General features: G+C 45.5%; 1 protein-coding gene across 1 annotated transcript; it reads right to left on the bottom strand.

Moving 5' to 3' along the window:
* Nucleotides 1–35,997: 35,997 nt before the first annotated feature.
* On the bottom strand, nucleotides 35,998–98,014 carry ST8SIA2 (ST8 alpha-N-acetyl-neuraminide alpha-2,8-sialyltransferase 2). The gene is made up of 6 exons (XM_055326585.1): nucleotides 97,799–98,014; nucleotides 65,291–65,353; nucleotides 61,679–61,807; nucleotides 57,872–58,129; nucleotides 51,508–51,801; nucleotides 35,998–36,493 (listed from the first exon to the last, which is right to left on the bottom strand). Exons 1-6 carry the CDS (start codon nucleotides 97,894–97,896, stop codon nucleotides 36,208–36,210), a joined length of 1,128 nt encoding a protein of 375 aa, XP_055182560.1. The 5' UTR covers nucleotides 97,897–98,014; the 3' UTR covers nucleotides 35,998–36,207.
* Between the last annotated feature and the right edge of the window lie 46,165 nt (nucleotides 98,015–144,179).

Raw genomic sequence — 144,179 nt, 5'->3', positions numbered from 1 at the left:
TGGTAATTAATTTAAAAAATCTTTGCTCATCTGCTAGCTGAAATATTGTTTTAATTTCCATTCATTTTATTACTAGTGAGCTTGATCATCTTTTTCAATTTGTTTTTCTTCTTTAATTTGCTTGTGCATGTTCTCTGCAAATTATTCCATTAGGGTGGTTTTTCCCTCTGATTTGTAAGACTTATTTTTGTGTTAGGTATCTCAGTCCTTTGTTGATGGCAGTAGTGCAAGAGAGCTTGGGTTTTCGAGATGTGACTTTGGACTAAGATACTTAAAATCTGCTTTCATTTCTTCATCTGTAAATCAGTCCATATTGGACAGGTACAAAATATTACTCCTCCCCTCTCATATGTGCCACCTCAACTACACCTCTCCAGGGACAACTGGGAAAGACAGTATTGGTAGCAGCCATGTTTGGCTGTCTTTACATAATAGTGACATATCCAGAGAAGGCAGGAAGCATGAAGAGAAAAATCAATGGAGGACACATGTAGAGAGAGAAGACTGAGGACAGAAGTTCCACTCTGGGATGTGGGGAAGATAAATGGGCTAAATATTTTTTTAAATTTTTTAAAATATTTATTTTCTGGGCATTGTAAGCTTTCTTTTGTAGACATTGGTTCCACCCCTCTCCCTGAGCTATTTATTCAATAAAATTCTTTTTCTGAGCTTTGATTCAGAGCTGCATTTCTTTAGTACTTACCTCTGTGTAACACTGGATTTAAGAAGAACAAGAAGGCTCACTTGATCAGGGTATGTGAGGTGCATTTTGCATTTTCCTTAATCTGTCACTAGTCTTTGTACTAAGTTTATGGCATTTTGCCATAAAGGAAAAAAACTTGTTTTAACTTTAAATATTTTAAGATAACATCTCCTAAGCTTGTGTTGGTGATGATGTATATGTCTGCAGGTAACAGAAGACACAATGCAGAGGGGCTTAAACTGTAATTAGACATATTGGCTAATAAAATGGGAAGTCTAGAAGTGGGATGGGCATCAGATCTTTCTACCTTTCAGAGTATCAGCAACATCTTTTTAAAAAAAAATTTTTTTATTTATTTACGATAGGCACACAGTGAGAGAGAGAGGCAGAGACACAGGCAGAGGGAGAAGCAGGCTCCATGCAGGGAGCCCGATGTGGGATTCGATCCTGGGTCTCCAGGATCGCGCCCTGGGCCAAAGGCAGGCGCTAAACCGCTGCGCCACCCAGGGATCCCAACATCTTTTTTTTTTTTTTCCAAGATTTTATTTATTAGAGACAAAGAGAGAGGGGCAGAGACAGAAGCAGACTCTGTGCAGGGAGCCTGATGTGGGATTCGATCCCGGGTCTCCAGGATCACGCCTTGGGCTGAAGGCAGTGCCAAACTGCTGAGCCACCCGGGCTGCCGAGTATTAGCAACATCTTAAGGCCGATTTCTCTTGTTCTAGGACACCTGCCAGTAATGATAGGGCTTCATTCTCCTCTTATTCATGTTCAGGGCATTTAGGGGAGAAGAAAGAGAGAAAGTCTTACTTGCCCTGTGACTTTCACTTAAGAGAAGGAAATTTTCTTCCAAAAAACTTCTATTGAAAGTCTTAGAAGGTGTAGGTGCCGTATCTTGGGAGCAATCATTGGCAAAAAGGAGGGGTATTATGCACTTGGCCTAAATTGGGATTCTCATGATGTGGTTCTCAGACCAACAGCATCAACCCTTCTTTGAAATAAAAGTTCTCAGGGCCCCACTTTGGGTCCACGTATCAGAAATTTTCTGATTTAATAAGTCTTCCAGTTGGTTCTGATGCCCCCTCAAGTATGAGACTCACTAGCTCAGAGACCACGACAGGAGTTGAGTTGGTTATGTTCTTTGAATCACATAGGGTACTTAAGGGAGGGATAGAGCCCCCAAACAAAGCTGAGGTTCTGTGAGGGAGGAAGGGAGAAATGAAAGCTGGAAAGGTACCAACAAAGTCCACCACATGGGACAAATGGCCCATATTTCAAACACCAGATGATCTTTTAAGGTTGACTTTTTAAATGGAAAAATTAGGGGCACCTGGGTGGCTCAGTGGTTGGGTGTCTTTGGCTCAGGTCGAGATCCTGGGGTCCTGGGACTGAGTCCTACATCAGGATCCCTGCAGGGAGGCTGCCTTTCCCTCTGCCTATGTCTGTGCCTCTTTCTGTGTCTCTCATGAATAAATAAATAAAATTTCAAAAAAAGAAAAATTAATACATGCACATAACAAAATGTGCCAATTGTGGAAAGTATAGGTGAGCATACAATGCTCAAGATGGTATACTTGCTTTTTCATTCAGTATATCAGGGAGATTGTTTTATGCCCACACCCATAAAACTGTCTTTCTAAAAGCTGTATATTATTCTATTTCACAAATGTGCCATAATTTATTCTGTCGCTTTCCTACCGATGGACCTTGAAGATTTTTCTAATCTTTTGCTAATATAAACAATGCTGCAATGAACATCTATGACCGCATATCTTTGCTTGGTATCAGATGTATACAATGGGAATTCCAGCTCAGAGGGAGGCCCATTTTAAATTTTGATAGTTATTTGCAAATTATTTCTCATTGGAGTGGTACCAATTTACACTCCCATGAACAGTGTATGACATTCATCCTCTATCAGCTCTAGGTAGTACCACACCTCTTGATTTTTGCTTATCTGAAAAGCCAAAATTTATTATTTTAATGTACATCTTTCTATTTGTTATTTAAATTGGCATTTATTTATATGTAAGGAAGTTTGGGTTAATTTTCCCTATCTTCTTAGGCTTAAAATTTATCTTTACATCTTTTATGAGGGGCCAGCCATATAGACATTCACATATAAATGGTTTCCTCAAAAGTTTCTGGCTTCACCATCATGCAAAGGAGGGGCTTCTGAACTCCAAGATTTTAAAGTGACAGTTCTTATATAAAAGAGAGTGAATAAGTCATCTGCAGGGTGATAAAGAAGGTCAGTGCTGTTCCCTTTGCAAGAATATGGTTGTTTGGGACTTTTCGGGAATCCATGTCTGGGCATGAGCAGGTTTCTTTACCATTTAAATGCCTGAGTAAAAAAATTGGTAAGCTCTCTGTTGAACACAGATGGACTGTGGCAAGTCTGAGTTTTCGGTGGAGACTTGAGTTATCTGTCTGTAGGACGAGGTGTTTACAGTGTTGTCTCTGGTGGAATCCCCCACAGGACGCCCCCTCTGTCCCTGCTGTTGTTTGCTTCCCATTCTCGATGCTTAGTTGGTCCTCTGTAGGTAGCTTTCAAATACCAGCTCCTCTGGGTCTTGTTAAAATACTTTATCAATGCCCATCTTTCTCTGCAGGGATGACCTTTAACTCAGCTTTGCTGTCACTACCTGACTTGGATAACCTCCAAAGGAAGGTTGCCATGGCGATCTTGCATTCAGCTCAACCAAATCTGGCTTCTGTATCTTATTAAATGTTCCCTAAAAAGGAAATCACACTGAGACATGGACGATGAGGGTCATTCACATGTAGCCATGATGTGCTCTCGCCCTGTCTCCCTCCCTGATTAGCAGCCTCCCCTCCTCCGCTGTGGATTCAGTCACTGCCCTGCCTCTCCTTTCCCTAATCCCAGCTGTGGTGGTAAATGCTTACATTTTAGGGGGCGAAGGGGTGGGGGATGGTTATGGCAAATGTCAATTTGCACTCTTTCGCAGCTCAATTCGAACACCACTGACAAATGTCAGAAGTGGATATATAATGAGTCCGTGTTAGAGACACTAATTGGATGGATATTCTTTTTCCTTCCTTCCTTTTTTTTTGTTGTGGTGTTTTTCTCCTTTTCCTGGGGACTCTGTTTTCACAGTGACTCTCATTAAATCTGAGGAGATAATCTTTAAACTACAAGCTCGGTGCTCCTTGCTCTGGGAGAGATGCTGGAATGCACAATTGCTGCTGGGGACTTTCAAGAGGTTGTTTTGTATTCACCCCATGGTTAAAAGAAGAGGGGAGAAGGCAAGAAATATGTGACACTCACAGCATCTGCGGGAGGATAGTTCAGGCTCTCAATCCTTCGCTAACAGTCAGTCTGGCAAAAGGGATGATTGGGCATCACGGAAGATAAAGGTCGCTCCTGGAAAGGGCAGGTGCTGCCATCATTCTGCAGGTCGCCCAGCTTTAGATGCAGAGCCCCCACATCTGCTCTGAGAGAAGGGGAGGCCTGACCCTCTGGCCAGCACACAGAGAAGAGGGGATGGGGATCTGTGCAGGCAGAAGAGAGGGTTCTGCTGGTCCTCACCTCCTTCCAGAAGGTCTTCCCCCCCCCCCCCCATACTAGTCTGCTAGGGCTGCCATGACAAAATACCACAGGCCGGGTATTTATTAAACACCATTTATTTCCTGGCAGTTCCAGAAGCCGGAAGTCTGAGATCAAAATGGCAGTACAGTTTTTTGCCTCCGAAGCCTCTCTCCTTGGCTTGCAGATGGCTGTCTTCGTGTGTCCTCACATGGTCTTCCAAGTGAGTACCTTAATCGCCCCTTCTTAGAAGGACGGCAGTCAGATTGCATTGGGGCCCTCTGTATGACCCCACTTTACTGTGATTACTTCTTTGATGACCCCATCTCCAAATACTGCTGCATTCTGAGATGCTGAGGATTAGGACTTCAACATAAAAACTCCGGTAGGATGCAGTTCAGCCCCAAATAGTCATCGACTCCTGACCAGTGTTCTTTTCGGGCCATTCTTGCCCTCGTGCTGTGTCTGTCATGGGGAGCAGCCACAATTTTATTCCGGAAGCATGTCTCAGAAGCAAACCGGAACAGCGTCTGGGACCTCATTTTTCCTGGATGTCAGTTGCTATTATAATGGAATGCTAACAAAATTTGATGTTTAAATAATATAATGATCTGCTGTTAAAAATATAACAAAGTACAATGTTCCAATAAGATATTAAAAGTTGTAGGTTAGGTCGCTCATTATGTCCTCTCCTAGTTCTCTGATCTCTCCTGTGGCACTCAGCAGTTCCCTAATTAATACACTGCGTGCAACATTATTAGTTTACTGTTCATTCACCCTTGGTGTTGGAAGCTCCATCTGGGCAAGAAGCATGACTGTTTTCTTCACCTTGCATGCTGACCACCTTACACAGGGTCTAGTGCATAGCATGTGCTTAGAAAGAAATGGTGAGGGCAGCCTGGTGGCTCAGTGGTTTAGCGCCACCTTCAGCCCAGGGCGTGATCCTGGAGATCCAGGATCCAGTCCCATGTCAAGCTCCCTGCACGGAGCCTGCTTCTCCCTCTGCCTGTCTCTCTCTCTCTCTCTCTCTCTCTCTCTCTCTCTCTGTGTGTGTGTTTCTCATGGATAAATAAAATCTTTAAAAAAAAAGAAATGGTGAATATGGAATATTATTCACCCATCAGAAAGAATGTAATCTAGTCATTGGCAAGGACGTGGATGGAGATAGAGTGTATTACACTAAGCAAAATAAGTCAGATAAAGATAAATACCGCATGATTTCATTCACGTGCGGAATTTAAGAAACAAAACAGATGCACATAAGGGAAGGAGGGAAAAAAAGATAGAGAAGCAAATCATAAGAGACTCTTAACTGTAGAAAACAAACTGAGGGTTACCAGAGGGGAGGCCGATGCGGGGATGGGCTAAATGACTGGGTGGGGGATGGGCTAAACGGTGATGGTGATGGGTATTGAGGAGCACACTCATTGTGATGAGTGTTATATGTAAATGAAGAATCACTGAATTCTACACCTGAAACCAATATTACATTATATGTTAACTAACTAAAACTTAAAGAAAAACTTGAAACAAATAAATAAATACATGGTGAGTAAATAAAAGAAAATAAAACCTGTAAAGGGTCCTGAGGTTTCACTTCCTCAAAGAGTGTTCTCTCCAGGTCTCAGAGTTCCTCCCTCTAGCTCCTTCCCCTCCCCAGGCCTGTCCCTAGGTCCTGAGGCCTTTCCTTCCACAGCTGAATCAATCTGATGTGATCCCCTTAGCCCTCCACCTCAGTTCTAGAGTGCCCACTCCCCCTGTGCCTGACCGGAGCAGAGCTGGTGTCAAAACTGTCTTTGGAGGGATATCCTCTACCTTCTGTGAAATTCTCCTTAGGTTATTACACCCAGAGACCCACTTTCAGAGCATAGCATTTGCTTCTGGATTGTCAAGCACTCCCTGTTTCAGGACACTTACATGGGGACTTATGTCTGCACCCTGGAAACAGCCAACGGAATGGCTTTTCCCAACACCAGGCAAAACCTGCCTCAAAGAAAAACCACAACTTCTGCTCAAAGCCACTAGAAATGACTCTTCCAGGTTTTGGCTTCTAGCTCTCTGAGCCTCAGAGATATTGGGATTTAGTGTCAGGGACCTCGGTTTTGCAGATCTCTTTGCCCACAAACTAGGGTCCAAGTGATATTTTAAGACATTAAGGGATAGTGGGTAGGCCCAGAAAGGCTCAGCTTCTAGAGGCAGTAGATTGCCCAGAGAGGAGTTGCTGGCACAGAAACAGCACCATCTCTACCCCCTGATGCTTATCTGGGGGACTCAGAACATGTCCCTTTGCAGGGTTAAGTGGAGTGGGAAAGAAGAGAGGGTCCCAGAGTCAATCCTAGGTGGTCATTACCCTTCCCACCTCCCCTCTTAACTCTATAAACACGCAACAAAATCAGGGCCCACAGGATCAGGTCCTAGAGTCAGGACTTCCCTGGGGAAGGGTAGCTGAAGCCTATGCCCCCCTCCTCAGAGGAAGGGTGGGAGTCTTGGAAAACCCCTCCCTCGCTCTGCAAGCCCAGGAAGAGGGACCTGGGAATGGCTGGGGGGGTGAAGCTGGTGATTATGACATTGAAATTAGCTAAATTCTCTGTGTCATCAGCTTTTACTGTGTTCCTGACCCTGTGCTAAGAATTGCACACAAATGTTCTCATCCAATTCTTACAGGTACCTGTGAGTTACTAAACAAAGAAATGGGAGACTCCAGAAGACCCAGATCACACTGCTGGGTTGACTCATGGCAAGACTTTAAATCTGGATCCCCTGATCCCAAAACCTGCCCTCTCAAGGGTTCTGGCCCATGGGTTCTCACCACTCTCCCCTAGTGGGTGGAGAGAGAGCGCTCCTGAGTGGGTTTGAAAAACTCACACCTAAGAGGTGGAGAATGACAAATAAAAACATCTTCATTGCAACAGCAGCTGTAGTCTCAATTCCCTGGATCGTTGGAAGGATCCCAGGAGTTTAGGGGCACACATCCTGAGCATGTCGTGTCAGATGAAGGAATGTAGCAGCTGCAACTGTTCTGAGTTCCTTACGTGCTCACCGCATAGGTGGCTGCAGCTCTGGGACAGGCCAGCCCCATCTGCACAGGACATCCTTTCCAGAAATACCCCATTGCCCATTCTAGTTTACAACCTGCTGGGTAGGGAGGGTGTCTTAGGGTGTCCTCACCATGACTCCAAGGAGCCCTGTCTCCCATCCTCTCAGGCTTTATTCATCTTCTTAAGAGGGTGGAAGACAGGCCCCACCATGGCTTGCTGCTGTGTGGCCACCTAAAGGTGTCCTATTTTTATAAGATGTTAAGGTTTTGTTCTGTTGTTGTGACTTAACAATCCCTGACTTTGCTGGCCCTACTCCACTGCACTTACCTGCAAACCACAGCACCGAGTCATCTCTAAACAAAATCAATAGGGTTCCACAGGCAACTGTGTTTTAGGGGAGGTGAGAGCCTCAGGCAGTGAGCGTGTTCATGGACACACCAAAAGGAGAACCTAGAGGTGAGCGACCACCCCCCAGCCCCGCCAACAGGGCACAGAAGAGCAAAATCATCCCTGGGCCTTCCAACAGGCATAGAAGCAGTGGAGGGCTGGCCTGAAGGGCACTGAGCAGAGAGACAAAGGGAATGCCAGCAGATGCCTGAGTTAATAGTTGACACCAGGACCAGATGGCACACTCCACACACCCATGCCACAGCAATTCTGCTTCCTTGCAAGAAGCTGGGGGATGTGTCTATGGCTGGTTTTCAGGACCCTTACAGGTAGAAGGTGAAGAATGGGTCTAAAACTATAGATTTCCAGCAGTGGTGCTTGGAGCCTTTACAATCCTTAGGATTTTCAGAGTTTGTCCTTCAGTGGACAAAGAAGCCATGAGCCCCCCACCCTCTTTTCAAATGGAGGGGTTCTGTTTGCTGATTTCATTTGGAGGGTAAAAGGCCTACATTGCTGACATGGGTTTGAAAGCCTTGTGGCTAGGACAGCCGCAAATGGACCATAAAGCACAACGCCTTCATTCCACAGGGAAAGATGGAGTGTGGGGTTTTGGGTTAACTTTGGCCTTGATCAAGAGTGTCCCAGTCTGAGTCATATAATAGCATTGAGGAAGCCAGTCCCATCCAGGAGGGAATGATGCCATTGAAGTGATGTAGTGATGTACAGGCTTCCATTGGTACTGCTTTGATTCAGCGTCGTGACTAGAGAGAGTAGTCGCTTTTCTTGTCAGCCATGGTTTGAGCAACCTAGTACTTTAAGCACGTTGGGCTGTCCCATTGAAAAATGCAGCAGTTTAGGGAAGTATTCACAGGGGCAGTCACCCCATCTTTTCCTGTTTGATCCCAGCATGGGCTTTGAGGCAGCAACAGTGATGTTCTTGGTCTGCCATTCACTAACTCTGTGATCTTGGCAACTAACTCTTTGAACTTCAGCCTCTTCATCTGAAAAGTGGAGAGGACAGAGCTCACCTTATGAAGTTATTGTAAAATGCAATTAGATCATTCACATGCAACTCTGGCACAAATCAGTCTCACTGAATCATCAGTCATCATCATCATCATCATCATCATCATCATCATCATCTCAGGAATGGATGGTCTGTTGTTCCTTGTCTGAGTAGTGCAAGGGGTGCAGGTGAGCCCTTTGGGATGTGAAAGTGACAACATGGAGGCACATTGCAATTATTCAAAGATGAACTCCAAATTCTGTCTTCCTACATTGAAGAAGAGCAAGGTCTGCCCACTGGTCCTCTGGTGATAAGTGGCCCTTGGAGACTTACTGGAGGAGCATGAACAAGATGATTCCATTAGGCAATTTTTTTTCCAGTTGTGGTCAAATTGGTATACAATGTAAGTTTTAGGTATGTGACATTATAATTTGACAATATGCTCAGAGTGATCACCATTAAAAGTCTAGTTGCTGTCCATCTCTGTACTATTGGCACTTGCCCCCCCACCCCCAGTCCCCTCTGGTAACCACCAATCTCATCTATTTATGAGCTCATTTTTATTTTGTTTTACTTTTTAGATTTCACATATGAGTGAAATGACATGATATTTGTATTTCTCTAACTTATTTCACTTAGCATAATACCCTCTCTAGGTCCATCCATATTGTTGCAAATGGCAAGATTTCGTTTTTGTTTTTTTTAATGGCTGATTCGTATTCCATTATATATACCTCATCTTCTTTATCCATTCATCCACTGATGAACACTTAGATTGTTATCATTTCCTGGCTATTGTAAATAATGCTGCTGTGAACAGTGGTGCCTACATATTTTTGAACGAATATTTTTGTATTCTTTGAATAGATACCCAGGAATGAAATAGCTGGAACATATTGTAATTCTATTCTCAATTTTTTGAGGAATCTCCATACTGTTTTTCATAGTGTCTGTACCAGTTTACATTCCCACCAACACTGTGTTTCCTTTTCTCCACATCCTCTCCAACACTTGTTGTTTCTTCTGTTGTTGATAGTAGACATTCTAACCAGTGTAAGGTAATACTTATTGTGGTTTTAATATGCATTTCTGTAATGATTAATGATGCTATGCATCTTTTAATGTACCTGTTGGCCATCTGTATGTCTTCTTTGGAAAAATGTTTATTCAGGTCCTCTGTCCATTTTTTAACTGGGTTGTTTTTTGTTGTTTTTGTTTTTGAATTATGTGGGCTTTTTATATATTTTGGATATTAATCCCTTGTCATATATATGACTTGCAAAAATTTTCTCCCATTCAGTAGATTGCCTTTTCATGTTGATGCTGGCTTTTTTTCCACAATGCAGAAGCTTTTTAGTTTGATGGAATTCTATTTGTTTACTTTTGCTTTTCTTTCCTTTCCTTTTGGAGTCAGATCTACAAAAATATCTCCAAGACCAATGTTGAGAAGCTTACTGCCTATGTTTCCTTCTGGGAATTTTATGGTTTTAGGTCTTATATTCAAGTCTTTAATACATTTTTTATTTCATTTTTGTGTATAGTATGAGATAGTGATCTAGTTTCATCCTTTTGCTGGTAAGTATCCAGTTTTCCAAACACCATTTATTGAAGAGATTGTCCTTTCTCCATTGTATATTGTTAGCTCCTTGTCATAAGCTAATTGTCCATATATGTGTGAGTTTAATTTTGGGTTCTCAATTTTGTTCTACTGTTCTATGTGTCCATTTTGATTATTATAGCTTTGTAATATAGTTTGAAATCAAGGACCATGATATCTCCAATTTTATTCTTCTTTTTAAGATTGACTTGGCTATTTCGGGTCTTTTATGGTTACATGCAAATCTTAGAATTATTTTTTCTAGTTCTGTGAAAAATGCCATTGGAATTTTTGATAGAAATTACATCAAATCTGTAGATTTCTTTGGGTGTTATGAACATTTTAATAATATAAATTCTTCCAATCCATGAGTATGAAATATCTATTATTTACTTGTGTCTTCTTCAATTTCTTTCTGGGCTTTTTTATAGTTTTCAGTGTAAATGCCTTTCACCCTCTTCATTAAATTTATTCTTAGGTATTTTATTCTTTTTGATGCAATTGTAAATGGGATTATTTTCTTAATCTCTCTTTATGACAATTCATTATTAGTGTACAGAAACACAACAGATTTATGTACATTGATTTGGTATCCTGTTACTTTACTGAATTCACTTATTAGTTCTAACAGTTATTCTGATGGAGTCTTTGAGTTTCTATAAAAATAGTATGTCATCTGCAAATAGTGAGTTTTACTTCTTCCTTTCTGATTTGGATACTTTTATTTCTTTGTCTTTCCTATTCGCTGTGGTTAGGACTTCCAATACTATGTTGAATAAAAGTAGCAAGAGTGGGCATTCTTCTCTTGTCCTGATCTCAGAGGAAAAGATTTCATCTTTTCACCACTGGATGTGATGTTAGTTGTGCATTGGTTATATGTGGCCTTTATTATGTTTAGGTATGTTCCCTCTGTACCACCTTGTTGAGCATTTTTATCATAAATGAATGTTGAATTTTGTCAAATGCTTTTTCTGCATCTATTGAGATGATCATGTGATTTTTATCCTTCATTTTGTTAATGTGGTGTACACGTTGGTTGATTTGCAGATGCTGAACCATTTTGGCATCCCTGGGATAAATCCCACTTGATCATGGTGAATGATCATTTTTAATGTGTTGTTGAATTTGAGTTCTAATGTTTTGTTGAGGAATTTTGCATCAGTGTTCATCAATGATTTTAGCCTATAATTTTCTTTTTTTAAGGATATCCTTGTCTGGTTTTGTTATCAGGGCAGTGCTGGCCTCATAAAATGAGTTTGGAAATGTCCCTTTCTCTTCAACTTTCTAGAAGCTTTTAAGGATAGGTACTAAATCTCCTTTGAATGTTTGGGATAATTTACCAGTGAAACCATCTGGTCCTGGACTTTTGTTTGTTGGGAGGTTTCTGATTACTGATTCAATCTTCTCACTACTAATCAGTCTTGCTAAGATTTTTGGTTTCTTAATGATTTAGTCTGGGAAGATTGTATATTTCTAAGAATTTATCCATTTCTTCTAGATTGGCCAATTTGTTGGCATATAATTACTCATTGTAGTTTCTTATGATCTTTTGTATTTCTATGTATCAGTTGGAATTTCTCTTCTTCCATTTCTCATTTTGTTTATTAGAACTCTCTTTTCTTAATTAGTTTATGTAAATATTTTCCCATTAAACTTTTTTTCAAAGAACCAGCTCTTAGTGTCATTGATCTCGCCTCTCCTCTCCTCTCCTCTCCTCTCCTCTCCTCTCCTCTCCTCTCCTCTCCTCTCCTCTCCTCTCCTCTTTCCTCCTTTCTTTCTTTGTCTCTATTTCACTTGTTTTTGCTCTGATCTTTATTATTTCCTTTCCTCTACTGATTTTATGCTTTGTTCTTCTTTTTCTAGTTCCTTAAGGTCTACTGACTTTATGCTTTGTTCTTCTTTTTCTAGTTCTTTAAGGTTCTAGTTAGATTACTTGAATTTTTCTTGTTCCTTGAGGCAGGACGGTACTGCTATCATCGTCTCTCTTAGAACCAATTTTGCTGCATACCACAGATTTTGGTATGTCGTATTTCTGGTTTCATTTGTCTCTATGTATTTTTTATTTCTTCTTTGAGTTTTTGATGAGCCATTGGTTGTTCAGGAGTGTTTTCTCCAGTTTTCATCTTATAATTTATTTCTATTTTTATACCATTGTGGTCAGAATATGCTTGATATGATCCTTCTTGAATTTATTGAGACTTGTTTTGTGGCCTAACGTGATCTATTCTAGTAAATGTCTCCTTTGCCCTTGAGAAGGTATTTGTATTCTATTGCTTTTGGATAGGGTGTTCTGCATATATCTATCAAATCTACCTGGTTTAATGTGTTGTAAAGGTCAACGTTTCCTAATTAATTTTGTTTGGAATATCTATCCATTGATGTAAGTGGGGTGTTTAAATTCTCTACTATTATTGTATTGCTGTCAATTTCTCCCTTTAGGTCTGCTAATATTTGCTTTATATATCTTGGTGTTCCTATGATGGGTGCATAGATATTTATATATTATGTCTTTTGCTGGATTGGCCCCTTTATCGTTAGGTAATGCCCTTTTTGTTTATTTTTACAGTCTTTGTTTTAAAGTCTGTTTTGTCTGTTATGAGTATAGATATATCAGTTTTCTTTTCCTTTCCATTTTCATGGAATATTTTCCTCCAACCCTTCGCTTTCAGTCTGTGTGTCCTTGCAACTGAAATGAGTCTTTTGGAGACACCATGTAGATGGGTCTTGTTATTTTCTTTCTTTCTTTCTTTCTTTCTTTCTTTCTTTCTTTCTTTCTTTTTTTCTTCTTTCTTTCTTTCCTTTCTTTTTCTTTTTTTTAATAAATTTACTTTTTATTGGTGTTCAATTTACCAACATACAGAATAACACCCAGTGCTCATCCCGTCAAGTGCCTCCCCAGTGCCCGTCACCCATTCACCCCCACCCCCCGCCATCCTCCCTTTCCACCACCCCTAGTTCGTTTCCCAGAGTTAGGAGTCTTTATGTTCTGTCTCCCTTTCTGATATTTCCCACACATTTCTTCTCCTTTCCCTTATATTCCCTTTCACTATTATTTATATTCCCCAAATCAATGAGAACATATAATGTTTGTCCTTTTCTTCCAGTCAGCCACTCTGTGTCTTGATTGGAGAGTTTAGTCCATTTACATTTAAAGTGATTATTGATAGGTATGTACTTATTGTCATGTAGTTAATTGTTTTCTGGCTGTTTTTATAGTTCCTCTCTCTTCTGTTTTCTCTTTCTTTTTTTCCTGTGGTTTCCCTTTAGTGTTATGCTTAGATCCCTTTCTCATTTTCTTTTGTGTATTTACTATAAGTTTTTGCCTTATGGTTACTATGAGGTTCACATATAATTACCTCAGTATATAAAAGTGTTTTAAGTTGATAACAACTTCAAATTTGAATGCATTACAAACTTGACATTGCCACCCATTTTGTATTTTTGATGTCACAATTTCCCATCTTTTAATTTATGCATCCCTTTTCTAATTATTATAGATTTAGTTAATTTTACTATTTTTGTCATCTAACCTTCATAGTTGCTTTATAAGTAACTGATCCGGGATCCCTGGGTGGCGCCGCGGTTTGGCGCCTGCCTTTATCCCAGGGCGCGATCCTGGAGACCCGGGATCGAATCCCATGTCGGGCTCCCGGTGCATGGAGCCTGCTTCTCCCTCTGCCTATGTCTCTGCCTCTCTCTCTCTCTCTCTGTGACTATCATAAATAATAAAAAAAAAAGTAACTGATCCTACTACCTTTACTATATATTTCCCCTTTCTGATGAGGTTTTTACTTTTGCGTATTTTCTTGTTATAAATTAGTGCCAGTTCTTTTCAGTTTAGAGAAGTTCCTTTAACATTTCTTGTAAGGCTGGTTTAATGGTCATGAACTTTGCTAGCTTTTGCTTATCTGGAAAACTCTTAATAATTTCTCCTTCAATTCTGAATAACAACTTTCCTAGGTAGAGAATTGTTCACTGGAAGTTTTTTCCTTTCAGTAGTTTGAATATGTCATGACACTGTCTTCTGGCTTACAAAGTTTCTGTTTGGGGAGCCTGGGTGGCTCAGTCACTTAAGCATGTTTCTTCAGCTCAGGTCATGATCGTGGGGTCCTGGGATCAAGCCCTGTATCAGGCTCCCTGCTCAGCAGGGAGTCCGCTTCTTTCTCACCCTCTGACCCTCTCCCCTACTTGTCCTCTCTCTCTCTCAAATGAAAAATTAAAAAAAAAAGTTCTGCTTAAAGGTCTGTTGAGGGGTGCTTAGGTGGCTCAGCCAGTTACGCATCTGCCTTTGGCTCAGGTTATGATCTTGGAGTCCTAGGGTTGAGCCCCACGCTGGGATCCCTACTCAGTGGGGAGTCTGCTTCTCCCTCTCCCTTTGCTCCTCCTCCTTACCCTACTTGTGCTCACTTTCTCTTTCACTCTTTCTGAAATAAATAACTAAAATCTTTTTTAAGTCTGTTGATAGCCATATGTGGTTTCTCTTGTATGTGATAAGTCTTTTTTTCTTCCTGATTTTAAAATTCTCTTTAACTTTTATCTTTTGGTGTAGATCTCTTTCGAGTCATCTTATTTGAACTCTCTGGGCTTCCTAGACCTGGATGTTTGTTTTTGTCTTCAAATTAAGAAAGTTTTCAGCTATATTTTTCCAATAAGTTTTCTAGGTCCTTTTTTCTCTCCTCCTTCTGGGACTTCTATAATGATAACGTTATGGCATTTGATGTTGTCTCAAAGGTTCCCTGAATTATCTTCATTTTTCAAAAATTCTTTTTTTCCTTTTTCTGCTCTGTCTAGATGAATTCTATTGCTTTGTCTTCCAGCTTGCTGATCTTGTCTTTGGCTTCATCCAGTCTGCTGTCGAGCCATTCTAGAGTGTTCGTCAGTTCAGATATTGTATTTCTCAGCTCTGTAACTTCTGTTTGGAACTTATATTTTGTATGTCTTTATTGATGGTCTTATTCTGTTTATTCTTCTTCCAAGTTCAATGAGCATCTTTATAATATTTACTTTGAGGCTTTTTCAGGTAGATTGCTTATCTCCATTTCTGGAGTTTTTTTTCTATTGTTTTGTCTTGGTCTTTCATTTGGAACATATTCCTCTGTCTCCTCATTTTGCCTGACTTTCTGCATTAGTTTTTATGTGATAGGCAAATCAATTACCTCTCCTAGTCTTGAAGGAGTGGTTTTGTGTAGATTTCATATGGAGTCCAGAAATACAATCACCTCTGACTACCAGAGATAGTTGCTCAAGGGGTGTCCCCTTTGTGGGCTGCACATGCCATGTGTGTGTGTCATAAAGGCTATATCTGTGGCATTAGAGTAGGCAAGGCTGGCACCTGGCCTGGCTGCAATGTGCAGTTGTGCTATGGTGCAGGGGCAGGCAGGGCTATTGGCTGGCCCATCTGTGACTTTTGGTTGCACTGCAGAGGTGGACAGTATTCTCAGCTGAGTAAGCTCACCAGCTTGAGCATGTTAGAGGGATAGTTTCAAAATGGTGCCTGCCATTGCCAAAGTTAGCAAAATAGAATGAGGTTGCTAATATGGTACCTGCCAATGTCTCTGTCCCTGAAGGAAGTCCTAATAGTTTCCTGCCTCTTTGGCAGGTGATTTAAGGTTAATAAGTGGTTATTTTTCACATATGGTAAAAGTGCTTTTCAAATTGATGTTTTGTGCTGCATCCTAGGGTGAGAGAATCTGTCTGTGCATGAACTCTTTAAGATTGGTTTCTCTGTTTCCTACAGTTCTATAGTTTTCCTGGGCATAATCCCCAATGTTTTCCAAAGCCTGGTATTTAGGGGGCCTATTTCTTTGGTTAAAGATCTAAGGGTTGAGGTACCTGATGTGGAGCATAAGCCACAGACTCCTCAGGATAAAGTTCCGTATTTTTTAAATCCTATCCAATTGTTGATTGCCATTTCTGGGATGTGTTTTTTGTTTTTGTTTTTGTTTTTTAAGTGATGGTGTCTTTATCTCTCCTACCTGTCTTGATATTGTCCTTTTTGTCCTTTGTTGTGGCTGTTCTGTTAATTCAGTTTTCTGGTCTTTTTCAGAGGAAATTATTCCATATGTAGTTGTATGCTTATTGTATCCATGGGAAGGAGTGAATTTAGAATCTTCCTATACTACTGTCTTGAGCTCAAGTCCCCATTAGGTAGCTTTTAAAAGAGCATCTTCTTGAATCCTCTCTCCCAACCTGGTCTTGGGGAGTTGAGACAGGATCAGCTGTACCCAATGTTGTGAACTTCATCAAATCCGGCCTGTTATAGAAGCCAAAATGCTTAGTGAATTTCCTGGGAGGAAACAGCACAAAATAACAGAGAGTGGCTTGAGAGAAGGAAAAAAAGGCATTTATTCCTTCAAGGAGAATGTCGAACATTCAGTCCAAACACCCCCGTAACTAATTCATTACTTTACACCAAGCAGACATCTTTTAAATTAGGCCGAATACAAATGAGTCTTGTTTTGTGCCATTAATTTCAATGGTTTTACACAATATTTGAATCACTGGTTTTTCTTCTCCTTTGGAGGCAGACCAAATCAGGCTGAATCTACTCACATTAAAAGCCATTCATGGGACTCAGCCAGCCCCATCTTGCAGATGGAACACCATATGTTTTGGCTTGCCCCCCCATATGGAACAGTAATATGCAATCCAAGAATAGAATGCACTATTTCTCTATGTCTGCATTGCTGGTCACCCTTAACCCATAAGCACTTTCTATTCTGGACAGAGGTAAGCAAGTTCATCTGGAAAAGATTCAGAAAGATGCTGAGAGTCTGAAGAGATGATTTTTGTTTTCTTTGGCCCCTTCTAGACTCAAGACCTCAAATGCAATCAGTTCTAAGAGTTTAGTGCACCAATAATATGTCACTTGGAAGTGTTCCATTTTTACTTTTCCAGGAATATGTTAGACCTTTTAACTTGAAAGCATAACACTTGACTTTTTGCTGAAGTCTGGAGGCTCCATAAATAATGAGTTAAATAGTTCTGGTCCTTTAGAACACATTTGAACTTAACTTGATGCTTCCTGGGGGCATCTTAGAACAGAAAAGCAGAAGTACTGTGGCTCAGGAGAGACCGGTAAATATGGCATCTTGATCATATCTACAACTAGAATTAGCCTTGAATGTTTGGAGAAACTTGACAGAAGGGGCAGAGAAAAGATAGTAAGGGGGAAGGGCTCATTTTACTGTTTACCTAGGTTGAGGTGGTTAAAAGAACATTGAAGGTGTCTGGTCTTTTTTCTGCTGTTGACTAGCTGTGCGACTTTAAGCAAGTGCTAAGATTGCATTCCTCACGTATAAAATAAGGGAATTATGCAGAATTTGCAATGGCAAATAGATTTAATTTCTCATGCCATCTTGCACTGGTGGGTATTGGCTGAGGCTGGGCTTAGTGTGCACGGTAGTGAGATCAATTAGATGTTCACTGTGAGCTTGCAATCTGAGGTCCCCACTTATTTGGTTTAGAATGAATGTCTCTCCGGTCCTTTCCAGTGATAGCATTTTGTAACTATGTAACTATGATTCAGTTTGTCCAACAACTGACCTTAAGAAGATTTGGCACCATTTGGAAATCTCACAGTAGCTGAAGAAGAGTGCTTGAGCTTCAAGCCATTCTCTAACACGAGGAGTGCCTACATGCAAACCCCTGTGTCCATCTGCCCATTGCTGTGAAGTGTTACTCCTGAGCCAGGGAACAGTTCTAACAACAGACCATTTGATGTCATGGAAACACAGATGCAGCTAATCTGGAATTCTGATTTTTGTGAGATTGTAAACCAGAAGCAAGGGGGAAGATAACGGAATCTCATCATTTTTCAGATCACTGAGGTATGGCCCACATCTTCTTGCAACTCTTTAGGTTTCATCCAGCCATAATCATGCCAAGTGTCTATTTTCTGGGTCCTTAGAGATTGAACATTGAGAAATCTAAGCCCTTGAGATTGCTTAACCCTGTAGGATGGGCTTTCAGCAAGCAGTCTGAACCATTACCTGTAACAGTGTATTAAAATGCAACATTCTGCCTCTCTTTCTTTTTTTAAAGATTTATTTATTTATTTGAGAGAGAGCATAAGTGGGAGAAGGGCAAAGGGAGAGACAGAATCTCAAGCAGACACTCCACCAAGTGAGGAGCCCTACGTGGGGCTTGATCTCTCAATCCTGAGATCATGACTTGAGCTGAAACCAGGAGTTGGATGCTCAACCAACTGAGCCACTGAGACCCCCCTCCTTCTCTTTTAGCTGAGATGCCACAGGCCAATAACAAAACAAAAACAGCCATGCACTCTTACATTCCCAAACCAGGAGTTACACATCCATGCAGGATTTGCAAAAGGTTCCTGATCCTTAGCCCATTGCCTATCTCAAAGGTATAGAATTGTTGAAAATGACAATTGAAAAGAGAGGATATGACTCCTCCTCCCCACCCCCACCCCCCGGCCGTACTCCAGGCCATACACCATAGGAGAGAGGAAGCAAAAGAAGTGAGAGAAGCCTCTGGAAGACCACCTGGAATTCTGTTCTTCCCTGGAATTGTGGAACACAGTGGACTGTGGCCTGATACATGTTGGAGTTACAGATTATGGAATAAAGATTAAGTTATAGATTTAGTCAGCAGAGGTGGGAGGATGGGGGCTGCTGGGAGGCAATGCTGTGGATTTTCTATGAGTGGCATGGATGTGAGAAGGAGATTTGATCTGGAGACTTTGCCCAAGAGGTACCATTGGAAGGATGATGGAATAGATGTCTCGTGATTCTGGAGTGCTCATGTTTTAGCACTGCAAATCAAAATAGCATTTGAAAGCTTGTGTGTGTGTGTGTGTGTGTGTGTGTGTGTGTGCGTGTGTGCGTGCACACACGTGTGTGTGTGTGGCTTTGTGTTAGTTATGGGAAACTAAATTTATGCTTTTTTAAATTTGAAGGTCTAATTGGCTTTATTAAGCAATTTATGAATTGGGCAGTATCCCATTTAGCAAGTAGAGGGGAGCTCCCATAGACTTATGTCTGGGAACAAACAATCTCCAGTTCTCAGTGACTTAACACAACATGCTCAATGAAGATTGCTTTAGAACTCTGATCCACACTCAGGGACCCAGGCTGATGGAGGTTCCATCATTCTATAGTTGATTCATCTAGGTCATGTTGTCTCTCTGGGCACCCTAGTATAGGAATAGATAACCAGATGGTTGTGTGTATGCTGGTTCTTGGATGTCTTATTTCAAAAGTACTATGACACTTCTGCCTGTAGTCAATTGGCCAGATCTAGTTAGAGTTAAGTTCTGCATCACTGCAAGTGGGTTGGAAAATGTGGGAGAGTGGATGGAATGCATGTTGACCATTGCTGCCTTTACCACAAGTTTTTTAGACCGTGGGCTCCAGTGTATAGTGATCTGGCTTGAGCTGGTCATATTCCCAAAGAAGTCCTTCTAATCTCTTACCTATAGAGCGAATCCTTGTAGCCAATGCTCTGGAAGGTAGGAGGAAGGCTAAAATGTGGTGTGTGTGTGTGTGTGTGTGTGTGTGTGTGTGTGTGTGTGAAATCTCAACATTTAATATGCTAGAGTCACTCAGTCTCTCTGTCCTGTATCTGTACCTGGTATTCACAGTTCTTTGGTTTTATCCTCACCAGTGTTAGGTGTGTGAAGAGCCATCACCCAGTTTCCCAGAGGGGAGAGGAAATCAGAGGATCTAATCACTTCTTAAATTCTCTTAACCAATTTTCCTGTTTTAGCCTCATCTTTATCCCCACATGCATGGGCACCTGGTGCCACCTTTCCTGCTGCCAGCTTATAACACAGTTAAGTCAGTTCCCATTTATCCATCTGCTTTTCATCTTTCAATTTTCTCTTGTTTTCTCTCCCATTATTTATGTGCTGCCAGATTTGTATCCTTTTTTAAAGAATCACTTTAATAGGGTTTGTAAAGTAAGTTGAAATAAATGGATTTTTCAATTCCATCTACGTGCAGAAGACCTGGTCTCACAATTTTTATAAAACTCCCTTTCTCAATAAACGATAAAGCCTACAATCTTACATACATCCTATCATTTCAAGTTGTTTTTGTTGGAACTTAGAGCAGTTCTGGTCTACTCCCACTCAGGAGGCAAAACAGGGCACTTTACTCACCCTGTCCTCCTTCTCTTTAGTAAGGGTTAGAAATAGGTATCTTAGCTTTGGAGCAGTTTTGTAGATGACAGGACCTTAGTTAATTCAAAGAAGCTTGGTAGAGTAGGACCATTGAGTGTAGAGAGGGAGTTTTCTTTTTCATCACCTGGAACACAAATTCATCCACCGCATATGCCCTCAAGCTCTGAAAGCGTTGTGCTGTGACTCTGTTACCAAGAACCTTCAGGGTGTGAAGAGTAGCATATTGTGGCTTTATCATGGGCTTTTTCAAATTAGAAGAGGCACAGTATCTCTTAATGTTTTAAGAGTTTATTTGATGCTTTACTGAAAGCTTGATGAGAGCCCACTTTGTTCTCTTTATAGGGAGTTATAAAAGACCTTATTTCCAGAAACAGTTTATAATTTATCTGTTTTTTCTTGGAGAATATGGCAGAATGAAAGGAGATTTTAAGGGAGTGTCTGTGGGACACAGGGACACTATATTGAAGGTACAGCCTGGAATACTCTCACAGGCCTTGTTTTGTCTCCAGTAGAAATGGGTCATTGTTTGTGCTTTCCAAAGTGAAGACAAACACATGCTTTGTGCTTAGGGTTTGGTATGGTGTTTAGAAGATGGTTGGGTCTCACTTTATCAACTCTACTTTTAAACCCACTCTGGGTACATATGAGTCATTTTGGGTCTGGCTCCTATATACAGATTTACATGTGAACATTTGACATTATCTGGTCCCCTGCTGTACAGCTAAGGCTCTTCCAAGTTAAGCTCTGGTGGCAGCTGCCCTATGTTAAGCATAGGAAACATGGGTTGGAGTTATAGAACCATCTAGGCCAGCTTCCCATCTTTGGCACAGGCAGGAGGAAAAGTTTGGTTCGTATCTAGCCTATGACTTAGTGTTTCCCTGGGAAGCCTTGTTGTAATTCCATAATGGAAGTCCCATTGTTCTTAAAATTCTCTCTCATGATTGGCAAGGACAATGCCTGAGTCAAAAGCAGGCATGATTCCTGTTTGTCCCCCAGCTTTTGAGAAAGGTTAGACCCCTACATTGTACATGCTATTCTCTTCTTTCTTTTTTCTTTCTTTTCCTTCCTTCCTTCCTTCCTTCCTTCCTTCCTTCCTTCCTTCTTCTTTCTTTCTTCTTTCTTTTTTTCTTTCTTTCTTTCTTTCTTTCTTTCTTTCTTTCTTTCTTTCTTTCTTTCTTTCTTTCTTTCTTTCTTTCTTTCTTTCTTTCTTTCTTTCTTCCTTTTTAAGTAGGCTCCATGCCCAGTGTGGAGTCCAAGGTGGGGCTTGAACTCATGACTCTGACACCAAGAACTGAGCTGAGACCAAGAGTTGGACACTTAATGACTGAGCCACCCAGGTGTCCCTGTGCACACTGTTTTTAAATAGGCTGAGTTCAAAGTCACCATCTGTTGCAGACAGAAGTATAGCTTGTGTGTCCCTTTGGGAATGAAAGCAAGGAGAGCCCTGTTGGCACTTGCATTGTTGGGTGTGAGGTTGTAAGCCCCAGCTAAATGCCACCACTTCGCCATGTACCTCTATGTCTTGATTTCACTTCGGTCCGTCTAGTGTCTTTCCATCAGTCTTAATGATTGTCATGTCAGCTTATTACCTTAAATATTTTGGAAAATGTGCCACTTTGTAGAATGGACTACTCTCCCATCCTCTATCCCCACATCCAGATATGATTCAGGGTAGATCATCTTGTTAGTTTCTCCTTTCTTTTTAATGGAGGATGCAAATTGTGAGGTGCATCATTATTTACTCTGCCCCATTTATTCCTGCTGCCCACCTCTTTCTCTTGTAGGTGGGAGGGATCAGATTTAGGACCCTGTCATATATCCTTTGTGCTCACAGCAGGGTAAGAGTAACACCCTCATTTGGGTTAGGACACCATGTCTCCTGAAGATTCTGGTGAGCTTGGTGGGATTCCAACTGATGACATCATTAGGTGCTGAGGCTGCTTCTCACATCTAGGACAGGCCTTTTTTTCTCCAGGGCTGAAGAAAAGGGTGGGTTCCTGTTCACCCAGTTCAGTGATTTATGGAGCTGCCACTACTTTCATCCTTAGCTCCTCCTTTCTACCCACTTAATTCCCATCGGTGAGCAGTAAGAGGCTTCTATCTCCCTGAGAAAGACCAGGAGAAAGGGACTTTGTGCCTCAATGGCCTGCACAGTTACCAGCAGTCCTGGGAAGCTGTAGCATTTCCTCAAGGACTGGGCCTGTGACTGGTGTTACAGTGAGAATTGCTGCAAACGGACTAAGGAAGCTGTGAATAGAAGTGGGACACTGAGGTCTTACCAGCCACACCTTGGAAGAAAGTGAAGTGGGAAAAGGATGAGGGCATGAGGAGTGGACTCGGAAAGAAGCTGCCACTGCAGGTCTTGGGGCATTTTGGGCAGGCACCTGCCTGTCCTTTCTCATCTGGCATGGCAGAGACCATTACCCACGATCGAGGGTCTCATGCATCCAAGTAACCTCACCTGGGGTGGCATTTCGACTTAGCGGGGAGGCTGGACAAGTGGCAGCAAGGCTCATTCCCTTGGTGGCTTTTGTAAATTGATGGGACTGGCAGCAGTGCAGCAGACAGCTGCCTGAACCTTCCCTGTCCCTTGCTGCTGCTGAGGAGGGTGGAGCCATCCCAGAGGGGTAATCAAGAGACTCAACATCCAACTATCAAAATCCTCCTCATTCCTAAGGCTCAGCTCATCTATCAACTCCTGTCTGAAGCCTGCTCTGAATCTCCCTGGTGACTTGGGCTGATGTTTCCCTTTTGTTTCATTCTGCCATTGGTTGTGCATAACTGTTACTCCCATCAGGCCCAGCTCCCAAGGAGCAGGGCCTGTGTCTCCCACAGTGCCCAGAGCAGAACCAGTTCATTGCCGACTCTCGGTGTGTTTGATATTGAATGACCAACTAGAAGCAGATGTGCTTAGGCAGCTCTCCTTGCCCCGTTGCTCTTGGCGAGCTCCCTGGTGGGGGCTGTGTGCTGTGCATGTGGACGACACCCCACAGCCCCTGGGCTAGAGGGTTGCCAAGCTCTGAGAGCATGGAGAAGAAGGGGCCTGGATATCCCAGCCCTCACTCCCCTGGTGATTTCCTGTTTCTGTAGAGGGAAGGAGACTTGTCCTCAAAGGTTCATGGACTCAGTCCCTAGGGCATGCTTCAAAGTTCTTGGAGGGGAAGGAGCTGACATGGGTAGGCTGGAGAATGAGCAGCAAGGGGAACACTCACTGTATGAATTCAGATGCCTCTTCCCCTTCGAGCCACACTTCCAGGGGTGCTTCTCCCTGGTGTGCCCTCCTGCAAGCAGAGTTCCTCACTCTTTTCTTTCTGCTCTCCCTGGGCAATCTGCTCATTTCCCTTACACCTGCCCTTACAGTGCTGTGCTGTGTTTCTGCCCGCCCTCTGCCATTCCCACCACTGGACTGTGAGCCCTTTGGGAGTGAGAACAGGCTGCTCATGTGCTGTGAACCCAGACACAACTCCCCAGTCTGTTTGTCTGTTTTTCTTTCCTTCTTTTTTGAAGAATTTAGTTATTTATTTGAGAGAGTGCACGAGAGTGCATGAGAGAGAGGGTGAAGCAGGCTCCCCACTGAGCAGGGAGCCCTACACAGGACTCAATCCCAGGAGCCTTGGATCATAACCTGAGCTGAAGGCAGATGCTTAACTGACTGAACCACCCAGGCGCCCCAGTGTTTCTTAAGTGAGTGAAGAGATGAATGAGGAAGGGTATGCAGGCATGAATGAATGAGCTCGCACTGCTGCAAAGATTAGGGAGGGAGAGAGTCGTAGAAGGAATTCTCCCTCTGAGTTAGATTCCAGCTCTGTCATACTAGCCAGCTGATAAGCTGTGGGCCTTGGCTTTCTCATCTATAAGATGGGGATAATACTATTGACCCCAGAGGGCAAAGTGCCCAGTGCAGCGGCAGGTACATGACAGACACTCAACAGATGGCAGGTTCTAACAGTACTTGAGTTGGAGTGTTGCAGGGACACCAAGCCACTTAGGAAAAGGCCTCTTCTGGCATGCAGCAAGGAGGGAATTTAGGGGTGCCGACTGGCCCTCAAAACCCATAGTTATTTGCTGTGCTGCTATGATCCTAGCTGTGGCTCTCAGATTGAGGAAGGCAGAGGAATGTACCTCTTTTGTTTAGGAATGAAACTCAAGGCTGAGGAGCCCATCTGCTGCATAGCTGGGGAGAAGTGGTTTCAGGAAATTGGGAAACATTTGATGTCTCAACAGACATTCATTCATTATTTGGCACCTACTGCAGGCCAAGCCTGTCACTCACTTCTGCAACAGCTGCAGAGCCAAGCTGAGCCAGGCGGGGACTGAGCACAACTCATGGGCTAATCTTCACTGGCTTGGCCCGAGTGGCCGGAGAAGGCAGTGAGTTGCCATGCATCTTTGGTCTTCCAGGGGCAAAGGGCTCAAAGTGCCTGGTCAGGCTTCATCACAAGAGCATCCATGCAGGCAAATGTTCATTTTCCCAGTTTGTTGATGGGGAAACAGAGACAAGACATGAAATGGCTGGACCGAGGCCATTCTGATCAGATGCTGTGGAGGAAGGTTTGGGACCTGGGTGTCAGTCATCTGGGATCCCTGGGTTTCCCCAGAGCTATAAAGGAGGTCTAGAGGTGCCCCCTTCGCTGATGTTACCCAGTCTCATGTGAATATGTGCCCCCTTCTCTGATGTTACCCAGTTTCATGCGAATATGTGGTTTGGAGGCAGGCTGTTGGAGCAAACAGCTTGACTAGGACAGCTGGTGGCATCTAGCAGAGTTTGCAGGACAGGGCCATGACCTTTCCCACACTCTATCTGTTCTTATCCTGCTCTTTTCTCATTCATTCCTGTCCTCTGCTCACTTTCACTTCTCCTTTACAGGCTGGCCTCTGCCAGAGGGCGCTTCCACATTTTCCCAGCAGCCTGTGGCTTGGCTATCCTCCGTCTCATCCTCAGACACTGGGCCAAGTGGCCTGGCATGTGCAGAGGGAAATGTCCAGTCCCAACTTCCTTGCCAAGTTCAAAAGGCAGCAGCTGTATCCACTGGGCCCGAGGTGGTGCCACCAGAGCCTGTCACCATCACCGCACTGTCACTCAGTGGGCCTGGTGATGGCAGCTGGGGGTCAGGAGGGGCCAGTGGCTGGTGTGGGAATAGCAGCTGTGGGAAGTGGCCACATCGCTCAGTGGCAAGGCTAAGGCAGCCCCCAGAGCACTGATGTACTCTGATCAAGGTGAGGTTGAGGGACTTCGTGCACCACTTTGGAACCTGTGGGCCTGTTTAAATCCCAGGTCAACCACTTCCTAGCTTTTTGACCTTGAGCAAGTTAATAAACTCTTGGACTTAGTTTCCCCATCTGTGAAGTGGGGATGATCATAATGTCCACCTGCAAGGGGCCTCTGTGAGGATTAAATGCATTCGTCCAAGTAAAGTGCTCAGTGAGTGTTCAGTAAACGTGACTGCCTTTTCAGGTCCCTATGTTCCTGGCTCGTCTCCCGCCCTCCACTTGTGCCTCGCAGATACTCAAGGCAATCATTTCTCATTACCAGTCCTGGCTGATTGCCCTAAGATGCTTCTCCTGCTTCTTATGCCTCTCGATGCTTCCACAATTGAATTTGCAATCTGTACTCACATGAGCTGCATGGAACATCTGCTCTAGGTCAAGGATACGTCCGTGGAAAACAAGAGTGTGGAAAGCCAGCCACTTCTCAGGCCTGGCTACCATGAACACGCCAGTGAGATGGGGCTCTGGTGTTCTGGTCCAGGCACTCAAACCGCCCTCTTGCCCGGAGGCTCTGGGAGCAGAGGATGATGTGTGAAATAGTTAAGAACTCAGAGGAGTCCTGGCCAGTGAGAATGGACTCTGGTCATGGTGTTGGAGCATGGCACTCTCAGGCCGGCGGCTCACCACACAGGCTCTTAACCTACTGGCAAGGAAGTGTTTTTAACAATTTGCATTGTTACACGTGTTCTGAGTCTATAGCGGCTCTGCCAGTGGGAAGGGCCAGTGCAAGCAGCAGCCTGTGAAGAGTCTGAGTGGAAAGAGAACAAGTCTGTTCTTCCCCTCCTTCCCGTATGCAGGCACACCCTGTGAGCAGATAGTAGAAGTTAGGGGGGCTGGTGCTAGTTGTTGGCTTTGGCATCAAACCATCCACTCATGAGCCCTGGCATCTTGAGCACATTTTTAGCCTCTGAGAACCTTGGTCATCTAATCTATAAAATGGAGGCAATAAAGCTCACAGGGTTGTAAGGATAAGTGTCCTAGATAAGTGTTCTAGAAAGCACAGGACGCAGAATGCTAGGCCTAGCAGAGCAAGTGGGAGCAATCCCTGCCCCTCTTCAGGAGGCCCTGGTGTTCTTTCCATTAGATAGGAATCCTCCCCACTCTAGGGGTTAATGGGGTGCACGTCTCCCTTAAAGTACTTGTGGGTCCCTGCAGGTCAGGCCCATGCTTTCATTCAGGTAACAGAAGTTTACTAAGCATCTGCGCTGTGCCAAGCACCATTTCAGTGGCTGGGGGTGCTCCCACAGTTTACATTTTGGAAGGGGAGGCAGGCAAGGCTAGGGTTTTCCTCCTGGTGCAAGCACACAGAAATCCCACCTTCCAGAGGTGACTGACACAGCAGCAGCATCAACCGAACCCATGAGATGAAACAGAGCCAAGCCTGAAATCAAAGAACAAAAACTCCAGAAGCCGTAAACAAAAGAACGTCCTGCAAACTAGAGGCCTGAGTGAAGTTGCCATGGAAGATGTGCAGGGATTCCGGAGCTGGGGCTGCGGCTCAGCACCCACTAGGGGGCTTCTAGAGATGTCTGGGGCATATCTCAAATCAATTGCATCAGCGTCCCTGTGAGCAGATCCAGGTACCAGCGGGTCTGAAAACTTGCTCATTGCCTGCAGTAGGATGGGGCTGGGGTTCTTTTTTTTTTTTTTTTAAGATTTTATTTATTTATTCATGAGAGACAGAGAAAGAGAGAGAGAGAGAGAGAGAGAGAGAGAGAGAGAGAGAGGCAGAGACCTAGACAGAGGGAGAAACAGGCTCCATGCAAGGAGCCGGATGTGAGACTTGATCTGGGATCACGGGATTACGCCCTGAGCCAAAGGCAGATGCTCAACTGCTGAGCCACCCAGGCATCCCAAGGAGCAGGGTTTCTAATGCCTGCTCAGAACAGGAATGAGTGGGATCCCCAGTACAGCAGGAGTCGTGAAGTTCTCTGAATAGGTGCAGAGGGCACTAGAAAAACTCTGCCCAGCAACTCCACTAACAGGGTAAAACACTGACCATCTACCTGCAGATGCAGGGGACAATATGTCACTCAGGAGAATTCAAAGCTGATCTGTACCTCCTAGGAGTGCCAGGGAAGTGGTCCCATTGCCAGACTATTGCCAGAGCCCGGAGCAGATGCATGAATAATAACATCGAAGGTGACCACTCCGCTGCCTGGGGCACAAAATACAACTTTAAGAAATCAGTTTCCACTGAACATTCTACTAGGACAGGCGGACAATAAACAGGGAAGCAAACATGTCATTGTTTCTCAGTGCATTAGAAGGAGCTTTTTAAAAGTGGTGATGTCTATTCAATATGTTGGCAAACAGAATTTAGAGAAAAAAATATATTTTTAAAGATGTTATTTATTCATTCATGAGAGACACACAGAGAGAGGCAGAGACATAGGCAGAGAGAGAAGCGATGCGGGACTCGATCCCAGGACCCCAGGATCACAACCTGAACCAAAGGCAGACACTTAGCCACTGAGCCACCCAGGTGTCCCGAATTTAAATAAAATATTTTAAAAAATACTGATGTCCCTGATCATTTTCCAGAAATACTGATTAAACTTCTGCAGGGTGTGGCCTGGGCATCGAGGTCTTTCATGAAATTTCTCAGGGTTGAGAACTACAAAATAAATGAGATAATTCAGATAGGTTCTATAGACCACCTGCCTAGCAGGATAATGTGAAAGATAATAGAGAGTAATTAGCTGAGGGAGACCAGGGTTGGACTCCTCAGGAGGTGACACTTAATACAAAACTTGAAAGATGAGCAAGAGACAGCTTGCAAGGAGCAGGGGAAGCGGCTTTCCAGGCAGAGGGAACAGCACGTGCAAAGCCTCCGAGACTGGAATGAAGTTGGAAAGTTTTAGGAGAAGCAAAAGGGCCCTTGTGGCTGGAATGTAGTGAACCAGAAGGGACGAGGTTTCAAGACCGCATAAACCATGGAATGGTTTGCAGACTTGCAAACATAAGCATTTTCTTCCAAGAGCAAAGGAAAGCCGCTAACATGTTTAAGCAGGGCGATGACATGGGGAGAGCCCTGCAAACTCACAGCTGTATACACTTGATTTGCTTTATGTCCCTAACCTTCTTCCCACCCAGCTTCTCTCTCTCTCCCCCCATTCTTTATTTGCATTTTCACAGTAACTCTGTGAAGGAGGTAGGTAGGTGGCTTCGCCATGTTACAGATGAGATGACACCATGTTGACCGGCTTCCCTCGTTGTCCTGCTGCTCTTGAGTGCAGGCTTCTGGATCCTCTGGATCCTCCCCTCCAAGAGCAGGTCCCGGAGCTCTTGAGGGGAGGTGGGTTGTTCCTGAGCACCAGCATCCTGATTGTTACTACAGTGAATTACATGCTTGCCAACCCCTGGTTGGAAGGAAAAAGCACAAGGCTGGCCCTTCTTGAGCAAAACAGCTCGCCCCAGACTGGTCTTCTTTGCAACACCCAACTTCCCTGAAGAGCTAATTATTCTGATTGCCAGTCGTCCCTTCACAGACTCTATCTAGCAGCTCCACTGTGACAACCTCATTTTGGGAATGAAAGTGCTTTGAACCAAATTGAAGGGCTGTTTTGTGGAATCACCTGCTCTGACTCACCTCAGTGTTTGTCACTGGAATCTGCACTGTTAGGATCCATGCAGGCAAAGACATGAAGAGAAATCTCACAGAGGAAGACATAGACATGGCCAACATGCACATGAGAAAATGCTCCGCATCACTTGCCATCAGGGAAATACAAATCAAAACCACAATGAGATACCACCTCACACCAGTGAGAATGGGGAAAATTAACAAGGCAGGAAACAACAAATGTTGGAGAGGATGCGGAGAAAAGGGAACCCTCCTGCACTGTTGGTGGGAATGTGAACTGGTGCAGCCACTCTGGAAAACTGTGTGGAGGTTCCTCAAAGAATTAAAAATAGACCTGCCCTACGACCCAGCAATTGCACTGTTAGGGATTTACCCCAAAGATTCAGATGCAATGAAACGCCGGGGCACCTGCACCCCGATGTTTCTAGCAGCCATGTCCACAATAGCCAAACTGTGGAAGGAGCCTCGGTGCCCATCGAAAGATGAATGGATAAGAAGATGTGGTTTATGTATACAATGGAATATTACTCAGCCATTAGAAACGACAAATACCCACCATTTGCTTCAACGTGGATGGAACTGGAGGGTATTATGCTGAGTGAAGTAAGTCAATCGGAGAAGGACAAACAGGGTATGTTCTCATTCATTTGGGGAATATGAATAATAGTGAAGGGGAATATAAGGGAAGGGAGAAGAAATGTGTGGGAGATATCAGAAAGGGACACAGAACATGGAAGACTCCTAACTCTGGGAAATGAACTAGGGGTGGTGGAAGGGGAGGAGGGCGGGGGGTGGGGGTGAATGGGTGACGGGCACGGAGGGGGACACTTGACGGGATGAGCACTGGGTGTTATTCTGTATGTTGGTAAATTGAACACCAATAAAAATTAATTTATTAAAAAAAAAAAGGATCCATGCAGGCCTCTGGGCGTTGCCCCACTGCTTGGCTGTGGGCTCTCATTTTCTATTAATTCCCCAAGGACTGGCTGCTCCCAGCTGTTGATGCTAGGTCAGTTTTGGGAAAACCTCGTTTTTTCTTTCTTTGTTTCTTTCTTTGTTTCTTTCTTTGTTCCTTCCTTCCTTCTTCTTATTTTAAGTATTTTATTTATCTATTTAGATATAGAATGAGAGAGAGAAAAAGAGAGAGCACAAGCAGGGGGAGTAGGCAGTGGGAGAGGGAGAAGCAGGCTCCCCACTGAGCAGAGAGCCCAACGTAGGGCTTGATCCCAGGACTCTGAGATCATGACCTGAGCTGAAAGCAGATGCTTAACCGACTGAGCAACACAGGCACCCAGGAGAAACCTCTTTAATATTAGAACATGCGGTTGTGGCTGGAGCATTTGGGTCCTTCCGGACACAGCTCTTGGAACCCCTGGAAGACCCGTTTCCCACCCGAGGTTCTGGAGAGGGGAAGGATGTTGTGAGAACAGGAGGGGCTATGAGGAATGTTTAGTGATCTCGTTGGGTTGTTCCGTTGGGCTGTGGCTATACACAACTGAGGCGGGATTCTGGAAAATGATGTGGGACTGGATGGCTCTATGCACAGTATGTGGAAACAGGCCCCACTACCTGGATCACTAAGGATGGAAATGAAACTCCTACCCTCACCATGAAGCCCAAGGGCAACAAAAACATTGCTTCCACATAGTAACCATGGAAACCACTACACTCACCCTCTGTTGTGGAAAACCTGCCATTAGATCAGAGCCCCTTGTGTTTTTGCTTCCTGAAGAGATGGCATAGACTGCTCCCAATCTTCTCCCTTCCTGCCATCCCACCACATTACCCTAGTCAAGGCTTAGGTACCCAAGAAGAGCTGCAACCTAGGTCCCTAGGCTCACCAGGTTCTTGGTAGATGCCAAAGGGAACAGCCTTGGGGAGGGGAAGCAGAAGGAAGGAGATGAAGACAGGAAGGAATGATGACATCTAGCAGTGCTGGTGAGAGACAGGCGGGCTAGGGCAGGCTGTTGGTGTCATTGGGGATGCTATTGAGGGCATTCATGAGGCAGCATGCACGTCTGGAGTCCCATCTGACCGGCATCAACAAATGTCCCTGTTCCATTCATTCTGGAAGGGGAGCTTTAATTAGGCATGAAGAGATTTATCAAACAGCAGTCCCTTGGAGCTGTTGGTCTCTTTGCCATCTGGACGGATGGCTTCGTACCCTGTGACAACAGCAGTGGGAATGATTTATGAGGTCCCACAGCTCCACCCCCTGGGCCTGATAAAACCTGAATGGCTTTTGTCTTCCTCCAAAAGGAGGGAGACTTTGCCTTTGTTGATGGGCACACAAGCTGGGGTTCATGCTGAGGTTTGTCTGACTCTGTGAAGGTAATGCCAGACCCATGACAGCCAAGACTGTGCTTGGGGTCAATTTCCAATTTGCAGTGACCCAGCCACAAGGATTAACAGAAGATGCCATGGAGTGGGGATAGGACTTGGGTGCAAATTCTGCCAGTGAGCCCCCTACAGGGGTTTCCTGTAGGTTTTCTGCCTCAATTTTATGACCCATCCAATAGGAATAATGATCTCTGCATCTGCCCAACTCATAGGATTTTTTGGAGGTTCTTATGACATTCCTGATGCAAAATACCATTAATTACACAGTCCTCCACAGACATTCAGGATTTAATCCAACAAACATTTATTGAGCAACTGCTATGTGCTATGCACCACTCCGGGTGCTATGATGGATACAGATGAATAAAACACAGTCCCTGCCCTTGGCGAGCTTACAATCTAAGAACACTCATAGGACAAGTGCACGATAACTATAATACAAGGCAGAATATGGTAAGTGCCATTAGAAAGGCACAAATAAAGTGCTACGGTGGTTCAGTGGAGGGAGAGATCCCAGTGGTTGGTAGATCAGGGAGGGCTTCATGGAAGATATGGTTTCTGCATGGGCCTTAAAGGGAACAGAAGAGAGAGTCCCAGGAGACGAAAACAGCAAGACCAAAGGCACAGAGACAGGGAAACCAGGCACCCTTTCCAGAAATGACGATTCCAGGTGGACCGGTACAGGATGTAAAGAAGGAATGGGGCCTTATTGGGTGATCTGTAATGTCAGGGTGGAGACTTGTACCTTATTTTGTGGGCCAGGGTGGGGGTGACTTTTAAAGGTTTGTGAATGCCTGGAGATAAATGCCTACGCAGGTGCAGGACAGATGGGGGCTGTGCAAACATGCCCAGAGGGGAAGCAGGGGGGAGGAGAGGGCTGCTAAAATTGTGCAAGCAAGGGAAGCAAGGGCAGTGCTGGTGGGGAGGGGTGACAAGGGAACCCATGGAGAAGAGTCGAAGATGATTTTAGGGTCTTAGACTTGGGGGGTTGAGAGGCTCGCGGGCTTCTAGCAAGAAGAGGAGACTTGGGGGTTGAGAGGCTCGCGGGGCTTCTAGCAAGAAGAGGGGGGATCGTGGAGTAAGGGGAGGCAGAGATGATAAACTTGGCTTCGGATATATGGAATCTATGGTGCCATGGGAGCAGGTGGGTAGGGGCACAATGGAAAGCGCCAAAATAGGGAGTGTCCGTGCAGTGGGGCAAGGTGGAGGGAGGGAAATAATGGTCTGACCCACCTTGGGTCCTTTTTAAGATCAAGGAAAGGGTGGCAATAAATAAATCATAAATACTTAAATAAATAAATACATAAATAAATGATGAAGAGGCTCTGGGAAGGGAAGAGAACACCAGGAGAACATGGCATCCTGGGCACAGAAGGGCAGGTGTCCAGCAGGTGTCGCTGTGGAGCCCAGCGATGTGGGGAGCTGGGTGAGGACAAAGGGTCTTTCCATGTGGCAACATGGAGGGCCCTGAATCGCAGGTCCCCAGAGCAAGGAGGCCAGACAGGTGTAGGGGACGGCAGTGCAAGCACCAGAGACCCCTTCCCAGGGCTGGTGGTGGAAGGAAGGTGAGGGAAGAGGCTGTAGGAGCCGGGATGGGTGGAAGAGTGTGTCCTGGTGGAAGTGAGGACAGAGGTGGCAGAGGAGTGACTGGGGTGTGTAGCAATACGTCACTGGCCAGAGGAGGATGTCACTTCTTCAGAAATGGGAGGAAGGAGAGGAGTGGGGAGGAAAGGGATCAAGAGATCTGGAGGAGAGTTGGTATTTCAGATGGCTCCCTCTCTTCAGCCAAGGAGGTGGCCGATGGCAAATGGTGGGCATTTGAGGGCTTGAGGAGCATGCAGGTCTCAGAGGCTCCAGGGTGAGTGATGGTGGGGCATTTGGGGACTGACTCATGGTCAATAGGAGGTGACTGAAAGGGTCTCCTGCTCCGAGGATGGCTGTGACCACTGCAGTCACAAGGTGGTGGAGGAGGGTAGCAGGGTGCAGGCTGGGACTCCTCGGGGCCACACAGGCTAGCTGGCCTGTGCAGTTAGCTACTTTCAGTGGGCAGAGGGGATGGGCTGCCTCCTGCCTGCACACCCAGGTGGAGGGGCAGGAGGAGGTGGGAAGCCCAGCCCCTGGAGCTCCTGCCATCAGATGGGAAGCACTCGGCAGCGCAGGACCTGTGAGTAGGGGAACGGAGGGATGTGGACGGTCCTGGCTTCCCAGCTCTTCTCTGGAGAGAACCTGAGGGCACGTTCTCAGGACTCCTTCTACTTCAGCAGCCACTAGTGTCCGTCTAAGGAACCAAGACCAATATGGGACCGAAGGAAAGCCATCTCTTCCACGGAGCTCTTGCCTTGAAGTGCCCTGCAGGGCAGGCTGCTGGCTGGTACACGGAGCGTGGGGCCAACTCCAGGACCTGACATCCCGGCTCCCCTCAGGACTCACCACTGGAACATTCTGGAGTCCAAAGCCTTGGTTAATCCACCGAGGCCCAGGCAAGACTACCTGTTCCCCAGGGCATTGCCAGCTTCAGATATTAAATGTCTTCCAGGGCCTTTGAGATCCTCAAGATGAAAGGCTCTGGAGAAGCGTAAAATATGATGCTAATTATTTCCACTTCTTGCAAGGGAGTCCAAACCACTCAGTTCCCACAGAGGCTGTTAGGGCTGTTGCTTTTTTAAATATTCATTTTGTGATGCAAATCCCAAATCTCAGACTTGAAGCATCAACTTGAAGCATCAGACTTGAAGCAAGGACAAGAAGGGAAGAAACAGAGAGATGCAGGGTGGCGATCGCAGCTGTGGTTTGGAGCTGGAGCACCCACGTGTGGGGTGAATGGTTCTGAGTATCCTCCTAACGCCTCCGCTTGCTTCCCAGCAGCCATTAATTTAGAGCAAATGTCCTGTTCTGAGTCGCCGCTGATTAATTATGTCCGGTCTCGTGTGCTTAGGAGCAGATCTTGGTTACTTCTCTTAACTCCCTTCACCTTCAAGATAATGGTTTTTTACTTATCTTTCAAATATGTTTTAAAACACTGTTATTTATCAGGCAGGGGAATACATCCAACAAATCAAGCCTGCCAAGGCTTGTCTATATGTGACCTCTGATTCCAGCCCCTAAGTGATTGGCATGGAGCCCAGATTTCCCTGGGGGAGATTATGCCCAGTGTTTGGATACTGCATTTGGCTTTGGGTTAAAAAAAAAAAAGAAGAAGAAGAAGTCTTAACAATTAATCTTAATAGAGGGCAAAAAGGATTTTGTGAAATTCTAAAATTGTTGCCTCTGGAGGAGGGTGGGTAGGTGGGGATGGGGGTGGACATTGGAACCTCTCCCTGCAGACTTGAGAAGCTCGGTGTTGGAGCTCCATGCCGGCTTGTGTGACCATCAGGATAGGAAGATGATGAGATAGTGACATTGACACAGCAGTCTGGCTGCAGAAGCCCCAGTGAGTGCGCGATGCAGAAAGCAAACAGAGTGGTGTCAGAGAAATGGAGCTAGGTGCTTAACATATTTTCAGGTCTCACACTCTGGGGCTCTGTGAGGCACCCCAAAAGGCAATCATATATATTTTTAAAGGGGTGACATTTATCTTGACAGAGCCCTTTCAAGCCTCTGCTGTGGCTTCCCTAGTGGGAGAAGGGGACAGTACCATCCCTCATGTAACATTCTAATAGAGCAGGAAGTGGGCTAACCCAGAGGGTGAGATCTCAGGGTCCCTTCCTCCTTGGGGGGCACTAGTCTCTTTAAAGAACATCCATCAAACAACCACATTTTGGACACTCTTCTGCCCTGTTGTGGGGTGGAGTGCTGCCCCTGAGCAGGAAATCTCAATTTTCCAAAAACACCAGGGAAACATACCAGCTCTTTAGTATCATCTGTCTGCTCTGTCCAGGTCTTGGTGGTTCTTGCAAAGCCAGAATTTGGACTGTCCATGGATTTTTCGCTAGCCTTCTCTCCATAGCTGTGGAAGCCTGTCTGGGACAGCCGGGTCCACTGTGGATCATCCCTTGGACAGTTCAACTCTAAGTCTGCGGGGCCAGGCCCACAGCTCTGAAGTAGCCTCTGGTTCTTGGTATCCTTGTACTCTTTTGCCAGGCTGGACCCCTCAACCTCCTTCTCCTCTGTGAACAGCACCATTTCAGACTTGGGTCAGGTTGTCCCCTCTGGGTCTTGGCTCACCCAGAATCTGCGTATCTCAGAGGCTCGGGGCAGCTGCCAACAGGTGGCTCTCTATCCATCCATGAGCCCAAAGATCTCTCCAACCCAGGAGGCAGTTTGTCATCCAAAGTCATGGGACTGGCTTCTTTTCATGCCAAGTCCTTCTGCCCCTAAAGATGGACTGAGTCTCAATCCAGTTTGGGTGGGTTCTCCACACCTTCTTCCTGTGGCTTATCTGCCTAATGCTAGATGAACACCACACAGTTATAAATACTCAGGTCAATATATATATGCAGGTATAGATATATATATTCTGGTCACTGTTTTACACTTTAACAAAGAAAACCACTAGCCTGCTTGTTCTATAGTTTGTGCCACCCCGACTCCCATCTGCCTGTGGTGTAGCTGGCAGGAAATGTGAGCCACTGAGTCCCATGGGGTGCCCACCTTACGTAGCCCCGTCGCACTGGCCAACAGTCAGTTTCAAAGCCCCCTGCTCATGCAGGCTCTTGAGGGCCTTGAACTCCAAGGGCATGGTGTGGGGGCTGGCCTGGGAGGTGTAGCCATACTTGAGGCTGTCGTAATAGTGGTATTTGACCGGGTTCTGGTTCTGATCTAGTGGAAAGGGCCAGAAGCCGTAGAGGTAGATCTGGTTACAGAAACGTGTGGCCAGGGTATACATCAAGAGACCAGTGGTGGGTCTTTTGATGTGAACTTTGTTGGTCAGCCAGTATCTAGAAAAATAAAAGAAGTGAGGAAAGAAATAAAAAAGAAACATGAGTTTGTGAATCCTCCTTCCCAGGAAGAGGACAACTTTAAACTGTCCAGCAGCCTGCTTCCTGCCACTCCAAGAATTGTGGTGATCAACCAAGCCACTGGTTACCTATTCCCTTCACAGGGATTGACTACCAACATTTATTAAGCAACAGAAATGTTCCCTGTGCTGTGTTCTTTCACATATATGACTTTTGTGGGAATATAATGAGCCTGTTAGTAGGTCCAGATGCAGAAATGAGGCTCAGACAAAAGTGGCTTGTCCAAGGTCACCTAGGTAGAAAGGGCAAGACCTTGACCTGAGCTCAGGCTTGTTGAAATCTAAAGCAGGGGCAGGCAAACTTTTTCTATAAAGAGCCAGCTGGTAGATATTTTTGGCTTTGCAGTCATGCTCCTGGCCTCTGCTGTTGGAGCACGAGAGAGCCACAGATGACACGGGTGGGCGTGGCAACTTGCTGCTCGGGCCACAGAATGCAGACCCCTGATTAAAGGGGTGGCTCATGCACAGTGCCCACCACCTTCCCTTTGTGGAGGGTCCTGTGGTATGTGCCTTTGCCTGTCACCATTCCTGACCCCAGCAGAGATTGACTTCCTTGTCTCTTGAGCATCATTGGATTTCCTTCCCATCCCTGCCTGCAGGACCCCCAATCTCTCAAGCAGGCTGCCCACCTCTGACCATGGGTGGCTTCCCTGAGAGCTGAGGGGACACCAGATGGTGCTCCGCCTGGCGAAGCCGGGTTCTACTGTGCTCTCTTCTCATGCCTGTCATGGCATTGGCATACCTCCCTCTGAAATGGGAGTTCCCGCTTCCTACGTAGGAATCTGTTGGAGGTAACAAGATGAGCTACAGAGAAGTGGAGAGAGCATGGCACTGGGCTCAGGGGCCCAGTGCTGGGCAAGGCACGAGCTATCTCTGCACACAGAGGGTCTCAGTTTCCTTCAGCCAGTAGTGAGGAAGAACCCATCTCCATTCCACAGTCTAGGAAACAGAGGTCTGGGGGAGCTACCAACTTTTTAGACTTGAGTTTCAAGTGACAGTTCTGTCCACAGCTACCTGCATGCTGTAGCAGGTTACTTCTCCCTGCTGGACCTAATTTTTCGCCTCTATATTATGGTAGGCCATAGACCAGAGGATCTCCAAGTTTCAACACAATCTAGACGTTTCTCCAGAAGTGAGAAAACATCCATTCTATTTGCCCCCAGTTTGACTTTCCACTGTGGTTCTTCCGCTTGGATTTATTTATTTATTTATTTATTTATTTATTTATTTATTTATTATTTTCTTTTTTTTTCCGCTTGGATTTAGAACTCATTGGGATGTGTGGTTTACCCTCTTGATTCCTTGTAAGAAGCTTCTCCTTACCTTACACTGAGTCCCCTTAAATGCAATGGGTATGCCTTGGTAGAAAGAATTCCTTACCACCAACTCCTTCCTGCTGTGCGCCCACACCCCAGACACTGACCGTGTTTTTCTGCCCTCAAACTCTGTGCGCCTCATCTCACGTGCTCCACCTGCCATTGTGAGAAACATCCACTCCCCAGCAGCAGCACAGCCTCTGATGACCCTCAGCACAGTGACAGGTGTGACTTTATAGTCAAACACACCAGTTAAATTCATGCTGGAAGTAAAAGTATGCCAGGCAGGACATTTACATATTGCTGAAAGTTGAAAATGTTTCATATTCTTCACAGCACTTTTAGGAAAAAAGTTGGGTGGGCAGGGGTAAGATTTTCTAGAAGTTCCAGTATGCCCTTCCTTTTACCAGTGGTTCTTTCTGCAGCCTCAAAAAGGAAACACCAAGACATTCCAGAAAGTTAACCTTAAATCCTTTTTTTTTGGGAGGAAGTATTAGCCTTTGAATCAGACAAGTTACAGATTCCTAGTAACCCATATGATTTTAGTAAATCATGTAATATGTGATATAGTGAAACATATCCCCCACCCCAATCCCCACACCGTCCCGTGAGCATGATTCTCTAGGGCACCATGCTAGCCTCCAGGGCAGCACCTAGACACCCAGGCTTTCGTTGTAAGTCTTTCAGTTGAAGACCATTCTGGTTGCATCTCCTCCTGTTTCATCCTGTCTGGGCCAAGAAACTTCCCTGCAGCTGAATTTTTCAACCCGAAATCAGATGGAGAGGACAAAGATGGGGAGCAAGACAATGGCTCCGTTAACTACAAGCACAACTGGGAAGTAATAGGGAAAAGCCTGTATGGACATCCTGCAGACCTTCATCATGTCTTCTTTCCTGAACTGCTGAGAGGCTTACTCCCAACTGACATGTGGAAGGCATGGTGCTGGCTTGGGGATTGGGGGGCTTGGTGCTGAGGTTGAGGCTTAAGAGATAAGGTGCCCTTCCTGAGACCACCTGCGCACTATAGATTTAATGGGGTTGAGCTGAGCTTGGGAAGGTGCTGAGGGGTAAAGGCAGGGAGAATGGAAGGAGAAGAAGAATCCTGGGAGAGTAGCAGCTGATGTTTGGATCACCCACACATTGTTGCAAAGTGCTCATCTGCCCTGGCTTAATCACCTCCTTTAACAGGGATCTCAACACCCTCCTGAACTGGTCCATTGCATTTTCTAACTCAGTGCTTCTTGACCTAGAGCTTTAAGAAGACTGATCCTGAGTGCAATCTCCAGGTGCAGGCTGGACACTGAGGTTTTTAAAAACCTCCCCCAGTAGTTCAAATGTTCAGCCAAGGACAAGAAGCCCTGCTCTCACTGGTGGGTAGTTCTGCTAAGAATAGGTATATTTGGAGAAAATATGGGAAAAGAGTAAGCCTAAGGAATACTCATTGAGTTTTAAAGATGGTTGAGTCCTGAAGTCCTCGCCCAATGGCCTGGTGGGGGATGTAACCGAGTGAGCTGGGAGCTGGGACATGTGCAGGAAAAACCAGTGCCTGGCCTCAGGGTTGCCAAGGTAACAGGGAGTGGTGGGGACTGTGGCATCTAAAGGGGTAGGCAGTCTTACTGTTGTCCAGTGTGGTGGTGCCAAATTTTATGATTGTTTTCCAGAGTTACCAGAGATCTGGATTTCTATGCAATTTCTTCAAATTTTTGAATGTTGGCAGCTATTGCAAAAAAATTTAAAAACACCATGTGAGGCCCTGTTGGGTGATTCAACAGGTTGTATTTGCAGGTGATCCATGGGCCTCCTAGATTGGATTTGTCCTGTTCTTTCAGGTTCTAGAGGAAAACGTGGGAGTCCAGGGAGATGTGCCTGAGCAGCAGTGCTCCTCATGCAGCTGGTTAGACAGGGCTTAGATAAAATGCAGCCTCCCTACTTCTGATTCTTGGGCCTTTTCCACCCCATGGTGGTTCTGGAGGGTCAGGGTGGGCACAAGCTGGCTGTAGTAGCTGTTAGTTCTCCTCAGGGACATGCAAGCCACTGCAGTGTCCCTGCATGAGAGCATAGGGCTGTTTGCTCCCTGAGCAAATTCAAACCCTAACATAGGTCACCAATGCCATATTAGGGATTTGTGGTTTGTTTATTTTCAGATTATAAGGCCTTAGTGTGAGGAGGCTTTTGGAAATGAATTTCTTTTCAGGACATCAGTGCTGTGCTCAGGGGCGGGGAGGGAAGAATTTGATCATTAGGAGGTATGAGGTTACATGGACATGTGCTGTGCCCTTCCTGCAGATGTGACTTTCCTCCACATATCCCAGTGGTGAACTGTCTCTCCTCTGCCCCAAAACCAAGCACGTGAATTACATCTTCCTGGAAATGTTCCTTTTGTTCCACCCTCTTCTTCCTGGTTCATGCTTAGGGAATCACTTCCACCTACTTTCATGAACTTTGCTTCTACTTCTACTGTTGTGTTTATCTATCCAGCCTGATAATCCATTACTCGGCGAGTGGGCCTCCCACACAGAACTGTGCTACCATCTCCTCAAGAGCAGGGGCCATGCCTCACACTCCTGGTAGGGGGTTCAGAGGCACCTGGCTCAATGCATAGGGCAGCCAGAGCACTGTGGCGGGGACAGAAGTGGTCAACAAACACTCCATGTGCCCTTCTACATCTTCCAGCATCTCTTGCAATGGAACTGGGGTCATGTAACCAGTTCTGGCCAACAGGCTGTGACAGGAAGGGTGTCCCTTGGGGGGGGGCAATGTGCCTTAAGGGCCCGCAGTCCTTCTTTCTCTTCTGCTATGAGGAACCTCAGAGTGTCCCATAAAGGCCATGTCAGTCTAAGAAGGAAGGATCCTAGATCCCTGGATCACTGGCTGGAAGAGAGCTCATGTTGACCTGCATCACACTTTGCATAAACAAGAAATCAGCTTCTGTTGTGCTAAACCACGAGGCCCTGGGGTCATTACCGCAGCACAGCCTAGAAACATTATTATCCTGGCTTCCATTGTGCTCAGAAAATGTTTGACTTAGATGGAACTGAGAAATAGAAGTTGAAAAGGAGAAAGAGGGAAGCCAGGAAGGCACACAGCCTTGTACCTGTGGCCAGCAGGGACAGGGAGAGAGGTGCCCACCCTCTTCGATCTGCTGCCGGCTTTCCCCTGGAGAATCAATCACTGAGACAGGTGTTAACAGCAAAGGAGGCTCCAGAATGAATGGGGAGCTCAATGGCATGGAGGGACCCACTTATTTTCCATTCTGCCTCCACGGGTGAACAAGAACACTCTTGAGCAATGTCTGATGGGGATGCGGGGACGCCATTTAATGAGCAGCTTGTAATGGGAGCTGACTGAGTTATGTGGGAACAAATCATCCTTGATTTCCTTTCTATCCCCCCTCAGTCACTCTGGCCAATTTAGAGACTGTGTGTGTGGCCGACTTGCAGACGATTTCCTTCCTCAGGATAACAGCTGGGTGTTAAAACACAAACTAATTAATTTTGCCTTCCCAAATGAGGTTAGCTGGGTGCATCCGGGACATTGTATTGACAATGCACCTTTAATATCCCAGTCTTGAGATTTTAATTAGAAGGCAAAGTAATCTCAAAGAAGGCAGTAATTATTTTCCAAATTGGTTACCCCAATTGCCAAGACGATTAAGCGCCGTATTTTATGAGCATAGACAGCTATAGATGAGGATCGCCAAAATCATCTCCAAAGCACATTTATCCTTCTTTCTGGATTTCTGGGCTCGGTATGTGGCAAGCACAGTGGCTGCCACTGTTGGAAAAAGGAACCAAAAGGCTTTCTGTAAGATGCTAAGAGCACTTTGTGGGAACTTGCTCATATTATCCCTTAAAAGCAGGACTGCCTTACAGGTGGTTGCCATGGGACACTCGGTGACGCTTTGTGCAAGATGAGCAGCAAAGTTGGGGACAGGACCCTCAGAACCCTGGTCTCCCATTATCCACATCAGCAGCGTGGGCCCTGATCTAAGGACCCACAGCCCATTGCTGTCTTTTCTTTGGGAACACTGCTGAGGGCTCTGGTATCCTGAGGAACATCTCAGGACAAGGCTGCTCAGCTTTGTGAAAATAGAGAGCTGGGGCTTTTGTCTCAAAATCTGGGGCTGGAGTGCAGGGCTGACCAAGTCCCGTGGATGCTTGAGGCTGATTCCTGGTCCCCAGGCCTTGATGCTCACCTACGCCAGTGCTCTACACTCACGTAAGCAAGGTTAACTTCAAGGATAACCACGCCACCAAAAACTCCCTAGTGACTCTCGGAGTCCCCAGGACAACATCCAGTCACCAAGCCCTTGTGGCCTGGGCCTGGGATCCCTCTCACCAACCAGCATGCATAGCCACACTGCTATAAGGATCTTGTTGTTTCCTATGAGGACACAGCAACTCCCAGTTCTCTTGGCTGGTAACCCCTTTTTCTGGTCTCGGCTTCAATGGCACTTCCTGGACCTCCCTCAATGGGTTTGTGCCCTGTGTGCTGTTCTTTTCTGATCACAGCACTTATCATGCCATGGTATAATTATTCATTTACTTGCCTTTCTCCTCCCTTACAATTTAAAATTCTGTGAGCAAGTGGACTGGCTTCCTGTTTCTATAGCTCCAGATGCTAGCTAGGATAGCTCAAGCACAAAATGGGTGCATCACAAATCTCTATTTAATGAAGCCAGGAGTGAAAATGAGCAAGCGGGGGCCAGTGGCTCCCTGTGGGGGCACTGGAAGTGGAAGAGGCTGGCTTCCCACAGACCCTTCTAAGCTGCCACTAGGTCTGCCCATGTGAAAGGCAGGCTAACTTTACCTTAGACCTTTGTTGCTGAAAGAAAGGAGGAAAACCATGACACCGATTACTTCAGAGCTTCCTTCTGCTATAGGGTAGGTCCCTGGAAGAGTCAAGAGACTGTCACTCACCTACAGGGATCACCTCTGGCCCAGCAGGGATCCAGAAAGACCACCTCCTGAGGGCCAAAAACTTCTGGCTGGATTCTGGAATCTAAACTGATGCCGCTCCAAATAGGAAAAAAATTATAATTAACCTCATTCATAATTAAAGGAATCTAATTTCACACAACAATCAGATGGCATTTTCCGCTGGATTGGCAAAGATAACAAATGTTGGTAATTTACCATGCTGGTGAGGTTATGGGAAAGCAGGCATTTTCAATAATCATAAGTAGGAGTGTAAATTGGTACCTGCCTCTAGGGAGGGCAATTTGGTGACCTCTATAAAAACTAACAAGGCTTACATGCGTCTCTTTTTAGCGATGGCATGTCTAAAGAGCAAGCCTACAGAGGTACATAAGTGCAGATGTCGGTATAGATGATCACTGTAGCACTGATGATACTAGCAAAAGATTGGGAAAAACTGCAATGTCCACCATGGCTTCTGCCCCCATAAATTATGGTCCAGACACTGTGAAGGAGAACAGGGTGGTGTGTATTGATGTGGAAGGATTTCCAGAATTTAGCAAGGTACAGTGCCTAAAACATGCTCCCTTATGTGTAAAAAAGTGGATATTTCTGGAAGAATAAACACAGAAAACCAGTGTAACAGGCTGCCTCTGTGGAGGTGGACTCACTCACTTTCCACTTCAGATCCTTTTATATTGTTTGGATTTTCCTTTTTACTATGTGCATTGCTATTTGAAAAAAAATAGTCTATGAAAAGTGACAAAATGCCATCTGTGCCTTAATACCACAGACTTCCCTCCTTTTCTCTATGTAGCACTGCCCTGAAATGTACTTCCATACTCCATGTCCCCTAGAGGAGACTGGAACCCAGCTACTGGACTGACCCTAGGGACATATTCTTGGGACCGTGATGGGCATGCTTGGGAGAGGGCACCTCCAACCTGTGCTGGTCTTGCCTCTCATTCTCTGCACCATGCTTGCTGTCTCACCCATCTAGCACTTGGGTATCTGCTCCCTGCTGCCAGGCAGCAATGCCCACTCTGCTGATCTGCTGCTCCAGCTCTGGCAGGGATGCCCGCTGGATCACTGCCATCCTAGGGCCGACGTTCAGCACTTTTGGTGCCTAATTAAGCACCAATTCACAGGCTTCCTCCACACCAGGCCCATGGTCTGGGCAGCTAAATGGGCCAGGCAGCGGACTGCTTTCCTGCCCGAGGGCCACCCTCTCTATGGGTCACAGCCTTTCCTATTGTCATAATTGAATCTGAGCCATTCACTACCATCTGCAGACCAGAGTTTTTCCCTTCCTGCGGCCATATTCAACTGCCTGGGTGTCCTTCCCCTGGGCTGTTCACCTCCCTTGCCAACAGCCAGCCAGGGCACTGTGCCACTCCTGCAGGCTGGCAGAGCTGGAAGCCCCCTGGAAGAGCTGTTCAGCCAGTAAGAGTCAAAGGACAGGCCTTCTCTGCACCACATTGTCCCCTCTCTGTGATACCCAGGCCCAATAACTGCCTCAGACCAGCAAGAATCAATAGGGTGGCCTCTATTCCAATCCAACTGATGTTCTTAAAGCAGGGGTGGGGGTGGGGGTGGATTTGGAGATAAACAAGCAGACACAGAAAATGATGGAGATGCTCCTCCACAAGAGGAAGGCTTGGAACAGATTCTAACCTCAGAGCTCTCAGAAGGACTTCCAGCCTCCAGATTTGTGAGACAATAACTTACTGTTGTCAATTGAGGCCACCTGGCCTGTGATCCTACAGCAGCGCTGGAAGACTGATACACTAACTCTGTATGATGCAGATTTCCCAAGTCATGGCCCAGCAAGGGGCATTCACTGCTGTCTGAACAAGAGGCAACCAAGCTCATTTCAGATGACCCTTATTTGTGGGAATGCTTTTCTCAGGGTCCAGATGACACCTGACTCATTGTAGATCCCTTCTCAGCCCTAGTTCTACACCTGGAGCCTTGCAGGCCAAATCTGTGAGCCCCTCAAGGGCAAAAGCCCTGTTTCATTGGTTTTTGTGTTCCCTCAACACAGGCCCGGGGCCTTCTTGCTTATAGCAAATAAGTATTTACTAACTGAAGAAAGATTGCTCTCATGCTCTTTGGAGATTTCTCTCCCAAAACTTTCAACTTTTGAATTTCTCTGCCATTGTGGTCCCTCTCCAGCCTGGAACCCCAAATTTCTCCAAGTGGGACCCAACCAAGGTCATTGCTGACCTCAACTCTCAAAGTGTTATACATACATCACTGTGATCTAAGATCATCTTATCCCTTTGAGCAACCAACCACACTCCTGTTGCTGGTTGGCAATGTTCATTGCACCTATACAATTATTTAGAACCTAAGTACAGCATTTTGCATTTGTCTGTATTATATTTAACCCTTTTAAATTGGCTTTTTATTTCAGCCCATCAAAGGTAGTTTGGATTCAACTCAAATATTAGGAATCCCCCCAAAGTCATGTCTTCTATGAACTGGCTAAGAAAACAATTGATGCCTTTGTTTAAGTCATTGGTAAAAATGAGGACAGCTGGTAGTATAGGAGGCTGGTGTTGTGTTCTGAAAGATCCGCATGAAATCAACTTTTAATTCATGTCTTTTGGGTGTCCATGGTCAACAGTGGTCAGTCTGTCAAGGACATGAGAAGTGGGATGGCAGTGGAAGAGTAGACCCAACTGAAACCCATACAGATGGGTTTTAGTCCCTCTCCTCCTCATCTGAGTGAGCTGGAGCACTTCACTTAACATCCCTGAGCCTGTTTCCTTATGAGTAAAATGGGGATGAAAACAGTATCTATTTTACAAGTTTTCTCTGAGACTTAACATTTGTTCCCTTTTACCTGCTGAAATGTCACTGTTCTCCATGCTGCTCAAGAAATACTTTATCAAAGTATCCGACCTAAACCAAGATATGAAACGACTACACTGATTCCAGATCTACCTGTCTCCTACCCTTCCCAGAAGAGCAGACCAGGACAGTGTGCTCTGCTGTTTGCCCCATGAGCACACCTGTTCTTGATGTTTGCTTCTTCATCTTCAGGTGTTCATAAGCCACTACACTGATGACCGTTTTGAGACTATGGCTTGGGGTTGATAACAAGCTCATTAGAGTCCATCTTTTCCCCACTTTTAGAAAATTGGGCAAGGATGGCCTGCTCCAGATTGTCCTTCTCCAATTTTGTACGATTTGGGGAAGATCAGGGCCAGCTGCTCTGTGGTCTAAGTGCATGATATCTCCTGGGATGTTAATAGGTCTTGGTTTTGTTGAGTGTAGAGGTTCTCAAACTTGTGCTGTGCATCAGAATCAACTGTAGCATTTGCTAAAAAGCAGATTTCTGGTCCCCAGACATAGAGTTTCTGATTCAGTAAGTGTAGGGTGGGCCTGAGAATTTACCTTTCTAACAAGTACCCAGGTGATGCTAATGTCGCTGGTTCAGGGACCATGCTGAGAACCACTGGTTTAGGACAATGAAGCAGGACTGTAAATAATGACACCAAAGTCTTCATTATGCTATTCAGATGAAAGATAGCTCTCCTTTGCTGAGAGTACAGGTGTAGAAGACAAACCAAGGTCCAGTTCCTATCTGTCTTGTGTAGCCTCTACAGTGCCTGCCCTTAACTTTTTGGTTCTTCTTACTTGAAACTAAAATGCCCTGTTTTTCTTTCTTTTTCTTTTTAGGAGGGAGGGGTAGATAGAGAGGGATAGAGAGAAGACTCTTAAGCAAGCTCCATACCCAGCTCCAAGCCTGACTCAGGGCTTAATCTCATCACCCTGAGATCATGACCTAAGCTGAAATCACAAATCAGAGGCTCCACTGACTGAGCTACCCAGGTTCCCACTTTCTGTTTTTCTTAATATTTTCATAAGCTCACACTCTGACTTTGGCCTTCCTGACATTATTCTTCTAGGGTCCCTGTCTTTATTTGCTGGTTATTGTCACAGGGGCAAATGGGTAGTGATCAGGAGCAAGGGAGGAGTCCTGAATCTATCTCTTACCAGCCATGTGGCCTTGTACAAGTTACTTCCACCTGAGACTCAATTTGTTATCTTTAAAATAGGATATTGGTACTAGTTCTCTCATTACATGTCATAATGCTTAGCATGGTATCTGGTACAGTAATGTTAGGGATTTTTTTCTTGTGCCCCTCATTTATTCTCCTACATGTCCTTCATCAATCTGAGTTCACTTGGGGACCCCCTGGCCAGTCACCAGATGCTCTCTCAGTATCAGGCACTGTGTAGGGGACAGGAATGCAGCACAAAGTGGCATTATCCTGGCCTCAAGGCACTTATTACTCAAATAACTAACAATAAGAAGTAGGCTGATAACCACAAATGTGTAGTAGGAGATTGTTTAACCAGGGGAACTAAAACGATGGTATTTGGTCTCTTCACATGAAGCCTGGCTCTACCATGTGCCAGGTTTTAGTGTTAGATGGGCTTAATATGAACAGCATTGGGTTCTAAAGTGATTTGTATAAATGATCTCATTTGGTCTTTGTGACAAGCCTATTTGCTGTTACTAGAGCATCTCACAGTTTTTTTCCCCCATGAATGGATGGACTGGGGACACTAAATCAGCCCTAGGAGCACAATGACTTGTATATGGACATGTCTGGACATTTCAAGCCACCCAGCTGCATTCAGAGTGTGTGGATGCACAGCTGCTATCTGAGGATGGCTGCTTTTCTTCTGAATGGCTTAGATGTGAAGGAGCAATCAAGCAAATGAAGGAGGCAAAGGCCAAGGTGAGGTCAAGGAGCAAACAAAACTGAGAACCTCAACGGGAGTTTCCACAAGGCTCTATCAAGCCTCAGCTGCCAGTGGGTGTTTGGTGAGACTCTGAGGTGTTCTGACCTTTCAGCTTGTTCTGTCTGTTGGAAAAGCTGTCCCAGACTCAGAAGAACTGCCATGTACACAGAGAGTCTTCATACACTGCTATCCAATGTGGTCTCCTAACTCCAATTCTCAGGTGTGACAGTACTCAGACCACTGAACTCCCTGAGGCCCCAAATCTAGAACTGGCTAGGTATGAATTTGCTGCATCTGGTGCCCTGGCTAGAGTAAAGGGCTGTGCTTCAGTTCCTGGATGTGTTCCTCACTGGCTGGGTGTCCTCCTACAAATCACCCCACTTATCTGGGCGTCATCTTTCTCTTTTGCAGAACAAAGACACTTGGATGCCTCAAAGGTGACTCCCACTTGACATTCTCGCCAGCAGACACAAGGTTCCAATTTCTTCACATCCTCACCAACACTTGTTACTTCCTCCCTTTTTTGATAGCAGCCATCCCAGTGGGTGGAAAGTGGTAACTCATTGTGGTTTTGATTTACACTTTCCAAATGATGAGTGATGTTGAGCATTTTTTCACGTGCTTATTGGTCATCTGTATATCTTCTCTGTAGAAAAGTCTATTCAAGTCATTTGCCCATTTAAAAATTGGGTTGTTTAATTTATTTGTGGTGTTGTTGAGATCTAGGAGTTCTGCATATACTCCGGATATTAATCCCTTATCAGATACATGATTTACAAATATTTCCCCCCGTTCTACAGGTGGGTTTTTTCCACTCTCATAATATATTGACTTTTTGGTTCATGAAAAGCTTGAATTTTGATGAAGTCCCTTTTATCTCTTTTTTCTTTTGTTTCCTGTGTTCTGGTGTGATACTTAAGAAACACTGCTAAACCTAATGTCATAAAAATTTTCTGCCACATTTTCCTCTAACAGTACATTTCTTCTGATTTAATTGTACACTTAAAAGTGGTTAAAATGGGCTACTACCAAAAAACAAGTGTTGGCAAAGATGTGGAGATGGAATAACAAGTGTCAGTGAAAATGTAGAGAAACTGAAACCCTTGTGCACTGCTGGTGGATCATAAAATGGTGCAGCCACTATGGAAAGTGGGATGGAGATTCTTTAAAAAAATCAAAAATAGGACTACCATACGATGCAGCTATTGAAAGCGGAGTCTCAAAGAGATAATCTGCACACCCATGTTGACAATAGCACTCTTCACAATAGTCAACAAGGTGAAAGCCACCCAAATGTCCACTGACGGATGGATGGACAGACAAAATCTGGCGTATACATACAACAGAGTATTATTCAGTCCTCAAAAGAAAGGCAATTCTGACACATGCTACAGCATGGATAAACCTTGAGGATGTTATGTTAAGTGGAATCTGTCACAAAAAGGCAAAAGCAGTATGCATCTACTTGTATGAGGTAGATATGAGGTATCTAAAATAGCCAAGTTCATGGAAACCGAAGTAGAAAGGTTACAGTATCAGGAGCTAGAGGGAGGGAAGGGGGACTTGTTTAATGGGTATAGAGTTTCAGACTTGCACGGTAAAAAAGTTCTGGAGATTTGTTTCACAACAGTGTGAATATACTTAACACTACTGAGCTGCACAGTTAACAATGGTTAAAATAGTAAAGTTTAGGTTGTGTATATATTTTGCCACAATGAAAATGTTTATCACCCCAATCTCATAAATAGGGGGTTTACTGAACAATAGATTTTTAAATATGGAAACAAGATTATCCTGTTCCATATTTGAATGTTGAGGTGAAGAAGTCTTGACAGATGTTTTTGACTTAATCCACCATTCTACTACAGAATCTTTGATCAAACTGAGCCTAAATATATATGCTCCTCCCTGTGGTTTCACTCTCTGGTCCCATTTCTACCACTTAAATCCATAGGACAAATCTAATCTCTTGGTGGGTGGGTGGTGGCAGCTGCCATGGTGGCAGTAGGTATGACTGACTGACTGTGTGTCTCCCTTGGCCAGCACAGGACACACATTTGGATGTAGGCAGTGTTCCACAGTGAAGACACAGAAAGCAGGGCTCAAGGAAACAAGGGACCTATTCAACCACATGAGTCATGGAAGTGGGGTTTGAACCCAGCTGTCCCTAACTGCAGAGCCCATGATTCTCATGCTAGACCAGACTGCCCTGGCCAGGTTTTTTCTCAGCTATCTTTTCTACGAACCCTTGGTCTTTTCTCTTGTGGCTTTGTTCTGCATACCCCCTAGCCCCCAGCCCATTCCTCCTTTGGCAGCAAACACAGGTAAGTTCCCACCAAGTCCAGGCAAGCCCTCACTCTCACTACAGATGCTGCCTACCTTTCCTGTAATGCCCTACTGGACCCCACATCTTGCAGAGGGAGAGGGCTATTGGCAGAAATCCATTCTAAGGCCCCTGAAGCCTTCTTCCTCACCACCTTCTCCCCTTGCTAAAAGCAGAAGCCTGCCCTGTTCTCTCTCCTGCAGTATTTCCTCCCGGGAGTTCCTGCAAGGGAAGATGTTGCCATTTCAGGATTAACAGCCTGTTTGTTTAAAGGACTTATTACTGGTGCTTAATGCTATTTTGACAGATGAAAGTGAGTCAATTATAGCTGGAAATAGCTCTGGCTGCATAAGTTTCTTCTAGGGAGTAGCCCATTCCCTGTCCAAGGGACTGTTTCTCTTTAGAGAAACAGTTTCTCTTTAGCTCTTCTCCTTCTCTCATCTCCTTTCACCCCCAAACCATGTAAAGACTTTCCTCCTCTGGAAAAAGACAACATTTAAGGCACAGAGCCTAAATCTGTGAGATGGGGGCTGCTGTGGCAGACCCACGCTGTGACAAGGATGAAGTGGATGCTCAAGGAAGATCTGACAGGTCAACCTCCAGAATAAGGATGTGGTTCCAGTGAACCTTGTGTCCATCAGGTGTCACTCTGCTCCATCAGCCACAAGTATGTCCACCTCTTACTGAATGTTTCTCTTGGCTTTTCTTGGAGGCAATGGGTTTCTGTGCTGGCAACTCAACCTAATGAGACCAGTCAGTGCTGGTCGCGGGCTTGGGTGCTTCAGGGGTTACCTTTGTGAGACAGCAAGAGCCCTTTGCGAGTTGGTCAGAGAGCTTCCCTGGGTCACACTGAGTTATGCTCAGGCTCCAGTGAAGAGCAAAAGAGCATTTTATTGTCAGTGGGGATCTGTACAATGAGCTTACTTGTCCTGCTAGAGCAGGTCAGTAAACTGCCATTTGGTTGGATGGGCAAATGGATGCAGAGCCTGATCCCAAGCTGCAAGGTCAGGCATGTGGAGGGGTGTCTTTGTAACAGGCATCTTGAAATTAGAGCAAACTTAATACCCCAAAACATGCATGGGCTTCTCCCAGACTCTCCTCTCACAGAAAATGGCACCACTGTCCACCCATGTGCTCAAACTTTAATATCCTAACAGCCATCCTGGATGTTTCTCTTTCTCTCACTCCTTAAGGTCCTTAAATAGAACCCATCAGTAAATCCTGCTGCCTCTACTCCAAAGTTTTCAGCTGATCTGAGCTACCTGCTGCCTATCCTCCACCACTATCCCAGTCTAAGCCACAGTCAGTTGTGACCCAGACTAATGCAAGAGCTTCCAGGACACATTCCTTCTTCCATCTTTGCCCCTCCTGGTTTATTCCCCACACAGCAGTTATGGGACCATCGTTCTCAACACAGCTCTCTGGGCAGATGAAACTCATCTGCCAGCCCTCCTCCTTTCTCCAGGAAGGGAGGCTCAGAAAGGTCAGGGGGCTTGCTGAGGTCATACAACGAGTGAGTGGTAAGCTGAGATGGAAGTGCATCTGGGAAAGGAACATTGCCCACCAAGCCCCTCCCAGACTTGGTGATGGCCCCGCTGGCTTTGGAGAGGCGGCTCACCCGCGGACGGCGTGCAGCAGGCGCAGAGAGGGGTATGCAGTACGCACGTTGACGTGGTGCTTCAAGATGAGCTCGTTGACCCACTCAACACGCTCCTTGCCACCCCTGGCCATGAAGGCGGGAATCCACAGGATGCTGCCATTGAGACTGCGCAGCCGCTGTAGCAGCTTCTCTCGCCAGGTGGCGTTGACCAAGTCCTCAAAGGCCCGTTGGATGACAGAGGGGTTCATGGTCACCAGGTCAGTCTTGAGCCCCACATCCCGGCCATACTCCTGCACGGGTGCCAGGTTGCACCTGTCAGAGAGAAAGGTGTCACAGTCCCTTTGGGAAAGACAAGATGTTGCTGCTTATAGTTCATTTTATCCAACTTTTGCCTCCCCTCCTCTCCTCCTCATCCCCAAAGACCCAGGGCATCTTCCAGCACCATCCCCCCCACCCCCAATCATCCCTGCTTCTTCTTCTGTGACACATATATTTACTAGGCTCTTACCACACACACAGAGCTGTGCAGGTCTCTGGGCTATACAATACCTGCCTTCTGCAGTTCCAGATCTAGTAGAGGACAAAGGAGGCTGGTAAGTCAGCCTCAGCCCACAAGACAATCATGCTACAGGCAGGTGTGACCTGGCCACGTTAGGTAACAGTGAGGGCTCTGAAGGCACACTCCCAGGTTCAGAATTCAGCTCCGCTACTTTCTACCTGTGTGATTCTGCACAACTTGCTTAACCTCTTTGTGCTTCCCTACCACAAAGGAATATGCACAACAGTTTCTTTAGCTATGATAAAGATCACAACACCCCCTCCCAGGGATTAAATTTTTTTTTATTTATTTATGATAATCAGAGAGAGAGAGAGAGAGAGAGGCAGAGACACAGGCAGAGGGAGAAGCAGGCTCCATGCACCGGGAGCCCGACGTGGGATTCGATCCCGGGTCTCCAGGATCGCGCCCCGGGCCAAAGGCAGGCGTCAAACCGCTGCGCCACCCAGGGATCCCCCTCCCAGGGATTAAAGGAGTCACCACATACCCAGTACTTAGAACACTGCTCCACCACACTAAGATCTCAATAAACGTGAAGTAGTGTTATATTACTACAGAAAGGAGGAACATTAGGTGGTATTCTTGGAGGCGGTGACCACTGAGGAAAATCTAGGATGGATGAGCATTAATCCCTTTGTGGATGAGGCAATTAGAAGAGTGTTTCTCCAGCTTGCCAGAGCAGAAGAATCACCTCAGGCAGTAAAAATACAGATTTGCCAGGTCTCTTACCTGGGGATCCAGATTCAGCCAGTGAGCCTAGGAACTGATACTTATTTTTACAAGCTCTTCAGGTAATTCTTATGACCAAGCAGTTTAAGAAACATCATGCTATGGCATTGCAGACACAAGAAGTGTATTTAAGGTCATAGAGGTGTGAAACAGTGTCAGTATTTAGGGGGAGGCAAGTGATTTGCTCTGCTTGGGGCATATTGTGTGGAGGAGATGAAGTGGAGAGGCAAGCAGAGCCTGTATGTCAGGGATGCAGTTCCAAGGGCAAAAGGGAGCCACAGAAGATTCTTGAGCAAGAGAGTAACATGACAAACTTGCATTTTAGGCAGCAGATAGACAACAATAAGATGAAGTTGTAGTAGGTATTGGATTGGATGGAATTAGGTCTGGGAGGATAAACTAAAAAGGCCATGACGATCTCTTGTTGAACGAGCCAGGGACCCTGGGTGGGCAACCTCTGATATCTCACCAGAGGCCTGCTTTGTGGGGGACCTTCCCACCTTCATGGGTCCAGCTTGGGTGTGCACACTGGGGCTTCTTGCCCATGCTGCAAGCTGATGGGACTGAGGTGGCCATGGGGTGCTGCTGGGGAGGGCTGGCTGCTGCCTGCATGGAGGATTTGATGGTGGAAAAGCCCTTTGACCAGTGGAATCAAGTCTGAGAAGCTAGAATAAGTGTTTACAGAATGGAGGCTGGAGACATGAAGACCAGGGCCATGGGTCATTGTCAAATGATGAGATCTACAGAGTTACCACTTACCCTCCTTTCAAGCCAGGACTTTCTTCCTTCAACATTTGGGGAGAAAAGGTAGGACAATCAGAAAGAAAACTAACATCCTTGAGCTCCTGGTGTGTGCTAGCCCCTGGTCCTTTAACTAAGTCAGCTCATTTTATTCTGACTCAGTATTTTATTCTGAATCAGTATTCTGACTTCACTGCCTTACAGATGAGGAAGCCAAGGCCAGAATGTGCAAAGTAACTTGCTGGAGTCCCAGAGCTAGTAGGAGAGCATCCAGGATTGTTTCTGATGTGTCTGACTCAAAAGCCTGTTTGGTGCTCAGACTAGACTCCCTAAAATAGCCACTGTCCCCATTCTCACCCTGGCCTTGCTATCTCTGACTGTGGCTACACATTGCAAGGGGGTGGAACTGCTTTGGGACAGCTTTAGGGGCTCCTGCCTCAGAACTCAGAAAAACGAGGCATCATTTTCATGTCCACCAGTTTGAGACAATTACTCCTACTGTCCTGAAGCTTGGCTGAGCCAGGCTTCCAAGACATTCCCAAGAGCCTGGGACCTCTTCTGGGCCAACTTCCAAGTCCTAAGGGCAGAGTGAGATGGATTCAATGCAGTTCAGATCTACCAAATCTATCATGGGCCAGTGAGGGCTGTGGGAGAGGCAAAGAAGGAAGTGATGTGGAGCCTGCCCCCAGTAGGCTTCCAGGTTGGTCAGGGGAAAGGAAATGGGGAAGTGCATACCCAGCTACAATATTGGTCAGTTGGGGTGTCATCCAAGTGCAGTGCTGGAGACTCTGGGGGAACCCTGGGGCTGTAAGCAATGTGAGGCAGGCTCCCAACCTCACTCAACATGGGACCCAACTCATGGCAGGTGTTCTAGGCAGGTGTTCTGTGGGGGCCAGGCTATTTCCATGACCATGTCCCAGGGCCACTTCTTTAGTGAAGATGATGGGGACAGCTCTGCCCTGACTCACTCACAAGGCAATTTTCTTCATGCGGATGGCCGGGGGGAATCAGGATGGGAGTAAGCTTGATCTAACAGTAGGCCAGGCCTCCTGAAGCAAATTCTGGGTGGACTGTAGGTGGGCTGCACTGCTTTGATGGGCATGGCTCTGGGCTGGAAAGGAGTCTGTCCCTTCCAGAAACAGGCACGTCCACAGGTATAGGGTGAGGAATAATCTGCTGGGGAAGGAGGCAGCTCATGTTTGGCTCTGACTCATGTTTGCCTGGGCCCACAGCATGAGCCCGGCTGCCCCAGCCTGCCATGGACCTGTAGCTCTCTGCACCTCAGTTTCCTCACTGCAAAAGCCAGGGCAAAATAGAACATTCCTGTCAGGGTTGTTGTGAGAATTATATAAGTTAATGAACATGAAGTGTGTAGAATTGAACCTGGTACATGCTAAGTGCCTAATGAACATGACGATGATGGTGGAGATTTGTCTGTGAAGAGGCATTGGTTCATTAGGTGAGTGAGTGAGTGAGTGTGTGTGTGTGTGTGAGTGTGAGCACACAATGAAGTTTTGATTCCCAAACATCTGGGAATTTATTTTGTACATACATGACCCCGAGTGAGGCAGTCTCCTCACGCTGCCCCTGAAGGCTCATGGGGACCCTGAGGGGACCAGCCTTCCTGTCCAGCCCCAATTCCCAGCAGTACTTGAGGTGACAACAGCCTCCAGGGTCCATGGACTGAGCTTCTTTCTTCTATACCTTTCCTCACGCTGCTTCTCCTGCTCACCTTTTTCACTTGCCAAAGTCAACCAAGAGGAATTATGCTTCTTCCAGAAGCCTGCCCTGAACTCTTCCAGGAGGCTGTTTTGCAAGCTCATTGTGTTTTGCACACAGGGCGTCTTCTCACTGTATAGTGTAGAGCGTTCTGAGAGGGGGGCAAGGTCTCAGTGTCTCCCAGGCAGAGAAGGTGCCCGATTAACGGGTAGCAAGGCAAAGTGATTGAAGACTTCAATTGACAGAGACTCAGAACATCCCATCAGGACCTCCCGGTGTCTGTTATCTCATGGAGACTGGAGCCCGAACTGGGAGCCCCTTGTCTGTGCCAGGCACAGGCTTGGACAGGTGTCCAGAGATGGATGGGAGCAGCCTGCTTTGGGGAGCTCATGGTCAGTGTGAGGCAGATGGGGTGGAGACACAGGCTCCACTGTGCACTCTCATTCAGATAGGCAAATGCTACAGGAGAGGTAGTGTGGAGTCGTAGGGTCACCTCCTGGCACCCCACGGAAAGGCAGGGGAGGGAATGAACACTCAGTGTGCTCTATTGTGGGAGACACCATCCAGCACACTAACACATGCTGACTCAGGCAGTGGCCACAGAATTGCACCCCATTTACTCTTTGTGGGGGCTTTGGCCCATAGGATCCCCTAGGGGGAAGGCAGATGATTGCCCAAGTGGGATGAGCCCAGAGGAGTGGCCCTGGTGGGGCGGAGGAGCCAGTGCTACCACTCGGCATCGAGAAGGGTCTGTGCACAGTACAGTTTGGTAATTTTGCCCTAAAAGAGCACCAAGGTCACCCCCCCAAGACACGCAGGTGTGTGCGAGAGACAGACCTAAAGGTCAATGGACAACTTCATGGTGCTCTGGGGAGCTCTCTTCTTCATGCCTCAGGGCCCTCCTTTCTAAGCACGTGTGGACAGGTGTGGACATGACCTTTGGGAAAAGGCAAAGCAAACTGTGGCTGCGCTTCTCAAAGTGCAGTCCAAGCAGCAGCAGGAATGGTATTGGGAATGCAGAGTCTCAGGCCCCATCCCTGATGACTCTGCACGTGAATACGCTCAGCGGACTCCTGGGCTAGTCCGAGTTTGCGAGCATGGGGCCAGAGCACAGACTATTCCTAATGGAAGGATTCCAACAGGCTGAGTCCAGCCCGCTCATTTTACAGGTGATGATACTGAGGTCCAAGTCATGTGACAAGTGAGCAGCAGAGCCAAGACTGGACCCTAACACCACATTGCTCATCTTGCTGTGTAAGTAGCCAAAAGGGAAACCGCTGGCTGGAATCTGCCCCTGCCTCTGGAAAATGCTAGGGCAGGGCTGGGTGGAGCATGCAAACCTCACCACTGAAGCTTGTGACAAAGCAAGAGGCATGGCTTACAGGTGTGACACCACATCAGGAAGGCCTCCCATTCCATGTGCCTGGCACCCTTACTCGTACCCTCTGCCTACAGCCTTAACGCCTCTGCCATCCCACTCCACCTTTGCTCTGGCTTCCATCAGACAAGAGCAAGGAAGCCCTGCTTCCTTCCCCCCTTGCATCCCACTCCATCCCTGAGTCTCCAGACTGGGGGCTTTAAGAATGGGGGTGAGCCACTGGCTATGCCAGGTGCAAGCAGAATCCGGCAAGGCTTCCGAACTAAAACAAGTTGGGCTGCTAGGCAGCTGTGGCTCTTCCATTGCGGTGGATGCAGAAGTAAACACACCATCTAATCCCACGTCCTGAAGTTCAGGGTGTCCTGTGAGAAGGCTGATTCTCAAAGCCCCAGGACAAGGCTCTCTTTGCATCAGGACAGCCCCAGAGGAAACGTGAGATGCGGTATGCACTCCTGCCAGGGCTGGGGCACTGTTTGGTATGAAACTCGAGGCTCTGTGTGCCCTACTTCTGACGAGGGGACAGCAAGGCCTTGTTCTGAGTCTGTCTGGGTTGGGGGTCAGGTAGCAGGGCCATTGGTAACTGACTCCAAATGTGTCCCCAGGAGAATGAACAACGAGAGCTGATATTTCAGGAAGAAGGATGGTCAAGTCCAAGTTTCTCTGTCCCCCCACTCCCCACTCACTTCCCAGATTTTGACTACAGGATAATAGTTACTGGCAGAGCACCACCTTCAAGAACACTTACAAGAGGTTTTCAAACTTGGACTGACAACTGGCCGGCTGAGGCTTTTTCTAGGGGTCAGCAAACTTTTTCCGTAAAGGGCTAGATAATAAATGTTTTAGGATTCTGGCATTTGTTCTCTGGTTGCAATACTTCAACTCTGCCCAACTAATCTAGCTATTGAGGATATGAAAATGAATGGGCACAACCATGTTCCAATAAAACTTTATTGATAAAAACAGGCTGTGGGCCATAGTCTGCCTACCTCTGTGCCAGATTAGGGATTCTCAACCTTGGCTGTGCACCAGAAACATTTAGGCTCCCTGGGCCACATGCCAGGGCTCCAGATCCCTCAGATTGACTTGACTGATCTGGAGTGCAGTCTGGATACCTCAAGAAATTCTAATGCACAAACTTGAGAATGAGGACTAACCCAAAGCAATGTCTCTGTCTCTTGTTTCAACCTCTTGGGACAACTGGCCATGCTCAACTTAAAACCTGCCTGTGGCTTTGCGCCCAGAGCCCCTGCTGCGGTTACCTTATGACAAAGCTGTGCGTGTCAATCTCCTGCCCGCAGCCACTGTTCAGCAAGACCCCAGAGTTCCCCACGATGGCACAAGTCTGGAAGTGCTTGTTCTTCAGGGGTGAGGTTCTGGGGAGGAGATCGTAGAGGTTCTGGGACACGTTCATGGTGCTGTCGCGGTCAAAGATGTAATGAATAATGTCTCCGGGCTTCAGGGTCCCCTTGAGGACAGAGATGTCCTTTTCAGCATCCAAGAACTTTAAGATTTGCTTCCTACAAAAACCAAACACACGTGAGGAAAAGTTTCCCTGTTGCTAGCTGCTTTTGCCAACCCAGCTTTTGCTGTCCCGTCACCTTGTAGTGTGCTGCAGCCAACACACAGGTGAAGCGGAGTTCAGATGCCCTCTGAGGATGGGTTCTGGGTGGGGAGCGTCAGAGATGGCCCAGAGGCAATTATAGCGGGGGCCAGTCTGGTTTTGGGGGGTTATGGCCTCTTCCTATGAAGGGCAATAACTGCCAAGGGAGATAACTCCATGAGGACATATCATGAGCTCATCACAGAAGGCCCTGTAAAGAAGGGTGATCCAGCATTCTGGTTTGCCCAGGACAACCTGCTTTTAGCATTGAAAATCTCATACCCCAGGGAGCCCTTCCTGTCTTGGACAAATCCAGACAGTGGTCACTGTACTGTCATTTCCCTCTCATGGGGTTCTGGGAGATCATCTGACAGGAGGTCCTGATCCAGGAATAGGAAGCCAGGATGACACCTGTCCCTCACTCCTCAGTCATCTGTTTGCTTCCACAAAGATCTTCTCTGGGCAAAGGGGTGAATGGGAGTGTGGATACTGTGAGGTGTGTCAACCCCTTTACCTTTGAGAGACTGAGAATGTGGCCTGCCGTCCCTGAACTAGTCCATTCCGTAGAGTGTGCTGCCCTGTCTTCCACTGCTGTCTAGTTCGGGGATTGTAAAAATTGATACCTCTCTGGTCCCTCAGAGCAAGTTCCTTTGTGCTGTTTCAGAACAAAGATGAGCAAAGCATGGCTCTCTAGGCTCTAGGATGACTTTGATTGGGGTGGGGGTGGGGGAGTTCTAGAATCATCTAGCACAGTACACAACAGGAATGAGGTGTGGTCAGAAAGAGGATAGGTGTCTTCTTAGAATCACCTGGGGAGATTTACTCAAACCACCCAGGCCTAGCTGGGTGTTTATTGTCTGACTCTCCTAAAAGATCTTTAGAAATGACTTAAGTCATAGAGAGAAATTTGGTACCCACATTAGCCTAAATGAACTTCATTTCTGGCAACAAGTCCCTATCTAGCATAGATACAATGATGCCAGTCTTCTTTTCCACAAAACCTTCCTGCACTTTGCAAATGTGAGAATTTGCAAGATGGTTGCCCCATCGTGTAGATGGTAATACTGATGCCTGAGAGCCTGTGCGACTGGGGATGTTGACAATCTGTGGTGTGTCCCAGCAGGGTGCCCATTCAACAACCCACCCCCCACCCCCACCCCTCAGGAAATTATAACAAATCCAGAAGCTCTGGGCTCACAGCTGAGAAATCCTGACTCTAAGAATGGTTCAGGTCTCTACATCCTTTCTCAAGCTCGCAAGTGGCTCTAAAGTGTGCCCGGATTTGGGAGCACTCTGGCATAGCCAAGGGGCAGCTAGAATGCTGGGTGGGGCCCAAGGCTCTTCTTCCACTAGTCTTTCCTTATTAATGACCTGGGATCTATAGCCATCATGCAGGAGAGGCACCCCCATGATGAATAATTTGTATCTCTGGATGGGAAAAGAGGCATTATACTTATTCACTGCCCTTTACCAAGGATTATACAACTTGACAAACTGATACAGTGTGGTAATTGCTAAGACCTCCATAATAACTTACCCCAAAGTATTTAAAAGTAAGGAGAGTCCCCAGAAACTTCATAAACACCTCTGTGAGTGAATTAATTTATAACTAATTATGAGAAATTACTATCAATTATTAAACATCATTCCAAATCACTCACAGCATCTTTTATGGAGAATAATTTTGGTGATTAATTGAAAGAAGCTGAAGGAAATTCTTTTCTCCCCCTGGGGAAAGGCACATTGTTCCTGCCAGGGTGTCTGTGTGTTTGCAGGCTTCCATGGTCTGGTCTCTGAAAATGTGTATGTGTGAAGTGTCCACTTGTCTACCCGGTGGCAGAGGAAGGGCCATGGGGATGCAGGGAGGATTTCACTCTCAGATGGTGTGGTGGGGGGGGTCCCCCCAAATATATATCTACTTCCTAACCCTCAGAGCCTGTGCTGTGGCTTTATTTGGAAATAGCATCTTTGCAGATGTCATGAAATGAAGGATGGTCCTTCATCAAGATGGTCCTGGATTATTACCCTGGGCCCTAAAGCCAATGACAAGTGTCCTTACAAGAGGCAGGAGAGGGAAACACCCAGACATAGAGAAGACCATGTGTGATGGGGGCAGGGATTGAAGCGATGAGGCCACAGGGCCTGCAGAAGGGTTGGGGCACCGCCCGCCCCTGCGGAGGGAGCATTTGGAACTCGGGCCTCAGAGCTTCGAGAGAATATGTTTCTATTGTCCTAAGCCACTTAGGGGGCAGGGATTGCTTTAGAGCAAGCCAATCCTGGGAGACTACTGCAGGTGTTCCACTGACCAACCTAAGGGTGCTGCTGATCCAAGGGCGAGTGAGGTAGGCGTGCAGCTGGTCCACCCAGGGGGCCTTAGAAGGGGAACTGGTGAGGGTGGCAGAATGATGGCAACAGGATTTAGTTCCTTCAGATGGCTTCTCAGCTCCTGGGTCCTGGGTCTCACACCTTTCTAGCCACACTCCCCTCTCCCCCCCCCCCCCCAGCCACCATCTCACTGACCTCGCCACCCACGTTTCCTACTTCCTACTTTGGGTTCCAGCAGCACTGAGCACAAATTGCAGACGTCAGGCTGTGTGTGCAAACGGGACGCAGCTTGGCATGCCTGGCAAACTCCTAATTACCTTTCATAACCCACTGCTCCTTTCCTGGCTATCCTGCTTAATCCCCTTACAAAATGAAGTGTCCTCTCCTCAGTGTGATCTCTGGATTTCCACCTATTCATGAGATGCAACACCACCTAATGTGTGCATCACACGGCACTGTCCTGCCTCATAGCTGCATCTCCCCGCTAGCATGTCCGGCTCATGTCAGCACCCCAGGGCCCCCAGCACGATGCCAGGGTTATCCTGACCAAGCTTTCCTGGGTCAGTCGTGGCTACATGAAAGTCAAGTACTCAAACTGCTGACACTGTAATCCCTTCTTTACAGCTCTCCGTCCCTGCCAGCCAGCAGTGACTGCAGAGTTCTGAGACATCACTCTCGAAAGCTCAGGACAAGAGTGCTCTCTGGCTAAGCACACCTCTTCTCTTCATGTCAGCTCCTGGATCGCCTCCACAGAAAGGCGGCACAGGTGCCGGGCTGGCGCAAGCAGGAAACGTCTCCTGCCAGAGAAGGACTCCTGCTTTGCGTCCTCTGGGAGAAGCCACCTGTGGTCTCCACCCCCCAGGCTCCTGCTGCCACAGATCCGAGGGCCTCGCTCCTTCTGGAACCAAGGACCTCAGCAGGGCCACCTCCCACGCCCCACTCACTGCACACATGTGCTGGGCTGCTGGGCTTGTCTCAGGTTTTTATTTCCAATTGATCGCTTACAGATGACACTTGTCTCAGCGGGGGGTAAACATTTTATTTCTATCCTGACTTCTTTAGATGATGGAGAGCGGCAATTTGCTGGCTTGCGCCAAAGAAGGCCAAGGCTGTCTCTTGTCCTATAGGTAATTACCACTACCTGATCCTCAGAGAGAGCGTCTGGTTGTGCCTCCATTTGGCCGAGGCTGGCTGGATGTTGTGCTTAATGCTTTCATTACTTCTGTCAACAACAGCTGGCGACGAGGAGCCATTTATTACAACTTCAGCTCTGGAAGGGAAAAGAAAAAAAGAGAAAGAGGGTAGACATGATCTGTTAGCATGCCGATGACAAGTCTAATAGTTTTGTTTTTGCACGGGCTTGGATGTAAACTTCGGGAGAGCAAAATTGCAGTTATTACCTGAGAAGGGAAGGAAGTCTATTTATCCTCTAGAATGCACAAACTCTCTCCCTCAGGTATAAGCTGCATACAGTTTGGAGATGGGGAGGGGGTGGTGGAGAAGAAAGGAATGCTTTTCCTCCCGATATCCCCGCCCCAGTGTCTCCTCCCAGTGAAACCTAGCTGTCACTGTTGGAATAGTAATAGATCTTCAAGTGACTTTTGCAAAAGTCCGCAGTTGCATTAGCAGCTGGGTGTTATAAGATGGTCTACAAACTTAATAAAGAGAAAACAAAGCTCATACCAGGGGAATGCGATGCAGCCTGCAGCTTCCCCCACTTCCGCTTATCCCATCACTGCCTCGTTTGTACTTTCAGATGCCACCTCACACCTTGTTTCACAGTTCTCAGTGCTATGTCTCCCTCTCTCACTAGGCTGTGAGCAGGGGAGCTCCCTCATTCATTTCTTTATTCCCAGTGGTCTAACATAGCAGGTGCTTAATAAATGTTTGTTGAATTGGAATTTGAATTTCACCCTGGGGGAGCCTGGATGGATGAAGGAGCTGGTTGGCCCTCTGTGCCCGAGGCAAATCACAGTTCTGGCTGCACACCATTTCTCCACCTGACTCAGGAACACTAGGTATTCCGGGTCTGCTTGAATTCTGAGGTTTGAAATCTATGCTAGTAGGTCTCTAAGAAACTAGGTTACAATTATATCTCTAAAGGCAGCGTAGTAGCCAGCCTGCCTCTGTCAGACACAGATGCATGCGGGTCACATCAGAACTTCCTTTTGTCTGTGCTGACAGCAGATTCTCCCACTTAGAGTGATAAGTGGATTTGTGATGCCAAATTTTGGAGCTCTAAAGAATTCAAACCAAACATCTATGTCCTCAGCATTTATCTCGAAAGAGCCAAGTTAAAAAAGATGCAATCCTTTTAACAAGGTCTACAGCCGATGCTCTACTTTGCTTTTTATAGGTAGAGAAGAAATTCAGTTGGGGGTGCAAATTGTCTCTGCACATTCTCCCCGCATACCTTCATTTCTCAATATTCCTGACTCTTCTGGCTGCTATAGCTGGTCTTGGATTCAAACATATGTAACTTTTGCAGAGGCCTAGAAGAGGAAACAGAGGGCCCGACCCTTGGAAATGTTGCTGTTTCCATGAAAGGAAGCAGAAGGTGTGCATGAAAAGATTCCACAAGCTGTGTGACTGTGGATAAATCACTTTACCTCTCTGAGCTTCAGTTCCCCCATTTATAGAAAAAGGGTATAGAAGAGGAAGATATCTAACATTCAGGTTCTGGAATTCTATAAGGACCATGATGTCTCCTGCACCTCTCACTAACTGCCCTCTCATGAAGCTCCAGGAGGAGCTGCTTGTGGCTGTAACCCTTTGGTACTGCCCCCTTCTGCACAGGCCACAGGCAGAAGCAGTGATGCTCAGGACCACAGATCCAGTTGCCACACCTCAAGAGCACAAACTTCACTGCAGCTTAAATCTGGGATAGAAAAACTTGACTGCTTGTGATGGGGCATTGTCTTCCTAAGTGGCTAGCTGATGTTCCCATTGGCAATAAGTGACCAGAACCTGGCCTCTTATGGCTTGATGTGGATTTCATCTAAAGTGAAGCTCCCTAGAAAGTGGGGCACATTGGGTGATCCCAGGCTTTCTGAGGCCATAAGGTTTTGCAGAGGTACCTATCCTGGATGCTTGCCCAGGGAATTTGCTTGGAAAACTCCAGAAGGAGTTTCTAGGCTTCTCTGGGACAGAGTGGAGGAGGTAAGGAAGGGAAAGAGGTAAACACTGGCATGACTATTGGCAAAATTCCATTTCTCTCTCCACTTCCTAGTGAAACTGTGGAGGGGACCTGGCACTGCCAACCATGGTCTTCCTGGATGTCAACCCTGGCTCTGTGGCTACTGAGGTAGGGGACTTGGTCAAATCACTTCAGGTCTCGGGCCTCTGCCTTCTTCTCTGTAAGATTGAGGGGATGGATAAGGTGACCCAGGAACCACCTCAGGTCACTGGTTTTACATGCTTTACATTGCAGAAACCCAGCTGGATTGGGGAGTTGTCCTAATTCAATGAGGAAACAGGCTCAGGGGGAGAAATAATTTGCCCATGGCCCCAGTTAACAAGCACGGGAAATGAATCCAGGTTTGACTGGCTCTTAAGACTCTTTCTTCCTGCTTCTCATAATCAATTTTGATTAAGACTCTTCCACCCTCAAGTTACCATGGGGCACAGCTGTGACAAGATCAAGGGGCAAGATCTTTTTTCTCCAAAAGGGGACGTTTTTTTCCACAGTAGAGGAGAAAGAAACGTAGGCCACATGTCCTTCTTTCTTTTTTCTTTTTTTTCTGCATTTAACCAGGCATAGTGTGAACTTCATTTGTAGCTTCCAGGTAGTTAAGAGGTCATTTGAGATCTAGAAGCAATGATGTCAGGGAGAGAGAGGTCACTTTCCTGAATCATGTGGGGTTAGGAATGGATATATTGAATAGGTCTGATAGGGTCAAGAAACCTAAAAAATATCTATGGAAGGGCAAATAGCAGACTCTACTCCAAATAATTTGGATTTCTCATTCCCAGACTGGCCACAATAGGATATTTAGTAAGTAAAACAAGGCCTTCATTTTCAGTAGTGGTTGCTTATGTCAAATAATGTGGCATTCTTTCTTCCTTTCAATGTTCCTTGAGTTCAGGCTCATAGACTGTAGGTCAGAGCTATGGGACAGTTGTCATCACTGGACAATGGGGACTCAGAGGTATGGCCCAACTATAGTCAGTGGCAAGTGGGGTCTGTGGCTTGCAAAGCATTTGCTCACTCCTGTGTATTGAGCTGCCCCTGGCCAACGATCATCACAGGAGAAAACACCCTTTCAGAATTTAGCTTGTGCATTCAACAATCAAGATAAATATTATTAGGTTGACTCCCTAACTATTTTTAAGAGTTTTTTGCGAAGTTCCAGAATGTTTTATTTTCCATCTTAAACTCCTAGATAAGCCACCTACCACAATGAAACTGAGAGAAACTCCTGATTCTCTTTAGAGCTTCCATTGCTCAGCAAAAACACAAGTTATGAATAAGCACATTGGTGGCTCAAGTGCTTCAAAGTGTGTGGGCTCTTTTCCAGAAAGTAGCTCTTACCCATCTGAGTCTTCCATCTTTGCAGCCTTTAGACCCTGGGCCATTTCATGGGCTCTTCTATCGACAGCTCCTCCCCAAAAGTGATTAGGGAAATGCAAAGCCAAAGTGAAAGGAAACAGATCTATTTGCTAAGTAAGAAGGGCACCATCCAGCAAAGAGGAGAAGCAGATTAATAGCTGCCTTACAGCAAAAACAAATGAACACAAAATCTAATTTACAAACCTATTAGATTTGCTATGTAAGCTGTTCACAGCTGATCTGATTGTACCTCTGCCTCCAGAATCCCTGCAAGACAAAGGAAATGCATTATTTATAAACCCAGCTCTTCTTTGTAAAGCCCTCTTCAATCACCAGGAGATCCCGCAGCCGGCCTGGAGAACTATAGAGGGAGAATGAGATCTCACTCTGGCTTCTCCAGAATGGGCATCATCCTGGCCCAGACACAGACCCAAGCATTTTACAGGGAAGTAGGCCTCCCAGATCCTTCCCACCTCCCACTTGAACACTATTTTAATTCGTATCAGGGTTTCCACTTGAGACTTTCATTTGAGTCTTGAGACAAACTCCTTTGGGTTAATCTGCCCTAGTTAATCCCACAGGATAGTACCCCTCAGCATGACTCAGCATCTGCTCTAACATGACTCAGCATCTGCTCTCCATGACTCAGCAGGACTTGGCATTCACTCTAGCATGATTCAGTATCTGCCCCCAGTCTTCTCTTGCTCTCACATGTGTTAGAATGTTGTCCGTCACATTCCAAACCTGAGACACCAGAAGTTCAACAGAGGCAGCAATGATTAACTCAATGTGATACCAGATGTGATAATGATTTGCCTTTTGGGGGCAGGAAAAATAATAAGTCGTGTCACTTTGTAGGGAGGAGCAGGTGATCGGTGAATAATGGAGTCAGTCCTCTGCTTCTCACTCTGGAATATGTTTTTGGGGTAAAAGCCTTCCAAGGCCCTTTCTAGCCCCACCATCCATTCAATTCTGGAAAATTCCATTCTGAAGGGGGGCTGTAGGACCATGAAGTTTCACCCTGCTTTGTTATCACATTGGGCCGGGGGATAGATGAATCCTTTTACCCTTGGTACCTAGTCCACCCTGTGCACTGTGTTGGTTTTTAAAAAGTGGTGAGACTAATTATTTTTATTAAATTAAATATTTTTCCCCCACTGATTTATAGGATGTGTGGTTGAGGAGCTATTTCTTCATACTTTTCTTATTTTTTAAAGTTCCATCTTGCCTTTCAGTCAGGGTATTGGAGCACTCCAAAGAAACAATTAAATCACTGGCAAAGCTGTGTGTTTCAAGGGATTCTGTGATTTAATGAAAATTCTTTGGGGGAAGTTAACACCTATCTCTACACTGGCTGTAAGTCTGGATTTTTCTGTCTGCTTCTTTAGGGTTATCATATCTGTAGTTATAACACTGTGCGTGTGTTGTGTGTATGCATGTGTGTGAAAGCATACATGTCTTTTCCTGATGGACTGAAATGTCCTTTCAGCATTATTTGGCAACAGGCAACATTCTCCTATTTCACAGCCAAATAGCCAGACAACAGGAAGTGTGCTATGTCCTGTCCAGAGTCTCCTCCCTCAGGTCTTTCCTCAGGTCTCAAATTTCCATCATTCCTGGTCTAGTTCTTGATTTCATGGATTGGCTCTTCACATCTTAAATCAATGCCTACTATTTCCTTTTTGTCCCTCCTTGTTTCTCCCTGAGATGACAGATCTTTAGCACTTTTAACTCAGAGATCTGGGCGTATCTGTCCAACTCTGGCCCTGTAACTATGTCTACTCAGATCAAACCCCAAGGGCTTTCTTGGGTGTACCACCGTCCACATGTCACTGACCTTTCACATCCCTGCACCCTGACCCCTGTCCTCAAAATCAGTACTCTTTGTGGGGAGGGAAGACCTGCAGAGCCAGATATTAAGTCAAGTGCAGTAATTAAAAGTGTGGTAATAGCTCAAGGCTAATGAAAGGTTAATGGAACAAAAAAAGATCATGCAGAAAGACTGCATATAAGAATTGATATATGGCTTTAAAAAGTCATGATCAATGAGAAATTCAATAAATGGTTTGGAGTAGTTGGTTAACAATCTAGAGATGAGGTGGAGGGGAACGAGTTGAGTGATACTTTATTCTACACAGCAAAATAAATTTCAAGTGATTTAACTAGTGTTTCCTAAACAACAGCCATTCTCATACTCCTACCACCAGTTCACCATGTTTCATTTATCACTCACACCATTACCTACTTAAGTTTTAAAATGGACTCATCTTTAAAAACTCCTTATCCTAAGCAATGCCATCTGTGAAAAATACAGATTTGATACCATGATTATACATGCATTTGAAAAGAACACAAAGTCATTAACAAAAAAAATATTTATCAGTGGAATTCCTAAAGTCATATTATCCCCAAGAATACTTGTAGTACCATCTGGGAAAGAATGAATTGAAGAGGCACATTTTTAAGGAAGGTATCCCATAAGAAATTGGTGAGAAAATGAAAGAGAATACTTATCAAATCCTTGATGAGGTATGAAGAGTGTATGTGAAAGACTTTTTAAAATTCAGAAAGGTAAACATAAATCATAAGAGAAAATGTAAGACAGATTTGACTTTATAAAAATCTAAAACTCTGCTTATACAAAAAAGCAATCCTCAGTAAACTCTGTGCACAGTGTCTTTCAGGAAATTGAAGCAGGGACCAGGTGAGAGAGCACTGTCTCTATGTAGCCCTCCGAATTAATGTGACCAAGCGTTTGGAGAGAACCATGTGCCCAACAACAACTTCCCTGAGTCTTTCTCACCAGGCGAGATCCCGAATGGCGCTAAGACCTGATGTGGGCACTGCAAATCCAAGGCTTCTTTCTTTCTTTCTTTCTTTCTTTCTTTCTTTCTTTCTTTCTTTCTTTCTTTCTTTTTTTAAGATTTTATTTATTTATTCATGAGACACACAGAGAGAGGCAGAGACATAGGCAGAGGGAGAAGCAGGGTCCTGCCGGGATCCTGATGCGGGACTCAATCCCAGGACTCTGGGATCACGCCCTGAGCCAAAGGCAGATGCTCAACCACTGAGCCACCCAGGCATCCCTCTGGAGCATTTTTCATATCAGTTCTTCTTTTACCTCAGGACTTCCCAGCTTCAGCACTGTTGACATTTGGGTGGGAGATTTCTTCATTAATTTCTTTAATGGGAGATTTCTTTAATTTCTTGGCGGTTGGGAGTAGGGTGTTCAGCAGCATCTTGGCTTCCATCACTTTATGCACCCACCCGCCAAGTTATGACAACCAAAAATGTGTCCAGACATGACTGAATATCCCCTGGGGGCAGGGGGGGAAAATTGTCTCCATTCAGAATCTCTGCTCTAACTCTTGCTTTCTGCCCATTGCCCCTGGGAACATGGATTCCTCCCCCAGCCAGCCCATCTGCATCACCTCAAGCTGAACACCAAGCCAACATCTATGCCTCCCTTTCAAACCATCCCCATTTTCACTTCTCTACCATCTTTTCCTTCTTTTTCCAGAGCATTCAATTGTCTTATAGCATTTGTCACCTTCATTCTGTATTTAATTATTTCAACTATTTCATGGACTCACAAATGGGGGAACTTTAAAGAAATCTTAGGTGTCTAGTCCAAACTCCTCTTCTTAGAGTTGAAACCAGGGCCTGGAGATTTGGTCCTGGTTGCAGCTTCCCCAGCTGCTCGCTGCTTTAGAATATCAGCCCCTGGAGAGCATGCATTAATCAGGTCTTTTATTTTCTGTATTCTGAAGGGCCTGCCCCTCTGAGGGTTAGCCAATTCCTAGAGACAATAAACAACTTATTTGGGAGTGTACCTTTCAAAGACAAACCAACCAATTTTACAGTCCACACCCCTGCCACCTCCCTATTGGTGTCTTGCACTTTGGGCTACTATCCCCCTGCCCTAATCACCCCAGACCCAGGTATTAGACAGCTAGGACCAGCCCCTATGTCCCAGAGCCTGCTGAAATTATTCAAACTAGCCAACCTCAGCCTGTTTGCCCTGCCTTACTCTTCCTTACTGTGAGAACAACAATAAAGGCTCTAGTCCACAGTTTTCCCTGTCTCACTGCCTTCTGAGTGACCTGGAGCTTCTCTATGTGGCCCTGTATGGTGTGGCATGCCCCTTGGGATCTAGGAGTATAACAAATCATCTTTTTAATGGCAATTGTCTCCTGACCTGTTGGCCTGACCATACCTAAATAATAATACAACTAATATTAAAACAGGGGGGAGCTCTGTCTTGTTCACCTTCACAGCCTTGTGTAAATGGGGCTCAGTGAATCAAATCTAACTTCAAGGTTGAGTGGAACTTTTTTCCCAAATCTTCCCTTCCCAGTGTGGACACTGTACATATTATTTACACTATATAAGACACAGTTTCACCTTTCAGATATCCATAGAATGGGGCAGACTGTCATTAAAAGAAGTAAACTGCAGATGTTTGGCTCAGCAAGAATCACATGAATTGACAAGGAGGGTTTTTTTTTTCTTCTAATTAGGTTTTGCCTTCAATGTTATTAAAATGAATTTATATTCCTTACAATGGGAGACTACTGATACCTGCTTGGTTGAGTAACATAAGAAGATTATCAGGTGAGAAGAATTTGCTAGAGATAATTCACAGTGTGCTGAAGTCACAGAAACAAAGTTGCTTAGATCATCCAAAGGAAAAAAATATATGGGAAAGCACTACGCACACATAAAGAACTCTATAAAATGAGGTATAATACTGGTAATAACCACTGTATATTTGACCCTGCTAAATATTCTCAGCCCTAGCAATGATAGAGATTCACTGCTTTAGAGCTCTACATTTTAGGACAGTGATCTTCTTTCCACCACTGACCCAATACTCTCTCTAAGTAGATTATACTTGGTAAACTAAGACAATACAGAAAAATATTATGTTATTAAAAAAATGCACAATTAGTTCCGTTTTTGATGCAAAGCAGTTAGCAAACCTGAGAACTCCATTTCTATGTTGCCTTTTCACCCAAGCCCAGTTGTTTATGGGTAAGGTAACATCCAGTGGGTTGGAGTCTTGTAGCTGTGTTAGAATTCCTGTCTTCTCTGTTTCCCACTGGAGAATCAGGCCCAGTAAACAAACTGTCAGCTTTAATTAAGAGTCTAGACCCAACTTAAACAACTGACTAGTCTTGAGAATAAAAGATTAAACTAAAGCACAAATCATGAATTTGCAGATGTTCTTCCTTCAGAGTTTTGGGAGGATACTGAATGTGTTTTTTTTTCCCCCTCCAATTTTTGTATAAAACCACTTGGAGTTTGTACCTGTTGACATCCAAGGGACACACTATAAGTATATGGCCCCAGAGATGCATGTGGGGAGGACAGTAAGGAAAGGGATGATTCATTTGGGGTCAGTCACATGGACAGAGCAAGGGCTTCTTACAGGCCTTAAGGGGGAGTTTTTTTTATTTTTTTTATTTTTTGTGGCAAAATATACTTAACATGAAATTCCCATTTTAATCCTTCTAAAGTGTACAATTCAGTGGCATAAGTATATTGTGTAGCCATTACCACTATGTAGCTCTAGAAGTTTTTCTTTAATCAACCAAAGTGAAACTCTGCACCCATTAAATAGTATCTTCCTAATAATCCCCTTGCCCCTAGACCCTGGTAACCTCTATCAACTTCCTATCCTCATGAATTTCTCTATTCTAGATATTTTATATAAGTGGAATCATACAATATTTGACCTTTGTGTCTGGTTTCTTTCACTTAGTATAATTTTTTTAAGACTCTTCCACGTAGTTCATGCATCAGAAACCTGACTTTTGATGTGACCCTTCTCAGGAGGCAGAACATCACAGAGACAAAAGAGGGAAAGACTCCTCCAAGATGTTTGTATCTTGATCCTTGAGCATCTGTGATTAGAAGAGGAGCACAGGTTCTACCAGCTGACCAGAGTTTGAATAGTTCAGGGGCTCTCCTCTGCTCAGGGCTTACTTGGCTAGGAGCTTCCTGAATTCGTTGCTGGAAAATTAAGCTTTTCTGTCCATCTCCTCCTCTATGGGGCTAGTTTTACTTGGCCAAGGGCTCAGATGGGCAAGAGGCCCAGCCTCGTTGATCCACTGCAGATCCTCACCACGAGGCTGGCAATAAAATTATTTTCAGTTGCCCTAGCACAGTGGGAAACATGGCACCCCCATCCTTTGGACTAGGCCAATTTGCATTCCCAAGGAGACTCTGTCACTGGTTTCTGATTCATTCGGAGCAGAAGGCAGTAACATGTGTTGTTGCCCATAGGCTTAGTGATTCGTTTTGGGTTGGGCACTGTGAGACCATCCCCTATCACCTGTATATTACCTGCATTAGTGGGAACTTCTTCCCAGCTTTCCAGTCATCCTGATCTAAGGCATCTTCAGTAGACACCACTGGGTAGTCCCTGATGAAGGACTTGCACCCAGCCACAAGCTAGTCAGGAGTGATATAATGGCTGGAGTCATCAAGAGACCTGAAGCTCGAGGTCATATTTTCCAAACTCTAAGAACTAGAGGTTACTGCATTCATGCCATTCACAACCTTATAAGTGTAGCCAGCCTTTCTAGTCACTTTTCATAGCAACTCCAAGGGGCTGCATTCTCCAGGATTATGAGTCAGCAAACTTTTCCTTTAAAGGGCCAGGCAGCAAATATTTTAGGCTTTGTGGACCAAGAGTAAAAAATGGAAGATTTTACAATGAGAAGAATGCAATTCTTTGGGGGGAGGGGCAGAGATTAGAATTTGCTTAATTGAGACTTAAAGCTAGTAGTCCTGTCATCATGATAGAAAGGTGGTGTCATTCCTCTATAAAGCCTTCCCTTCCTTCTTTCCTCCTATGAACTCATCAGAACACGTCTCGAATCTATCTCTCTTTTGTTTTTTTCTTTTTTCTTTAATTGGAGTTCGATTTGCCAACATATAGTATAACATCCAGTGCTCATCCCGTCAAGTGCCCCCCTCAGTGCCCATCACCCAGTTACCCTACCCCCATGCCCCACCCGCCTCCCCTTCCACTACTCCTTGTTTGTTTCCCAGAGTTAAGAGTCTCTCATGTTCTGTCACCCTCTCTAATTTTTGCCACTCATCGAATCTCTCATTTGGACTTCTACTCTATCTACGCTTACAGGGTTGGAGAACCTTTCATTCAGGGATGCAGGTTAAGAGCACAAGGCTCTGTGATAAGACTCCCTGGGTCTGAGTTCTAGCTGAACTAGCCATTAGCTGTGTGATCTTTGACCATTATTTAACCTATCTAGAAGCTTTCGTTTGTTTCCTCATCTACAGAATGAGTAACAGTATCTACTTCATGGAGTTTTTGTAGAGATTGCATGAGCTAATGAATGCAAGGCTTTAGAACGCTGCAGGACATATTATAAAGCACTCGATATTAGTGTTACACGTCCTTTGATTTTTTCCCCCCAACCTTTAAAAAATGTCAAAACATTCTTGGCTTGAGGGCCACATGATAACAGGTAGCTGGCTGGATACGATCTATGAGCCACAATTTGCTGACCTCTGCTCTAGGGAGTGAAGAGCAAAATGCCTCTCATCCTCCACGTGGGAGGCGTCTTTGCCGTATTTCTTTTTGATGACATCCTTCTGATTGAGCACAGCTTTCCTGAAGTCATAGCTCCAACAAGAAGGACCATGAACTTCACTGCCAGCTCTTCGCTAGCGTGACAACTACTGTGGATCATACTGAGAGCTGGAACTGGCCAGTCACTTCTGGACTGCCAGCCAGGACTTGGTGTGACCGTAAAGGTCAGTTTTATAGGCAGCAAGTGACACTTCTGCTATGGTAGTTCCATCAAATTTAGACTTATCCCCAGTGCCCTCATGCCAGTCACCAGTTTGTCTCTCTCTGGTTCCATGAACTCAGCTTCTTGCTCATCAGGTCAAGTCTAAAGCTTTACTTACGTGCTAACAGTCTCTGTGACAGCTTTCCTATACAGCGAGTCTTACTGTACAGGATCCCTTGAACCTCACAGATATTGAAACATGCCGGGAAGAGAGCTCTGAAGAGACCTGTGTAGGGTTTGCCCCTGACAATGATGTTCCCATGACGATCGAGATCTCTGCTGTTGATACCAGGGACGAGGGTGAGGTCAGCAAGCTCATGGGTGTATCTGTAATGCCCCTGAGCTCTCCTCATCCACTGTTCAGCTCCTTTCTCTGCTGTTCTCCCTTTTTTCACTTAAATATTAGCTTATTATTAAATTATTAAATATTACTCATTTGCTTTGATTTTAGGAAACTTTTGCTTGTTAATCAGCTTCTGTCAGTATACAAAAAGGAACCAGTTCACTCCTGGCTCTCCCTTTGCTCAACTTCAGAAAACATCTGTGTGAACTTAGCGCTTTGATTATATTCCAGCCAATTTCCCTAGTCTTCATATAAAAGTACAGATAGGCATCTGCAGATCAACATTCAAGTAAACAAGTCACCTGGATGCCAAACATTTTGTACCATGTTTATTGCTGGTCCTTTCTCATCATGAAACTGTCACCTCTAATGGGGTGGTGGGGGGGAGGGGGCCCTATGATTTATCATCCAAACCAGAGCCCTTTCAGGGTAAACTGAGGCACTGATTGCCAATCCATGTGGGACTCGCCATCCTCCCATCTGTACCCATTTTATAAAGAAGACAGACTTTATAATAGAAAGACTTCTAAGAGAATGCTGTGTTCCAAAACCTTGACCACTCAAAAACCAGAAACCAAGACAGTTAAAACTCAGAGATGAGACATACTTATTCTGTTGCTTGAGCTGGAGACAGTGAGGTTCTTGGTTGAGAAGACCTCTGTTAGTCGTTCATGGCTATAGAGACATTTCTGAGTCCCCCTGACCCATTCTGAAGGCCCTGCTTTATAGCGGGCCAGTGTACTCGTCCTACTTCCATGTCCTGGTCCTACCTGCACCAAGGTTCTCCCTACCACTGCAGCGTCACTAGCCTGTGGCTTTGCCAGACTGCGGTCGAACATAGGACAGGGGCCTGCTCATTTCTGTATTGTGAGGAGTGGGGTGTGTTTCTCCTGTATGCCAAACATGCTCGGGAGAGGGCTGCTGAACGAATAGATGAGTCAGAAAAGCTGAAGGTGTCCTTCCATTTTAGAGAAGAGGACTCAGCTTCCCAGAACCATGGCTAGGGTAGGAAGTAGGGAAACCCTAGTCTCACTTCCATCACCACTGCCCACCTACCCATGTCCCCATAGTGGTGCTCCAGCTGCAGAGCTTTTGCACTGGCTATTCCCTCTCCCTGGAACACTCTTCTTATAGATAGCTCCATGATTCACTCCTTGATCCTTCAAACCTTGGCTCAGATGTCACTTCCTTGGAGAGGCCTTTTCTGACCAGCCCCTTTAACTGCTCTGCTCTGCTATTCCCCTCATCGTGGCCCTCCCCGCTCCCAGCTCCTTTTGTCTTCTTATCACCATATTCATGTCTTAAACACACTATCTGACTCTACTCCTGGATTGTAAGCTTCGTGACAGAAGCGTGTGTCTGCCTTGTTGACTGCTGCACCCCCAGTGTTGGGCACAGTGCCTGGACATCATAAGGGCTCAGTGAATATTTGTAAATAGAAGGAGCCTGCCTCTTCCCTTCCTTTGTTACAAGAGAGGAGCTAGCTGTTCTCTTATCCAAACCCAGCACCTCCACCTGTGCTCTGGATTGTATCCCTTCCTGCCTTTTGAAACTCTTGTTCTATCAACTATTTCTTCTTTCTTCCGTATATTCAACAGCATCCTTTCAGCTTGCTAATACTTCTGATACTTATCTTGGACCTCACAAGAGCCCCGTGAAGCAGAAATGCTTATCCATTCTATGTGAGAAGACACTCAGGCACCAAGAAGGTGAAATACTTCTCTGTGGGCAGCACAGAAACTAAGTAGGGACACCAGGATTTGAACCCAGTAGACAGGCTCAGGAGCCCAGCTCCTGATTATCTGCCATGTAACTGGCTCATACCCACCAGCATTTATATATATGTTTGCTTTCCTCATCTTAAATAAACAACCCAACCTTAACTCGATATTCCCCTCAGCATCTTCTCTATGTCTTGCCAGTACTCTGCAAACTTCTTACAGCATTGTCTACACTAACCCTCTGTGTTCCTCATTCTGCCCTCTCTTGGCATCACTTCAATCTGGTCTATGTGCCTGTCACACTATCAAACGAGCTCTTGTGTGAACATCTTGCAATGGATGCTACTCATTCCCCATCTTATTCGAATCCCAATCTTGTGTGATGACAGTGGCCGCTTCTTCCTTCCTGAATAGGCAAAATCAGGGTTTCCTGGGTCTGGCCATGGGACAGATCTCCCTCTGGAGGAAATAGGAAATATGCTACTATGGAGGGACGTGATGAACGATTCCCAACAAAGAGATGGGTTAAAGTCCTCGGGGCATCATTACGATTCCTTCTGGCTCAGAAAATCCATTATTATATTAAATCATCTCCTCTCAACACTTTAAGGTTCCACTTATAATGACATAAAAATCCCTCCTTGATTCTCACTACTCCCTAGACCGAGAGAGCCCCCAATTAAAAGTCTTGATTTTTCGCTATATTCACACCCAGCAAGATTTCAGCCAGTATTACTTTCTACAGTTTTTCTTACAAAATATTAGTTTTATAAAATTTTCAAATACAAAGTATACCAGAATATGGCTTTTGTTTTGTTTTTCAAATGAAACAGCCTCTCTTTCCCCAGCAAAATTTACTTCCTAAGAATTAGGAAGCAACCCAGGTGACAATCCCTGTCCCAGATGGATACATTAATAAAATATATTTTTAGGAAGGGGATGCAGATTTCAAGAGAGCAGTGAAAAATATTAATAACCTCATTTGCTTGACCCCACCATGTGCTGGCTCTTTACCAGGGACATGTTAATTTCCATATTTTGGTTTTAGAAATAAGACAGGCTCCAAAAGATTAAGTGATTTGTGCAGTGAAAACACTGGCAGAGCCGGCATTGGGGTTTTCTGTGCCTGCAGAAAGCTGGCCCCAGCATCCTGCCCTTCACCTGCTGCAGATAAGGATTTAATATACTGTCAGGGAGACATCAGGAAGTTGAGAGGAAGCAAAGGTTAACTCAACAAGTAGATGTGAGACAGTTGGTGAGCTAACTGGAGAAATATTCAAATTAGATTCTTCACCTGCACCGCACCAGTAAGGATAAAATGTGATCCAGGAGTGGTTTTATATGAAAAATCTTTCAATCTTACTGTTTCATTCCATTTGGGGTACTAGAACATAATACCATAGCTTGGCTTATAAACAGATATGTATTGCTCACAGTCCTGGAGGCTGAGAGTTTGAGATCAGGGAGCCAGCTTGGTCAGGTGAAGCCCTCCTCCCTCATCTGAATCTGACTTTTTGTTCTAACTTCTAGTGATGGAACAAGTGAGGGAGCTCTGTGGGGTCTCTTGGATAGGGCACTCATCCTATCATGAGGGCCCCACCCGCATGACTGAATTCCCACCCAGAGGGCTCCACTTCCTAACAGCATCACAGTGAGGGTTAGGGTTCCGATATGTGAATTTGGGAGGACACAAACACTCAACCATAGCACCTCCACTGGCCAGTCACTTGGTGTCCATTTATTGGCAGTCCCTGGGCCTCCTGCTACAGACATAGTGTTAACCTTGGCTGTCATTTTTTTCCTTTTGTATTGCATTAGAAATATACTCTTGCAAAAAAAAAAAAACCTGAAGCAAGAGGTTGGCAGCTCTGAAAACTTCTCATTTCATTCATGTGGCCTGCTATGGATAAATCTTACTCTTTAAAAAGAAGCAGAATACCTGTCCAATGCGCAGTGCTTTGCTCTTGAACCCTCCTCGCCTCGCCAGCACTTGAAAGGCCTCTACCCTAAGCCAGCCTTTCTTCTCTTTCTTTTGTTCAATTCTTGATGGAGCCGCATTCAGAAACAGCATCCCCATTAAAGTCAGCTTCAGCCTTTTCCTGAGGAAACTGCCCCCCCCTCCCCATAAGGGCACCAGTAGTTGGAGTGAACTTTGAAGTCCTATTTCTTCTGGGTGTCAGATGTGTTCCCCCACCCTGCCTTTTCAGCAGCCACCATGCAGAGAGAATTGGCATCATGCAGAAAGAAGATAGCCAGGACCATCAGTAAGGAACTGGGGTCTGGCTCCTGATGGTTCTGGCTTTGCAGCTCCAGATGTCTCTAGGTCCTGATGTCCTTCTTGGTAAAGCAGGGTCCTGTTGTGGGGCTGCAGTGAGAAGCGCTGGACAGACAGGGATGACAGACAGGGATGTCAGTTGTGTTCAGGGGATGGCTGCTGCCCTTCTGATTAGAGGGCATTAGAGTCCATTGCTGTGCGTGGACTCTGCCAAGGCGCCTTGGAACAGCTATCCTCAGGGAACCTGCCTTTCAGCAGTACAGCCCACAAGGGAGAAATAAGGATCAGTGGATGGAAGCAAATGGGTGTGTTCACCATGGCAGAGCCATGGTTCCTGCCGCCACTGCTCTCACTGATGGTGTGCCAGAGATTGAATTAGTGCATTTCCTTTTCTTCCACAAAGAAACTCTCAGATAAACAGGAGGAGGCACCTCTGCAGGTCACATTTTCAAGAGCTGGGCATGGTGTGTCCACTGGCTGCCAAACTGTGCTGGACTGAGCCCCCAAGGGACTGTCTTGTGGAGATTCTGAAGTGCCACCTAGTCCTTGGGCAGGTCTGACTGCCTAGCGGTTCTCTGTTCTCTCTGCTCTGCCGGGAAACTGAGAAAGACCCAAAATATGCTGAGAGCCACGGACATTGTCCTCTTCCCTTGAGTGGTCTCACTTCTCCAAGTGCTCCTTGAACCTTTCCCATTACTTTTTCCCAGCTCCTCTGCACCTGCTCTCCTCTCCATGTTCATAGCTCAGCGCCGTTCTGAGCATGGGTCACTTGTCCAAACCCCAATTTCCATCGCTTGTCTATAGGCCATGACTGCCTGATGTACTGGCAGGCATCCCTCACTCCTGGACCCAGAATCATGCACATCCTGGATACCTCCACACAAAACTCAAACCTGACCAGGATGGCAGCCCACCCAGTTCATTCAGAATCAAGGTGGCATCTACACTCTCCACCTCTCACTATGTTCCCCCTACCAAGACCACTCAGCCTTCAGATTATACACCTGAGGGGAGCAGGTGTCAACCTTTATGTCCTTACCCTGGATCAGTGCAGATGTAAAGTACAGTGTGGCACTCCCTCCTTGAAACTCTTTTGGGTTCCCTCACAGACCCTCCCAGCTTTCAAAATAAAGTTCAGAATCCTTAGCAACACAGGAGACACTTTCTGAGCTGGCCCTCTCTGTCCTTGTCTTCCATTTTCCCATAGAGACAGCTGCTAACACCACCAAGCAGAGGGAAGTTTCTCGAATGAAGGTCGGATCCAAGATTGTGTTTTTGAGCCTCAGGCTCCCCCTCGGGAATCTTTTATTCTATCTCCATTTATTTAATTCAGAATTTATGAACCCCCCATCATATCTGGCCTAAATACCTGGTTGGGTGGGGGTGGCTTGCACATGCTAAACATTTTAAAAGTCAGAGGCCAATATTTTAAAATTCAAGGGAATAGTTATTGTAAAGTCTGGTAATATCTGGCTTCTTTTGAGCAATCAGAAGGTCTGGCCATACTGAACCGTAGTCATTGGTTGAGTTGTGAGTTGAGTTGAGTTGAGAAGCAGCCATGCATCAGGTTGGTGGGACTAGGGGTAGAGGAGGTATATGCTACATTTCCCCCACAGTCCTCACCACTCCCTCTTGTCTTACCCTGAGATACCTCACTTATGTATGTGCCCTGCTTGGACTTGGTAGTTTGAGATCCCTGGACCAACTCCTTGCTACTCAGGTAGGACAACCGTGCATGTCACCTTCTCCGTTAACTTCCCTGACTCAGAAACCCCTCTTATGCCAGGTATACCAAGCCTGCTGGACCTGAGGGTGGGCAGGGAGCAGCAGGGATACTAGTTTCTTGTTCCTTCCCAGAGACAATTTACAAGATGCTTATTGATAAAGTCAACCAATAAGCAGAAGAACACCCAGGGGCCCAGTCCTTTGCCCCCTGCAACATGTAGAAGACAAAGCTGCTGGAAAGAAAATCTGGGAGCTTCGTTCTTCTTACCATGCAGTGAAAAACTGCTCCCCAGAGCTTACTAATTGAATCACCAACTAACAGCATAGTAAGAGGAAGCCGGCCCCAGTTCTGGAAGGATACTTAGCCCTGATGTCTTCAGCTGTCAGCCATGGCCTCCATCCCCACCCTCACCCTGTGTTCTGTAGGAGTTTGAGGCTCTGAGGAGAAATTGTGGAGGCGTTCTGCCAATTGGGTCCTCCCTATGAGCCAATTCTTGATTGCCTTGGAGAAAAGCCCAAAGACAGTGCTCAGGATGGAAAACAGGACCTCCAGCCATGTTGAGTTAGGGCATGGAAAACGACTTCACTCAACAAACATCACTGTAGCTTGTAGCTGGTGGGCCTGGGGTGGAGATGGGCATAGCGAGGATGGTGGCACCCAAGGCTGTGTCAGGTTGATGCTAGAAATAGGTGTCTGGGTGGGAACTTGAGAAGGACTTTGCTTGGATAGGCAGAGCCCAGAGGAGTGACCATCCTGAGTTAATATTGCCTGGGCACCTAGCATGTAGCACTCGCAGGCCACACACTGGCTGTGGATTGTCTCGCTTCGTCTCTATCACATCCCTATGAGGTGGACGTTTTCATATTCCCATTCAATTAGAGATGTTAAGCATTGAATCCAAGGATTTATAGCAAAGAGGGGCTGGAGGCAGAATCTGAACCCAGCTTTGTCTGAGACTGTCTCCAATTTGGAAACATGGTGCAAGGGTATGGGGGCGGGGGCGGTCAAAGCCTGAGTGGAGTCAAAACTGGGGTTCTGTGTAACTGAAGCAAACCCAGAAGAGAAGCTGGAGAGCCAGGCCAGACAGCCATTGTACCTGAGACACTACACCTGACTCCAGACAGACGCTCCAAACATCACCTGGCAGAGTCAAGAGGAGGAAGCACGAAGCCACATCCTATAGGAGGTGTGTGCATCTGACTAGATTGCTACCCTCTCATTCTAGGAGGGTTTGGCCCTCATGCTTCGAATGTTTCTAGCAGCTTTTCAGGAAGTTCAGGCTGTGTGAAAGGCCAGGAGCCTGGTTTCTGTTGTGAACACACGAAAGTGAAAGGAGCAAAGAGAACGGGACTAGTGGCCCCTCCTTTGCTTTTACTCTTGCCCTGAGCATCGGTTTGGACTTCCAGGGAGAGTCTGCCTGTCTGCCTCCCAAGTTTGGGCTGGTGGCTCTGCACGGTGCTCTGGGGTCAATAGCTCAAGGTATCATTTTGGGCTTTGATACTGGGGCTGCCTCAAAGCCTTTACCCCCTCCCTACTTCTCTTGCCACCGAATTCATCTAGAAAACACCAAGGAAGAAGCTATGGTGAAGTGGGGGCTAGTCTGCCCCTCCCTGGACTTTAGAATAAACCAGAGGCGAAGAAAATTCTTTGCCAGCTGACTTCTTCATGTGACTACAGTGGACTGGACAAGTGGATGGAAATTTAACCCTTCTTAAACTCTTGTAAAACACCCTGGCATGTGAAGGGCTTTGTGTGGCCACATCAGAATGGGGAGGAATGGGGAGAGGATGCCCAGAACCTACACACCCCCTGGTAGAGGGTTGGCAGAAGGATCTAGCATCTCTGAATTTTTATTATTTTTTTTTGACAGAAATGCCTCTTTGATCCAATACTGTCAAAAAAAAAAAAAAAGATTGGCAGAAGAACACGGGCTTTGGTGTGATCCCTAGCTCTGTCTTCACGAGCAGAGTATTTAAAACTGAGCCTCCTCACTCCTTAAAGTGAGTAAACTTTGAAGAGTAAATGAGGTAATGAATACATACAAACAGCTTGGCAGATGCTATTTTTGTTCTATTTTTATTATTGTTCTCATTAAATCATTTCTGAGAAGAGAGATAGGTCATGGCTGGATTCCTCTGCCTTCCCGTCATTCTGTTCCAGTTAGCACGGACTTATGGAGCACCTACTATGTGACAGGCCCTGGGGGCACAGTGGGGATAGACAGATAGCCACCCCCTCCACTCCAGTTTGAAGGTGCTTAAAATCTAAATTTGGAGATCGGAAGCACACACATACACATACAAGAAAGGCAAATACCCCAGCAAAGGAAGAGTGAGTACCTGTTATTCAGGTACCCAGTGGCACTGAGAAGGAAGTAGGAGGAATGGTGATGGAGGTGTATGGACTGGGGGTGGGCTTGGCAGGGGACAGGGAATTGCTGCTGGAGGTGCCAGCATTCCATCAGAGTCTTGAAATCTGAGGAGGAGCCAGCCCCACAAAGGGCTTTGGGAAGTGCCCCAGGAAGAGGGGTCTGCTCAGGCAGGAAGAGCCCAATGGGTCAGTGGATCCCAAATCTTCCCTCCTTTAAATTCATGTTTCTGGACCCTCCCCACTCCAGAATATGGTCTGTAAGGCTTAATTTCCCTCTTCCCCTCCCCACCTCTCGTTATTGGTCCTATTTCCACCTCAACATTGTGGCTTTGTCTTATAATCTCTCCTTTCCTTCTCCCACTGCTTGTTTCCCTACCTTATTTTTACAAATGCACTCTTTCCTATGTAAATTCCTCCTGCCTGGTCTCCCCACCCCTGATCTGCTTCTCTTTCCTTCTCAAAACTCTGGTGTGGCCACGCTGTAATCACTGCCCCTTTGGTCAGGGACTTCTCTTTGAAATCTCCTTCCATTTCATCATTCTCCTAGATGTCACCAGGGACCTGCTGATGGCCAAGCCCAGTGGCTCTGAGCACTCTCAAACCTAAAATCCTCCTGCTGGGAGCACTTGCCTCTCTTACTGCTTTGCTCCCTTGGATCCCCTCTCATCTCTTTGTCCATCCTTCTCCATGGTCTTTGCCACCTTGGCTTCTCCTTCCCACCCTCTAAATGAGGGTGATGACCAAGGCTTAATCCTGGGGTCTCTGCTTCTTTAGAGATTTTGTCTCCACTTAATGGCTTCAACTAACATCTCCCTACAAATGGATTCCAATTTCCATCTCCATCTTCCATGACTTCCTTCCTAAATATTATTCTCTTATGGATTGGTCCCTGGTTGCCCACCATCTATGTGAGCATGGACAATCTCTTCCCATCTCAAGGTCTTTGTTGCCATACTTGAAAAAATAAAGAGGAATGGGCTGGCTGGCCTTTTGTCCCTATGCTCCAATAATTGGTGATTCAGTAAGTGATTTTTAAATGTTTTCATTTCCACATAGATAAACTCCATCCTCTTATAATCATCATGCTTAAGACCAAACCATTGTCCTTGCCACCACTGGTGGTCCTGAGTGTTGTTGCTTCTTCTCTGTACCATGATGCCCTAACTCTCTCTTCCTTTCCATTGACATGACTGCAGCCCATACCCTCCATGTTCCTCCTGTGGATTACCTGAGTGGTCTCCCTAACTTGTTCCCTCTGAGCAACTCACATATTCTCTGCACCATCCTGTTCAAAACTCTTCAAGGGTCCCTATTGTCCATAGCATCTTCTCTTTAGCTTTGTGGATCCCTTGGAGAATCCTTTAAAATATATAGATCTTTTGCTCAGAAAAATGCCTAAAATTTCAAGAGGTTCATGGATCTCCTGAAATCCATCACAGATTCTTTAGAGGTTTTTGGACCACAGCTTAAAACAAAGTGGTCCCCAAAAGAACCAACTGTGAGATCCTCAGCACTGACAGCTTCGCTCAGAGCTCTTTGTCCTGTTGTATTTCCCTTCACCTCCAGGTATTCCTGAAACCTCCACTCCAGCCCAGCTCTTTGCTGTCAAGCTCATTGCTTCTTTGCCTTGGGCCATTCTCCCCATCTGGATTACCACCTTCATTCTTTATTCGGCTAAGTCCTTGGACCCTTTCTTGGACTTAAGTCCTACTCTGATCCCGCCTTCTCTGGAAAATGTCTTTCAGGTCCTCTTTGCAGCTCTTATTGTCTGAATCATCAGTATCATTAGTACAACAATGTCACTTTCATTTTTATTACAAGGCAGGGCTCACTGCTGAGGACAGGCACTGCCATTGTGCACACTAGAGGTTTGTTGGTGACGATGAATCTTCCTGATAACCGAAGGAAGAAGGCTTCCAAAGTCCCCAATTTAGCTATGTTGATAATAGCTTCTTTATATTTTATTACCCACACTCAGGTGCTTTTCTAACACATGGAATATTGAGCATAATTTATCTGGAACACCAATCCTGCTGTAATATAATGATTCTCCAAGTGGTACTGGAAGATGGGAAACAGCAATGCTAACTGAACCTCTCTTGCAAGTTTATCAAGGCACTTCATTGAGATGTGAGAGTGTCTACTGCAATGTCTGGCATGTAGCAGGTGCTCAGTATGTTAGTTTGCCTTCTCGATGGTGGTCCTTTTTTTCCCCCTGTTAAATGTAGAGCAGGTGGTGGGTGAAAATAAACCAGCACCTATTTTTTGCCCTGCTCTAAAATTTCAGGGCAAGGAATTCAGAGGCATAACAAAAGGATTTGCTATTTCCAGTGAGTCTGGACTCCATACAACAGGGAAATTCATTGAGGGAGACATCCAGTTGTGCTGCACTGGAGCCAGAGAAGACCTATGGGTTCATCTAACACTCATTCTACAGATGGGGAAACTGAGGCCTAGAGAGCTTAGGGCCTGCCCTTAAGGCAATGGCCTGGTAGTGGTGAATCCACAACCAAAGCCCAGATTCCCAAATTGCTGCTCACTGCAGACACATCTGTCACCAACCTCTAGGAAGTCTCTGTGCCGCCAGACCACAAAGGCCTTGAGCCTTTTCTCTGTACTGGGTTCAGCTTTGCATGGCACCAGTATCCAACACTGGGCTTGTGAGTACCTGTGTATAGTGAGTTGGATGCATTTTACTCATACAGCTTTGTGATGACCACATGAAGTTCATGGTGACTGTCCCAGAGACCAGGTACCAGGGAAGTTTTTCTCCAGGGGCACCATGAGTACCTTGTAAGGCTGTTGTTCTTGCACCTTATCGGGAGCAGATTAACTTTTCCAGTGGGCTGGCCCATGGCAGATAGCATGCGCTGGTCTCAAAAGCAACACCAAAAAGTTGCTTTTGAGAAACTGTTACTGAGCACTTACCACATGCCATGCACTGGGGACACATTGGTAAACGGGACAGAAATGGACCGTTTCCTCATGGAGATTGTCTTATGGTAGATGAAAACAATAAGAACAAAAGTAAATACACTACCTTCCTAGTCCAGGCTGAATGATCCTCTCAGTGGCTAATCTCTGCCGATTTCCAAGACAGAAAATAAAAACAACGCTACACAATGGCACTCTGATGAGGACTAAAAAAATCCAAAAGTCAACACATTTTACTTTATTTTCTCTCAATTGATCTCAACTCCCAAAAGTTCCAGCTTCAAAAGGTAAGATTAGGTACCATTAAGCCAGCCAGACTAGCATTGATTTAAAAACCCTCCTTGATGGTACAGGATGGAGGAGGTTGCAGACCCTTATTAATCTCCTTGTTATCAGCTTGATCTCAGCCTGCCAGAAACTAGCTCGTCTGATTCCCAATTCCGGCCACATCCCTCCAGTCCTTGGGTTTCTGTGTACCAGGCCATGGAGCCTGTATAGAACCATGAGATCCCTGCGAGGAATACTTATGTTAATAGGGGGCTGGTGTTGCTTCATGGAAACAGGAAATGGAAAGGGTGCTTCATCTGTAAATAGATGGAACTCAATGGATTTCAAATCAGACTGTTCTATGGGGGCTTGTATAACCCAGCACATTTTCTCTCCTTTGGCTATGGAGAGAAATATAGACATGATCTCAGGGTGTAGGTGGCAGGGGTCTTTCTGAGCCTCAAGAAACGAATTCCCCAGGGATCCCTGGATGGCTCAGCAGTTTAGTGCCTGCCTTCGGCCCAGGGCGGGATCCTGGAGTCCGGGGATCTAGTCCCACATCGGGCTCCCTGCATGGAGCCTGCTTCTCCCTCTGCCTGTGTCTTTGCCTCTCTCTCTCTCTCTCTCTCTCTGTCTCTCATGAATAAATAAATAAAATCTTTAAAAAAAAAAGAAACAAATCCCCCCCTTTCCTGCTGTCTCTCCTTTCCTTCCTGTGTTCTCCAAACCAGCACTTAGTCTCTGCCAGGCACTGTGCTCAATGTAGCACAACTCTGAAATGGCTCCAGCCCTCCTAGGGCTACCATCTAGTAGGCAAGAAAGGTACCATGCAAGACACACAAAGTGGAGGGAGCTGCACAAAAGAGAAGAGTGTGCCTGGAGACTACAAGATAGGGGTCTAATCTAGTGGTGTTGCTGGGGTTAAGGGGACTCTCCGGCCTAAATTGCCCTTGCCTTTTGTGTCATTCACAAGACGGTTTCATTGGGCAATTCCTCATTTGTACACTGGGCAATTTCCCACGTACAGTGAGCAAGTATCTCTGTAGCTAGGTACTTTTGGGGAAGATTAACTCACTTCCTCTCTATAGAAGTTTTGCAAGAATTGTCATAGCTTTGCTACCAAAGAGGCAGAGCTTTGGTAGCTCTGGGGGAAGAAGTAAGACCAGCACATCATCACTGCATAGACTTTAATCTTCTCCTGGATCTACCTTCATGTGTTTTGTGAACTCCACTTCATTGACCTAACATGTTTCTTTGCAATGACTCACTAAAAAACTTAAATGAATTTATCATAAAAGGAATCTTTATATCATTGCCGCAAATAGAATACCAATATCCCTTGCTCTAAATAGAAAGTTATGGCAAAAATAAATATAATTAAGTTCTTGGCTACCAGCCTGCCCAGAGGCTGTCTTTACCTGAAGGAGCAGGTTGGTTCTAAAAGGTTCCCTTATACTTGTCTTTTTGATCATCCCCAGAGGCCTCCCCCATATCAATTCATCTGCTTTCTATAATGGTTTCAGTTTGGAATGAGACTGCAGGCTGGGTAAGCCACCAGAACCTCTCATGAACCCCAGGAACTCCAGGGCACTGTTACTGTGTACACCAACTATAGAGGGGGGTCATTTGCTGTATGAATGACCACATCCCAGCCAAGCTCATGAGGGGGCTTAATGATCCAGCCAAAAAGTGCTTTGCTGTCTAGCTTCTCCAGAAATTTCAATCATGTGCTATAGTCCTGGGTCGAGGTTATTTCTGGTATGGACACACTGCAACCTCCTTAAAAACTGGTTTCATAAATCAATTCAACCCTTGGTTAGGACTTCTCCTTGTCTTGCCTCTGTCTCGAGCCTCATCTAGAAGGACAAAGAAAGAGAAGCAGGCTAATCCCTAGGGCTAAATCTCCAGCACCTGGGACATGGCCAGCTAGACCTTGAGAAAATTCGTGGGATTTTTTGTATGTGTTTATTCAGCAGTTACTTTACCAGAGTTTCAGTTTACCTCTCCATTAAGTGGGTTTTGTAGGGGTTTCATAATAAATGTGTGAAATAATGTATGAAAAGCTCCTGGTCATATATAGGCATCCAGCAAGTGACTATAATAACTATTATTAAGTTTTTCTGACATCCATTTGAGGGTCACTCTAGGCCAACTCTGTGTTGGGTAACAGGGATCCTTGGACAACTCCTCCCTGGTCTGATGGGTCAATGTCACTGTCTTGGGCTGGGGCTCTGCGAAAAGCCAGGAAACCAACTAGTCCCACCAATGGAAGGAGTGTGCATACAAATTACCTAATGATGCAGATTCAATTTCATTAGGTTTGGATCTGGGTGAGGCCTGAGATTTTGCATTTCCACCAAAACTCCAGATGATGCCATGTGGTTGGTCTGAGGACCACTCTTTGAATGACAAGGCTCTAGACCAGTGGTTCTCCAAGTATAGTCCTTGGAGGGATCAAGGGTAACAGCATCATCTGGAACTTGTTTGAGATTTCGATACTAAGACCCTGCTCCAGATCTGCTGAATCAGAAACACTGATGTTGAGGAGCTAGCACTGTTTGTTACAACCCTCACGTGAGGCTGAGCCACAGCTTTGGCACTTCCTGGCCCTGCAATCCACAGCACTTGCTCATTCCTCTTTTGTTAGGGGAACCGTGTGGCCTGAGCCTAAAATGGAGAAAGACAGCTGTATCTCAGCCCTTCCTAGACCAGAGACAGCCAAAACTCTGGGGATTAGCATTTGGGGGCTCTCTTCTCTTTTCAGATTCACCATTGACCCCAAAAAAACACTAAACAAAGCTACCCTAGGCAGATAGTAAGGCAAGAGGCAGCTAGGGACCTAGATCTGGAAGGGAGAGTGGTTTGGGCTGTCTACACCCCTACCCTACCTACTCCCCCACCATTCCACGTTTCTATGTGGCTTGGGCTTTTACAAGACCTCCTGGGCCCCTCCACTGAATTTAGACAGGCAGGCAGGCCAACAACTATTTACAGAGTGCCCCATAAAGTTATGTGTTTGCACTTTCCACAGTCCTAATTCCCAGGTGTTGGGTATTTGGGCCACCTCCAGCAAGTGGTTTGTATTTCTGTAAATCTAGGTCTAGATTCCTTCTTCCTTTTCTCCCTCTACTTCCTTCCCACCATGATTTTTGGTACTATATTATTTTTTGAATTAAATAATACTCCCATTGATGTTGCTTTGTTAAGATCATAACTGCTCTCTTAAAATAAATCAATGTGTCTTGAACACCTGCCAGGTGCTTTTTTGGCGGTTCGCATCTGTATGTGTGTTTTTAATTGTGGTAAAATACACATAACATAAAATTTGCCATCTTAGCCATTTTTAACTGTAGAGTTCAGTAGTGTTAAGTGCATTCACGTTGTTGTACAACCAATCTCCAGAGTTCTCATCTTGCAAAGCTGAAACTCTGCATGCATTAAATAGTAACTCCTTCCTCCCCCAGCCCTTGGTAACCATCATTCTGCTTTCTGTCTCTGGGAATTTGATGACTCTTGGCATCTCATGGAGGTGGAATCATATAGTATTTATCTTTTTATGACTGGTTTATTTCACTTAGCATACTGTCCTCAAGGTCCATCCATGTTGTAGCCTGTGTCAGAATGTCCTTCCTTTTTAAGGCTGAGTAACATTCCATTGTAAGTTTATGCCACATTTTACTTATCCTTTCATCCAACCATCCATGGACATCTTTTGGCTATTGCAAATAATATTGATACGACACAGAATTGAAAGCAAGGGCTTTCAATTCTTCTGGGTACTCCCTAGGAGTGGGATTACTGGATCCTATGGTAATTCTAGTTTTAATTTTTTGAGAAACTGCCATATTGATTTCCATAATGGCTGCACCATTTTTCTTTCTCATGTCTTGTGTTTTTATTTAATCCTCAGAGCACTGTGAATTGGGTATTATTCACCCCTTTATATAGGTTAGGAACTGGGGCTCAGAGAGATGAGGTCACCTGCCTGAGGTCACACAGGTAGTAAGTGTTCCTCCAGAGATACAGCCTCAATCTTCCCACAGTTACCCTTGGCTTGAAGCCTGGGGAAAATTTACAGTGAAGACCTAAGTGCGTTATTCTGACATTGCTAGAGGCTAGAGCTTTAGTGGGCAGCACCAGGCAGGCTAGGGAAGGGGCTGCAGAGCCTTGGCTGGACCATGCGGGTCTGTGCGAGGCCATTCGTCAGCATGGGGCCCTCAGGTACAGCGGCCTAAAAGGCATCCTGCCCAGGCCCGGATGGATTCAGCACTGGGGGTTTCTGTCTTGCCCTTCTCTTTGCTTCTCCTTGGAACTCAGTTTATTGATCCAGGGATAGTCAGACATCCTACAGAGTCCTTGGAGTGTCAATTCCCAAGTTTCGGGAACCACGGAGGTACAGTTGGAGAAGCTTTGCTTCTTATAGGAGAAAGTCACCGGCCTTATCAATTTACCAGCTCATTTTCTCTGGAGATCTTCGGCCTCCTCGCTTCATTATTTAAGCCATGCTGGCATTTACCAAGAAAGAAAGTGTGAATTAATCCTGAGTATCACTCCTCCGAGCACTGCCAATGTTCCTGTTCTTGAAATTGGAGATGGGGAACTAAGAACACTCACCCACGCCTCACTGGGCAGAGTCCAAGTGTGGCTGCCCCTTCCTAAGCATCTGCTGAAATGGGGCACCCGATGGCAGCGGCCACTGATGCGTTTGGGGGGCTCCTCTGACATGCCATGAGCCTTGTCTGCAGTCTTAGATGTCCCCAGCTTCCCTTTAAAACTCTTGGTGTGGTAAGGAGGGTACAGAGGTGGCCTAGGGGGCTGGAGGGAACAGGAGCAGCAGGCCCATAATTCTAGTACCTGAAAGTAGCTAAGGCCCACATGGGCCATGGAGTCTGGGATTCTGGTGCTTCAGTTTCCCACCTGTGTGACCTTAAGCAAATCCTGGAATCTGTCTGGGCCTCCACTTCCTCATCTGCAAGAGGGCAAACAGGGTGGTTGTGGTGGTTAAGGAAGTGAGCTGTGGAGCTCCCAGCAGAATGGGAAGCATGGCGTCAGTCCCTGGGAAACAGGGCTCCCTGGGCACATACCCTCTCCCTGCCAGCTTCCTTCCTCTCTTCCTTCCTCCCTTCCTTCTTCCTTGCCAGGCCCCTCCCGGCCTGAGGAAGCTGGAAGCACTAGCCCTTTTCTCTTTCCCCAGAAGAAACTTCCTCCTGGCCTTAATCATTTGTGTTGTGTTCCTCTTTCTTCAGTGTGTATCTGTCTCTCTGGTAATGAGACAGTCACACAAATGCCATGCTCCAGAGCCATTTTGATGAGATGAGATGGGGACAAGCAGGTAGCTAGCAGAGGCAGCAACAGGGCGGGCAGAGTGGGGGCACCGCTGTGCAACAGGTTATTGAGTCACAGCAGGCAGCCCCCAGTGGCATAGGTCTGTGGGCTGCCAGGATGCCACCCTGGCCTGGCGCTGGCACGCTGCCCTGTGGCTCTCTTTCAGCACCACTGCTCCCCACAGACTTTCATGTTTTCCAGCTTTAGCTTCTGGAATGAAGACCATGCAGATTTCCCCACCCGAATGCCACTTAGTACATCATTTCTGAGTAGTTCTCCTTGTTTCTGGGTGCTTGGGTTCAAATCCCAGCTATGCAACTTACTAGCTGTGTGACTTTGGCCACTTTCTTTAGCTGCTCTGTTCCTCGGTTTCCTCATCTGTGAAATGGAGGTGACAGTGGCCCAGACCTCATAGGATTGCTGAGAGGACAGGTATGAAGAAGGCTAATGGGCTTTGAGTATCGTTTGGCGCAGAGCAGACACCCCAAAGTGATGTGATATTCTCTGCGGCATCAGCCTCTGGGAGGAAAAGGTGGGTGAGGAGTGAAGCTATCCGCGCTTCCAGGAGCGATGCTCTCCGTTTACCCTTCAAAGTGAACTTGGAGCCTAGACTGTTAGATTTCAGGGATCAGATAACAATTCCCCAAAATTGAGGTCAGGGAGTCATAGGATCAACAGCCTCTTTGGCTATGGAAGACCATCACAACCACCATCCTAGCATCACCCTCTCTCAGGAAAGAGAGGACCCCTTTATAGGAAAAAAGAACGTCGTCTCAGAACAAAGAAAAGTCATTCTCAGGAATGGTGGTTAGCAACTTGAAATGAACATAATCGTCATGGACACATGGTGCTCTTTCTTTTTCTTTTTTCTTTTCTTCTCCCTTTGGGATACCCGGCCTTCTGCAAATCAGCTTTGGGGACCACTGACCTTGGGGTCACCCCCCCCCCCCCGTTAGCTGCTAAGAGGCCAGAGGAGGAGGAAAAATTGTTGTCATCTCGAGCCTCAGAAACAGGCTGGGAGGCAGGGCTAAGGGACTCCGTGTCTCTCCCAATCCCCCCAAGAACAAAAAAGTGCTGGGGAAACTCTCCGACAAAGTGAGAGCCTCCTTCTGGCAGAGCAATCGAAGAATCACACTGGCACACACACCCACACCACAAGGCGGGACGCCGGATTTCCAAGAGCAGCGGATCAGGATTCTAAGTGGACAAGTGTCGGGAGGAGCCACTCCTGCCGGCGCAAAACACAGATACAAGGCTTGTCACGGCCACTGCTCTTTCCCCAGATGGAGCAGTTCCCTTTGCCACTGTGAAGTCTGTGACAGCTGAAGCTGAGAAAATGTTGGGACAAACAGGTCCCGTCAGGACACCGGGCGGCTTCCTAGCAGAGTGACGAATTGCAGGCGACTGGGGAGAATTTAAAACCAGCCCAGCTGCCACCCAGGAGAGTGACTAATCTCCACACTTAAGGACAAGCCCCAGATCGGCAGTCGTTCAGACACAGGAGACGGTTTTCCTGGATGCAGGTGGCACCCAAGTGTCTCACCCTGTGGCTTCTCTTGGAGAAATGGACCTATCCCCCTCCCTGGCAGGAGACAGCCACCTGACAGGCATCCCCCTCCTGCCCCCTGTGGTGTTTATGTGCCTGCCCCTCCCACAATCTTCTCCCTATATCCTTCCATCGTCTCCAGAACTCACTTTTGCTTCAGAGAGCTAAGAGATAGGAGGATCTGGAGCTTCTCTATGGTCCATGCAGTTGCCACAAGTCCTGACCCATCCATCACGATTCCCTGGTTTGATTAGTGTTTGAGAATCAAAACGCCACCTAAAAATGCTTAATAAAAAAAATCTTGGAGATCACACAAATTGATCTGACCTCCCGTTCCTTTGCTCTTGCAATGTTTCAAACATCCAACTTCCAGCATCCTTCCTAGGGACCACCAGCCCTTGGAAGGAAACAGTTGACTCCAAGTTAAGTTGACTCCAGTATGGAAGCATTAGGGTGACAAAGGGGGACAGAGCTGGCACTTTCTCTCCAGGCAGAAGGACGGTTCCTGGGGGGCAGTGGCACTATTAGCAGTGGCAGGGCTAGGAAGAGCTCTCTGGCAAAGAAAGGGCTAAACAGAGGTGTGGAGGTGGGTTTCTGCAGCTTTGGTTTTTATCTGAACTGACAGTTGGAAACATACCGCTGGTCCTCTTCTTTTACAAACTAGAAAGGGCTTTTCCACTGGCCCGCCTCCAACATTCTAAGATGATGGACAATGCCCTTAACTGGGCTGTGCCCTCTATGTTGGATACATAAGGTGGGAAAAACAGGGCCTTCTGTGTAAGCAGAGGGTGTTTCCTTGTTATTAAAATAGTATAGAGCTTCCAGGGGCAGGAAGACTGAAATCTTATTTTGGCCGTGTCCTAGGCCTGAGAAATATATTATGGGTTTCAAGCACTAAACCATATGCTTATCACCAGGATCTGGGGGCAGGGAGAGATAAAACAGAATCGGTGAGCCCATCTCCATTGGCATAGATACTGGCATAAAGGCATGCTGAGGGTACATACGGGAGGTGCAGCTATCCCAGACTGTCCAAGGAGGGTCTGGGCCCTGAGGATGCTTTACAAAGGAACGGCTATCAGACCTTAGCCTTGAAAGATGAGTTAAGGGAAGGCAGGATAGCGTGGGGTTGGAGTCAGGGAGGATAGTGTGTGGAAGGAGGTTTTTCTAGAAAGGAGGAAGAATGTGTGCAAAAGCGTGGAGGCATGGAGTCATGGCTCATTCTAGGAAACTGTGAGCAAAACAGGAAGGCTGGAGCCCAGGGAGGCAGAAACAGGAGACGGGGGCCAGATTATGTATTACCTTGTACACCGTGCTAAAAGCATAGGAGCCTTTCTAGAATTCCACTCTCTCTCAGAAGTATTTATAATTTGCAATTTACAACGTCCCCAATTTGTAAAACCTAAACAATTTTAAAACCTAGCAACCCTGCTTTATAAGGGGAAAGAGGCCCTGAGTGGTGAATTGGTTTCTAAGACGGATATCTATTTACAATTTAAATTTGATGCTAGGAACAGTTGGCAACAGGACTTGGAGCAAGTGAGTTAAAAACCAGAGCTTTCTCTCCTATTTTATCCTCCAGTCATGTTTATACGAGAGGGAAGTACACCAGGACTGGGAAGAAGAATGAGCTTTTCCAAAAAAAAAAAAAAAAAAAAAAAAAGAATGAAAAAAAAAGATTGCATCTTCTTGAGCAAATATGTATGCTCCTTACAAAGTGCCTGCACTTCAAGTGCTCAAAAAAGGAGCTCCTTTTTTTTTCACATCAGCCTGGACTCATCCACCACCAAAAGGTGCACCTCACCTCACCCCTGGCCAATGGCCACAGCTGCGGCCTGCTCACAGATCTGGTCACAGCCAAGGACCAGAGCTAGGCTGCCCCGCCCCCATCTTAACTGTTCCCCAGATGTGGCTTGAGGTCTGTCTGGGGTGCACTGGGGACCCCTGGCCAGGGTGACTGGATGGCATCCATTTTGAGGACGTCCATTCCAATAGGCCAGTACTCACAGGGACCCGTTACTAAATATCTCTACTATCACCCCTGCTGCAGGCCCCCAGATGCCCAATCAAATGGCATGCAGATGCCAGAATTCTCTTTCAATTGATAACCGAATCAGATTTGCAAAGGGATGGTTTTTCCCTCCAGAAGCTTCAGCCCAAGACCCCACCTGTGAGTCTAGGATGCTCATGTCTGTGGCATGTGAGCTTGTCTGACAAGCCAGGGGGAGAGATGTGCCATTCTGTCCTCTAGCATCACGCCGAACTTGACTGGACTAAAGGGGCATTTCAGGGAGACGAGTCCTTCTCCTAGTCTCCTTCATTCATCTTCCCTCTTTGTAAGCTGCTGAGGCCAGACCATGCTCTTAGGAAAACTGTGGGCCTGTCAAATCCCTGGAGAAAGGGTTAAGTCCTGAGACCCAGTCTGTAGTATTACCACAGTGCGGAAGAACCCAGAGGACAGGGCAGGTCTAGCAAGGCAGGCAAGAGCACAGGCTTTGGCTTCTCATAGAACCAGCATCACTTACTTGATCACCAAACCTCTCTGAGCCTCAGTTTCCTCACTGATAATCTGGAGATAGCCACAGTACCTAGCTTAAAGAAGTTCAGGAGGATTGAATGAAGTAGTACTTTAGAGCCATTAGCCTAGTGTCCGGCACACAGAACTTGTCAAATAGTAGCTCCTGTTGCCACCAGAATGTGACCACTGGGTTGCCATGAGGAGAACCTATGTTAATACCTATGAAGCACTTGGAATAGCTCTTGGTTCATAGTAAGCTCTGAGCAAATCAATAAATGCTAATGACCATCATCACCTTCATCTTCACCATTATGATGATTATTGCTATTATTACTAGTTACATTATTTTAAACCAGAGACTCTTCTATGTTTGAAGAGCTCATCTAGGAATAAGGGCATTGGGTTGCAAATAAGGAGACGTGTGCAGGCTTGCCCTCCCTTTTACCAGATCAGGGTGTGATATTGGATAGATAATATTGCTTCGCAGGGTCAAATTTACCCTCACCGTAAAAGGGAGGAAGTTTCCTAGTCAGAACCTCACACTTCCTTCCCATCCTAAGGCTCTGTGGGTGTCTGCTTTGCCCAATGATGCCATGTGCGTCTGTCACCAGGCCAGTGCAATAGAAGTTTATTGGATGACTTTGTGCACCCAGTTCTGGGGATACCTCGGTGGGCAAGGGAGTCATGCCTCACACCCCTCTGTTGTAGGTTACACTCAAGATTAAAGCTCAGGGGACAATTGGAAAGACATCTTAGCTTGCAACTTGGTCTAAAAACTGGGGCACTGCATGAATTATTGGGGGCCAGCTTACCAAAGTCCCACCCAACGTCTGATGTAGAATTTGAATTTGCTCTTTGTTTGAGTGCTTTGCAGAGATCTCATCTTGCTACACTTCCTTTTCTCTTTCAGCCCCAGGGAGGCATTTCCATAAGCAAGTTACAAGTTGAAAATCATCACTGAGGAAAAGAAACAAGTCTCCATAAAAGCTTCAGGAAGAAAAACCTGCCCCTGGTAACCCACTGCATGATTGCTTGGGCAGGACAGGACCTCTGAGAGTACCACACCAAAAGCTTCATTTTATAAGAAAGAGGATCAAGGGCTTAAGAAAAGTGTGTCTCAGTTTTGTTCCACCAGACAATGCACACACAATTCTCTTTCACTTCTCATTCCTGGATCATACATACATGTTTACTCCAGAAAGAGACGTCTTCCTTCCTGCCTTCCTAACAGCATCACAGAGTCCTACCTTCCAGAATCAAGCCATCCTTTTATAGAACCAATGTTTTCTTCCAGGGACTGACCCTGGCAGGTAATTTGCAATCTTCCCTGGCACAGGTTGAGATCAAGTTGGGGAAGGGTGGGCACGGCTGGTGGAGTAGCACCATGGTCTTGAGTTTGAGCCCAGGTCTCCCAGGAAGGAATATCATGAGGAAGACAGAGCCCTACTCCTGGCACCCCTCACTGGCCACTGTGCCAGGACCCTTAACCCACTAAGCCCTGGCTGGCTACTCAAAGTTGGGGTGGTTCCAAGGATTAAAGCGACGGAGCTTGAAACCTGGCTTCTAAGCAGATATCAGACCTGTTGGTATTCTAGTCCTCTGCTCCACGTCCTTCCTCCTCCAGCTATGGCAAATCCCAGTTATACCTCCATTCTCCTTAAATATGTGTGGGACAGACCGGGAGTGGGACTCAGAGAGGGATTGTGTGTGTGTGTGGAGCGGGGAGATGTCTCAAGCTGGAGTCAAAACTGGTCTAGCCAGGGGTCAGCCTGGGGACAGACACCGAAAAGGAAGGATAATGCCACAGAAGATAACACATTTGACCCATCTGACAATTTTCTTCAGGGTCAACCCAAACAGGGACCCCTCTCCCCCCACCAATGAAACAGGTCCCAGGGGCATACCCATAGCAGAGGAGCCCTGGGTTTTAAATACATATGTAAATGCCCTTCTTAGCTCCAGCCTAGGAGCTTACTTCTAGATACCCTGTTGGAATAACATGATGTGGGGGGGCGGTGGGGGTCCCTACAACGCATTTGGCAGGAAGGTGTGACATTATGTGCAAAGTGATTTCCTGATTGAATTTTAAAAATTAAAAGTCCCTGGCCATGTAGAAGCTATTCAGTAAAAGTTCAGTGAATGGCTAAGCCAGGGATGCCTGAATGAGCTCCGCACTTCTTATGATTTTATAGCAGAACAATGGGCAGCTGCTGCTCCTTCCTGCTCACCTGTCAAGGTCAACAAGTGGTCTGGGCCAAGCAGAGCCCACAGGTGGGAGAAGAGAGGGAGAATGGAGAGGAAGGCCCTCCCCACCGGGTCATCCACCACCCCAAGACTTGGCTTGCCTGATCTCCTCTCCCACCCTGGTTTTTGAGGCCAACAGCTATGGAAAGTAACGTATTTCTCTATCTCCGCCTGGGAACACGTCATGTATTAACTGAATAGTATTTGTGAAAGTTTTGGAGCTCTTGGGGAGCCCAGGATGAGGAAGAGGAGGAGGCAGACAGAAGTGTATTGGAGTTCACAGAAGGAATTCTTGCATTCCTGAGATGGGAAGGGGCAGGGAGGAAAGGAGAGAGCAGGAAGTGGCGTCTGCCCCAGGTTTGGGTCCTTAGGGCCTTGGGATCCTGGCATTTCCCTTTCGAGGGACCTGTCAGCGCAGCGGGCTCTCGACTCGCGCAGATAATGAATGAAACAAATGGGACAAAGGAGTGGGCGCACGCGGCGCGGGGCTCAGCGGGGCGCCAGGCTCGGCTCTAGCCCCGAGGAGGGAGGGACCCAGTGCCCACTCCGCGACCTCACCTGTTCCCTGCCCTGGGCCAGGAAGCGCTCCTCAGGGCCCCTGAGCGCCCTGGCTGCCTCCCCACCTGCCCGCCGCGGGCCGGACGCTCTTTGCGGCGCTGAAGCAGAGACACCCCCGAGCGTGCGGGGGGCCACCGGGCGGGCTCGCTCTCAGCCTCCGGGGCCCACCGCAGGTGCGTCCCGCGCCGCAAGTGCGCGCTCCTCCCAGTCCCGCGCGGGGGCCGCGGCTCGAGGTCCCTCCCCACCCCTGGAGAGATCCGGAGAGAAGCCGAGGCGAGACCGCGCGCCTGGGGCCCCGAAGACCACCGGCGGCGGTTCACACTTCCCCGAAAGGTCTCGGTCTCCGCGCTGAGAGCGCACGGGAATCGGGGCTCAGGGGCCGCCGCGGGGTTAGCCGAGCGTCCAAGGCCAGGCGAGGACGAGAGTCTCAGCCCAGCGCCGCGCGTGCCGCCTCCAGCGCTACCAGCCGGCGCCCCAAGCCCGGGGTCCCGGGCTCCCGGGCTCCCGGGCCGGCGGGAGGAGCGTGTGCCAGTCCGTAGGTACTGGGGACACTCCCCTTCCCGGGAGCCAGTGCAGAGCCCCCGCCCTCCGCTCCAACCCGGGGATCCCCTCCCCCAGCGCAGAGATACCCGCGCGCCCCCTGCCCACTTTGCCAAGGCGAGAAAACGGCCGAGCTGGAGACAAAGAAACTCCTGCCTCCTCCACTCTCGGCCCCTCCGCCCACCCCAGACACTCCCCGGCGCCCTCCCTCGACCCCGGCGACAGCGCTCGCGGACGCACTGGGGAAGGGGGGTGGGTGGGCGAGTCTGCCCCCCGAAGCGGGCCAGCCGGAGGCTGCCCGTGCTCCCCTCCTGGGGACACCCCACGGCGGCCGCGCCCCCAAGCTCCGCTCCCCAAACCGTCCCGGTCCCTCGGCACCGCCTCCCGGGCCGAAACCTTCCCCGGCTTCTCCCGGCGAGCGACAGGGGGGCGCGGCGCACACAAAGCGGGTGTGGGGGGCGGAGTACCGGGGAGGGAGAGATCCCGCCAGGGCTCCGCACGGGCCTGGGCGCAGCTATTTACCCGATCTCTTCTTCGATCTCCGAGATGTCTGCGAAGATGAGGAAGACCACGAGCAGCGTGAGCGCAGCCAGCATCCAGCTCCGGAACTGAAGCTGCATGGTGGGTTCGCGCCCGCCTGGACCCGCGCGGGCCGGCGCGAGGAGCGGGGGCTGGAGGGCGCAGCGGCGGGCGCCGGAGCCTCCGCGCGCGGCGCGCAGCGGGGCAGACACCCTGCACTCGGGCGAGCGCGGGCCAGCGGCGGCGGCGGCGGCGGCGGCAGCGGCAGAGGCAGACAGGGGTTGCTCAGGCGCCGCGAGCCCGCCCGCTCCCTCTCCGCTCCCGCCCGCCCCTCCTCTCCCCTCCCCTCTCCTCCCCTCCCCTTCCCTTCTCCTCCCTCCTCCGCCCCGCGCCGGGCTCCGAGCGCAGTTTGACAGCTTTGCTCCGCGCCTCTGCTCGCCTCCTCCCACCCCAGTCAACTCCGGCGTCCAGCCATCCGCCTTTGCTCCTCCCGCCTGGCTGCTTTCAGCTCCCGAGGGCCCCGGGAGGTGGCCACAACCCGCCACTCCCCGCCTAGGGAGGCCGGGCCCGGGGCACGGCGGGCGTCCGGGGAGCGAGCTGAGCCCGGGGCAGAGTGCGCAGCGCCCGGCGTCCCCCGCCCGCTGGCAGACGCCCTACCGCGCTCCCTCTTTGTCCAGCGCCCTCGCTTTCTCGCAAAGTTTTGGCGACACAAAGACCTACACCTGGGGACAGCCCCCAGCGCTCGGCGGCGAGGAGGCGGTTTCAACCAGGCAGATGTTTCAGCAGTTGACGAATTAGAAGGGGTGGTGGGGGAAGGGGAGGAGAGAAGAGATATCCAGGATAGGCCAACTTCAGCGGAGATGCTGATCGCAATCTCCGGGCGAGGTGCTCAGCCCGCGGGAAACCCCCCCTCGGGGCCGGTCATCCTGGTCACCATTGGGAGAACCCAGACTGCATCCAGAGAGGCTCCCCGAGTTGTCTGAGGTCCTGCAGTCTTGGCCAGAACTCTGGGCTCCTGCTGGAGCGGCTGCTCTCCCCACAAAGGCAGACTCCGCGGCGTCCGCCCTGCCCACCCTGGGCCCTCACCCTTCTGACTCTGGACTGGGCTTGCCTCCCCAGCTTTTGCCCTCTCCTTGCAAAACCAGTACCCACCCTGTCTTGATCTAAAGGCCTGCTAGAAAATATGGCTCCCACAAGGGGCAATGCCCCCCATGCTGAATATTTTTCGCTTCCCCAGCCTTAGACAATTTAATTCAAATTACATTTTGCACCAACCATTAGCCTGGGAAGGGCCCCATTAAGTTTTACTGGAATTAGATAATTATCAATTTTTTTTTTGCACTAATTGTAACAATCCTCAAATCAGGAAACGTAACTTCCCAGAAGTGGTCATCGGGTTTATGAAAGGGTCCTTGAAGTCTGAGTTTGGGAAAAAGGGTCCTGTTCAAGAAGCCATGTGGAACATCCTAACTGCCTGGAAAGGACTCAAGAATGAAGGTGGGGGGCAGTGCAGATTGACTGTTTCCTCCAGGACCACCCACACAGAGCCAGTTCTTAGAGGGGTTTGGGGACGGGCTGGCAGTGGCTAAGTCCCTTCATGGGTACCTTGTGGGGATAAGAGGGCTGTCTGTGCCCAGAGTCCTTCTACTTTTTTTTTGCGTAGGAAGGAGGGACAGGTGGAAGCCTTCCAAGCTAGGGGGCTGCTGGACAGCTCTTGTTGGCCCTAGAAGCCAAGATCAGTTCTCTCCTGCAGGAGGTGTTCCCAGAACCCTGCCTAGAGAGCAGGAGAGGGAAGCAGCCCAGAGAGAGACGGGAAAGCTCTGGGTGTGGGGAACAGATGTCTTTTCCCCAGAGGAGGGGTGTAGCAATCTGTGTGACAGCACTTCATTTCTTTCCTAGCCCCTTGCAAAATCTGTGTACCTCCACTCCCACAGTGAGCTCCTCCAGAATACCACATATTTTTATTGGAGTGCAATTTTGTGATGTTGAGTACAATGTTAAAATTAAGTCTCCCAGTCCATTAGAGGTGGTAGCAGGCATCAAAAGAGAGTTTACCATCAGGGTGGCTGGCCACGCGGTATAACCGTTGTGTCTCTAAGTTTTCTGCGTGCTTTGATCTTTCCCTCATCTTGCTTCATGAGTGGTTAAGGAGTTGTAGAATTGTATTTCTTGTTGCTTTGTCTGTTTTTTTCTGAGATGAATGGTTGTGATACCTGAACAGGGAGAGGTAAGAACGAGGTGCACCTGTTATGCTGCCTCATATTTCAATCATTCATTGACTGCATTACTCAGCAATGTTTATTGAGCACTTATCCTGTGCTAGACACTCTGTGCTTGGGGCTAGAGCTACAAAAAAGGAGAGAGAGAGAGAGAGAGAGAGAGAGAGAGAGGCATTTCCTGCCCTCTAGTGGCTCATGGTTTAGAAGAAGGAAGACAGATGTAATTATGGTATGGGATGTGAGCAAGCTACAGTACAGCTATGGTCTCCTGTATAACTTGTAATTGGTTAATAAAACCATGCAAGAGAACAAGAAGAAACTGGCTGGCCCCTCTCTTCTCTGCTCTCTGCTTCTCTACCAACTACACTCTTACTATGCCGAACATCATGGAGAGGTTGCTGTACCCATTTCCTATCAGGTGACCCAGTTGTTATCCCAGGCTCAGGGCCTCCCTTCCTTGGACTCACTTGAGAAGAGTCATTATGAGTGGACAGGAAATGTGGAAATTGTTGAACACTTCTATCCCTTATATAGAAACCCTTGTAACCAGACCCACAGAACAACCTCTGCCAAGTACACCTGCTGAGAAAGAGCTAACTTTGTGATGTTGAGTCTATCCTTGCACTGAGAGTCACTGAGACAGGATTTTACTTGGAGAGTGGTAGGGGATCCTTGTGATAGTTGACCACAGAATGCTGTCCGGAAGCACTTGCGTTTGAATCTGCGTGGGCCAGCTCCTTTTACAGTGGTGTCTGCTCACACTCACTGCCTCAAGGCTGTCTCTGAAAACTGAGTTTATTCCTGGGGTCTGGAAAAGAGGGCAGATGATTGGATGGGCAGCAAGTGTCATGTCTGCCAATGCTGTATGAATTGCCACACAGGCACACAGCCATCCTGATCCCTCCCCTCTTTCTGACCCCTCTGTTTAAACAAGTCCCCTTTCCTGCCTTGGTCTTTCCAAAAAATTGGGAGAACCCACAGTAATCACTTCTTTAGGTCAAGTTTCTGTATATTTGGGTTAAAACATAAGAGTTATATGGGAGTGGTAGCAAATTAAAAGTCATTACCACCCGTTAGAATTTTAACTCAAATTAATAGAGTAGATTAGCTATTTGGCCACTGATAAGGCTCTGGAAGTTCATATTAATGAGGTATAGAGGAGCAGGAAGCTCTGCAGAGCCCAGAAGGGGTCCAGTGGAGTCACATGCAGCAATCAGGCAGTCCTTCCTCATCTCCGACTCGGATTAAGGGTGTATTTCTCCTTCCAGGTGCTGACCTGAAGAGTTGAAATTCCTAAAAACCCCAAAACCATATGTATCATTTGCACATCAACTAAATACTCCGTGCCTTCTCTCCAGAAGTGGAGAGTTTTCATCTCAACTCTTCAGGTCAGCAACTGGAAATAAAGACTCTTCTGGCATTCTTCTTACACAGATACCATTGACTTCATTTTACATTGGAGGCAACCTAGGTCAGGAGAAGCTCAATTGTGCAAGATAGCTTAGTTGGCGGGGAGGGAATTTTAATGCAGCCGGCCTCCCTTGGGCCTCAGCAACTTCTGGGATCCTGGGAATGCCAAGGTCCCCTCCAACACATTGGGCAATTCTGAATGAATTTGTAAATAGGGACCACCTTTGACTTTTACCAAATCCCCTCCATTCTGGTATGTCAGGATTTGCGGAACAAATTTATCTTCACTCACTGCACATCCTCCATCATCGATGAGACCATAATCAAAAATCTCAAGTTTCATTTCTCCACACAGAAGATACCAATCCTTTTAATTCAATCTTTTTTTTAGAAAAAAAAAAACCCACCTCAATAATAAATAATATTCTTATCCAAAATTCTGAACCAGTATCGACCACCCTTTAACTCACTCTGAAAGCAGTTTAGAATGTTTAAGAAAAAAACTAGAGTGGTTACAGCCTTGCTTTATCATCATCTCTGAATGAGGAGCTGTGAATTGCTCAGTGTGGGGTGGGGGTGGAGGGGTGTGTGGAAAAAAGGAGAATAGCCTAGTTGGAATAGACTAATAGGCTATTGTATTTCTGCACATCCCATAACTGAGAGAACCTGCCTTCCCTTTTGAAATTTACACTAAATTTGAATGTTCTCACAAATGCAACGTTTCCCCCCTTCAAAATCAGAATCCAGCGATAACAATATGGGAAAATAAACGGGCACATTTGCATTTCATTTGTAGCTTTTGTAAATAGCAAGATTGTATATTAGCTGAAGAAAGAAAAGAAATATACCCAGGCAAGTGCTAAATGTTTCTGGGATTATCTGCAAGAGGCCTTGGGAGGGACGTGGGAATGAACTCCATGGGGAGCTGGAAGTGATAGCAGAAGGTGGAGGGAGAGGGCAGTGGTTCAATTTTTTTCCTGAGATTTTTCCAAATTCTTCAATCAGGATTAAAGGTGGTTTTGAACCAAAGCATGAAGTCAAGGACCAGATGGCAGAGATAAATGAAAAGGAATGTCCTCTTTCAAACTCTCAACAGTGCTTCTGTGAAATTAAAACTGGGATATTTGAATCAACTCATCCAGCTTTGCCCAGACTCCAGCATGACCTCCTCCCCAAGAGCATCTAAGGAAGTTGGCCCTGGTCAGCCATCCCTGACTCTCCCTCTTGTTTTGTGTCACTTTCTCTAGCCTCTGTTTGGATCACGGACTTCTGGGCATTGTCAGAGCTGGGAAGGAAGTTGGGTAGAGAGGATGCACCCCTTTCCATTCACTCACTTAACTATGGTGTGTCTGGAATCATGCTAGAAGGCTGGCATGCAGTGGTGAATGTAGGCACAGTTTCTACCCTTGTGGAATTTGGAATCCTATGTGATTTTACGGATAGAAAACCCTGGGACCCGGAGACCAAGAGCTGGCTCACAGGTCTGTTGCTAGTTTCAGAGCCGAGAGCAGAATTCTGTCTCTCCTGTCTCCTAGCTGATGTTGGAGCCAGATTTCCCACACATACACTCTTTCATCTTTTTCTTGACAGTTCAATGAGATTGTAAACTCCCAAGGAGTAAGGGAGCTTTATTCTTCTTCTGGTCCCACATTACCTAGCATGGTAGAGACCCAGTGAATACATGTTCCCACCATGGCTAATTACAAGCCACCCCCATCATGTCACTGACATGTGCACGGGCCTGCCATGATGTAGAATGTCCACCACTTACATACAATAAATGAAATAATCTCGAGAGCATGGATAATGGTAAAAGGTAGATAATCAGATTAGGAATTGATGAGTTCTGAGTATGTGTGGTCTTTGTTTTTAATGAATTTTTGTAGTTGGAAGTTGTTATGCTTCCATTTCTAATAATGGCTCTGTTTCACCATCAGCATGAGCCACCTCCAGCACAATACTGGTGATCAGGGGCAACGGGAATTTGGCACAATTATACTTAACTTGGTGAGCATGGTTGGGTGAAATACCATTTCTAAAGGAAACTCCAGATGGGATAGTCTCCAAAGCCTCAGTACTCAACGGAATGTCCACTTGCTAGGATCTTGGCATAAAGCACGGCCAAAGGAGCGTGCCCTGGGCCCCAAGTAGGCTTCTTGTGAAATGTCCCTTTGGGAATCCTTTTTTCCCCTCTCCCTGGCTCAGACAGGGTCCCTGTGGCTGTTTCATACTCTCTTACCAGTTCCCCCAGTATGGTTTGACAAACCAGACTGAGAACCTGCAGGAAGAAGGGAATCTGTGGAAGAAGGGAAGGGCAGGTGTGAGGGACATGTGGCGGGCTCTGGGATAGAAAAGACCACCATAGAGTTTTTCTCTTCTTGTTAGCCCTGCCTTAAGATGATTGTGTGGACTGACCAGAAACACCCGAGTCTGTTCCTGAAGCCAAGTTTCATATTGTCATATCTTCCTATTTCTTTGTGCCCTACTTTGCCACACTATTTCATTGTTATCACCCTAAGGAGGCAGCGTAGTGATTTGTATTAAGAAGATTCTTTTTTCCTAATGTTCTGACATCTAGGGCTTCGCTGAACCTGGAAAGTACTCTCCTCGGGCTAGTCGATCCTGGAGAGAGTAAAGCGTTTGCCTGGGAGTGTTCTTTTCATGTGTAAGCCAGCCAGTCCAGGTCCCATACCCCATCCAAGTCTTGTATGGCCCCTCACTCTCTAGGCCACTATCCCCTCTTTCCTAATTCCCCGCAACACCTGGTACCAGACAGGCAGGGACAGCCCCTGTGCCCCAGAGCTGACTGAAATTACACAGAATGAATCCTAAGCCTGTTTACCACGATCACCTCTTCCTTCCCATGAAAACCACAAGGAAGCCTCTTGCCCACATTTTCTTCCCACTCCTCTGACTGCTGACCGACCCTGGAGCCTCTCCCTGTGTTCCTGTATGTCATGGCCTGTGACCTTCTCTTGGGAGCTATAACAAATGATCTTTTCAATGGCTACAGTCTCCTGATCATGGGCTTCACCATAGCTGAATTACAACAACACCTACATTTAAAAGATGGTTTGGAGCAGAACTTCTCAAATTACTTGTGGTATAGGACCAAGATTTTTATTTGTTTTTAAATCTCAACCATTGCAGAGCAACAAGTGTCCTACCACATGACCAGTATGCAGTTCACGTCATGTGCTACTCACCATGCATGTGGAGAATCTTCAAACTCTTCATCCAGGAGAGTCACTGATCACATACTCAGATGCTGCAACATGTGAAACTGTTATGAATGTTTCTAAACGTTTCTTGTCTTCAATTTCTGTACTTATCTCAGCATGGACCACAAACGTCCAGTTCATACATTGGCCCCTAGACCATACTTTGAGTAGTTCTGGTTCTGAGCTGATTTTGAGACCACACAGATTGCTGTTCGGAACTTAGCTTTTTGTGTGGTCTTGATCTAAGTTCTAGTTTTCTCTTTATTAAATAGAGAAGATAATAATGCTTAGCTCATGAGTTTTGGTAAGAATGGACTAAATTATATAACCCAAGTACTTAGGAGCATGCTGGCATAAAGTAACTGTTCATTACGTATGGACTTCAATTTATTATTTAGGATAATGCAAAAATAGAAAGGATGTATATATACAAACTGGTTATCTCTGGATGGTGAAATTTGGGTTGATCTTTATTTTTCTCCACACTTTTCTCCATTTTACAAATTTTCTACGATGACCATAAATTACTCTGTAATCAGGAAAAAAGTCATTACAATTTGTGGTGCCTATTTCCTCTGCACTGAATTTTTTTTTTCTGCTGGAGTTTAATATCCTTTCTTAATAACCCAATAGAAACACACATATTTAGTAAAGAAAATTGGTTTTGCAAACAATTTCCAACCTTTCTTTGATGTTTTGTGAGCAGCTACCTGAGATTCACACTGCAGTTTTTGATGAAGGAAAACACGGTCTACAAAACTTTGCCCACTGGCATCAGAAAGCCCTGGAGATTCTTCCCTCCCCTATTTTCTCACTTGATGTCACCCGATCATCACCTAGCCTGGACTCCTCTGTTGATTGCTCTGTGTCACAGCCAAGTCCCAGCTTCCAGAGCAAAACGGCGACTCAGAGAGCTGTGTGCAAGGAAAGCAGGCAATAGCTTTATACCCACATGGCACCCCAACCCCACCCCAGCCCCCAGGGCTGAAGGGACTGACTCTCCCCTCTTCCTCACCATGGCTCAAACTCTGCTGCTGATAGTTCTGTGCAGGCAGTGATACTGAGGACATATTAAAATGAGGGACCAAGGGAAAAAGACAAACATGAGGGTCATAATGAAGACAACCTTCCTCTTCAAGTCCTCACATAAAGTCCTTGGCCAGACCATCAGGTCATCTCACTATGCAAAGCTCTCTTTGAGAAAATGATCCTTGTCTTGAATGCAACTATGTGACCGTTTCATATTTTGGAATATCTGCCCCCCCCACCCCGCCTTTTTTGGTGGGATGAAATTCATTGAGATGAAAAAGAAGGCAATAATTTAAGTCTCCCCAATTGTTTATTTTTTTAATTCAAGCTGCAAAATACAAACTCTGAAACTTGTCCAAATTCTAAGAGGGCATTATTACTATCTAACATTCATCATCATTAACATTTTTGCGGGAAAGATGATCTTTACGATGTAGTAGTATTGTATGTTTTTTCGTTACAAATATTTTTCAGAGAGCATTGGGATACCGCACATAACTAAAACTTAGAAGGTACCTGGGTGACTCAGTCGATCAAGTGTCAGACTCTTGATATCAGCTCATGTCATGATCTCAGGGTCCTGAGATAGAGCCCCACATAGGTCTCCACGCTGGGTATGGAGGCTGCTTAAGAGTCTCTCTCTCCCTCTCCCTCTGCCCTCCTTCCTTTATCTCTCTCCTCCTCTCAAAATAAAATAAAATAAAAGTAAAAAGTAACTAAAGTTTAAATGTTTACCAATAGGGAGATAATCTTGATAATTCTTAACGATTATGGAGATTTGTGGCTGCGTACCTGCCTTTGGATCAACATATTATTGGTAATAGCTATGTTTTATTTCTTCTAAGACCTTGATCAGTAGCAGAACCCCAGTTATAGAGTTGATCCAATGGAGGAAACATAGTCCATTTTGCAGTTTTCTGGAAACTCATCGAGATGACAAATAAGTGCTGGGTCACTCTTTCAGTCTGAAAGCAGTTTAATAAATTTTCTTGAGTGGCCCTGGGAGCAGCCGTGGCCTCCAGCCATCTGATATCACGAGAGGTGGATTGGGCACATAACAGCAACCCCTGTGAGCATTTAGTTAGTCACATATTGAGTCAAAAAAATGCTATGTGATTTTCCCAATACAGCAGAACATACATCCAAGAGAGATTAGGAAGTATGATCTTTCAGTTTTATTCCAAAAGGAATGCCAGGGTCTCATATCCAAAAAGGCTCCATAGCGAGTTATTATACTTCTCTAAGTGCCTGTAAGATTCTTGGCCAAACTCTAAATTTTACTAGAGGGACCCACTGGCTCATGTCCGCTGATTCGGCTGTGTGTGTAGATTGTGGTTCTTGAGTGCGCAGGGAAGGTGAAAAAGGAAGAACCATTGAAGGTTGGACTCAAAAGATCTTCTTTACAATGTCCTTCCTTTTCTCTTGCTCTCTATGTGAATACTCCCCAATTTGGACCATTTAAGATGAGTCTTGTAGTACCTATTTTGTAGTTTAAAAACATGAAAGGTATAAGGGACTTCATCTGGCTTTTTCTAAGGACCTTTCATGTTTCTAGCATTGCCGTTCTACCTTTCCATGTGAATTGCTAACTTCCTGACTCTCATGTATTTCAGGAAGATTTTACTTTCTGTAGTGAGGCTCGTGTCAAAGGATAACATTCTCTTATAAGGCCCAGCAAAGGGGAGCACATCTTCCCTTCCCCTTTCTTCCTTCCTCTTGGGAGGGGCCATCTCTTGGGAGGGGCCAACACCCTTCCTGCAGAATGAGGGTCCCAGGGCTCTGACAACAGTTGGCCCCTGGCAGACGTGTGCCCACAAAGGAAAGAAGCAAGAGCAATGCTGCATTCATTTCAGGATCCATTAGGGGCACGTATGGCACAGGGAAACCAATAGGAAAGATGAAGCTGACAAGAAAAAAACGATTTCTCTGTTTCTAGAATTGAATTGACCACAAATAATGATGGGGTGGAAATCACTAAGCAGCATCCACTTTAAAAGGTGAAGAAATTTAAAAATCACACCCAACACACATTTTTGTTGTCATTTCCAAAGCATAGCTAAAAGAAAAGGGATAATTGCCACTTTGGGGTGTGTGTGTGTGTGTGTGTGTGTGTGTGTGTGTGTGTGTTTTCCTGTTTATGGGGCAGACTGCCCACCCGGATCTGGGACTGTAGCACACAGCTAGCCATTGTGAGAGCCCGTGGCCTCCCGGGAAGCAGGAATTATCCTTCTAAGGTTGCTGCAACCATTTGAAAGGATAATCTCTTTAGTATCAATAATATTGATGATTCATCATAATTTGCTAGATAATAGAAAACCATTTTACAGTCTTGCTTTCAGAAGCCAGTAAAGAGAAGGCTTCCATAGGGAGTGGTTACCCACTCAAAAGTGATCCTTGTCCTCTGACAACATACAATAGAAAAGGTATTTTGAGAGAAGGCATGGAGAGTACAGTTTCGATGTTTGTAAAATAGTCTCTGTAGAATCAGTCCTTCCTGTGCCTTCATACAACTTGGGAATTTATGGGCAATTCCACAAAAGGAGGAATTTGTCTGTCTCTCTCTCTGTCATTTGATTTCTTGCATGGGGTCAATCCTGGGTGTACTCATGCTCACCAGAGGGGTGGTCTTTTCGCGGCTTTTGTTGTCCTGTTGCGATAGTGGAGAAGGGCCACCAGGTGGCACTGTGCTAGATCAGGGTCTCCAAAATGAAGCGGGATTGCAGGGCTGAGCGTGCCAGGTAGATACTGGGCAAGGTAGGGTCAAAAGAGAAATCGAGACAATGCGAACAGAGAAAGGAAACAACCACCCAGAGGACAAAAATCTTGCATTTTGCTTATTGACCTGTGTTAGACCCACGGAAGCCAGTTTCCATTAGCCATCAAGCATGTAACTGGAATTGAGATAAGAAGTAGACACAGTGTCTCCGGAAATCAGTATTCAAGGCAAACCAAATGGGAGATGGGTGTGAATCACCAAAAAATTCGCTGGATGATCCCAGTTATCTCTGCAGAGGGGTCCTTTTCTTAACACCCCTTCTAGTCTTGGTGAAGAAATGAAATTTGAGCAGTTCTTCAGATAATCAGTAATGGAAATCAATAATAGACACTTTGCACTATCAGTGAAAATCAGTAATAGATTAATACCTTGCACTGTTCCTGATTTGGGCACAACTATAATAGATGTGCGTTTCTAGTTGTTTAAACCGAAGAGTTAGAAAAATATGAAATGTTTCCACTTCCTCGGTTATCCTGACATATAATTAGACCAAGAATCACCCTTTCTCTAGATGCCCCTCCCTCTCCCCCAAGGCAGGTATATGAAACAGCAAACCCACTTCCTTGGGGATGGAGGAAGAGGGTGATATTTGTGCAGCATCTGTGTCCTCACAGCTCATGCACCAGCCATGAGGCACTATATACAGTATCTCCCCTTTCTGAGCCCAGAACTGTGCCCACTGCTCTGATAGTAAGAGATAGACATCAGCCCTGCATGCTCTCCCTAGAGTCGTTGGAAAAGATCCCTGCTTCACTTATGGGGTGATGCTTGTCACATGTTGCACAGATATAGCTGCACCCAACCCCTCATTAACTTAATGGATTCGTGTAGTCAGTCCCCCAGGGATGTGGAGTTGAAGCGACTGCGATTCACAGCAAGTGTGGGAGTATTTATAAGTGCGTCTCCCACTGCTCCCAGGTTCTGAAAGCGGGTGAGCTCTGCTCCTGCAGCAGATAAGGAGGAAGTGAGCACCGTACCCAAAAGCTGTCATTGTTTGTTCATTCATTTATGCTTTTTTATGACACTTAGTTTTGCTTCCCAAGAAGAGAAAGCTTATTAATTTTTGTGTACTTCACCCATCTTGCAGTCCATACTGGCCCATTTTGTATGAGGTTTTTTAGTTGTTGCTTTTTTGTTTTTCTGTTCTTTGTAGTAAGGAAATGACCTGTATGAGGCAATCAGCTTTACTTAGGCAGTGCTTTTTTTCCATGTTCAGAGGCAATAACTGTTCTTCACAAACTTTCTCTCAAGTGTAAATTATGGATCATAAACTCATAGCTCAAGTTTAATCTGAGCCCCCTCAAATATTTTCTTGGACCAGCAAAGTATTTGAAAATGTTTTTGAGTCTGGAAAACTTTAGGGGACCACAGACTTCCCAGCTCTCAGTAGACCCCACCACTTGTTCTTTTACATCTGGTCTGATTCACACACTTGTGAGCTTTGCCTCACTCCATGGGCATCTAGGAATTAGACCAACATGAAACCCATATTAATGGGAAAAGGAACCCAGAATGTGTGTACCTCACTGATGACGGGTCAGCACCTTCTCATATAATAGATTTTAAATAAATGGGGGAGAATCCCACATATTGTTCACAGAAGGGTAAATTAGAACACCTTCTCTGGAGGGCAATTTAGTGATATATGGAAGCCCTGTTATAGGAGGCGCTTGTTCTGTAAGGTGAATTGATGGTCAGTGAGAAGTATGCAGACCCACCAGGAGGCCTGCTCCTCCTGCACAGCCGCATGCCCTGGGAGCAGTTAGTAGTATGATTTACAGAGAGGAATGGAGGCCTCTTGTTAACCAAACAAGTCCATTATTTGGAGTTGGAAACATCTCATAACATAACAGAAGTCTTTAAAAAGGACATGCCCTCAACACCCATCTAAATTCCACCCATCTTTAGAAATTTTTTCCTCAGGAAATACATAAATGAATGTGGCTATGTCTAGATACAAAGATGCTTATAACAATATCATTTATAGAAATGAGATATTGAGAATAATCTAATGGCTGGCAGTAGGCCATCATGAACAAATCATGTGACAGTTATTCAGTGTGGTCATTAACAGTCATAAATTGGTGAAATTTATATATATAGAAGTCACTTTGCATTTTAGTAAGTTGAAGATTATAAAACAATATGATCCCATTTTTTCAAACATTAACATGTATATATTTTCATGGTGTGGTGGGCATCCTTCAAGATGGCACCCAATGATGTCTGCCTCCTGGTATTTACAGCCTTATATGACCCTTTTCCTGTAAATAACTTGTTTCTAACCAACAGAATACAGGAACTTTGAGGGGATGTCAATTTCATGATTAGGTTACAAAAGGTTATGACTTTTGTCTTGCTTTTGGGCTCTCTCTGTTGCTTTTTTGGCTTGCTCACATTGATGAAGGCAATCACTATGTTAGAAAAGCCGTGTGGCAGGGAATGGAGGGTGGCCTCTAGCCAACAACCAGTGGGGAACTGAGGCCCTCAGTCCAGTAGCCCATAGGGAACTGATTCTTGCCAACAACCATTGAGTGAGCTTCTCCCACTGACCCTCCAGATGAGACCCTACTCTGGACAATATTTTTGATTGCAGCCTTTGGGAGACTCTTAAAAAGAGCATCCAACTAAGCTGTGTAACTATACCTAGATTCCTGGCCCAAAGAAATTGTGAGATAATAAATGTGTGCTGTTTTGAGCTACTACATTTGTGGTGATTTGTTACATAGCAATAGACAACTAATACCCAGGGTGAGAGATCTGGAGGTATATATAGGAGAATAGTGGATGTCAGTGTGTCTTGATGGCATAAATGTAGCATTCTTAAAATGTTTGGGGACTACACATCACTTAGATGAGGTACTGGCAGGCTTTTATATTTTACTCTGATGAAAACATTGAGATTTTGACACTGTCATTGAGTAAACAGAAGGGTGACTTAACAGTTTACAATTTATTTGGCTGATTTCATAAACTTATGACAGAGAAAACATTATCATGTCTCTGAGACACACTCTGTATTTATGTGGGAACTGTGATTTGGGGTGACTTTAATTCACATTTACCCCTTCTCTTTGTTGCAGGTTGGGTTCTCTGAAACAGAATTTGGGTTGCAAGATGTTTACCAGGGACCAACACCTGTGAAAGGAGGGTAGGGGGAGCAGGATTGAGCAGAAAGTAAATTGAACTGCAATGCAGTCTAATACAGCCTCATCTAACCAGGATCGAGGGACTCTGGAGCAGATATTGTCCAGTAGATGTGTCTGGAATGGGGCTAAAATGGCAGAGCCTCTGTAGCCCTGCTTGCTGAGCCACTGAATGCAGGCTGCCCCCAAAAGAGGAGTGGCTTCTGCTTGGTGGCTTTCTGCCCCTGACAAAGACCTGGAAGGTGCTGACACTGGAGGCTGCTGACTGCACCTTCCACACTGGACACCACGTCCTTCCTTGAATGGGATTCTGGGCAGCTCATTTCTCTGTCAACCACAATGGAAAATAGGGAAAAAGAGCAAGGCTGGGCTGAATGGGAGGGGGGAGTGGAACTACTGCGTGGACCTAACAAAAAGTTTGGCCAACCACATGGAGAAATCTTGACTATATTTGGCCAATCAGAGTTTTTTCCCCATTGAGTGGAAAATGCTAGATATTTATATTCCCCACAATGGGTCATTGGATGTGTTATCCTAGGAAAGACATGCTATTAGGTGAGGTCACTTTCTGCAGCTGAGAAAACCTGGAGGAGTTGACAACCAGAAGTTGTCCTCTGGCAGCACTTCCCACAGTTGTGACAGCAAGTCTTCTCTCCTGGAGGTGCCTTGGCGGATGTCTCTGTGATCATGGTCTACTATTAGTATCACCAACATCCAACATTCTTCATATACATTCTCAAGACTTCAGTGTACTCTCCCCTTCCTGTGGAAACGTAGATTAGAAGGACCTATAGCAGTTGGTCTTGGGGCCCCACCTGGAACTGATTATTCTTTAGATTTCCCTTACCATCACCTAGCACCTCTGCTAGTCTCAGCGGCTTACCAGCTAAAGTGATTCGGAGGTCTGAGTCCCTCATCACTGTGCCTTCCTCAGGCCAGGGTTGTGCATTTACCTGCTCACCTTCACATTTGGAAGGGACGACTGACCAAGAGGCACTGAGTAGATCACCTGGAGCTCTACCTCACATTCAGGGACCATTTTTTCTGTTGAGATGGTGATACCTTGCTTCACCTATTTGTCTCTTGACCGAAGGATTTTGAAGTGCCCCATGGCAAGCACAGCTTATAATTCAATGAAATTCTTGCTCTGGCTCTGGCAAAAGTATAGCCCCATTGGAAAACAGGACCTCTAACTTTGAAGAACCCAGTTACAGGAATGGAAAACACAAAGTTGTCCTGTGGGAGGGGTGTTAAGTAAGGTCATTCCTGCTTCCACCTATTGGTTCCCAGACTCAAGCACTCTTCCTGTTGGGCGCACAGAGCCATATACAGGTCTTTAATTCAATGTGCATACTGCATCTTGGAGAGTGGCACCCCATCCTTATGAAGTACTGCATCTAAAGGGTGCTTCAACTGAACTTTCAGAAAACCATTCCATTGCTCCATAAGCATGGCAGTTTCTGGGTGGTGCATTATGTGATATGACCAGTGGATTCTATATGAGCCAACTTCCTCATCTCCTCTGCTGCAAAGTGTGTCTCTTATGATGCAATGTTGTATAAGCTCTCATGTTGGCGGGTCAAACATTTTAAGCCCTTGGAGAGTGGTGCTGGCCAAGGCCATGTGGGCAGGAAAGGCAAATCCATACTTGGAATATATATATTTCTCTTAGAAGGAATCTCTAGCTCTTCCAGAAGGGAAGAATTGAAGTGGCCAGCTGTATTCCTTAAAGTTTGTTGCCATATTAGGCACTCAGTGTTTTCTCTGTGGCTGGCAAATGGACCCTCAGCAGCATCAGTAGTTTACTAGCTTTAGTAGGTGGGATCCCATACTGTTCGGACCATGCATAGCATTCAGCCCTCTCTCTTTGTCCACTCTATTCATATGCCTATTATGCCAGCACTGAGGTGACCAATAACCTAGGATTGATGATTCAAATGGCTGAGTCATTTTGTCCTAGTGGCTGTTTTGTGCTTCATCCACAGTAGATGCTCACTGGTAGATATTACCATTTGATATAAAGATCTTCACACCTTGTGTCCACTGCCTATGTCCATCCATATGGCACTACCCAAATCTCTCTGTTCTTAATCTCCAATACTTTCTGTTCAGACTCTTGACCACCAAGTCAGACTAGTCACACTACCCATAAGCCATATATGTTCTCACCTTTGGCCATTCCTCCTTCTGTATAAAGTGGACAATGAAGTGCACTGCTGGAAGTGCCACCCATTGGAAGAATTTCCCTCACCACTGTCTTCCAAGGCACCCCCTCGCACCTGAGTGAGGTTCTTGTGCATCTGTCATCCATTTTTGGCTTGAATTCATATACCAAGCTGTCTTAGTTCAGGCTACTATAACAAACTACCATGAACTGTGTAGCTTAAACAATAGACATTTATTTTCTCACAGATTCAGTTCTGGGTGAGGGCTCTTTTCCTGGCTTGCAGATAGCTGCCTTCACTCTGTATCCTCACATGGCAGATAGAGGGAGTTTTGGTGCTTCTTCCTCTTTTTATAGGGACACTTATCCCATCACAATGGCCCTACCCTCACAACCTTATCTAAACCTAATTACCTCCCAAAGACGCCCCCAATACTATTACATTGGGGGTTAAAGCTTCAACATATGAATTTTGAGGGCACACAGCATGTACCCTATAGTACTGATCCATCTATAAGCCAAGGTTTGGCTTTTTCTTCCTTTAGCTAGTCATACATGGTTCTGATATACCTACAGGCATGGACTGAGGAAGAAGTCATGGACATCTGGGCTCTCTGTTCATGAAGCTTGTTTGTGCCTCCCTGGGTACACTGTTGTTCAGTCTTATCCTTTTCCATTTTATGATGGGCTGCTACTGGGCCAATCCAACCTTAGGGCATAGAGGGTCTGACAAACTTAGATCATAATGGAAAGTTCTGGACTCATGACCAAATGTGATGTTTCCATGGTCAAGTTCTCCATCTGTACTAGGAGCTGTTTTCAAAAGGTATACAATTCTCCACTGCAGATGCCAAGGTCTTGCCACAATCCTAGCAACCTGCCCTGTGGTTCTTTAACTAGAATGGACCTTTTGCTTCACACAGCACCTTTCCCCACCAGCAATAACTCAATATTATAGGTCCTCCTGGGTCATATGGTGGAAATAGCCACATGCTTTCACTACAGCCCAGCCCAGCTGCAAAATCCTTTTTGGTTTTGGGCTCCACTCAAAGTATACAGTGTTTCAATTTACCCCCAATATGGGCTGGAACCATACTGCAAGGTGTGGAATATGATACATCCAGGACTTCACTAAGCCTACCAGACACTGTGTTTCCTTCCTTCTTCATGGCCAGAGATATAAAATGTATTATCTTAGACTTGGAAGGAGATGTCTTGGCATACCTCTGACCACTGTCACCCTAAAAATTGTATTGATGTAGCATGCCCTACTTATATACATAGCTTACCTTCCAACATCAGGAGCATGTGTCATACCAACTCAACCAGTGTGCTAGCCAGCTCTTCCTTATCTGGACCAATTATCACACTGTCATCAATGTAGAAGATAGATGTGATGCTCTGTGGAATGTCCAAATCATCCATATTTCTTTTATCAGGAGGGTTCCTATATTCCTGGAAGAAAACTATGACTTTTTTTTGTTGCCCATTCCAGGTGAATGCAAGCTGTTTCAGATCCTCTTTTCATACCATGTACCTGAGACCATGTTAATGTGCCCTAACAAAGTCAATACATCTGACATAACAGCTGCTATTAGGGCTACTTCTTGATTGAGTTTGTGGTAGTTTATGGTCATTTTTCAGGATCCATTTGGTTTTTGCCAGAGGCCAGATTGATGAATTCATTTGAGGTATGATGGGAATCGCATCCCGTGCCATCTTTAAATCAAGGTTTAGCAAACCTTTAAAGCACCAGATAAATATTTTAGGCTATGTGGCCACATAATTTCTATTATAGCTGTTTAACACTACTGCTGTAGTGCAAAAACAGTCATAGGCAATATATAAACAAATGAACATGGCTGTATTCCAACAAAACTTTATTTAGAGAAACAGGTGGTGGGCTGGATTTGGCCTGTGGAATTTGCCAATCCCAGCTTTCGGTCTTTAAGAGTGTCACTAATTTCTGCCATCCTAAGAAAGATTTGCTATGTTGCTGTGGAGAAGGATGTGTCAAGTCAAGCAGTTCTTAAAATTTGCTTTCCACATTTCCATAAATTTGGTAAGAGAACAATGTGGCAAAAAGAATTTAGATAATCAATTAGTCATGACACAACATATTTGCATGGATTTTCCCATTACCCCCAAGTTCCATGGGTTGATGTGGAGTGGGCCTAGTGGATGTTGCACACACAGATCTGTGTCACAGCCAAGAAACATTGAGCTTAGAGAATGCTAAATCTTATAAGGGTTGTTGGCAAACATACCCATCCTTCTCTCCAGAGAAAGATTAGACTTATTATCCTGGAAGGTACGAAAATCCTCTCCTGGGAGGAGGGAGATTTTATTTTCCTGGAATGTTTCCTAGGATTTCTATCTTTAGGGAGACAATCTTTCTAGCTTCGAAGGCTGTCTGTTATAGAAACATTTTTTTTTTGCAGGGCCTTAAGCTCAAAAGATAAGCAGAAATGCCAGAATTATGGAGAATCACCTCCAAATAATACCATTCTAGAGGCTTCCATTTGGTGTTCCCCATTATGATAGTTTTCACCCCATAGATCAAGAACCCAATATTTGGTTGCATCAATTCTTGAGTATGTAAAACTCTAAATATGCATTTGGAGTTCAGAAGTGACTAATAGGTGGGTCCATGCATGGAGAGGATCTACTATGAGCCAGAACTTGGCCAGACCTCACTTATCTCCTGGCCCCCATGTGCTCCCCACTTTAACAGAGCATGAGAGGATAGTGATGCTTTAGGCTTACCAATGTCAGTGCTAACTTAGTCCTGTGTCCAATAGTCCTTCAAACATTTGAGTATTCCCCTTCCCCTGGTATAAGCTATATAAATTAATAGCTGTAGGTCCCTTATGAAGGACTGGAGTAAACATACCATGTAAAGCCAGGAGATTCAATAAATGTTCTAAGGAAGTCTCAAAGAAGATACCATTTTCTAAGACCAATGGTGAGGGGCACCATGACCACTAACAAGTTCAGTGGTATCGCTTTTCTGTAAGCCAGGGGGCTGGTGGTAGGAGGAGCTATCATGGAGCTGGGCACACTGGCAGCAGTGGGGATGATAGAGTACTGGAACAATGAAGACCAGGTGGGCACATTTATCATGATGAGGACCAGGGCAGGAGTGACATCCAAGAGGCTTGACCCACAGAAAATTCAGAACTTTATGGACACAGGTAGTAGAACCAATGGCACTAGAAATGAAATATATGAAATCCAACCAGGGTACTTCTAAGCAGTACAGGCAGAAGAAATTAAGGATGGATGAGTAAAAGGCTGCAGGCAATCACCTCAATAAAATATTGTACCCCCTTACCTGTATTCTTGGTTTCAGCCAGTTTTAGATAAAGAGGTGCCTGAATCCCAGGAGGAAGGACCCTACACCATGGCAAACATACACAGTAATGATTCCCACAGCCCTGCCCAATCCAAACTTATGTCTGGCTCCCTTGATAAAGCACCCACAAATATTCCCCCAGCTTCTGCAGGTGCGTGTTGGCTGGCACTCACATCCTTCTTGATCAGGAGATAATTTTAAAACCTTTATGGAACCCTCTGCTGGTTTTCAGCCTCTCTTGAGGTGACTAAATCACGTGCATTTTGCATCTACACAAGATGAATTCATATTTAATGGCCCATCTGATGGCCCCGACTCTAGGTAATGCCATCTGATGTCTTTAGGAAGACAGTGAGTGACAGGCAGATCATGACCCCATCTCAGTGTGACATTGATTTGACCATGTTGTGCTCATTTTTGGAGTAATCTTTTTTGGCAGGGTCATATTCATGTGGCCATCAGAACCAATCCGTTTGCCCAAATACTGGCTTATTAACCTGAAACAATCAAGGAGAAGAAGTGTGGATCTTCCTTCTCCCCGTTATGTCTTTGAAAGTTCCCCTTCTGTGAAAGTACTTAGGGGAGGAAATTAGTAGAAGGTCTTTCTTTGCTTTTGAAGATACAAAGACCTGCCTAGGGACTCATCCCTGTTTCTGTCTAACAGTATCACTTTTCTAATTAAAAAAGTCATTTCCTGACAAGAGGCTTTGAGGGATAACTAGGGGACTTAGTTTGTTTCTCATAACTATAGGAAAACAAACCCAGAGGAAAAAAAAACATGCTGAAAATTTGTGGAGGGTCTGTCTGTGCAGGGAAGACAGCACAGGATTTGGTGATGGGTCAGCCTCAGGGAAAAGGGCTTAAATGCCATTGATTTGTATGAGACTTTGGTCATTCTTGATTATTCTCAATTCCTCTTCTTTTCTTCGAGGGCATGGCCAGGATCTAGACTATTTAGAGGAAAAAGCTGAATTTCAGATAGTTTATATGGCTTGGCCAAAATCTCATGCTAATATGTGACATTTAAACCCATTTACCTTTGAGGCTGACTAGCAAATCCTATGCTGTCTTCCCTTCCCATGATAGATAGACCTGCCACGATTTTTTAATTGGGAAAACTAGTTTGTATCCACATTTCTTTCTCCTTGAAGACTGAGGAGGGGTCTCCAGCTAAGTTGGAGGTTTAAGAAGTCTGGTGCCCATTTGATGCGGTCATCTAGAAAAGCAGGAAGTCATGAGACCAGGAAAAGAATGGTGGAATCTCTGAGCAGGATCTGGGTTCCTGTTTGAGATTTCAGGGTAAACCTAAAGGGAGTCCAATCTGTACAGGCATGAGATTTTCTCCAGCTATGTTCACGTGGGCCACTGTAGCTCTGAGAAATCCCAGGAACAGAACTGCTGAATCAAGGATCATACACACTTTACATTTTCGTGGCCATTGCCAAAGAGCTATGCAAATATACTCTTCCATCAAAATGTTTCTCCACACCTGTTAATATAGCATTGTATCAAACTTGTTGATCTTTGCCATCTGTTAAGTGGAAAAAAATTGGTATTTTGTTGGTTTAAATGCAAATTATTTCATTATATGTGAGAATGAACATATTTTCTTATGTTTCTTCTGTGAACTGCTATTCATGATGGAAACTACTTGTGAATTTTAGAATACTCAGATTAAAAGGAAAATATAGTGTCTGAGCTACTGAGCAAAAATACAAAACACTAAGGAGGAGGTCCTAATACTTTAGGGCTAAGTCTTCCTCTGCCTTGGCTAGAAACATTTTGGCTGTGGCCACAACTCTCCTCAGAAACATCCTCAACCCACCCAGGTGTAGGTACCAGCCAATGGGAGACTGGTACCTAGATTCCCAACTCCCACTGCTGTAATACCATTTCTAACCCACAGCTGAAATTTTGCCCATGACACATCCTAGGGAAACACTGAAAGGAAAAGTAATGAATAAAATGAAAGGATAAAATAAATCCTTTTCCTTATAGGTTCAGTGGGAAATGTGAGTCAGAATTATGCATTCAGCAGCATAGAAATGATACTAATATATGCAAAACTTATGAATCATGCACTTTTTAACCTGCTGTACAACTCCTTAAGAGAAAATAAGACTCCTAAATCTAGTAAGTTTGTCTACACTGAGACCCATGGTACATACACACACTGTGCTGTTCCAAATTTTTAAAACTGGAATGTGAAATAAATAGATCTTTTGGATTCCTTTTCATTTTCTGTGTGTGTGGGGCATTAAACACAAGTTGAAAGGGGGTGAGAATCTCTCTAAGTGCATGCTTGGAGAGGGAGGCATAGTACAGAAATCGAAGAGAGAATATAGGGTGTTGGTGGTGCAGACCTGTTTTGAGAGTGTGGATGTGGCCACAGGAGTCTAGGCTTGCCTGAACTATGACAGTGTCTTCACATGAATATGCATTTTATATTTAGAACCCTGGAAGTGAGGGTGGGTTCACCACCCAGCAGATGTGGTGGACTTGTGCCAGATGAGTAGTTTTGAAATGATGTCCTCTGAAGTCCTGGGTCTTAGTGTTGTTTCCAGAGGGAAGTGAGACTCAGATGGAAGGGCTGCCTAAACAGAAGCAGTTCTGCCCTTATTACCTGCGTAGATGGTGCTTCTGTCTATGAAAAAAGTATCCTGCACCAATAACATATGTGGGATGCTTTCTATGTGCCATGAACTATGTTGAGGTTGTCATTTAACTTGGAGAGCTGTCCAACTTTCCCAGTTCTGCAGGTGACAAAATTGAGACTCAGAAAGGTTACATAGCCTGCCCAAGAACCCCTTGCTAGTGAGTGGTGAGCCTGAGTACTATGGAATGAATGTTTGTGTCTCCCCCAAATTCCTATGTTGAAGCCCCAACCCCCAATAAAATGGTACTTGGCAATGAGGCCATTGGGAGATAATTAAGTTAGGATGAAATCATGAGGATAGGGACCTTCATGATGGGCTTATCACTCTTATAAGAAGTGACATCAGAGAACTTGCTCTTTCTTTCATGCATGTGAGGACACAGCAAGAAGGTGGCTGGTCTGCAAATGAGGAAGAGAGTTCTGACCAGAACTCGATCATTCTGGCACCTTGATCGGGACTTCCAGCTTTCAGGACTGTGAGAAAATAAACGTCTGTTGTGGAAGCCACCCAGTCTATGGTATTTTGTTATGGAAGTCTGAGCTGACTGTGACACTGGGTTTTAATCCTTGTCTTTCTGATTGGAGCAGCCATATTCATCCCAGTGTACCCTGCCACCTCTCTGGGATGATCCATGATTCTACTATGCCATTCTGCTAACATATCACACAATAATGATAAAATAATTTAGGAAAAAGCACATGTAAACTTTCCTGAGAAATCTGTAATATTCTTGGGATATTTTTTGGTCTTTAAACTCATCATAAGGATGCTGTTCAAAAGGAGACATTTAATTTGCTTCCTTTGAAAGAAAGGAATCTATAATCAGTGATTCCACCATCCATAGAAATCCATCCATCATATATGGTTCTGGGTTGTATAAAGCTCTATTTTCAGGGCAACCCTGGGTGGCTCAGTGGTTTAGTGCTGCCTTCAGCCCAGGGTGTGGTCCTGGAGACCCGGGATCGAGTCCCACGTCGGGCTCCCTGCATGGAGCCTGCTTCTCCCTCTGCCTGTGTCTCTGCCTCTCTCTCTCTCTCTCTCTCTCTCATGAATAAATAAATAAAATCTTTTTAAAAAAAACTCTATTTCATAGAAATTATTTAAAAATCCTAAACAATAAAATTTACCCTTACAGAGAAGTCCTTCTTTCACTATTCTCTAATTTTCGCCTTTGAAAAATAGACTGAGTTGAAAGTGCATACAAAGCTTGTTCATGGTCAAGCATACATTTCATCAGAGCATGTAAAGCTGAGCCATATTGAGAGCTCCTCAGGGAAGTCATCAGATCCAAAATACCTAAGACAAAAGGAAATCATGCTTGATATTTTCTCCTGTGAGTGAAAGGTGGGCTGCGCATCATTCTCTACCTTCTTTCTGAAATAATCTTGGTTCAAGGCCCTTCCCTGCTAGTGGCCTCATCCTGGGTGCACTAACTCAGGGTGGTCAGACCACAGGAGTCTTTGGCCTTTGTCGGTGAGACCCCGCCTTAGTTTTGATGCCAACCAAAACACTGCTCAGTCCCACCAACCTTTCTCTGTTCCATGTCCAACTCGTTGCTTAAAAAATTGCTTTCATTCTCTAGTCTCCTCTTGCCCTCCAGCCACTGAAGAACTAAATGACGTTACCTATCAGACATCTCCAGAGCTCTCCTGCCACCTCATCACAGGTAAACGAGGTACGGTTTTCCCTTTGAATAACAACATAGATTTTTAAAAAGCATGAAAGTACCATGTATTTGGAAACTATTTTAAACATTACTTAAAAATCCGCTACTCAGCACAACCACTTTATCGTTTTGGTTTAGATTAAAGCTTTTTCCTATGTACAATTTTTAAAAATGTGGTAAATGTTAAGAAAGCATACATACATGTTTGTACCCTACTTTTTTTTAATGAGACATTACAACATGGTAATTTCCAAGTTGTTATGGAAACATCCTACTATAGTTTTAAGTTTCTGCATAGCTAGTGAAATAAGGAACAACTTGGTCTTGAGAGAAGACAAAAGGCTCTAGTGTCAGACAGACTTTTCTTCAAATATCTGCTGCCACTTACCAGTTGATGTGAATTACTTGCTCTCACTGTTCCTTGGTTACCTCATTTCTAAAGTGAAGTAATGTCATCTTTTATAGAGGAATGAGGATGCAATGAGGAAAAATACCTTGAGGGTTGGCACTTTATACCTGGTTGCCACGTTCATTACGATTAAAGAGTAGATGCATGATCCTGAGCTACTCTCCAATTCGTGGGCATACCATCCCTCTCCTCTTTGAATTTGTGCTTAGCAGGTCCCATGTTTCTCCATGAAACTTTGCTGCAGGTTTAAAGAGCTAATGGAATTCTCTTTGCTGCCTAGACTATTGCATCTCTGGGCAGCTTATTCTGTTGTTAAACAAATAGTGATGTGAGCAAAGGTCCAAGTTCTTGGGACCCAAGGACTTCCTAAAATGTTCCAGGACAGTGTGGTATTGAAAGCAATGTCCCTGGACTCTGGACTCTAGTCTGTGATTGGAGAAGAAAAGACAGCAATTCAGTTTACCTAAAATAACTCCAACAGAAAATACTTACAGAATGCCTTCTATGCCCTAGACTTTCTTCTAAATAGGGGATAAGACTAGCCCTCTGATCTCCATATAGAAGGAGGAGACAGACAATAAGTAAATATCAGTCCAGTTCAGCATATGGTAAGTGATAAAAAAGTGAAAAAAGGGATGCCTAGGTGACTCAGTGGCTCAGTCAATAAGTATATGACTCTTGATTTTGGCTCAGGTCATGATCTCAGGGTCATGAGATCAAGCCCTGCATCAGGCTCCATGCTCAGGTGGAGCCTGCTTAAGATTGTCTCTCTCCCTCTGCCCCTCTCCTCCTACCCCCTGCTTATACATGTTTTTTCTCTCTCTAAAAAGAAAGTGAAAAGAAGTTAGGTGGATCATTTTATAATGGTAGTCTACAAAGTCTTCTCTAAAGATGTAACACTGGAACAGAGCCTGATGTATATGAAAAAGCCATCCACATGAATATTTAGGACTGTAGGGTAGCCAGGCCTCTTATTTGCCAGAAACTGAGGCATTTCCTGGGAAGCAGGAACTTCAGTGCTAAAAGTGGGACAATTTTAAGCAAATCAGGATGGTTGGTGTAAGAGTGTTCTGGGCAGAGGAAATAGCAGTCATAAAGGCTGGTGAGAGGTGAAGAATGAGGTATGTTCTAGGGATATCCAGGAGGCCAATACGATGGGTCAATGGTAAAGCATGGGGAGAGAGGAGACAAGCACAGGGTGGGAGGCAGGGCCAGGCCACAGAGGGCCTCATTGCTTAGGATAAAGGCAGTTGGAGGAATGATCTCCACATTGTTTTCTGAAGACCACTCTCATGCATGCATAAGCCCATACTCAAGTTTAGAGTAGTAAGGGCATGGCTATCTCCAGACATCCCTTTTTCCAGATGAGGAAGCTGGGCTCAAGCTGGGAGGAAACGACTTATCCAATGAAACTCAGGGAGTCAGAGGCAGAGCTGGGCATAGACCCCAAAGGGAGGGCAACTGGCTGAGATATTGGTCTTGACAGTGAGCCAGCTTTGCTGTACTTGAGCTGGGTTGGTGGGTGATGCCCCCTCCCTGCTGGTCTCACTTGAGCTGAATTAATAGGAATTTGGTCTTAAGATGAAGGGAGAGGCTATCTAATTTATCTCTGTATCAAGGCCAGAGTAGAAGCACTGTGGGATATTGTGGGAGAGGGGATCCAGGATTTAAGGGGTACACATATATAAGAGTGAATTCGGAGAAGAGTGAGGTCAGATGATGAGGGGAATTGAAAGCATGGCATGTGGATAACAATTGGTAAAATAGGCTGTGTAAGGCTCAGAGTGCAGAGCATTACATCCAACTATATGAAGGGGGACATGGACAAATAATGTACTTGGCTTGATTTTTATTATTTTCTCTATTATTAACAATTATATTGCCATGGTGCTACTTACCATGTTTTATTCCAATTACATAGCCCTGTAATTCCTTCATTCAGGGTTAACTGCCTATCTGTGGGTTGGCCTGGGACCTGAATCATCCTTTAGAAGGAAGAATCCAACCCAGCTGCACATTTTAGGGGACATTTTCATCGCCCATACCCTAACCCAGAAATTGTTATTTAATCAGTCGGGATGGGGCCCTGTGATAGTTTGGACCATTGAGCGGAATATTTTTTCCCATCCTATTGATATCAGGCTTGTCCATAGGACTTGCTTTGGCCAATGGGTATTACTGGACATGATATGAGCAGAACTTTAAATGTGCTTTGTTTTGCTTGTCTCTTGTATTCCAATGATCTGTCATGAGAGCATATCCTAGGTAGCCACTGGTCTAAAGACAATGAAATATACTTAGAGCTGACCTGAATGCAACCTGCACTCTGTAGGGTTTGCCCAGCCGAGCCCAGCTTAGGTACACCAACTCCAATCCAGCCATAGACCTTCAAGAGAGAAATATATGTCTGTTGTTTTAAGCCACTGAATTTTGAGATGTTTGTTCCACAGCATCATTATAGCAATGTCTGACTAATACAAGGCCTCAGCCCTCAAAGATTCTGATTTAATTGGTTTGAGTTGGGGCTCAGGCATTAACGTTTTTCAAAATGCTGCCTAGGTGACTGTAATGTACAACCATGATTGATGACTGCCCGTTTGGGATATTGCTTTTCTGTTTGGGAATAGGTGATGATATCATTGATTGAGCTGGAATCTCTTAGAACCTGGCTCTGGAACCACATACACCAGAAATCCCTGAGGTAGTAAGGCATCTCACATGTTAAGAATGCAGATTCTTGGACACCTGCCCAGACTTACTGAATCAGAGTCTCTGCAGTGGGCCCAGGACTTTACATTTTTAACACACTCTCCCCTTGGGCACTTTTCAAACACAACGATGTTCAGAAAAGACTGATTTAGGGTTTCTCTCCCATTTCTCACTACCCTATAAATAACAGAGTTGACGATAACTGAAATTTTCTTATTAATATTCTAAGCCATTTGTGCTTGTCTCTATGAACATCTGACTTGAGTCTTTTAAGTCTTTATAATGGAGAACCTGGGGAGGAGAAACAGGCTCTGATCTCATTTTGATGTAATGGAGGAGGTCAGACTACGTTATTTCTTGGGGCTCTAACACTCTATGCCTTTATGCCACTGTATTTGTCAGTATAATCGGTGTAGCAATGTCATGAAGTGGGTTCAATCCTTAGCTACCACAGGCAGAATGGGGCCTTAGAGGTGTGTATAAGAAGTCACAGACCTCCCCATGGGTCCTGCCTCAGACATTAAGCCAAGCTGACCCAGTGGGTCTCCAGACACTTTGGCTGGCCTCTGAGGCTGAGCTGTGGGTCCCACCAAGCCACAGCTCTTGTAGAAGCTGCTGTAGGTCCTTGTGGCTCTCGTCTGGTTGGCTTTTTTTATCCTGTGCTTCATTTGTGCCCCGCTTCAAACTCTTGGCTTTGCATTGTGGACTCCAATCATTTTGCTGGCTTTTTGGACATGAGGTTGAGCCTTGCTCCCCCCGAATGTGAAGCTGGACTTCTTGCTGACTCTGATTTGACTCAAACTTGCAGTCCGGTTGTTCTCAGTCTCACCTGAGGAATTTGAAACAATCAACAACCAGGTCCAGTTTCTCCTCTTCTCCAGTAATTCAGTCAGTCTCTCTGGGGTGGGACGGAGGTGTCAGAATTTTCAAATGTGCTTCAGGGGATTGCAATGGGCGGCTCGGATTCAGAGAACCATTCTCTGGCAGAAACCACCCCTCTCTGCGGCCCCCACCTTTACCTCCATCCCCACAGCTTCCATTAAACCTCTGTTACCAGGGTGCTGCTTCTACCAGGAGAATTTTGATACCAAGTCACCGTGTTGCCATGCAATGGAAGAGCTCTTTTAGAGTAGTCTGTCCCACACTGGTAGTTACCTTCCCCACCCTCCAGGAGTAGAGTTTGAAATATGCCACGATCATCAGGTTGCAGGCTGAGCACAGAGGCAGCTGGCCAAAGAAAACAGAGCACTCAAATGAGAGAGACACAGACAGCGAGCTGCAGGGCCATGCAAAATAGGAAGCGAAGCCATTCCCCGTAATGAGTAACCAGCGGCAGGCACTTTGCAGAGCAATACAGTTGATAAATACTCTGTACTTAAAGTGAACTTTGAACAAATGCATAAGCAGAGATTGAGTGTTTTCTGCAAAGAGAAGCAAGCCAGGGCTGCACACAAAGAAGCCACGTCCCAGTATAGACTGAAGTAGAATAAAAACGGAGTTGGAGACTCAGTGGAAGCAAAGGAGCCAAACAGAGGCAATCATAAATTTCAAAAACCCAGATAAATCAGATGGCAAGCAAGCTTCTAGTAATACCAAGGGGTGGGGAGGAGAGTTTGCCCTCGTTTTGTCATGAAAATAAACTGGAAATTCATATCAGAACCTCACTGTGTTATAGTTTGCTGTTTGTACCACAGCTTAAGTGAACTATATAATAAGTGGATTATTATTTTTCTTTCTGTAGGGTGGGCTCATTGTTTTCAGTGAATTCTTCTGTTATTGTCTTCTCAAAGGCCAGAATTAAGGAGTGCCATCAGGATCTTTTGCACCTGGACTGTGGGGCTGGAGGTCCAACCTAGGGGCAGACTGGGTGAGGAGCTCCCCTGAGAGAATGGGCCTTCAGCATTGGAATTTCTCTCTAGAATGCTGCAAGTTGTGTCAGCACCAGAAGCCCCCAGAAGAGAGAATAAACACTGGCTGTGAGAAAGGAAGAATGGAAAAACCCTGGGGATGATGCGGTTGGGACATTCTTCAGCAAGATGGGGAGCCAGAAAGCTCTGGAACAGGCACTAATTGTCAAACTGGAGAGGTCGAGGGAGTCAGGGCGAACGTTTCGAAGCAGCCTTGACTGCTTTTCATTAAGATGGAGAACCAGATACGCCCTATCGTCATGGGACGCCAGCCGATCTCAATAAGGCAGCCCAAACCCACTGCCCATCAGTTCCAACAGGGGCCAGCTGATGGGAACAGGATCTGCCTCCCTTCTTTGCCAGGACCGGATATTGATATGAGATTCTGACAGGAAAAAAAAAAAAAAAAGCAGAATTTGCTTTTCTCCGTGATTTAAATGGATGTAATTTACAAAAAAAACCATCCGGGTTGAAGGTAGAGCTCTGTGAACAGACTTCTCCCAGCCCTCTGGGTAGGCACCTCTCCGCTCCTCCGCTGCTGCTGATTCTCTTTGTTAGAGTTTCTGGAAACTCTACAGAGGAGATGTTTAAATGACATTGCCATTGAAAACAGATTAAGAGCAAATGATTGCTTGGGAGCTGAGCTGAAACTGAGCCCTGCCCTGGCAATATGCTCCTGATAACAGCATGCAGCTACGGGGAAGGTCTCCTTGGATTTTCATGGAAAAGGGCAGAATAGGCAAACAAATGGATAAGAAGCCCAAACCTTAAATAGCTAGACAGCAGCCGGGTGGTAGGAACAGCCCTTACCAGGTCCTGTCTTTTGGGACCTTTGAGGCCAAATCCCGTTTCACACCAGATTTAATGGAGAATTCTCAAAGTCAAAATCTGCCCACTGCCTTTGAACATCTTCCTTTAAAATAGTCTTAATGAGCTTGACTTTTTCTGGACCAGGAGCCTCCACTGCTGCCCCTGTGGGGTTGATATGTACCCAGGCCCTACTACCTGACTTCTCTCGTTTGGGGATCCAGGTTCTTCACCGATCTTCTTTTCTTTCTTTCTTTTTTTTAATTCTTTTATCTGAGAAGAAAAGAATATTTAGACATTTAATTGGCATGTAACGAGATAACTATAACAAGTTAATTAGTTCTCAATTAAGTTGCATTTACCATACTTCCTGAATGTGTTCTTAGCAATTAGGGGCATCTAATGAACTTGCAGGAGTTGCCTGCTTCCCACAGCATACAGAATGTTGAGAATATTTTTCCTCGTGTCTGAGGCAGCGCAGCATTGTCTTCTTGAAAGCCAGCGTCCTGTACACATCCAACCTGTCTTAGGATCAATTGAATGTAACAGCTGGTCAATCAGCAAAACAATAAGCTGGACAGATTCTGTGAAAATGGAAACAAAGGATCATGGGTTTAGTGTAATGGTAATTGGGATCCAAGGAACATGAGGTCAAGTCTCGACTAATGCTTTCTAATGATGTGGCCTTGGGCAAGTACCCCTAGGATCTCTGAGCCTCAGTTTCTCCATTCCTATGCTGGGTGTAAGAAATAGGGAGCTCATTAAGGTTTCTGGGTAGATTGGTGAGAAAGTGCAGGTAATGCCTTGTAGGTCTCGTGTATAGTAGACATTGCTGTTAGTTTTTAGATGTTTCACTATGATTTTGAAGGTTTTGGTCAAAAAACACTACTTGGTTACTTGGCTAAGCACTTGGGGGCTTAGTTGTCATTTTAAATCATCACAGAGCCCTAAGTCAAACTTCCCTACACTGTTAGTGGAGAAAGCTCCCTGAAAGCATTACCAAAATATTATAGGACAGCCAGGAAATGTAGGAGGATAAGGTTAATTATTCATTTTATCCTGGTATTTCCCTTAAGATAACATTGTTCAGTAAGCTGGAGATCAGAAAAATGATTGCATTTACCAGTTAAGCACAGAGGGACAGTGAAGATGAAACCAGTCCCCTCTGGGGAGCAAATGGGTGATAGAAGGTTGAAGAGAGGGGTAAGGCTCTCAGAGAATCCTTCATCCTGCAGCAGTGAGAGGGGCTCCAGAGTTTTGGCTCTCTCTCTCTATTCCTTCCTAGCTACAGGTTCACCTCTTTTTCAGAGCCAGCTATGATTAAAAAGCCATGTTGAGGAATCATCAGAAGGAGGGAAAAAAATTTACAAACTAATTTGCATTTTAATGAATTTTTAATTGAACCAAAATCTGTTGTTTCTGTTTAAAGATGCAGTGCTGACTTTGTGGTCTCTGCTGCTGAGGGCCAAGTGGGAACTTAATGTGATAAAAACAATGATAATGCTAAGCTTAATTAGGTTTGAAAACTCGTCTCAAAAGGCTGCAAGGAGTCTAGGAATGGCAAGCAATTTGCTAGCAGCAGACTAGGAAGCTGGATTAGATGGGTAGATGCCTTCTCTCAAAAACCACCAAGAATGTAGCCCATATCAGCCAATTGAATTGGTCCTACCAATTGCAATATGATGGTAGACCAGTGTATCCTCAAACTGTCCCTCCTGTCTTCATGCTTCTGGGTTTCTACCTATGGGTGCCAGATGAACTCAGCTAGTGGGAGGTAGGTGGTAGCTTTCTACCATGGCTTTGGTTTTTATTATCACCAACATCATTTTCTTTATGTCATTTAGCAGGATCTTATTGGGTGGGTGGGGATCATACTAAGACATAGATGGTGGTCTCAGTGGCTTCATAAGCAGTGTGTGCAGTAGGTTTGCTTCTTTACTGGAAAGGAATAAAGAATTTGTTGAAATTACTGCCCAGGAAGTCCTTGATTTTGAGTCTTTAGGTGGTGGGAAAAATTCTGGAGCATTCACCAGTGAATCCCTCTCCACTCTGAATCTCCCCACTTGCTCCTCAAGGTCTTTTTGGTGTTTTCACCTTTCCTCACCTGCTCTTTGCCCCTTAACCCCAGCAGTCAGATGTGAGCCCACTTTCCTGCAAGGTGATGACCATAGCAGAGCCAGAAGAAAAGATATCATATAGTTGGTTTTAAAGATTAAGGAGCCACTGCCCAATAGTGTAGTGGGAAAATTTTGGAAGGCTGTTTGCCAAGCAGCTCTTTCTCTTCTGTAAACACAGACTCCATAACAACTCCACAGGCTGAGGGGAGGAGAGAACAGTCAGAGAGGAAGTGAGAGGTGTAGGTCCTTGTGCGCTGATTCCTTCAGGTTGAGTAGGGGGATGCCTACTTGATAGAACTCCTAGATAAATTTAAGTACTAACTACAAAGAGAGAAAAATGTCCTGGAAAATGTGGTAGAGAGGACCTGAGAAATCCACAATTTCTTGTGGTATGCAAAACCAGCTGTATTTTCCCCATGCCCTAAAGTCAGCTTCTTCAGGACACCTGTTCATCCGAGTTGACATAGATTTTAGTCCATCCTGTGAGTTCCAGCTTTTCCATTTTCTCCCTCACATTACAACATCTTCCCTTCCCAATTGCCTACCCTGAGGACATTAAGTGCAGCATCAGATAAGAAGACAACATCCTATAGGGACTTACAGTTGTATAAGACCAAATTCCTCCTGTAGCAGCCCTATCCATCCATCCACCCACCCACCCATCCACCCATCTATCTCCCCATCCATCCATCCATCCACCTCTCCATCCATCCATCCACCCACTCATCCACCTCCCATCCACCCACCCACCACCCATCCACCTATGTACTCAAGTGGTTCTGCTTCTCTGTGATTTCTAAAGGTCATTCTCATTACACATACAGTTGACCCTTGAACAATGAAGAGGGTAGAGTGCTGACCTCCCACAAAGTTGAAAATCTGCATATAACTTTGACTCCCACAAAACATAATTACAAATAGCCTATTGTTTACTAGAAGCCTTACCAATAACACAGTTGATTAACACATAGTTTATGTATGTTACATGTATTATATAATATATTCTTAAAATCAAATAGGCTAGAGAAAATGTTAAGAAAATTATAAGGAAGAGAAAATACATTTGTAATACTGTATTGTATTTATTGGAAAAAATGCATCTATAAGTGGACCTGTACAGTTCAAGGGTCAACTGTAGAAGGAAACATCTGGAAGGTGGTGGTCTTGTGAGCATGGGGAGGAGGAAAAGCATTCAAGAGAAGCTTCTCTGTATTCCCGTCGATTACTGAACTTTTACCTTCCCCAAATCCTTTGGATGCGTACATCCTCTCACCCTGTAGAAACTAAGATGGAAGAGGGAGACCAGGCCACTTTGACTGTTGTGTAGACTAGAGGGTAAGGCCATGTCAGGGTTCCTCTGTGTGAGAGGCAGGAACTTGTCTCAGGCAGGGAAGGCTGGCAGCCTTCCTCATCTGACAACTCTTCAAAATGTATCTTCCACAATAGTTAATCCAATCAAGGAATATGCCTCACACCAAACCTAATTATTTTCATCATCTGTCTTTTTGTAAGGTTAAAGAACAAACCTTTGTAATTTTTTACTAGCCAATTGGAAATTGTCAAAGATAGGTCTAGAAAATACCCTAAGCATTTTATTTTTTCTAAATTAGTATCTAACCTAGGAAAGGCAAAATCTAATGAGTTCCCAGAAAAGAATTGGATACTTATGTAAGTTAGGATCATTGGGTGCCTGAAAAACAATAATGGGCTATCTATTTCTAAAAATGGCTAATAAATATTTTTAAATAATAGACTTATAAGGCATTTTAGCTGTTTCACAAGTCATGAACCTTTTTTTTAAATAATCAAGGAAATAATAAATTAAACATAAAGCACAGACAGAAACACAAAAATTATTCTGATAAGACAGAGAATCTTTGCTATCTAGGTAGATTGCACAAATGGTATAGAATATTCTTTTATATTGTAGATAAACACATTGGTCAATAAACCAAGGAAGTTAACCCTTCAAAATGAGACAGGTTTGCCAAAATGTTAACAGTTTTCATGGCTTCTCTTCAGATTCAGGTATTATAAACGAAGGCAAATAGAATTCACTTTCCATGTTTTGTCTTTCACTTTCTCTGTTTCATATTCTGGAATAGACTTGTTTGAAAAATGAAAGCAGAGAAGCACTTCTCGTGATGGCTTCTAATATAGTCTCAACAGTCCATTTTAATTATGCCTTGTAACTAAAGTAACTAACTTCTATTTTACAGAGAAAATGGGGGATAGATAATTGAGAGCGGTCATATATGAACATTTAGCAGACTAACAAAGCTTGTGATACACATAATACAATTTTATTTAGCCACAGACATCACTTTTACACATTAAGATGAATTTATTTATTAACATGACCTGAAGATATAACAGTATAGCATATAAAAACAAAGTACATAAACTTTGTTATACTTTGTAATTAATGTCTCACTATTCTATTTTAGATAATATCTAGGTATATAAGAACTATCTTTTAATTAGCTCACTTTGATATTTTTCTGAAGTTTTAATTCATCTAAAGATGTTGGAAATTATGTCCAAACTGGTTCAATATAAAATATAATTACTGTTGATATGAAAACTTTGTAAGATAATGACTCAATTTAGTTGAACACAAATTTACATTTTTTATCATCTTAAACATCATTGGGTGTAATGTTAGCTTATTTGGTTGGCAACCCTGTATAAATTTAGGAAACTCAAGATTTTTTTCTTGCAAAAATAAATCCAAGTAAGATGAAATGTACTATTGTATTATACTTAACACTGATAAATCAAAGAAAAGACATAGCTGGTATTTCTTGAAGTAATGTGATTTGCCAAAATTGACCATAATGTGAGCTTACATCCTCAGAATGTTTCTGAGCTAATAATTTGTGTAAGCAGGATTTTTTTCATGTGTAACACATTAAAGTATCAGAAATTCCGTGTTTAAAAAAAAAAAGAAATTCCGTGTTATAATTTGGTGGAATTTTTAGGAATATTTCACTTATATGATTATTTATGTTTATAATCAAGTCAGAAGAGTGATCTTTTAAATTAAGAAACAATCTAATTTATCAATATTCTCCAGAAGTAGGAAACCATTTCACATTCTTACAGCGAGATGCCAAGGCCTTTCTCAGTTATGGTTATATAGAGAGTTTGTAGCTTTAGTTCTACAGCTTTAGCCAGAAGTTAAAAGTAAATATGAGACACAAGACTTTGCTGGCCCAGATTTCAAAGAGTTAATCTCCTTCCTTATGAACATGATGTTCTTAATTGACCAGAACTTAACAGAAGTTAGTCTAACAGACCAACAAATCAGATAATCTGTCATCTCTTACCCATTAATGACTAGATTTCCACCATTCCTCTCCAGATTACCACGTGGTCAAACCATAAAACAAAAACCCTAATCATTATTGTCACCCCAGAGGATTAATTTATTGGCTCCAAGTGAACCAGAACCAAGACAAACGCACCAGATCAGTAAAAAGGGGAAACCTTCTCTTTTTACCTTCCCTCTTGACTTCCCAGCATGTTCAGAGAAAGCTTCCTGCTGCTGTGACCCACATCACACAGGCAGATCTGGGCTGAGCCGGTGGTCCAGTGTGGTTCTTTGTGATGTAAGGCAACACAACTGATCTGATTCTCTCAGTGTGATGCTCCTAAAGTAACATAGCAAACACCACACTGGGAGCTAATTAACACATATCTAAGACTTGAAGCATTAGAAAAAGAGCCTACAGTTTTCCCATGACTTTAGAATTGGCAGAGAGTTTTGTCATCTTTCCCTCCAGTATTCTCACTTGCTGAAAGGGAAATTGAGTCCCTCAGAGGGCAAGACTTTATTGCTCAGGATCTCATAAGAAGTCACGGGTAGAGCCAGGACCACAAAATGCAGGCTTTCACTACCAGTGATGCTCATAGTAAGTTATATCTTATAGCAGTGTTGTTTTTCTGGTGCTGAAAACCACTAAAAAGTCTTCATATGTATTCAACATCCTGGGCAGTTATTTCACTGCTTGTGTTATGATGAAGGCTCTTTGATTCTGTAGCAGTTTTAGAGGAAAGCCAGGTAACTACGTTCTCAGTAATGGTCTTACTCTTTTTGGGATCAAAGCAATGCAAATTAGACACTAGGTAAGAAGATATGACCATCAATGTTGATTTAAAATATACTATCGATTTATCAAGGCTGTTTGACCAGTCAGTTCACTTTTCCTTATATCCCGAACATGTGCTGGTTTCTGTACATAATTGCATAATGAAGGTAAAGTAGATGTTGAGGGAAGGGAACATGAATTAATGCTAGCACTAGATACTTCATGTGTTGTCTTCCTAGGTCTTTGTAGCAATTCTATCAGAACCCTCATTTGAATATGTAGATAAGGAACACACTTATCCAACATCACAGGGCCACCCTTCTGGGGAAATGGGGTTCAAGGCTGTCTGGCTACAAGGTGTAAGCCCATTTCACTGCTTTACAAGGCAGGAATAGACCTAAAAGCCACACTGGTTGGGGGGATTAAGTTGCCCTCATAGATACAGAAACTAGGTGTGAAAGGAATGAAAAAGGCCTCTACTGATTCACACAGCAGGGAAGCTGAATATGTGATTGCCATTTGCTTGTGCTATGAATAATGGAAAGGGGTTTTGATTCATGGAGATGGGGAAGAGAGAGAGGCCTTCCATGTGGAAGTGCTTAGAAATTTGGACACTGTAGCACAATATTTGGAAAAAGGCAAGTAGATTGTTTGGAGTGAGTCACAGCAGGTTGGCAAAGGGACTTTATAGGATAATTATAACAATAGAAATTCCATTCATTGGGTTCTTTTCTACAGACTCGGTATTCTACTATGGTTTTACATACATGATCTCATTATAATCCTTTATATAACCCTTCAGGGTAGGTGCAATCATTGCCATTTATAGATGAGGATCCTGTGGCATAGAATGGAGGAGTAATTAAGTGAAGGTCAAATGCAATTAAATGCCAGCATTGTGATCTGAACTTGGATTTTTCTGATTTTTGGCCCTGAACTCTTGCCACTATTGGAAAAGAATATCAGGTCAAAATTTTGGAAGGTTTTGAAGATCAAGTTACAGAATTTGGATATTATCTTTTAGGCAGACCTTTTCCAAACCTTGCTCTACAAGATGTAGTATAAGATTTTAGCAGATACTTAAAGAGGGCTAAGTACATTTCTGTAGCCCAATTTATTGAGGAAACCCCAAAAAACACAGGAAAATAAGTCTCTCCTGTGCTTTGTGAAACACATAGAGGTCTGGTTTGCAGCACTTCCCTAAGGTTATTTGGCCACTTTGCTATGCTCAGAACATGATCCATCTCTGGACAGATTATAGCAGGCAGCAGCATGCTGCAAACATAGATCTGTGTTTATGAAGCATCTTAGGAAGTGGATTCAAGTTTGAACACAGGGTCCAGCTTGAAGACAGGGAGAACTAGTTAGAAAGCAGCTAATTCTAGTGAGGGAGAAAGAAAAGGAAAAGGAATCTCATTCTTTCATCTGATAATGAAGACTCAACTCCAGTGACCCGGATTACCATAATGTCTTCAAAATCCTCATCCAATTAAAAAGCCATCATGTGTGAGAGAGCACTATGAAAACCGAGACAGACAGACAGACAGACACACACACACACACACACACGCATCCACACATTAGCAAAGGTTGGACATTAGATATGCTGGGTGAGCATATAGACAGACTCCAGGCTGCAGTTCCTTCTGGGGTGTGCATCTTAGGCCATCCCCTCTATGTTGATGCTGATTGATAACATGCAGAGTCTAGGGATATGGGCTCCTACTGTATTGATCTGGCTACCAGCCTCACCATGAGCATTCACCTGCCTCATTGCTCACAGCTCCCTTCTACACCAAGGGCAAGCCTCCTCATTCAGGGCTGCCATTGATGGCAAAGCATATGTTTGGCACCACCCAATTCTCCACCCACAGTGGAAGCACTTGAGGCAGAGAAAGGCCTTTGGTTATCACTGGTCCTGTCAGCCCAAGACCTTTCCTTGTTTCCCTTGGCAGCTGTAGGTGTGCATGCTTTATTCTCTGCATCTCATTATACTTTGTTCCCATCATTACAGACCTTGCTGGCCTCTCTGGCTTGTGGGTGGATTCTATTAAAAACGTGTCCAATTTGGAATATGTGAATATTTGGATCATTACTTTTGTGATCTCCTTGTAAAGGGTCTGTTAAAACAAACCACAGTAGTGTATATAGGGGATACCTGGGTATGCAGTGGAGGGGTCAGACTAACTGCCTTAGAAGGAGATGGTATTGGTGGGAATTTTGACTCCATGTCTTGATACCTGTGTGACTTTGGGCACATTACTACACTTTCTAAACTTCAGTTTGCAAACATAAAAAAGAAATGGGAATGCTATCACTCTGTCTATAGTGGGTATGAGGATTCAAAGAGGACAAAACTCTCAGTAAATGTTAGTAGCCAATATCCATCCATGGGGAGGGCTTGTGGGAGTACTTTGGCTTTTGCTTTTGGCACAAATCTCTTTCCTATTTCACTTTGCTTTTGCCTATCAGCTAGTACCCATTCAGGTCTGGTGGTTCTGATGGCCAGGCAATTGCTCCAGTTCTAGCCACATCTAATTCATATCTCCACTTCGGGACATAAATGAAAATGGCTCTACTGTTGCCTCTTAAAAGAATGTGTCAATTCTATCAACTCTGGGAATTTCTGGGCTCCAAACTTCCCCTCAAGGGAGCGATTCAGCAACATAACTTAGATTATAGTGGAGTTAATGTTTAGTGAACACCTGCTATGTGGTAGGCAGTATGCTCTGTGCTTTCACACAAGTTGTCTCACTAATGTTATAGAAAATGACTATTATTTTATGGAACCATCAGTAGCTAAAAGTAGTATTATACATATATGTTCAATCCTGGTAGAGTGAAAAACTTTTATTTTCCCCTCTAGGGTAATATTCAATATCCATGAGTATGGCTTGGACACCAGCCAATCAGAATGAAGCTTTGGTGGGCTTGAGGACAGTAGTTATTTACCACCTGGCATTGAAATATTTTAACAATTCAGTTTTCTATATTTTGATAATTGGTATGACTGATCTGGGTGTAACCTAGATGAAGATCAATCCAGTCCTCTTTCCCAATTGTTCAGCCCCTGGAGAGATGGCAAACCAGTCCTTTCCATCCTCCAATTGCTGTTAGGGGGAAATGCTGAAGATGTTACCAGAAACACAGAGTAAAAGCTAGGTCTATGTCTTCTGGGATTTGGAGACGGACAGAATCTGGGTGGGCTAATAGAGGCAGGGTAGCATAGTGGTGAAGATTACAGGCTCTGGATCAGATGAACCTTGGTTGAGGCTTCCGTCCCTCACTTACTAGCTGTGTGATATTGGGCATGTTATTAGGCTTGCCAAACCTCAGGCTCCCCTTTTGTGGAATGGTGAGAACACCACCCCCTTGCAGGCTCTCCATGCAGCTTTATTAAACAATATGTGTAAATAACTTTATTAATTAGTATACGTAGAATAACACTTTCAAAGTACCCCTCAAAGTTATCTCTCTTCTCAGTAATCCAGTTTTTTTTTTCTTTAACATTTCTGCCCTCATTGCCTGAGGAAGGGAAGAATACAGATGAAAAGGAGAGAGGACTTGTCAGAGGGACAGCTTTGTATCTGTATCAGGCAGAAAGGGGAAGTAGAAGGTCCCACCATTGCTGGGGAGGCAAAGAAATGGGAGAGCATTTGAAGTTTAAGAGGTCAGACAAGGGTCCTCACTTCTTCCGTCAACTCCTCCAGGAGGTTGAGAAAAATTTGTAGAAACATCCAGATCATTTGGGTGAGTCACAGAACAGGAGAGCTTGCTCCTTATTTCCCAGGATGTCCCCTGGGGAAACCGCAGGTCACTCATACAAGGCCTGCTTGCAGGCTAGTGCCAGGGCAAAAGGTACAGCCCTGATGGTAGGGATGTTTGTGCTCCTAAGTGAAGGCAAAGGACCTCAGACCACTTTGGACCTTAACAAGATCCCCAAGAAATAGTAGCAGTTCCCCTGCAGCAAACATTGGCATAGAAAACCCAATGAGGAGGTGAGAGGAGGGTCTGCCTAGCAGAAGGTGCAGTGACCCTGAGGATATTGGGTGACCAGAAGTCCTGCTCCTCTTGCTGTGAGGTAATGCTGGCTTCCCTCCCCAGCTCAGCACCAGCTTGGGAAGGAAGAGAGAGTGAGAAAAACCCTTGAAAAGGAATGAAGGGCCAGGTAGGGAGTAGGGAATGGAAGGGGAGGAAGAACAGAGAAATTGCTGCCTTCAATAAATGATACATCTTCCTTCTCCCCACTTCCCACCACTGTATCCAAAATACAGGCTCAAATGAGGCCATTTATAGACATTGACTTCATGGGGTATGTAGTTTAGATTCAGCACACCAGCTACTATTCATAAGAGCGACAACAGTAAAGCAAGCTTGACTTCATTGGCCTCCAACACCATGTCTGACAGTGGTCATGGACAAGGCAAGAGCAGCACAGGGCCTTAATACTTCCCAATCAAGAGGGATCTCTCCAGCACCACACTGGACCCCTCTGAGCTCAGTGACCCAGCTCCTCTGATCTTCACTCCAATGCCTTTACCTGGAGCTGTTTGAATGGCCCTGACCAAACACTTCCTCTGAGCATATCTCTAATCTGCTTCTGTTAGAATCACAGCCCTATCTTGGTTCACATTTGTCACTAGTTATAGTCACCCTTGTTCCTTGACACTTGACCTATCTGTGTTCCTTGCCCCTCAGAGCTACCATCCTTCCTGCCTGCCCTGTCCAGCTTCCATCCAGGACCCATCCACAGTGTCAGCTACTCTGTTGCCAGCATCCCCAACTCAAGCCCTTCCACTTCACCTTGCTGACACTGTGCCACTTCCATTCATAGCCCTTTCTGCTGAGAATTGTGGAAGACAAGATAATCACACAAGCCTGCAAATTGGGGCTATGATGAATTTCCAACATTTAGCCCCACACGGAGCTATGGCATTGCCCAGAGCTAGCACTTTTCTTTCCAGTCAGCTCTCTGTCCCATTGTGCACAGTGGCCTTTACTGAGCATTCCTATCCCCTCCCTGTCTCAGCAGATGACCTTATGCACTACCTCCAGAGAAAAGTTACACCACAAGCAAATGTCTTCAAAATGTCCTCAGGCTTCTGAAAACCTGCAAAAGAATTTATACCCGAATGCAACTTTCTACTTTTCTTTTGCATCCAGGGCCACCCCATCTCCCATGCTTTGTACTTCATTCCCTCCTGCCTCCTCAGCACCCAGGTCTATCTCCCTTTAGTCCTGTTTCTTCAACTTCTTCTTCAATCCTGCTTCCTTTCCCTCCACAGTCAAAGATTCTGAAGTCATTCCCACCCTAAAAAATAAAAATAAATGGGACAGTCTCCCTTGGGTCCACATCTCCCCTCCTAGCAATCGAGCCCAGCCTTCCTCAATATTCTGGAAGTAGTGCTTTTTTACTTTTTGCTTCCACATTCTCATTTTCACCCACTTCTGGGCCTCTGTAATCTGTCATAATGGATTTCAGACTTTACCCCAGATGTTAGTCATGAGCATCAATCTATATTTCTTTCCAACCACCCTCTAGACACCTACTCTCCAATAGCTCACAGAACTCTCACATTCAACATGGCTGCTTGAGCCCACTGTTTCCTACCTACTTTCCTTTGGGCTTTGTTATTCCCAAGGGGGTACCACTGTGCCCCCAGTTGCCCAAACTAGAAAACTGGTAGATAGATTTTACTCTTCAGCACTCTACCAGTTTCCTGTCGCTGCTGCAGCAAATTTCCACAATGTGGTGGCTTAAAACAATAGAAAAATTTTCTCTTATAATTTGGAGGCCAAAATCCAAAATGTGTTTCACCAGGCTGAAACCAAGGTGTCTGCAAGGTCATGTTCCCTCTGAAGGCTCAAAGGGAAGAACCTATTTCTTGACTTTTCCAGCTTCCGGACAGCATTCCTTAGTTTGTGGCCACATCTCTCGGATTTCTGCTCCATGGTCACAGTACCGTCTTCTCTGTCAAATTTCCCTCTGTCTCTTTCTTATAAAAACATTCGTGATTGCACTTAGGACCCACATGATAATCTGGGATAATCTCCCCATTTTAAGGTCCTTAATTCAATTACATCTGCAAAGCATTTTCTATATAAGGTATCATTTATAGGTTCTAGGAATTAGGGCCTGGTATCACTGCAGGTCATTATCCAGCCTATTGCAAGCTCCCTTACCCCCACGCTTCCATCATCGATTAATATCCAAATCCTACCCATCCTACCTCCGTAAGTATCTCTTAAACCTTTGTACTGCCTTCTATCTCCATTGCTATTTTCAAATCCAGGTTCCATCATTTACTGTCTAAATTATACAGTAATCCCTTAATTGGTATGCTGTCTGCCATCTTGTTACCCTCCAGTCTTTTCCATAAGGCAGAGTAATTTACCCCAAATAGTGATACCGTTCCCCTGCTTTACCTCCTTCAATGGCTTCTCATGATTTCAATGTAACATCCATTCTCCTGATCCTGACTTTGAGACTCCACTCTGGCCCATACCTACTTCACAGCCCAGCCTGGGCCCTTCTCTCACTGCATCTGTGCCAGTCTCCAATCTCAGAGCCCTGTATAATCTTTCCTCTGCCTGGAATAACCTTCACACTGCACAGCCCCACACTGGGTCCCTGGGGCAAGTTTCCCTGGCTACCCATGCTTCCTCAATAATAGTTACAAATCACCTGGCACAGGTCTGTTGTAACTATGGCTTAATTTTCTGTTTCCCAACTAGACTGTAGGCTGGAGGAGGGGCTGGGGGAGAAGTTGCTCAGAAGGCTTATGTTGATATTGTTTTCCTCTTGATGTCTAGCACGGTGCCCATCTTAGAGTAGGCGTCGAGCAATATTTATTGGGTTGAAATGCCATGGCCCGTCCCCCAGCCAGTTGCCCTTAGGGCCTCAGGGATACCATTTGGACTTTTTAGACATCACTAGCACCCACTGAAAAATAAGCTCCTTTTCTTAGAAGTCCCAGGTGAATATTTCTTCACATCACTGGTGGGGCTCACCTGTGTATTCTTTCCATCATATCATTTCGGAAGAAATCAAATTGGCATGATGTTGGTTTTCTCTGATTGGCTGGAGAATGATTCCACATCTATTCCAAGCCCTGCATCTTGCCTCCACACTCCCCATTCAAAGCCCTTGAGTGGGGCCAGACCCTACAAAATCCATAACCATTAACCCAGAAAATCTTGTACCTGTAAGATTCAGACTGTATGCCCCTGGTAGCTCAGCCTGCTGCCTTTCCGGACACTAACTACTGCATGCAAGCATGGGTCAGGGGCACAGGGCAGACGGTCTTTGATAACAAATGAATCTAGTTATAGGTAATTAGAGAACCATCAGCCATCTCACCTATATAGCATAAGGTGATCATGCAGATAGAAAACCCTGGGCATAGTAAAGTCCCAGATGCTCTCACCTCTTGCTCAGCTGAACTTCTTTCTTCTCATCCATTGTCTCCTTGCAGATCTTTCAACTTAAAACTCCTGTTTCCAGCTCCTTGCCTCTGCACTGATCTCAGAGTTTAGGATTTATCCTCTGCCTCTTGCTAGCCTGGATATAGTATTAAGCATGTAGCACCTAGAGCATCATTCTCCCAGCCTGCCCTTCTCTAGTCCTGTAAGATGGAGATGGGGAAAGATGTGTGTATGTGTGTGGTGTGACAGAGCATTTTAATGATTTTCTCCTTGCTTCTTGGTCTGCAAGCTTTCTCTCTCATTTTTCCCACTCCTGCCTCCAGGACTGTTGGCATAAAGACCTTTCTTATCTCTCTACTTCCCTGGCTTATTGCCCTACATGTTCCTTCACCCACACCATGTTTCAGGACTCTGCTTGTCATGTGCTGTTCCTGTTCCTGGCATGCTATTCCCATCTTCTCTGCCTTGCAAGTTCCTGCCCATCCATCAGAAACTAGCCCCAATGCCCCTTCCCTTCTGAAACTTCCACAGTGCCACAAGGCAGAGCTAGACATTCCTTTGTGCACTCACAACACCCAGTACTGATCTCTATTAGAGCATTTGCCATGTTGCATGGCCATGCTCCATTTACAGGTCTTTCTTCCTGACTAAAACGTGAGCTTGTTCACTAGGTCTCATTCATCTCTGGATTGCTTATGCTCAACCAATAATTGATTGGTTCTCTGCATTTTTTACAATAATATGTGGACTGAGAGAAGTCCCCATCCAGCAAGCCTTGCTCAGCCTCAGGCAAGTGGGGTAAGTGGCCCTTGGAGAATCAGCAGCAATGGCCTCCCTCCCCACTCATCCTCTGGCTGCTCCCACTTCTTTTGTGATTTAATTGGGATTTGGCGCTTCAGACTCTTGGCTGGCCCCTTCAGAAAGAGAGTCATCAGCGGTGAAAGCTCTCCACATCACTCACACCTACAGGGCTGGCTGCAATGTCCTCCCTGCCCCTCCTGGCCTCTCCTGCACCTGAGCAAGCTTCCCAGGGACCCCACTATGGCTTAGATTAGTGGGCAAAGTGGTTTAGAGAAGTCCCTGCACCTGGCAGGGCATTATCTCAGCTACGTTGGAGCTTAGAAAATTAATGAAAAAAGAGGGGGAAGTCATTGGGATTTTGGACTTGGCAATCAGGGGTTCTGCGACCCCCGAAGCTGGCAGCATTAAAAGGGAGCTAATGTGCCGACTGCGGAAGCTCAGCTGGTCTCCGTTTGCTGATCTCCTCATCGCAGGGGGAGCTGGGCACTCTTTCCTCGTGCCAGACAATGAGATGCTGGCAGAGAGGCAGCAGGCACAGTGCTACAAATGCCAAGCAGGGGCAGCTGTGCCAAGATTTGGAGGCGCAGATGATTCCCCGGCAGCCCAAGAGGTTTAACCCATCCGGCTGTCCTCACTGATTCAAAAGGAAATCTGGAAGGAAAGCAGTGCTCATTGGGCACCAACCATGTGCCTGATACTTTATAAGGTTTACTCTGTTCAATCTGCCCAACAAATCTGGAGCCTCTGCTTTGCCATCCCATTGAACAGAGGAGAAACGCAGGGCTCTTGAGGGTAAATCACTTCTCACAGAGGGACTATCTCTTAAGTCCTATAGGCTGTGTCCTGTACAGGGTGTTTGGCCACATCTAGTCACATTCTGTTTGTCAAGCTGTTGCCCAGAGGCTGCCTTTACAAAGGTCTCCCAGTGAGGGGCCACCACCCTTGGCTGCAATTGGGTAGGGTAAGGAGGCAGGAACACATATCTTTGCCTTTAAAAAAAAAATCAATCAATACAAACACACGTTTAGTACCAGAGTTCTGAGAGTAAGGCAGCTAGCTTGATTGGTTTGCTCACAGCTAATCAAGATGGGGCTTGGAGGTCAGCATCTTGATGGGATTGCTATATATAATACAGTCAAGCCAGCTCAAGCACACCCCAAATGCTGGTCTCATTCCCATCTTCCCATGGCCTCAGCCTCTGCCTCCATTTCCATGCTCTCTAGCCCTCCCTATAGACCTCTGGCAGATGGAGCCTTCACAAATCAGTTCATTCACTGGTTTTCTTACCGACTCAAAAAGTTTAGGGGGTTCCATGTTGCTTAGAGGATAAAGGCCTAACTTCATTCAAAAGTGCATCTCGAAGTGTGGCCCCAGATCAGCAGCATTTATATCACCTTGTTAGAAATGCAAGTGTTCAAGGCTCTGCTCCAGATCTATGGAATCAGAAACCCTGGGCATGGGGTCCAGCAATCTGTACTGAAACAACACTTGGAACAAACAGGTACTTCGGATTCTTGCTAAAGTTTGAGAACAACTGACCTATCCTAAATGCTGACATCTCTTTGTTACCTTCCACTCCAACCAAATTGATCTCCCTGCTCCTGGTCACGGGCTATTTATTGTCCTCTTCATCTGTGCTCCTATGGTGCCCACTGGCAGGAGTAGTAGCTGCTTGTCACCCCAACCCTCATCCTTCCCTTCTTTGTTACCAATCAGTCTGTATTATGGAGACACCATTTTGCCTAGCTGACTACTTTTCCATTGCAAGTAGGTGTGCATGCTAAGTTAAATTGTAGCTAATAATTTTAAGTGGAGTGACTTGAGAAGGAAGGACAGACAGCTGGAGTATGCCCCTTTTGTTTTTCCACTTTTTTCTCTTCTTTCTGACTGTTGCCTGGAATATGGATATAATGGCTGGAGTTATTGCAGCCTTCAAGGACCTTTGGAATAGTCTTGACAGGAAGGCTACACAGTCAAGCAGAAAGACAGAAAAAGCAAGAGTCCCATGGAGCTGCTATGGCAAATCTAGAACTTGATCTCTGAACTTTACAGGCGAGAGAAAATCCCCATGTGTAGAGGTCATGGAAATTAGGTTTCTGTTAACAACTCAAAGCAAATTTCTAACTCAAAATGCCTTCCAAATTTCTTATGTTTTTTTAATGACTGGTTTGTACACATGTGATTCATTTAGCAAACACTGGGGCATCTACTCTGTGCCAGGACCTGGGTAGGTCCTGGAGATGCAAAGACAGATGAGCACAGCATATTACGTGATGACATAATTGTGCACTTGTCTCTCTTGCCCACCATTTTGTGAGCCTGTCTGTCCTTTCAGGACAGAGACTCTGACTCATTCATCTTTGGATCTTCAGCCCTTAATATGGAACCTAATGCTTTAAAGGAGTCTAGTAAAGTTTTGTGACATATCACAGATTTCCCTAGAAGGTTTGCCTGAGTTCTTTCATCCACGTTGAT

Source organism: Nyctereutes procyonoides, unplaced genomic scaffold (assembly GCF_905146905.1).
Source record: "Nyctereutes procyonoides isolate TBG_1078 unplaced genomic scaffold, NYPRO_anot_genome, whole genome shotgun sequence".
Classification (NCBI taxonomy): domain Eukaryota; kingdom Metazoa; phylum Chordata; class Mammalia; order Carnivora; family Canidae; genus Nyctereutes; species Nyctereutes procyonoides.
This window is presented reverse-complemented; position numbering and strand designations above follow the sequence as displayed.

Coding starts and splice junctions, on each gene's coding strand:
- ST8SIA2 (XM_055326585.1), bottom strand. CDS start 97,896: ATGCAGCTTCAGTTCCGGAGCTGGATGCTGGCTGCGCTCACGCTGCTC. Junction 61,808..65,290: donor TTACATAGCAAATCTAATAG/GTTTGTAAATTA, acceptor TTTCCCTTCCAG/AGCTGAAGTTGTAATAAATG. Junction 36,494..51,507: donor CTGCTGCACGCCGTCCGCGG/GTGAGCCGCCTC, acceptor TTATTTTTCTAG/ATACTGGCTGACCAACAAAG.